The sequence below is a fragment of the Ammospiza caudacuta genome, chromosome 6, assembly GCF_027887145.1.
Source record: "Ammospiza caudacuta isolate bAmmCau1 chromosome 6, bAmmCau1.pri, whole genome shotgun sequence".
Taxonomy (NCBI): Eukaryota; Metazoa; Chordata; class Aves; order Passeriformes; family Passerellidae; genus Ammospiza; species Ammospiza caudacuta.
The window spans coordinates 51452835-51597013 of NC_080598.1; the positions used below are offsets into that span (position 1 = coordinate 51452835).

Sequence of the window (144179 nt, forward strand, 5' to 3'; positions counted from 1 at the left end):
AACCTCAGTCTCTGTTTTTAATCTCTCCTGGCTGTAGTGCTCAGCCTCTATGTGAAGCATCAACACACCATCAGCCTTTTTCCAGAGGAAGCCACTCCCCATTAACTCTCCAGGGCTGAGATTGATTTTATTTAAATAGTTCTCACTCGCTAACCTTGCTCTATCCTTTATTTAAGACTTTGCTAATGATGTATTTTTTTCCCCTTAATTTACCTAAGCACATAATGAATGCTCACATCCGAAATGACCTCATTATACCAGCAAGGACTTTGTGTGGATACGATTTAGTGCACAGACATAAGGCAGAGAACTCTCTAAATGGAGAGTTTTTAAACATTCTGTAAAATCCCTGTTGACTACAAGCCAGGTTCTTACTGCTGTAAATTGACTTAGTTCCAACAGCTTCAATGAAGCTACACTGATTTACTCCACTTGACGGTCTTACCCTATTATTCTTATTTATTGAACTTGCCACCTTTTGCTGCTACAACCTAAACTTCCATCCTCTAGCAGCAGGGTTGCTATCTAAAACAGGTGTTTCTGCAGTAATATATGACTTCAGAGATTTATAACTACCTGGAGTATTTCATTGTCCTCTAAAAGTGTTTATAATAATTCTCGTTGACTGTCCCAGCTCCCACCAATCAGCTGTAAAATTGTTTGCAGGCTGAACCTGATCAACAAAATATTAATTCCCCATGCAAGCACGAGGTGTTTTATCTGTTCATAGGCACTTTTCCTCCCTGCTGGACAAAGGCCTTTCCTGGTCTCTGTACAGTGTCTGAGACAAAATGAAGCCCCAGGCTTTTTTGCTGTTCCAGAAGAAGAGGCCTGATATAAACAAAGCAGGCTATTTTCTGTTTTTCCACAAAAAATAGACTGCAAGATTAAAAAATGCATTGCAAAGGAAAAACAAAACCCAGAAATTTCTTTTGTGCACTAACTGTACCCCTGATGGGAATGTGACTGTCCCACCACGACACTCTGCTCTCCCTACAGCCCTGGCTTTGCTTTACCCTGCTCTCTCCTAGGAGGAATTCAGGCTCTGCTCCAACCTTGACCCAGCTGTGGCCAGCCAAGTGTCTGCATTTGTACTTTTGGGGGCTTAGCAGGAGACAGCTCATAGGAAGGCACAAGATCACATGGTTCAAATGCCTGAGAGAAGTCAAAGAGTTGCATAAAGCCCCGTGTGTGCATAAAGGCAACAGGGAACCTAACCCACAGGTTCACCAAAAAATTGTAGTGGTTTTCTACTTGTCCAGAAAGAACTGCCTGTGGAGCCCTTTGATATCAGGGATACTGGCAGACTTTTTCTCATAAAGACTAAGGAAAGAAAGCAGCAATTACGTGGAGCTAACGAGAGTTGCGCATCCATACACACACACTGCAGTGATTGCTCTTCAGAGAGATCAGCAGAGCTTACACTAACAAACTGTTAGCTCAACAAATGTGATTGGTATTAACTTCAAACCCAAGGTTCACAAAAAAACCTCCCCTTTGTCTTACCAGGTTTGGGATTGAGGAGAAACCTACAGAGAGTGTCAGGGGCCAATGCCATAAGAAATCACAGTGAACCAGAATATGATTTAGCAGATTCACATCTTCTTCAGGTCCAGCAGAATGCTATTTAAATAACTTACAGAAAAGCTGACATTTTCTGTTAAATCTCAAAGGACTAGAATGAAGCAGCTACATTTAGCAGAGCCATCTTCCAGTGATACCTGAGCAGAGAGGCAGAAAGCAGCAAATTTTATCCTTGCTTCACTTGTTCTGGTTGTTTCTAGGTCAGCCCAAATACTCTAACGGTATGAAAAAAGCACAGCAAAAGTGTGTAGCCACCACCCAAAATAACCTAAAAGTCCTTAAAAAGAAATGCACATGTGTTTATTTACTGCACTGACTGCAACATCAAATACAACGATATTTTCATTTCAAAAAAGGACACATGCAATAAAATACTCTGATTTTAGAATCCAATTCAACACACTTCATTGGTAACACTGAAGCATCACAGAACAGGCAAGGGCTTGGGGTGATGAATTTCCAGTCTCTTGATCCTACTTGCAAACAGCAAAGTCACATCATATTTTATTTGTCATCGAGGGATAAACTTTTGGAATAATGTGGCTGGATCACAGAAGGTTCCAGCTGCCCCTTAACTCCCCTATGAGTCTTGAAGAATCAGATTTTTTTTTTATTTGGGAAATATTATGCTTTGACAAGGATGAGGAATAGACAGTATTTTCCAAGCAGAGAGCAGAAATCCTTCCATGTTATACCACAGCTGAGGTACAGAACAAGGGCCTCTGCTTCACAGGTGCAGAGAAGCCAAGGCTTTGAGTTACTTTAACTATTGCTCTGAAGAATGAAATCAGGCCATTTTCTGCAATATTTCACTGCAGCTTTCTATTATTTTCATCTGCTCATGGGGCTTAAATCAATTTAATCTGGCATTTCAGCTATGGAATAAATCCACAATACACAGGAGGAGCCCACAGCTCAGAAAAGAACACAAAAAGTTCTCCTGAAATACTCAAATCATAGCCTCTTAACTACTTAAAAGGCCCTGTTCTGCATTAGAAAAGGTCCTTATTCTATCATAGCTATTCACACACCACAGGCTCTTATTTTTTAATATTTTCCATGAAGTTCCATGGGACTAATTTTCAAATAAGGTTCTAAACAGTGTAAAAAACCTGCAGACTCATGGCCCAAAATGGCACCATTTCTAGCAGAAACTCTCCTGGCTTTCATCTGGGACTTTGAGGAGTGTGACATAACACTGTCCAGCCTTTCAAAACAATGACCTGATTTCTTTCTGCATCTCTTGCGTGGCATAACACTCAGGATGACTTAGCTCCAACAATTTACATAAAACATAAAGTCAGTCTTTTGATGCAGCTGCATTTTTATAGAATTACACAGAGTCAGTATACAGAAGCTTACAGGTTTTTGAGCTAATTCTAGCAAACAGGAGGATTTATTTATGAAAACAAAGAGTTCCAAAAGTACATGGAAATCTGTAGAGCAAAATATATATCTCTGTATAATTTCCCAACACAAGCAATAGGCAGTTTAGAAAAATATGATTGTTACAGTCTTTCTGAACCAGAAAAGAAAGGATTTAAAAAATAAGTTCAGCTTTTCACAAAGCCATATTTTTAATAAGAAAATAGAGTGGTCCACATTTCCCTGAATAAGCCTGAAAGGTTAAAGAAAGGTCCAAGCAAAGCAAGGAGTTGGACTTGGACTTGATATCAGCTGTGATAACATGCACATGTCCAGAGACAGCTGCTTGGCTCGAGTATTGTTTACCTTAGAAACGAGCCTAATTTATCACAATTTTATTCAAAAATCATAAATAACATGACTAAAGTGGAACTGGTCCCCGCAAGGCAAATAATTATATTCATACAAGCAAAAAGTGACATCAATCCAGTTGGTTTCTTGTGACAGTTAAAAGGTATTTTGTACTCAACTGTTACACTGTACAGCACATGTATAAACACAGATTATTATTGCAGACTTTGCTATCAGCTACTATACATAAACTACAAGAGATGTTCATGCTGTAATTGCCTCTAAGGTTTTTGTCCTACTTGAATATTAACATTTACAAAAACTGGAGACCTGAATTCAAGCCAGGATTTCAACACGCAAAATGACAGGGTTCACAGGAAGGTTTTGGATCCTCCCCATTACTGACATTTGGAAGTGGATAGGAGCTCTGAAGAATTCATAGTATCAGTTTCTCTTGTGAACAGCCTTTGGTTTTCCCTGTGCCCACAGGCAGGTGATCCAACATGGGACATGCTGGTGAAATTTAGATTCACATCAATAAATCTCCTGTTAAGGAGAATTCACATTTTAGTTTCAGATCACTTCTAAAAGAAGGTGGACAAATGTACCTCAATATTAGCTGATTTTTAAATTAAAAACAGAGAACTGTTTGATTGCAGAAACTTTGCTCCAGGCTGTTCTTAAAAACTATTTAATTTATCAGTCAGACCTTTTTAGTAATTCTGTTCAATGTGAGAGCAAATCCCTTCATTTTGTCATAATTTTTGTGAAATATATGGGATATTTACCCTATATGGGAGTCTTAGCACATTTCTTTACACTTTCTTCTAGCTTGAAACAAAACAAAAGCACAAAAACTGATGGAAGCAAGATTGATGGAGTGTTGGTGAAGGGATCCACAACTGTTTAAAATCCAGGGTTATGAATTCAATTGGGCCCAAGACAGCCCAGTGCTCTGAGGACCTCTGCAGGGGCACTGGACGTGGGTTATATTGCCAATAAACCACAATGCAGCTTCTGGGTCTCCTACCACTTCTCAGTGTCCGTGGAGAGTTATGTCTCACAAAAGGCAATGACAGAAAAATGCAACACCTGCATTATTGCTTGTGTAATTGCTTCACAGTGGTCCAGTACAGTCAAGTAAACAAATGAGAAGAAGGTCTGCTGCTGAAAGGGAAGCTCTGAGGCTGGGCAGATGGAGAGTGCCCCCTGGAATCACCCGATACACTCAGTTAACACAAATTAAAAGGGAAAAAAAGTTTAAAGAGTCACACTGATCAAAGGGAAAACATTTACTGAGGCAAAAATTACCATCAGAGTCTTGGAGCAAGACAAAGGTGTGTCTTTTGCCTTCCAGTCAAGCTCGTGTACAAAATGGAGGCTGGAGTTTGAGGACAGACACACACATAGCACATGCAAACACCTTCAGGAGCAGCCAGTGTTCAAGCAATGCCCCCCAGGTTAATCTTACAGGGTTTGATCTGGGAATGGGATGGAAAAATCATCTTGGGTGCTTTTCACCCTAAAGACTGAAACCCAAACTCAAAGCTTATTAAATCTCATCAAAGCTCTTTACAACATGTACCTCTAAACTCTTCCAGCTTCCCTTTATGACACAGTTTCTCTTAAAAGCTGCACTTAAAAGTTACATTGAAGTGGAATGTCACCTTAAGTAGAGCAATAATTATGCTCCCCATTACCTACATATATATATATATATATATATATATATATATACACACACACATATATATACATATATATCTATATTTCATGGCAACAGAAAGTACCGTACAGAGGCATTCATTCATATCTGCAGTGAAACAAAGTCTGTGGTGTTCAGTGCTTATTAGACTTGACAAAAGAAATAATTTGATTTAGATGGGAATCACTTCAGGAGAAATAGCAGCTCCAACCCCCGAGTTCCAGAGGGAGGCCTCCCAGCAAAGTGCTGCTGAGGGCAGTGGCACTGCTCTCCAAACTCCTTCTCCCTTTTAACACACAGCTTTTCATGGAGCAAAAAGGAGCTCAAATAAATGGCTTGCTATAGGGCTTGATAAATGAGTTGTGAAATCAGTTTGTTAAAAGCAATCATTTTCCTTTTCTTTCTTTTCTTTCCTCCCAGGTCAGAAAAGGGGGTTCTGGCTTATTTAGGGTGTATAACAATGACAGTGGAACACTCGTGGCAGCTCAAGGGCACAGAGCCTGGCTGAGCAGCACCTGGGAGCTCTTAGCCCAGCAGTGACAATGAGAGGGTAACAGAGCTGCAGCTGAACCACTAGCCCTCTGTGCTGACTGAGGGGCAATTTTCTGCACACAGAAATTGGATTACACATCAAAACCTGCTTAGAGAGGCGAAGGGAAAAAGGCTCTGGGCAGGCTATGAACAATGCTAACAGTGAGGCTTTCATTATTAATAATTGTTTGTTCAGTGGCAGCCTCACACTCCTGTCAGCAGATGTGACTATTAAGGGCAGTCCCTGAGCCAAAACTGAAGGCAGATGTGGGCAGATGTGGGCAGGACATGGACAGAAGACTTGGAAGAAATGGCTGGCCAGGACTGGAGTCCCTCCAGATAGTGATGAAAGCTGGTTTGACACAGGGGACAGCAGAAACAGACAGATCATCTGCAGGAGGAACTGCAATGGGGGAAGAAACTACTGGATTTTAAACTCATTGAAACTGGACCAGATTTTTTCCCTAGGTATTGAGGAAGAACAGCCACTGGAAACATTTAAGGTGATGGGAATGACCTAGGCTGTGGAAGAACTGCAACAGGAAAAGAAGAAAAAAATATTGGGATAATTTACTTTGGAAAGGAAGCAAAGCCAAATCTCTTCTGCTCTCATAAAAGAAGGAAAGACAAAACATGGCCTGGAAAGGGTAGTGCTGGTCTTTCTGCTTCCTTGGACTTAGCACAAAGTGGCCAAAAGAAGGAACATCAAACCATCCCCACTCCCCAAACAAAAGGTTTGTGATCCAAAACCAGTTCAGGGGAATACCTTTATCACAGAACTTGGAATAATGTGGACCTGGCTGGTGTAAATGGCTCTGAAGCCAGAAAGCCACTAGCATTCAGTAAGGCACTGAATAGGCTTGCCCCTAAAATCTAGAAGACTGAAGACAACCTGACATTTACTTGAAAAGGAACAGAAAAAGTCCCACCTCAGTTCTACAATGCATTTCTGCCTCCTGAGGATTGAGCAGAGACCATCATGAGTGGCTTTCCATCTATAATAGCATTTCCTGTATCTTTTTCTGGAGCATCAGCACCCACCACCTACCATTAACCTGTCACTGAGGGGTTTAATTTAGCAGTTTCTTCTGCATTTAATGAAGAGAAAAAAACACTTCCAGTGCTCAAATTTCAGCTCAAGTGAATCACCCTGAGGGGAGCCTCCTTCCACAGCCAGGGACATGAAACTGAACTGTGCTGATGGCCGCTGTCAGAATTCTGCCTGGCAGAGCCCTGGGATGGCAAAGTCCCTGTGCCTGTCATCAGTCCTGGACTGCTCTCCTTGTGCCAGGCCTGTGAGCTCCTCTTGCATGGAGATTATCAGGCTGCCTTTGGAAGAACTAATGTTTCCAGCTGCTTCCACTGGGATGCTGCACCCTGAGCTGTGCAGTTTCACCTTACCCACACTCTGCTAGGAGGAGGGTTCTTATCTCACAGGTACAATGAGGCAAAATCTGGCATTAGCTGAAGCAGGTTAGGGAACAGAAGTGCCACTTAAGCTACAGTTTGAACTGGTATATTCCTGATATATATTCCTTCTTTTCCAGATCTACTGATAACTCTCTGGTAGACACATATTCATATTTTAAATTGGATAGAAAACAGGTAATAAAAAACCCAATTGTGTGACAGATTATTCCCTCCTACTTTTTTTTTGTTTTGGGGTGGGGGGAGTGTTCTGTTCGGTGTTTGTTTGTTTATTTGTTTGGGGTTTTTGTTGGTTTTGTGGGGTTTTTTTATTCAAGAATATTTGTTTTGTTTTACCATTTAACAAATAAATGCAACATGATCCCACAATTCTTAAATGGACATGTACAAGTCAAAATGCCTCGTGCCTAAAACATCCTGCACTTACCCAATACCTACAACTAACTTGTTTATATTCCAGTATAACCAACAGATATCTTCTTTTAGGTATGGTAAAAGTAACAAGATTGATTTCTCAATGAATCATGTTGCCTGCACCAGAAATATTATCTTTAGTATTTTAATAAACTGGTTTCTGAGAGTTGCCAACCTCTGACAGATAAATTAATGCAATAAACTTGTAATGGCTCAGAGCAGGTCAGTGTCTGGGAGCTGCTAAGAACATCCTCAACAGCCCCCAGTAATTCTGGAAGAAGTTGGTATAGGTTCTCTGGACAAATGATACTCTCCATGGGGTAGTAAACTCTCCAAAAGCAGCTCTTACAGCCAGCTGGGTACATAACCTATGACTTGAGAGACATCTATGATGCCTGGCAAAGACATGTTTATTGGGGGTTTTATACCATCATTTCTTGAAAGGAAAAACTATTTTTCCAGTTTCCTATGGTGGATAATTTAGTTTCAGTCTGTAATATTCAGTTATTCCAAAAGGCTTTGTTTGGTCTGGGAATCTGTCACAGTAGTTTTGGTTGGTTTTTTCCCTAAAGAAAAGAGGAAATGTACTCTCGTGTCAAGACAAGTTAAAAGAATTATTGTACATGAATTCACTCTTCAAATCTCTTTAGTGCTAATGAGATGTGTATGCACATACATAAAAGTAAAACATTCCCTATTTAATATTGAAAAGGACATCAGATGTAGCAAACTCCTGAGGTCTAGAGCAGCTAAAGGGAAAATACTGTTTCTTCTGATGTGCAGAGATCACCATCTGTCTGTCAAGGAATGGCCAATTTTTGGAGGCATTTCTTCTCTCCGAGGTCCACAAATACTCCAACAAAAGGATTAAGGAGAAGCATACAGCCATTCTAAAAGCTGTCCAAATTATTCAGTGATCACTATGTGGTTTAATTAGTTAGTCTAGTAGCTTTATTTACAGCCTCAAATATTTGAGTCTTCTAAGTTGTCAGTCAGCACAAATAAAGTAACACTTGGTAGAAATCATGACTGCTCTGGAGATTGAGTGCTAGCAGAGGAATACAACATTTCTAATGTATGTGCTTAGAACTGAAGATGTTTTTTATACAGAGATTTCTGGAGAAGGCATATATAAATAATATTTAATATCACTTAAATTGCTGGCTGGAATGAGAGAAAGGGCTGATAAAATAGACATGGGGCACAATAGCAATTTTCTACCTCAATGTATTGCTGCCATGAAAATTCTCTGGAAAGCATCAGGCTTCAGAATCAATTACAGTTCACAAATGAGCCTTGCTTCCATGCCAGAGGCTGGGTTTGGAGTGTGCCTTTGGGTAATGCCTTGCTGTAATGCATGGGCAGTGGAGTGCAGGGACAGAGCTCTGTGAACAGGCTGGGGGTCTGCAGGGAGTGCAGGCCAGCTGCACACACCACTCACAACCCCAGACATACTCCATGTGTTTCAGAGGCTTTTAGCACCCTTTGACTGTGGCTGCAACTGCATTGGGGCAAAACAGTGAAAGTCCTCAGCTGCAGACACATCCAGGGCTCTGTGCATCCCAGGCTTTGGCAAGGGAAGGCTTAAGGCAGTGGCACCAGTCTGAACCTGAGCTGTAACACATCTCAGTTACATCTGGATGTCAGAGATGGATGAGCTAGGGATTTTACAGGCACAAAAGTGAGCATATCACCACCAAATCATCTGTGAGCAAAGATGAGGAACTGGGCTCAAGACTTTAAGGACTGATTTGGAAACCAGTCCCTACAAACTAAATCCTTTGGATTTAATTTGTGTTTTGAGGAATCTGATCTTTGTACAGTTTCCTGGAAGCTGGACTCATTATTCCAATTACTGACTTGATTAATATTTACACACACTTCCAGGAATCAGTATTGCAAGCTTTTCAGAAATAAAAACCCACAAGAGAATGAAAACAAAATTAAATTTTACATTTACATCTCAAGCTTTTGTAATTTTCTTCTTTCTTTCTTTGCCAGAAAAATCTCACACCTGCCTTGAACAGGTGAGGTAAATGACATTATGGAAGACTTAAATTGTTTTCAGTGATATGAACATTAAAGTCCTGTGCTTTGGATAGTTTTCATTGCAAAGAAGTAGAAATATTCATCACTTCTGTGAGATATTCAGATTATTTAAGTTAATGAGAATAGATTGACTGAGATTTAAAGCAAAACTTTCCAAGATTACAGACAGGGGACTTACAGAATAAACTGATTGCAAATCCAGAAGCAAAAGTGTGTTTCTAATTTAGTTGTTTGGTTATTTTTTTAAACCTGCCACCACACTGAAACATCAAGGTGATGATGCAGTTGTTCTTGTAAGATCTTCTGTGCAGAATTTTTTTCTCCCTGTTACACACTCCCATGGTGTCATATGCATTTGTGAACCCATACAAATCACCCAGATCAGAAGGGCTTGGCAGAAAGAAATCTGATGTGAGATTTTGTGCTTTCATAGAAAAAAATTTCCATCTCCCTACTGACTTCCATTTGCAGCTTTATTTTTCCTCATTATTTTTACTTTCTCACTGGTATTTTACTTTCATCACCTGGATCAGCTCAGCAAAACCCAGAGAACTGCAATGTAGCTACATCACAGAAAGATGTGTGCACACCTACACACATCCACAACCACACAGAGCAGGTTTTGTCACTGCCCCTCTTCCCCCACAGTTCTTTTCTAAAGGAAGATTTAATTTGACTGGAGATGTGTGTGATGATTAACTCCCTGCTGGGCAGACACAGGGGTTTCTTCCCCCAGAGCTGGCAGCAGTTTTTAGAGGGATGTGCATGGCACTTGCACTGCTAATCAGGAGAGCAGGAGGATGTCAGGAGGAGGGAGCCACCAGAAAGAATGGCTGCAAGGAAGGAATTAATATGCCCCATTCTCTGACAAATTACAGCTCTCCTCCATCTGGCTCCTTCGGGAAAGGAATCACAGGCCTTCCTTCACTTCCCAAAGTGAATGTCTTACTGCTCAGCATACATGGACTCTGCTCACCTTTCTGCTTCCAGTCCCTTCTGCCTGCTCTGAGAGCTCTTCTGCTGACAGCCAGGTTTTAACCCACATCAGCTCAGCTCCTGCTCCATGCTCCCCTTGCCCTTTGAGTGATACCTGCACCATTCCTGCTGTCTCTCCTTTAATTTCCACTCTTTTACATTTTTAGCAGACTTCTGGCATTTTAATCCAACTCTAGCAAACCCAGTATAGTCAGAAACATTATTAGGAACACAGTGACAGAGTCCTGGTGGTGGGAGAGTCTCCCCAGAACACGTAGAAGCCCTGTTACTCACCACATTTTAAACCTTGAAAACTGAAGAAAAGCCATTTAATATGTAATATTACATATTGGTAATATGAAGGGAAGGGGAGCCAAAAGGATTCTGAGATTTTTTTCTCTACAGACCCTGTGCACTTGTCCTGTGTGTTCATTGTGACTCCTTTCTAAGGCTTTACAAATTGATGGACACCTCTCCTCTCCATGCTTTGCTGCTCCTTTCACACTGCCTGCTCTCCTAATCCTGTGCCCAAACTGAGCTCCATGCTGTTATGCCTCCTGATTCTACACGATTTTGCTTCTTGAACAGAACTTCAATGATTTTGTTAAATAAGTGCCTTCCTCCTTCAGTCTGTCAGCTACAATATTATTTTAGACCTTATGCAGAAAATCACACCAAGTACCCCATAGTGATACACGGAAGAGAAATTTCTCCTGCAACAAAGCCAGGAGAGGGAAAGTAACTGTTTCTTATTTTAATTTTTTCATAATTACTACTGTAGCTAAAACCATGACACAATAAGGGATAGCTCTCAGAAATGGCATAAATTTTTAGAAATTACCTTTTCTCCCAGGAGTCAGTTAGGTAAAACACCACTAAGAATGGCTTCATCCCTCTGAAGTGAGAACTGCTTTTACATTAAAGGCAATGTATAATGTACATTCAAAAATTTGATAAATCAGACATAGGTTTAGGTAAATAAATTACAAGTTGCCAAAATTTTAGAGTTTAGATTACACAGATTTAGATTATGCTCGACTGTCGTTGATACAATCAGTTTACACAATTTCAATAAACCATTAATAAAAAGAATCCTAGGTAGGAATCTTCTTTCCAGGGTGGTATTATTAAAGTACTTCCAAGTTTTGGTTTACTGACACCGAGCCAGGCTGCATCCCACTGTTCAGGCTTTATAATCCGTTGCCAAATGCTTCTTTATAAAGTAAAAAACCCAACAAACCAAACCATAAAACCCCACAAACACAAAAATCTAACAAAAAACCTACTCTTTGTTATACACAAGATTGGTGATACAAGGTTTTGTTCAGTGCTCATAAATTTGTTCAGAAAATTATGATCTGATTTTAAAAGTTCTCCTGATAGAGAGATGCTAAAAAAATATATTATTTTTTTTCTAGCTTTCTTCCCACTGTATTCCACCTCTCCTGATTCAGGTGGGCTGGAAAATACAGTAATTGGAAAAGAAATCTTGTAAAAAATAAGAACAAGAGGAGGTCCACTCCCACTCCTACTGAAGTCAGTAGAAACATTTCTATTAGCTTCTGCAATCCCTGTATCCAGATACTGAAAAATCAGCTCAAGATTTCAAAGAGAAAAGTCCAAATCTTCCTTGGGCTGAATGTCAACCACTCATATTTCTACTGTGTCTCCAGTTTACACTCTGGTGCACGACCACATGTTCTTATACTTGCTCTGACTTCAGTTGCAAACCAAAATCTGATGTTAAAAATCACCCAGAAAATCCCACAACAACACCATCCTTCAGTATTGTTTGCTGAAAGATGGCAGAAACATTGCAGAATTATCTTTAAACAGTGGATGAGTGGATGGTGGTTGCTAGTTTGACCACAGATATACATTTATATATATATATATATATGTACATACATACACGTAAACAATCTCTATATACATAAGTAAAATAATAAAAAAATTGTAAAAATATTAATTTTACTCAAATACCTGATTAAAGTGATTAATCTTAAGTTGCATTATGTGATGCATCCCATTGGCATGTGTTAGAAGCCCTAAAAACCTACGTGAGCTGCAGTTAAAACCAGAGTTCTGCCCTTCCGCCGTCGCCTGGTGCCGTGCCAGCGGTTACGTTGGAGGGGGGCCCTCATATCTCAGCATCAGCTTGAAGGAGCGAGCAAAGTTGTTGGCCAGGGTGCAGCTGTGGCTCTCTCTCTCTGCCAGGGGCAGCAGGAAGGCCAGGAGCAGGAGCAGCAGCAGCAGCAGCTGCAGGGGAAGCGCGGCCCGGCGCACGCGATGCAGGAATGAGCACGGGCCTCCAGAGCGCTCCTGGGAAACACAAAGCAAAGAGCAGCTCAGGAAAAGACATTGCTGGGGAGGTCTACTTCAAATACAAACACATTGCTGGGGAGGTCTACTTCAAATACATTGCTGGGGGGGTCTACTTCAAACACATCAAACTGCCAGGGAGAAGGTCAGAACAGCCCCTGTTGTCCTTGGCCTAGAACCCAGCCTGGGTGCTGGGCACACTGAAGGTGACTGAAGTTAAATTGTGTCTTTTAGAAGAATATTTCAATATTTTCAAGAATTCCCTGCTGGAAACTGTTGTTTTCTAGAAGGAAAACACTGCTGACTTTCTAGAAATTTTCTAGAATTGCTTCCAAGCCCATTTTCCCAAGTGGTGGTCACACATGCTCATGCCCAAGGTGTTGACTCATCCCCTCACAGCCACCATACAGCACAGAAGGACTGTGTTTGCTGCTCTCCAGTCAGTAAAATGAGAGTGCTGGTGCCTGGAAGAGAGGAGCAGCTTCTGCTCTCCATCAGCACAAAGGAACTGCATTTGCAGCTCATCCAGCCCCAAGTCATCTGCCCTTCAGCACCATGCACTGGCTTTGGGGTCTGCAAGACTGGAGGTCAGAAAAAAGGCCCCACAGTGCAGCCTGCCTCAGCCTACCTTATACCTTACCAGGCCCACCTCAAAACTTTATGTGATGCAAAACAATGAGAGAAACCCAACATTGGTAGTGAAGGAGACATTAAAGCTACATTTATTTCTGTGCAGCCCTGGGGGACACAAAAGGAGTCCCATTACACCTTGCTCTATAGTGGTGCAAACCTAGAGTAGGTCAGTTAACCTAATAAATTTGATCTGGTTCAGCATGACCAAGACAGAATATATCTATGGCTACAGAATTCAGAAAAGATTAATTAAGAAGGGAGATTTCCACTGGCAAGATTCCTGGGTAACTCCTGCCAATGAGCTGCACTGTGTGAGTTTCAAAAAAAAAAAAAAATCAACTCTCTTGAAAAGAAATCTGATAAAAAGGGCTCAATAACCCACTTATTTTATCAAACTAGGATTTATGCAATGAACATAAATACAGTTCTTAATCAGCTACATTAGGTACCAGCCTACATCATAAATGTCAGCACAGAACATCCACTGGAGTAGGGCCCACACTTTCCACAAAAGAAAATTAATTTATTGTGTTCAAGTCACAGGCAATGTCAGTCCCACAGCAAAATTAGGGCTTCTGCTCACTGTGGGGTGTTTAACAGGCAATGCCTTTGTCGCACTATAGCACCGTTGCCTTTTTCCCAACCTGGAAATGAAATTTGAGATCATTTTGATAAGAAGGTAATATAATGAACATAAACTATCCATGGGAAACATCAGCAAAGAAGATATGGAGGAGATTGATGGTAGAAGAAAGTAATTATGCCTTTCACTTTTTTTAATGATCTCTTCCACTGCTTTCAAAATTACTCAGTCCCTTGTAACTCCATTTAAATGCCTACAGAATTAATTACAAAGGTAAATACACAGCTGCAGTTACACATCATGAGACAGGTGTGCTGCAAAATCCTTCTGTTGTAGATGGTTTGCTTCCATTATATTGAATGGCTGCTGAGATTTAATTATTGCATCAGGCAGATGTAGAGGCAGCAGAGCAACAGCTGCTTGCTCTGTCATTTCTGGCCCACAGTACCTGGGCTGTAATTTGTTCCCTGAGGCCAAGGAAAACTCAGGTCCCTGGGCACTGGAACTGTCAGTGGATAAAGTCTACATGCCAGGAAGTGAGTGGGACTGACTTTGAGCACCACTGGGCAAGTTCCCTGGGTACAATGATTATTTACCCTTGAAATCAAAGCTTCACCAACCTGGCTGCCTCACAGATATCACCTGCTCCTACTGTGACCTATTCTCAGAGTACAAGACATAAGTAGCTATACTAATGAGACTTTCCCTTCTCTAGTCCAGACCTGAAATCCCTCTCATCCCCTGGATATCATCTACCTAAGGGCTGAACAAACCCTGGAGGGTCTTCTGTGTTTACACTCAATGCTAAATCTATTGTGCACAAGAGCAGCAGCCCCAACAATTGGCTGGAGCTCTCTGGGCTTGTCTCTGTAATGCCATGGATCAGCCTCTTCTTGGTGTGTTCAGTGTAAATCAGCGCACTGTCATCCACAGTTCTGTCTTCATTGACAAAGATTTCTCATTCTTCATTCTTCATTGCATCCATAATATCCAGCAATATGACAAATACATTTATCAGAGTGCCCCATCTATAAGGAAAAAGACTCTTGCCAGGTTCCAGAATGCATGAACAAGCTTGTTTGTAGATATTAAGAGCTGGAGTTCTGTCAGTGGAAGATGCAATTTGAGTTAATTCTGCTCTGGGACAATTCAAACCATGCTCTTTGTCCTACCACTAAGGCACAGTAAGTCTTAATGCTGATGTTACAGGGAAGGATCCTGAGAGTTCAATAGTTCATTCCAACTGGAATCCTCAAAAATGTTCTCACAAACTCAAACTGGGACTTAGAAATCAATCCACCTCTCACTGACACAGTTGTGAGGACCACCAGTCTTCCTAGCAACACCTAAAACTTCTGTTTTACTGCTGTCAATCCTTCAGAATTTGTTTTGAAAGCTACTTCAATCTGAAACTGTTCTTTCATTGCCAGGCCAGCTGCAACAGCTCTCTTCCCTGTTACACCTTTCTGCCTGTGAACTGGTGGGAAATGTGAGCATTTCCAGTTGTGCCTTGTCTCTGTCCCTGCCACAGCCCAGGCAGCAGAAATCTTATGGTCACTCAGGCCTGTCACTGCTTTCCTGTGATGACCACACTGCCAGTTAGCCACTGTTCTTCCTACCCTGACTCTTCTACCAATCCAGGATTTGACTCTGCCTTGATTTCTACAGCAAAGACTATTAATAACCCAAATAACATTTCAATCTCATAATTTCTCAAAGTGCTCTTAGATAACACTGGAAGAAGCTGTAAAATAGTATTGCTTTTCACAGCTCATCCTCCAGAAAGAATTAATGCAAAATGGATTTATTAACAAGCTCTCATTTGCTCTCCTCTGAGCTTTCTGCAGAGGAGGGTACTCAAGCTAACCACAGCAGCTCCTAGCATTAGAAAAATCAGTGGAGAGAGAGTTATCTTGGGGCAGAACTTCAGAGAAGGGGAAATATTTTGCCCTTGTCTGCTACTTCTCTCCCACCTGCTTGCTGGGTTTATAGGTATTTGTGTTCAATGAACTTTTGTCTTCAATGCCCAGTTTCTCTGTTTTGTTTGATCACACAGCAAGGTCAGAATGTTGTATTTTAGACTCCATTTGTTGTCATGGGAATGACTCAGCTATAGCAAACATAGTATTATGATGCCTCTGCAGGACTGAAAATGAGGCCCACAGGAGCTGTGAGGGTTTGGTGTTTTCAGTAAATTTGCAATGATAAACCCTTAATAAATGAGGGCCTCAACCTGCACACACTGAAATCCACAGGAGATTTATCATTAATTTCAGTGTCTGCAGTGGGATTATGCACAGGAACAACCAAATAAAGTCAGGATCAGGAACTACTTGTCTGTGGAGGTCAGCAGGTATCTTACAAATGGATTCATTAGTTATATGCCCAAGTTGTTGTGACATGAAACCTTCATTAGTTCCATTGCTTTGTGCTTGCTGGAACAATGATTTTTTTTGTGGTTTTTGTGGGGGGTTTTAATGTTTTCTTGTGAAACTATGAGAGGTGTTAAATGATAAAAGAAAATTGAAGGAGACACAGTAAATTTTAATAGAAAAGATGATACCTTTGGAAAAAGCATGGAAAATTTGAGGCACTGACTCCCTTTCAGAGGATGAAAAAAACAGCACTTCAATTTTACTATGTCAAGATATTCTTTGAGATCTGTGATGTGAAAAAGAGATGCTTTCAGGATGTAGTGACCTGAGACCATGGCCCCCACAGGAAATTCAGGAAGCCAAGGTACGAACCTCTGCTCTGCTGGACTCAAAGTGATCAGGGTCCTGGAGTCAGGACACACTTCCAAGCATTCAGCACATCACTCAGGGTTAGAAAAGGACAGCCTAACACAGTTCTACCTTTGCAAGAGACAGTTTGAATATATCATTTCCATATGAGATGGAAGGTTGATGATGAGAAAGATGAGAAGGTTGGAACCACAGCCCTTGCTACACAGTGGAATTTCACTTTCCCAATCACTCCAGCTACTGGCATCAGTACAGCTGCCACCCAGCACCCACAGTGCCTGCAGTGCATGTGTCAGATATAGACTCCACTAAATATTCTGAAATCAAATCTTCCTCTGAGAAAAACTGGCAAAGCTCCAGTGAAGTCAACAGACTTTTAATTTCTACCATCTTAGAATAACAGTTGGAATACCTGGGTATTGAGCCAAAGTGTCAGAGATATTTCTGAAACACATATGGGAAAGGACTAGGTTGGCATTTAAAAGGAAAATATACTTTTCAAGTTCACCATCAGGAGTAAATGTCCTCCCTCTTCTCCCTCAAAACACCAGGACAAGCAAGGACTGTCAAGGGGTGGACAGCTGTGTTTTGTGTAATGCTAAATGCATGCTTGCTCCAAATGAACTGCACTGGCTGTGAAAATTCACATTTGTACTTGATTCATGTTGGGGCGTTTGAGTGACAAGCATGGGTTTGGATCAGGGAGTGCTCAGCAGCTCAATCTGTTTGCAGTTAATAACTCCCGGCCAAGCGCACCGTGGAAAATCACTTGGATGGGAAACAGCAGAAAAGCACTTTAGAACTTGCTACAGAATATTCTTGTGTAAGTTGCTGAAGTGTTTTACTAAAAATCAGTGTCCCCCTGGTTTGCTATTGACCACATTCCAGGATATAAGAAAACACACAGTTAATCTGTGTGAGAGAGCAGAGCAATATAGCATCTCATACCAGCCTCATTAGCAGAGTTTTGCTGCTGCTTGTATGTCACCAGCGTGCCTGACAAAAATCATACCTGCACCACTGAGTCAGTCATCCAGCAGAGAGAAAATATTTAGTCTGGATTTATTCCTCTTACCTCAGAGTATTTCCTGCTGCCTGAAAACTCCTGCTCTACCTAGGGATAAAGAGACCAGTGCCGTAGTGTCCTACAGGCATGACACACAGACACCAGCAGCCATTCCACTTTGTGCCAGGGCTGTACCCAGCCCAAGTATCCTCTGTTCTACAGCAGCTGGCACAGATGCATGGGTAGTAAGGCAGGCATAAATAATTTCTCCTTAATATTCTCAGCCTCCAGCTACTTTCAATTTAGGCAGTTTCCTGAGCCTGACAGGACTTGCTCATCTGTTTAACATTCAGGGAATCTTTCTTCCAGATACTTGTCCAGTTTCCCCTTAAACCTACACAAACTACACAGAGTCCTCAATGTTCTTTAGCAAGGAGATCCAGCTGGCATGAAGAACAAATAATCTTTGTTAGCTTTGAACCTGGCTCCTGGTTCATTCTACAAGAGATGGAGAGTCAACCATCATCTATGCTCTCAGAATAAATTGTGATGATGTGAAACCCTAAATTAAATGCCTAGGCAGGATGAATCCAGGCCTACCTCCACAGTGGGGAGGTTACAACATATTGGGCTCAAACTACAGCAATAGGGACAGAGGAAGAACTTCCTAACAGGAAGAATAACTAGGCCTTGGAAAGGATCACCTACACAGGTAAGGATTCTACCACTTCATTATTCCTCTGAGAATAACTAGAGCTGCCAGGAAGGCTGAAACAACAGCCTGCCATACTGAAAGGAATCTTGGAGATGAAGTGGAGTGTGCCTGGACAGGAGTGTTAAGCAGCACCACTTGTTTTGGTGAAGCAGCTGCCTTATCAGTGCCATTCTGTCCCAGAGGCCCTGTGCTTCTGCCACTTGAGATCCCACTGGGTACTTCCTCAGCTGTCACTCACAGAGGCAGGTTATTGACAACAAGAGATCAGTTCCAGGGGGATCACAGGCTGCTCTCTCAAACCAAAGGAAATTGGGTTTTTTTACCTGAGTGTGAGATCGCTTGGAGCTGAGCTTCCCATCAGTTCTCAACTCAGAGAATGTCCCTCTCCAAGATAAACAACACATTGCAAATCACAGCTGGCCTTCTCAAGCAGGAAATAATTCAGGGGAGTTGGATACTACTGTCTCCGCAGAATTGAGCATCCAACATGCTCCTGAGCAAGGCACAATCCCATAAACCACATCAGGAACTAAGATCAGCCTCTGTTGATTGGAGGTTATGTGGCCTCTGCAGAAGGACACTGAGACCCTGAGTTCAGAGCTGTATTTTCCTACAAGCAAACACTGCCCAGGGTAGGCAACCAGCAGTGAGGAATAACTCAGGGAGGCTGGGACCCCATTGATCCCTGTGCTTATCATTTTCCTTTGCATAAAGAGCTACCAGAATGAACCAGAATGCTGAAGAGAGGTTAACTGCAGCCACAGGAGCAATTTTAGCTCTGGCATTTTCCATCTTCAGACTGCTTGACTTTGCAACCTTAATGTTCCCTTCAATTCTGAAATGCATAAGCATATGCATGTAAATAGGTAAGTGTACAGGCAAATTAAAGACTGTTTTCTTCCTTAGGGAAGATTCCCCATGGCTGGGGGATAATCTAGAATCTTCCATGGAGGCTTCATTTAAAAGAAGCAGAAAATAAGCCAGCAGTTCGTATCTGAGGTTTCAGCAGCCACATATGGTGGGTATTTCAGAATTTCTGCTGCAAAGTCACTTAGAACCAAGCACTGTGCCATATGTACTGTGACACAAATGGATTTATAAAGGTTAGCTTCTGTGTGCACATACAGCATGACATGTTTCCAGCATATCACAGGACAAGAGCTACAGACTGATCTGTTAAAGTAGCACTGATTTCTATAATTCTCCAGACCTAAGCAAGCAGAAAAAGACCTTAGTCTTCTATATTCAAGAAGACAGGCAAATAAAACAATTTTTCCCAATTTCCAACTTCCACTCATCCTTGCAAGTTGAAATAAACTAATTAAAATAAGCATAGAAAGAATAAAAACTGAAAGAAAGACAAAATGTTCTGGAACTTGCAGAGGAAATTATTGACATGAAAAAGCTGGTTTATTATGTCAATAATGTATATATCCAGCTGTTTTGCCAGTGACTTCTCTCAAGTGACTTCTCTCAAGTCAAGATCAAACTTTTCTTAAACTTCAGCAGCCACTATACATAATTTAATTATATTTACACTTTGTTTAAATACTTCAAAAATGTGATGGCTTACTTTTAAATAAATAATAGGTATAAAAATTAGAGGTAATGATTAGAAGTGTTTTTCTTACAGTGCCTTTTACAGCTGTGTTAAAAACCTGTTTTTTCGGGTGTATACTGAAAACTGGTTGCATTCTGCTATTGCTCAACAAATCTCTCTCAGTCCTTACCTTTCAGTTAGGACATGAAATTATATCTGCTGAGAAAATCATTCTAAGCTATCTCCTTGGTGAAAATCTGCAGCTAAGGACAGATCTCTTCACATAAAGCAGGGAGCACCAACCACCTGCCTAACTAACACCACATGAGCATGAAAGGAAAGAAAGAACCAGGTGTCCTGGGGAGGAGGATGGCACCTCTTGCACCAGCACTGCTGCAGGCAGAGCACTGGCAAGACACAGGTGTGGCAGGACCAGATAAATAACAAAGAGCCCCAGCTATCTAACATTTGGGGACACTGCAATGTAAATTGGAAAATTACATGAAACCTCCAGAAATAAGAGCACACAGGCAGGGAGTCTTCCAGGTGCAGTAATGTGAAGGGAAGCTTGTGAGCCTGCTGGAAAAGGAAGGGGATGCTGCTCCCGGCTCAGCATACCTAACAGTGGGTCTGAGTTAGGAATGGGCAGGTAGGATTTTTCTGGAGGTGGTTTTTTTTTTTTTTTTTTTTTTTTTTTGACTAAGCTTTCTTTCTGAGCAAATATCACTGAAGGAAGAAAATAAATCTATCTGCTAATTTTTAATGCTAAGGTGCCCTTTGTCCTGTGTTTGGGTCATGGTCTAATTCCCAAAACAGGTAAGCACAGGCTTATAGGCATAATGATGAAAAAAAAATAATGGACAGATATTACAGATATTAGCATTACCTATAAAAGAGGTATTGAAAAGTGAGGAAAAGATACCTTTTAGTAAGTCTTTTTCATTTTACTAAGACTGTAATTGTACCGAATATTTCAAGGGTGCAACACCTAGCAGGACCTGAGAAAAACACTTTCAGTAGAGAGGCACCAGCACCACAGAATGCTGTGCCTTTCTGCCACGAGGAGCTCCCATCATATCTGCACTTGGGCAGAGCAGACCACAGCACTGTTTTCTTCCTGGCAAGCTTTGGCAGCTCTTGCTTTGCAGTTTCCTGAATGACTGCATTAATTTGATTGACTCCAGATCAATGGTGTCTCTAAATAAGATTAAATTACATGTTCCTTCTGCCTGTATGTTACAGGAGATTACTCTTAGCAGAATCTCAAAGGAAGCAATTAGCTGACCACTGATGTAATGAATTCTAATTATTTTGTTTGTACAAACAATAAAGCCAGGTCGTTTGTTTAGCAAGGAAGTAATTACTCTGAGAACTTGAGAAAATAAATCAAACAGTGCTACCTAGACCTGTAAATAATGAACCTTCTACTTCCCATTTATGCTAAGAATGCTCATGGAATATTTTCAGGTAGCTGGGAGCCAACCTTTGAAAGTAACATTTATCACAGTTATTATTGAGCACTTGCTTGATTATGTTCTTGAGTGTGCTAGGTACCCTGCAGAAATGTCCATCTACATTGGCTGTCACTGGCACCTGCTAAAAATTCACTGCAGCCAGTGCAATTTCCTGCAACTGCTTTTTGTTAATCAGCAAGAAGTCACTCACATCACAATCATTAGGCTGTTCTGCTCCTAAGGGCACCAGTGGCAGGGGCATGTCCTCAGCAATGGATGAATGATCAGGAGAAAAAGCACATTACTATACATGGAGCAGGCTCTATTCTGCCCAACATCTGGCCATGTAGGCCAAATCAGAAGGCAGTCAAATGAGAATGGTTCTAGCTGGGTCTTCCCTTCTCCATGTTGATCTCTGCTGCTGCAAAATATTCACAGCTTGAGCAGGAGAGACAATCAGAGTCACTGGGGACCTCGTGCTGCAAAAAGCAGAGAGCACTCCAAAAATTCCTCAACTTCTGCCACTTCTGCTGATTTTTTGTGACTCAAGAGCATGAGGGAGCTGACAAATTAGAGATAACCTGAGCCTATTTTATGCAAACTCACTGGTTGTTGCAAGCACAGTGATGCAGCCATCTGCACTTCCTGCAGATACCAGCTCCTGAGATCAGCCATTCCCTTCAAGGCAGTTGGCTTCCTTTACCATAGCATTGAAAAGATATTCATGCATACAAAAATATTTTGCTTAATATTTTTTTTCGTTTTCAGCCACATTTTAGGTGTTAAATCTGAATTTAAAGTAAACTGCATGGCCTAGAATTCTGCAGTTGGCCTGGTTTTCCTCTTTTCTTAGGCCAAACAGTGATACACCCAAAAGGGATCAGCATTATTTTCTGGCTCTCTTAAGTGGTGCTAAAAATTCTTATGGCAACACTGTCTCACATCCTGATAAAATCTGAATGAAAAAAAAATGACATTACTGCTTCCAGCACTTGGATTCTTGTAGTATTACTGTTTAAACAGAGAATAAAAGCCCTGAGGTCAGTGAAATCTCACTGAAGTGAGCAGGGTATAAGTTACAGCAACATCTGTACTGGCTGAAGGGAAACTGCAAATCACTTGTTAGTGCAATGGGAGCCATTTCCCTCATGCTTATGAGGTATTTCAGTTCTTCAGTCCTTTCCACCCTGAGCTGTTTCTCTTTGTGTTCAGTAGCTATTAAAAACTCAGAGAATGGTTTTTTTTTTTTCTTGCTGTAGGCCTAATTGACAAATGTTTGCTGCCTGCCATTATGTTAAGCTAGTATCTCTGTAAATTAACTGAAGACTTTAGTCTAATTTGGTGAATGTAAGGGTGAATAAATACCATGTACCCCAAGGCACATGAGGCAGATAAATTAAAAATGGCATCTAATTGTACTGGAGACATGCTTATGCCTAAAGCTTTTGTTTTGCTTTCCCTACAAACAACTTTACCAATCAAACAACATGAAATCAGAGAATTCCCTGGTCAGTCTTCTGGAATATCCCTGTGAGCCTCTTCTAGGGAAAAGAAGCACTACTAAATGTTTTGGCTGCCTCTACACCAAGTATTAAAATGTCATACTGTTTTTCCAGCCTGAAAAATTCTGGTGACCTTACTGGCTGAAACAATTAATGCTGAGCCAGACAGGCAAGAACAGAAAGTCTTTGGGGGTCTTCAGCAAGGCTGAACTGCAGCCAAAACCATTGAGGAAGGTGTGAGAACTGCCTTAAAACTGGTCAGTACTTTGCTGGGTAAAAATATTGGAGCTGCTACTCCACATTTGAGAATAAGAGGAATATCTGATCAGAATGAGCAAAGTCTTGATTTCTGGCCATGCTTGAAGTGCATTGTACTGCACCCTTTAAATATTGGTCTCTTCTACAGAGGTGTTGCACCAGGAGAAATCAAGGGTTTGATTTACCTTGGAATGACTATGTGATTATGATCCTGCAACACATTACTCATCCAATCTCCTTTGTGTTGGGCAAATGAAGCCTTATTCTATTCCTTCCAAACACAAATGGAAAGTGAGATGACAGTACAAAGCAGAACAGTTTCTATAAACAAAGCAAATTGTGACAGAAAAATTTGCTGACTTTATGAAAATGGGATCAAAAGTACTGCTTGGTTTAATAAGAAACTGGCAGTATTTTGTTTTCTTTTAGCTTCTCCTTATCATCTCCTGTACTGCCTCTGCTTCTAATGTCATCACTTCAAAAAGAAAATCCATCACAGGAGGAATTCTGCTGCTTAGAATAAGGATTTAGTCTAATAGCATTAGACAAATCTCCTGACTTTCTCTGGCTTTCTGAATTAGAAAGGAGGTGGACTGATTGATCCAAAGCATTTTTTTCAGAATGTCTAAAGAATTAGAAGTCCCATTTTCAAAATTATTTTAGGCACTTAACCATTAAATCCTTTAGATAGATATTTTGGCTCTTCCTTAGTCTCTTTTGAAAAATGAATTAAATTCATATAGCATGCAGATGTATAAAAACTGAGTTTCACTCCTCTCCTAAATATCCTCTCTAAATGGATATTTAGCTTCTAGAGATATAGTAAGCCTACTTCAAGAGTAAAATCTCTGGAATATTTTTCCATTTAAAAATCTGGAGAGAATCAACAAGTTCTTTAAGAGTGGCTCTTAATAAGCTAATTGATTTCAGGAATCTTGAGAAAAGTTTAAAACCATTTTCTGCAAAATGTCTGGTCAAACATTTTTTTAGCTTAATAATAAGAAACTGTCTTGCCTTTCTGAATCTGTCTGTTTCCTCCAAAGATCCAGCACTCTGTTTAAAAGAAAGAAAAAAAAAGAAAAGAAAAAAAAGAAGCAGGAAGTTAAGATTCCAGAAGAGCCTGTAAATGAGTATTCACCACACAGGAGATGTTTCTTTCATATTCAGGGTCACCTGGACAGAGTGAACCAGCAGGAGATTTTTTTAATGGGCTTTTAACCAACATTAGGCAGAAAGATGACATGTTTTCAGGTTCTTGACTACTTGAATCAGATAAGCAGTTCTCCCAGCAATAGCTTTGACTTTACTGACACCTATTGACTATGTTAATGCTTACAGAAGAGTTTGGTTAACAAATCATGAGTCATTACAATCAATGGCAAACAAAGAAATATGCTCTTTGTTAATAAAAGTCATGCTTACCTTCCATGCATTTTAAAGGATTTATGTTCTAAAAAAGCTCTGGATTTCAAGAAAAGGTTTCTCAAGGCAGAAAATTTTAAAATGCCTCAGATTTTAGGTGTTCAAGTTCAAGCACTCTTATACAGAAAGTACCAAATGCAAACCTGTAAATTCTAATCCTTTGATTATGGTATCTTGAAGCTGCTCAGAGTATTTAAGCTAGAAAAATATTAATTAATAATAATTATATATATTTATGCTAAGAACATGGGAGTATCTTTAGCTTGCCCTGGAATATCTTATATATAATGATGAATTCTGCCATCCTTAGCGTGTCTTATATATAACAACTAGGTAACTTCTTTAATAATTTGGTTTTTGAATTAAAATTTCTCATCTTTATTTCATTCCAAATCATTAACCTATAAGGACAGTTTTAAAAGGGACTAGGTCCTTCTGTGCAGTTACTCTGAATCAGTTCAGTCAGTGACTATTCTGTCTCACAGCAGGAGACACAAATAATGAACAGTGAATATATTTTTACTGCAGGAACTGTCAAAAAATAACTCTATGAAGAATGGGTGGAGAAAGGACAGAAAATAGAAATCCATGTGCCCAGAACCAGGCACACACCCAAAGTATTTACACACACAACTGCATGCCTCTTTGCCATTTACTATTCTGGTTTGAAACTTCCATCTCAAGAAATATCTTGAGCATTGCGTACAAAGGGGAAAAGCACACAACTCTTAATTAAGCAGACACACATGAATACTGCTGAAGTAAGACTAGCAATGTGAAACAACCTGAGAGAGCAACGGCAGAGCTCAGCAGCTGTCACTTACTGGTGAGCTCAGGGCCTCTCTCAGCTTGGATTTGTAGAGCATCCATCGGTAGCGCAGCTCCTCCAGGTCCTCAGAACTTCCCACCACAGGATGAAGATGAAGGAGGTCCTCAAAGAGTTGCTGACCATGAGGCACACGAGACTGCATCTCCTAAAAGCAAAGACAAGGCTCAGCAACAATTCAGGATTCAGGAAGTCCCCGCTTTTTAAATCAGCATTTGATAAAACAGTGGTTTACACACATGTTTATTTTGGTTGCTGCTTTTTTGGCCTGAAATAATATGAAACTCACCTGCAGGACTCCTCTAGCCTTGGATATTCCCGTGTTTAGTTTCTAACAATCCAAAACATCTAACAAATTGCCATGGCATTTGGCTATACTCCACAGGAAGAGTGAGAACAAATATTGATTTGACACTGATTTTAATCAGCTTCTTTTAATGAACACCTTTGGCATAGCACACTGGAAATGTCCAGCCCAACAGCTAAATGCCAGGTGCTCCTTTCCCTTCTACTCTGGTTCTGCCAGACCTTTCCTAGTAGAAAGGATGAAAATTGTCCTAAATTCATGAGCTTCATCTACTCTAGAGTCTCATACAGCAGAGTATATAGTGTTTGAATTTTTTGTTCTTAAGGATTTTTTGTGTTTTTTTGGGAGGTGGTGGGTTTTTGGTTTGTAGGTGGAGTGGTTCTGGGTTTTGTTGTTGTTGTTTGGATTTTTTAAATTCTGAAAGAATTCACACTTATTGCATTATTTTTCCCCATCCACCCCCTGAAAACTAACCTCAAGTTGGCTCTGGTGTGCCTTAATTTCCTCTGCAGAAGATGGAGTCCCAGCAAGAATTTTGGTCAGTTTGGTGTTTTCTCCTTGGAGCCACTCTTCAAAGTCATGTAGGAGTTTCAAGTGGCTGCTTGCAGTTTGCCCTTCTCCCATCTTCTCCTAGGATACAGAACAACAAAAAAGCCCTCACTGTTATGTCAGACATTTCCTCTGAAGGCCTGACTGAAATCTTAACCTCCAACTTTGTAACCTACATATCAGATGAAGGCAATGAAACTGTTCTTGTGGAGCTGACATGAGAGAAAACACAGAGTCTCCATCTCACCTGCTTATGGTTGGGGTCGACATCAAAAAGGTGGAAAGCAGGTCTAGACATCCATCTGCTGTCCACAAATGCTCTTTTCTTCTTCTTCTTGTCAGCCACTGGTCTACTTAACTGCCACTTTTTGAGGAGGCTTGGAAACACAAAACCAGAGATATCAGTGCAGTGAACATCCACATTCTGACTGAGGCTATGGGAGACAGCTCTGGGGAAACAGCACTGTTGTTGTTATTATTATATCATTATTAATACTAATAACACTATTACTATTGAAGTTATTTCCAACCAGAAAGTCTCACAGCTGCACCAGAACTCTAGTTCTAACATTTCTAAGTGTTTTGTTTTCTTTTATTTAGGGGACTAAAAATAATACTTTGGCAATATGCATTTCTTTCTGGTTACAGGAGGCAGTACAATCAAGCCTTCCTCAATTTTGTAATTTAGTTTTTGTGCCTATTCTGACAGTATGTATGAATACAATCATACATGCAGCACACCATTACATATTAATACAGACTAGCAAATATGAGCAGCATTTCAGCACTACACAGTGGAGGCAAAATAAATTAACTCTTCATTTCCTAGCAAAAGAGAAGATTTTTAGTTTACACTTCTGCAGGTTTACAAAAGGCATAAATTCCATTGCAGATACACCCTCCTTGGAGGCATCTCCAAGGAGAACAGGAAAATGAGACAGAACAGCACAAGTCACCCAGTCTGTGCCAAATTTCCTCTGCCACAGACTGGCAGAACAAGAGTGAGCCAGACCACAAGACACTGCCTACTCCAACACAAGGTAGAGGAAGATTCACAATGTGGTTCACAGAGTCTTAAAATAGTTTTCTTAAAAGTAATGATTTTCAGTTTACAGACAAATAAAATCTCATCTTGCTTCTAGCATGATGGTATGGCTGTTCACTTTCACAGCACAGAGCATAAAGTCTCAAGTGTGTCTGTTTTTACTGCAGTAAAAAGAGGTCTGTGGAAGGGACATAAGGAACACCTACACAAACACTTACTCAGTTGCCATCTCCTTCAGTGATTTCCACGACTCCCTCAGCTGATCCAGCTCTGCCTGGACATGGGCAGTCTCCTCTGGAGAAGAATTCTCCATGACCAGCTGGCCATGAGCTTCTACAAGGTTCAGCTGGATCTCCTTATCTGGAAACTCAGCCAGCAATCTCTGAAATGCAAAGCCCTGAAATTACTCCTAGTTATCCTGGGTAAAGTGGAGCTATGTCAGACTGAAGGCCATGTTCAGTCCAGGACTATGCTGGTTTTGTTGGCACTAGCTAGAACATATCCAGAGGGAAAAAAATATGCTGTGCATGCTTCCAAAGAGCCCCACATAGGTCAAAGGGCTGATGGGAGGACTTTGAGGGTGCAAGATGTCAATGCACCTCCTTCTGTAGCCTTCCCATGAAAGATTTTGGTCTCCCACATGAAGGCAACAGCTGCCAGCTGAAGTATCCTGCTGGAGTGAATTTAACATGCAAAGTACTGCTACACAGGACAAGCTGGCAGCTTCGGAACAGCTCAGTTCAACAAGTAGAAGGCCAGCTAAAATGGCAGGAATGTTCAGTATATTGATGAGTACACACAGGCAAAGGCAGGTATTGTTCAGAGAGATCAGGTGGTCTGTTACCCTGACAGGAACAGACCACCTGTCCTTGGATAATAATTTCTCCATCTCAACACTGCTTACTCATTTTCACTGCTCTTGTCTGTTACATGGCCCCACATCCCACAGCACAGAGCAAAGCAGAGAGGCAACAGCAGCCAACAGTTATTGCAGGAGAAACACACATCAGTACTCTCCTGAACCAGCAAATCCTCACTAGAAACCCCCACTCTTAATGTGTGAATGTTGCAAAGTGAATAATTAACATCTTAAACTAAGATGCTTTTCTCACCTCCAGGTCTTCCAGCCTGCCCTCAGTGTTCTGCTCCCCATCAGCATCCTGGCAGGAGTCAATCCTCTCCCTGGTTACTGAGATCCACTGCTGGAGGTCAGACAGTTTGTCATTATATGCCCAGTGCTTCTGAACATGGTCTTCACTCTGCTGTATCATCATCTACAAATGATAAAAATATGTCAGAACCAAAGACAAAACAAAAGCACTTTCTTTACTGGCTCTAACATTATGATGAGCACAGAACCTCATGGGGAAAAAGGCAAAAAGCAGGTATTAATGAGAGACCAAAAAACCTATCCTTTTAGCATCACTGGTGTGGAAAACACCTCCAAGCTCCTGCAGGCCTGAATTCAACCACACGGGGGGGGTATTAAGAACTAGAATAGCTCCCTTCCTTCTTAGCTGAAAGGGAATAGAGACTTTACATGTCTGGGGTTTTTGTACTCCAGGTCAATATCAAATACATCTCACACTCCCTGAATCAGAAATTACTGTACAGACTTGTTTGGCAAAGGTTCAGTTCAGTGATAAATGGGATGATTGCAATTGAAACTAGAATTCCATAGTGCATGTTCAGGTAACACTTTAACACACACAATTTTATAGTGAACTGCATAGCTAAGGTAACTTCATGAGCTCTTATTCTGAGAATCTCCTGAAATTGCTCTGGAGGTCACTTTATAGGTATGTCTGCAAGCTACAAAATGCCTCAGGATAAAGCAAGTATTTATACAATTGCTGCACTTTTCTCTCATTAACTTTTAGATCACAAAGCCGTAAAACCCCCAAACACTTTGGTACAAACCCCCTCTCCTATAATCTGTGAATGACAATGTGCGTTCTTTTGGTCAGGAATCTCAGGGCCACTCTAGAAACAGTTTATACAAACAAAATCCATGTGGATGGTATCCTATCCCCAAGGGAAATCACATTAGAGATAATCAGAGAATCCTGGAAGAGTTATCAAAGTCTTAAGAATTCAGTGCTTTCTTTCCCTGAAATAAAAGTATCTGTCACTTGTTGCAGTGTGATGTATTTAAATCCAGTAGAGTCACTCAAAGCATGCAATGTCATATGCTCAAAGATGTTTTAAAATATTTTTAAATAGAGGCAACTGACAACTCCCCAGGCAACTAAAAACTTCCTTATGTTACCTCCAGTGATCTCTTCAGGGCCTGAGAATCAGATGAGAGTTGGTTCATTTCATGCCTGTGTGTGGTATTTGACTGAACAAGCTTCTCTACCTCCTCCATGTGAATTGCAAGCTCTGCCAAGTCATCTTGGATCATCTGCAAAGGAAAAGACAGATTCCATGTGTGTAGTGTGCTAGGTATGGCATAGACTTTCAAAAACATACACCAAAGGCAGCTTCATTGACAGTGTGAGGAGAAAAAAAACCCAGCAACAACCAGTGTCATTAGAGAAAATGAATGGCTTTGATGCCTAGGAGTAAATGTTTCTGAAAAAAAATAGTTGGATGGCATTTACATGTTACTGGGAGCTAACAAGGAAGATAAGTTGCTGAGAAGTGCCAAAGGAGCCACAGTATAACCAACAAAGAACTGTGGTGATAACACCCTGTGGTCACCAAGGATGAAGTGCCACAGTACAGGTGAGCTGTCACAGGTCACCATGGCAGGCACATCACCTCTCCTCCTGCTCCTCTCTCCCCTCTCCCAGGTATGTAATCTCACTGAACAGGCTCTACTGCATGTTGGACCCTTTGCTGAATCACTTCAAAACACTAACCAAAACATTATCATCTTTTCCCATTAATTTTGTTTTTCTTATCTTGGACGGCTGAATCAGCTGTGGAGTAAATCCAGCATGGGTCACAGCTAAGTGACAAGGTAAATAGCAGAAAGAGGAGGAAGCAGAAGGAAAAGGAACAGTGGAAACTCTTTCGGGGAAGTTAACCTGAACCAAACTATCTTGTGTATTTTCACTGCTAGTGGGAAGTGTCAGGATACACCTTCTTTAGCAATTAAACTAGCACAAGAAGGTGTACCACCAACAGCTCCAGCTGCTTCTTCCTTTCCTCAAGCTCAGTTTGCCAGTGCTTCATCTGCAATGCTTTAATTTCATTCACTCATGCTATAAACTGGACCAAATGAAATTATCTAACACACAATCAAGGGGAAAGGTACTGAATTCTCAATGCAAGGAAAATATGAACAAATAGGAACCACAGTTAGCTGAGGATAACATGGCCAAGCAATACTGTAATTTACCTGGAGTCTCTGGAGTTGTGTCTTTTTCCCCAAGAGGTCAGGCTGTGGTTCCTTCTCCAGATCTAATTTGGCTTTGATGGCAGATAATTTCTTCTGCAATGGTGCAAAACCAGCATCAAAGTTCTTATGTTGCAATATCAAATTCTAGATGGAGAAATAAGAAAACAGGATTTAACATATATACCTTGGCATTGTGTTTTGTCAATATCTGGTTCACATTCAGGACAAACACTGAGCTATACCATGCAACGGATCACAAATTTATTTGAATATTTGATCAACCCAGGAAAAGGGATTAGTACTAAATTTAAATTTATAAAACTGGCATAGTCAACACTTCATCTTTGTCTTTATCACAGGCAAAGACAATATATGGGTTTTGTAGTTCACCTGGAGTTTGCTCTTGCTTTGCAGCAGACTTTTGTGTAGAATTTCTCTCTCCTTTGAAGCTTCAGCTACTTCTTGAAGCAAAGACTCTGCTTTTTCCTCACCAAGGACATTGTTTAGCAGATCTTTCTTTAGCTGTAATATCATCAACTTTTCTTTGAGCTGTGAGCTTTCAGCTAGAGCAGCCTGAAGGAGAAAAGTTCTTCCAGTGAGATCATACCAAAAAAAAAATCATATAACCATATTATTCTCACACAAGTCACACAACCAAAGCAGTACAACAAAGTCAGGTAAAAACAGCATGCTGGGCCAGCAAGGGGTAACAGAAGGTACCTGGACAGTGCCCAGTTAAAGCAAAAATCTTCCTGATAATGTTAGAAGCACCAGGGCTGCATCCATTTTGTGAACAGAAAGAGAGGTAAGCTGTACTATGGAAAGAGTTGTCTGTGCAGAGGAGAGGCCTAAACAACCAACAGAAAGGACAGCCTGAATGCTCATCCTGAGGATAAATTCCATCCCTGTTCACAGACACATTTATTCTGGAGATCACAGGGGTGACAAAGTAACAAACACACCTTGCTGGGAACATACACTAGTAGTGCATTTTAATCCCACATCTATATCATCACATAATGCTTTAACAGAGTCCACAAATTTCCCATCCAGGGAGATCTGGGCTAATGCTAAACAATATTATCATCATTGTTAAAGACATCTAGCACTTTCTGCAGCCTACTCAGCTGACACTCCAGTCAACCAAATGGAAGGCAGAAAATAAGGCAATGTGCTACAGCTGGAGCCAAGTAAAGAGCTCCATCCCTCCTGGGGGGTTTCCTGCCACACTGGCAGCACCTTCCAGGCTTGGTCAAACCCACATTTCTGAACTTAGCAACAGCTTTGCTACCTCGATGTGAGCCAGCTCTGGCTCTGGAGTCTCCAGGAGCATCTGGACCGATGGCTTCCACTGCTCAAAACTTTGCAGGGGATTTTGGATGAGTCTCCACAGCTGGGCTTCTGTGTCAGTGCTCATTTTAGAAGTCTTGCTTCTAACACTGTAGGGATAAAGTGACAACCAAGAGAAGGATTATGAAGAAATCCAAACCCAAACATTCTATTCTTCAAGGCATGAATTAAAACAATACTGGGGTGTAAACCATACACAACACAAAAGCCTCAGTCCATTTTACTGCCTGAGCCTGCTGTGGCATACCAACAGCTGCTCTGTCAGTCAGAGACATCTGACAAAACTTTATTTAGATGTCTCAGACCACATTTGTCTTCTGTGCAACTGTGTATCAGGAGCTACTTTGCGTTTCTAGTAGCCAGCAGTCTTCCCTTGTATGTGAACTTTCTTAGCTGCTGTCACCAGTGTGATTATAACAAATCATACTATCCAAGCAGTCTCACTGACTCATGGGAGGAACAAGTCAAGAGTGTCTAGAATGTAACTGCAGTTGCCTGGAAAAAACAAGGTTTTTTTTTCTTAAAAAATTACATTAAAAAGTCTTTGATAACCTTATGTTAACACAAAAAGTGAAAAATACATTTGTATGTATTTATGTATTCAGATAGAATTATTTTAAATTACTTGCATTTATGTTACTACATAGAGGTGATTCTGATAAAAAAGTATTTGTATTTATGTACATGTATCCACATACATACACAGCTCTATTATTGGGGAAAAAAATTAAATCAGCAAACCTTCAATGAATATCCAGGCTTCTCTTAAAAAGAGCACAGCCCAAACACAGCCAAGTGACAAGGCCCAGCAGTGACACACCCCATGCAGCTGCCTCCTGCTTTTCTCAGCCTGCCTGATATGGGAAAATGCAGCCCAAACTTTATGTTCACAGGGGAACAGTATCTTGCAAACTCACAAGAGAAGCAGGTGAGAGCAATGCCAAGCAGGATCAATACTGCCTTTCCACAAACACAGAAATCTTACCTGTGTCACTGGGCCGTGATGGGGCTGAACCAAGGCAAGTTTGCAGAGGCCAAAAGCTCCGCAAATAGAAAGTTCTGACTTTACATGTCCTCTGCCATTTGCTCTGCTGCCCCTGCCAGGCTCAGTGAGAAGCTGCCAGACTTCCCAAAGAAGCCTTGGAGAGAAGCTGGCAAAGAAGCAGCTGCCATTTTCTACTCAGAGTAGTCCCTGCCTCCTTTGCTCCTCTTTCAGCTTTGTTTACTTGCCAGTTTTTAAACTGCAATCCTTTCCCACAATGACCTATAACCCTTCCAGCAGGACAGCATACTGTGAACAGAGGGAAATAAGCTGGGATACAGGAAGAGAACTGACCTTCTTTTTTCCCTTAAAAAAATGATCCTTTCTTCTAGTTTGCAAAATTTGCTGCAGCTTCTTTACTTCCTGATTCCAGGCAGCCTGGAAACGGAAACACTGAAGTCTGGGAGAGGCTAAACTTTCAGAGTTTCCAACCCAAGGCAAGTTGAAAACAGGAACATGCATATGAGCTGCCAGGAGAAGGGGAATAAGCTCTGCCAAATAATTGCTAAGGCTGGTGAGTCACTGCAACAAACTCAACAAGGGAGGGCCATAATTCTTCTGAACCGTTTACTACCACAGCTCCTGTCCTGATTTTCTAGTTGCTGGCATGAAAGGCAAGCAAAATACATAAATTATTATTATAAAATGCTAATTAGATCAAATTAGCTGCCAGCAATCTAATTTTCTTCAAACCATACACAAAATTAATGATGTAAGAGCATTGCTTGAAAATGACCAGGAGCCTGCAGCTCCCAGCAAATGGCTAAAATTACAGCTTGACTGAAACACGGAGGCGGATGTAATTATCAAAAGCTTTTTTTTCTACCCATCACCTACAATTGGATGGCATATCACTTTTTTCTTAGGCCCCTGACAATCCCTGAGAGAAGATTCCCCCCACCATAATCAGACTTCCCAGTACCTTTGATACTGCTGTATTGCAGAGACAACACTCTCAGCGTGTGGCTGCACATCTTGGGAAAACCGTAGCAGTTCCTTAAGCTGAGCCTTCAGCCTCTCAATCTTTGACTCTTCTGCAGCCAGAGCTGCTCTTGTTGCCTTAATTATAAAAATAATGAACAGATCATACTTTATGTAGTGTCTGCCATATGAAATAAGAAGTAAGGCTGTGTCTCAGGGTATGCACAAATCCCCTTTCAGTGTTTCTTTCCTGGTTATAAGGAATATGGTCTTTGCTAAGACAGAAAACATTCTCAGCAACAGTTTTATTCCAGCAGACTCTCTCTCCTCCCCTCACACTGCCCAGCCTCTGCATCTGATCTGCAGGGTTCACTGTTTGAACAGAGTGAATCCCAAACAGGCCTGGTTTCAGTTCACTGACTGCAGTATATAACATGAGCTGCATTTCTGGAGCAGTCTTAAAAGCATCTGTTTGCCTGAACACATCTTTCTCAGAGCTCACATACAGAGAATGTTAATTCTAGGGTGACTCAGGGAAACAAAAACAACTAAAACCCATGCAAATGTAGCTGGATTGAACCAGTCTAAATTTTTCCTTTTTGCATATAGTTTTCCCAGTTAGTCCTGCATAGCTCTAGATATACAAAGAGCAGTGAAAGGCATTTTGAGAACAGATAATAAATACAAAATCAGCCCTTGAGAGAAAACAAGTAGTAAAAATTCTTATCTACTTAATGTGTGACAATTTTTTTGCACTCATTTTTGCAGCAGATTGGTTTTGGTGTAAATACTGGATTGTTACAATCTGGGGACTTCTTAGTACTGATGATGTGTCTGCTAGTAAAGGAAGAGAGGTACCTATCTTACAGAGGTGATGGCTATGACATAGCAATGGTCTTATCAAATACCTCAGAAATATGTGTACTTGTGTCTGTCAATGCACTTGTGTCTGTGCATATATATATATATTCAGTGAGGCATTAATTTCCTGCTCCTTTTTAAGTGGAGCAAATTGTGTTGCTTGCTCTGCATTGTGCTCTTTTTGCATTTGATCCCTTTGAACTCTAGGCATAAACTGCATGCAGCACTCCCTCCAAGCCTGCTCCTCCTGTGCAGGGTAAGATGAAGGCCGGGGCAGTTGATTCCATTGTTGGCAGTCACATTTTCCTCAGTGTGTTTCACACACACTCATACTCCTTCCTTATCATCTCTAACCAATGGGACAGGCATCTGTTGGATGTGACTATGCATGTTCAGTCTCTGGTTGCACTTGATCCTCCACAAAAAGGATAACAACTTACATTGCACTTTTTCCACAGAGTTACAAACTCATCTTCAGTCTTTTCCCCTTCCCCAGGGTCCAGGTCATTTTCTAGTCTCTGTAGATCTTTCCTCAGCTGCTGGATATCTGCTTCCAATTGTCTGGCTTGGGACTCATAGGCACTTTCAGACTGTTGGATCTTGAGCAATCTCTCCTCCTCCTCACTACTCAGCAGTTTCAACTTCTCCAAGGCTTTTCTGAGCTCTTCAAGTTCATCCTTCAGTCTTGCAGATCCAAGTGGAGAGGTATTCTGAATCACCTCTGCACACTGATTTTCAAGGCGCTTCCATTTCTTTCCACCACTCCTAATGTCTTTGGCAATTTCCTGCAAAAAGAAGTTAAGTAAAGATTATCTGCAGGAATGCGAAGCTGGGAGAAAAGCTGAAATCAGCAGGAAAAAAGACCACCTCTCCTCATTGTACATATTTTGGTTTTCACTTATTATTTCAAAATATGTCTCTTTTCAAGTGACCAGAAGCCAGATTTAATCATCTGACTGCCTTCTGAGTAATACTAATTGTCATTGATTCTGAAAATATTGGTTTTCATTAATGCTTATAACTTGAGATCCCTGACAAAGAGAACAGGAGCTGCAGGCACTAGACATATACTAATAGTTGGATCTCAGAGATTTTAAGCTAAACATTAAAAGCATTAGCACCAAAATAAAGTATATTGTTCTCAAAACTAGTATTCTCATCACCAGCTCTAAACTCTCAAAAACTGTGAACCTTCAGGGTCTAGTTGGATCATGTTTACCAAATCTGATTTATTTAAACAAGATTCTCAGAGAATCACATAACCATTGGAGCTTGGGCTTTAAGAAAAACAAACCAGACCAGTTTGTGACTCATACTGGAAGAACCATACATACAAACAGTTTCAGGACCTCATACAACTCATCTGCTCTAGCCTAGGCTAAAATCACCATCTATTTTGTATTTGTAATTCTTTTCTCAAGAACACCCTTGTATGGTTTGAGCAACATGTATGGCCATGAAAAAAAAAAATCCTAGCTCCTTGTTAGAGCTATATTGTTCAAGGACCTTCAGTGCCTTTAGCTTGTCCTCTGCTGAAGTCTTGGTTGCTCCTCCAATGCAGCAGTTTAATTTCTCTGTGACACCATTCAGCCATGACTGAAACTGGTTGACACTGGCGCTGTACTGCTCATGTTCCTTGGTTATCGTTTCAAGCAGTTTCACTCTGTTCTGTAACAAGAGACATCAGAAGTGGTGAGAACTGTGCTTATCTGGCTCTTTTTCCTTTTCATTGTAACCCAGAATTTATAAACAAGACTCCCTTTTAACGAGCCCTGATAACACTTGGCCTCCACAGGAATTCAAAGTTTACCTCGAGAAACAGAACACAAAAGTACACAAAGGCTTGCTCCTGTCTGGATTTTGCTGCAGGCTCTCAAAGTCTAGGTCTCCAAGAACACAAATTGCAAGGCCCTGTCAGCTGAATTTCTGGCTTTCCAAAACTTCCTACTCTCTCATTAGAAAAAGAAAAGAGACAGAAGTTTGTTTCTGGTTTTCACTTTGAGACAGAAGCAGTTACATTCCTCTTGTGGGCCAAAAATAAAGAAGAGCACATCTTATCTCTCAAAATGAAAATAAAAGAATGCAGCAGAAGCATGAAAATTATTTTAAATAGTTTTCATTATTTAAACAGACTGCATTGAAAATTACCATCACCTTCAGTTGTGTGGTCCAGGCACTTTTGTACTTACTTAGCAGGTCACAAACTATTCTGTAGTACTATCACAGACTCTGGAAGCAAATTCAGGCCAATGGAAAGCAGGCTTCATTTTTCAAGTTACTACCTGTGCACCCTATAACTAACAATCCCTGAATTTACAGGGGCCTGCACATCATGAGCTGATCCAGTCTGGCACTCCTCACAAGTCAGAGCCACATTTGCTCAGACTGGCCTTGTTTGCCAGCCCAAGTTCAGGCCTTTTTGATTTTGACACAAACACTTGCTCTGTTGTTTCCCTAAGTATTATCTTCTGCAAAACCAGACTGATTTTTTCTTGCCCTTCTCCAGTTGGCATGGAGAGCAACTGAGGTACACTGTAGTTACATTAGATTAAAAAAAAAAATCCCTCCTTGTGCAATCCATTTAGAGCTTGCAGCAAGCTTGAAAGCACCCTTTGCTCTCATAGACAATGGGCCAAGTTCCATTTTGTGTAATACAGGACACAAAATGAGCAGCTCTGAGCAGCTGCCCTCCAGGGCAAGCAGAGTGACAGCTGCAATGGTGGGTAGAGCTCAAAAGTCCCCTTTGCATTTCCCTTGTCCCTGTGAGGCTCTGGACAGGTCCCCACACCTGCCCAGCTGCCTGAGGTGGCAGTGAGCCATGTCCATTCTGCCAGCCTGCTCTCCAGCCAGGCCAGATCCAGCAGGATCCCCCATGTGCTGGGGGTGGTAGTTCCTCTGGGACTCTGCCCTTCACCCTTGGGACAGGCTATGCCCATGGTGCACTATAAAGCCACCATCCTGCAAGTGGAACACCACCAGCCTGTTTTTCACACTGCCACTTCAGTCCCTGCTGACTTTTGCAAATCCTGAGTGACTCCCCTCCAGTCAGCTGACTTGCTGTGGGACAAAAGAGGGGCAGCTAAGGGACACTTCTTTCCCATGGAGGATGAAATGCTGCCCATTTATTAGAGCATGACCTTTAATAGCACCAGCCATACACAGGTTTGGATGAAACCAAAGGGTAGAATTATGACTGCAGACTTCTGTGTCCAGCAGAACACCTCACTTGCTAAATCCCCATGTATCAATTCTCAAATCTGCAGAGGCTAAACAGTTCATGCTTCAACCTCAAGTCAAGGATCTGAAGAAGACAACGTTATAGCAGTGTAAAAGGGCCACACATCAAAGTGACCCAATTCAGGCTAAGCTTATTGACTCCAGGGAATTCCATTATTTTACTGGCAGAAGCTCCAAAAGGCATAAATCACAATAACAAAGCAGAGATGTTATTAAGCTCAAAAATCTTAGGCTGATATACAGGGGGTTCAAAAGGAAGTCAAAACAACCTACCCTTGGCCAGCTAAAATAAAGGAATAAGCAGTTTGGGTTGGTCTGTGAGGTCAAGAAATAGATGCCATGGATCTGGACAGACTGTGCCAGTTGTCAGACAAAAGGCTTACAAACAGTTGGCTGAACCCTCCCCTCACAAGAGGTTAAGCAGGAAAACTTTCCAATGATGAAAAATAAGGTATCACCAGCTCCTGTTAGGTTAGCTGCTTGGGGAGCAGCACAGTGTGAAATTCAACATCCACACTGACTAGGCTGAAGTGAGGAGACATGGCCAGCCCTGGGTACTCAAGGAAGGTGGGCAGAGGCTTAGGAAGCCCTCTCCCCTAAGCTCCCTTCACAGTCAGGGAAGGCAAATAAGCCTCCTCTGGAAGGCAAACTAGAGCACGTTGAAGAAGCTCCTACTTAAAATCCCTCTGCAGTGTCTCAAGGAGAATACAGAAAGCTCCTGTAGCCCTTCCTGGTGCTTTTGGTCTTACACTTAGGGTACCTTTGCAAACTATTGCAAGTATCTAGGTTTCACTTAACAGAGACAACATGGACTGAAATTAATCTGATGTGCTCAGAAGTATTTAATGTATTTCCTAACTATCAACTTCCCACATATCAAAACTTTTCTTACCATCTTCAATCATCATTTATGCTGAAACATATACCCATTTACCTCTGCATATTTTTAATTTCCTGGGCAAGGGAAAGCACGTAGGAAATGGCTGCCACATCTAAAAATATTCCTATTGATGTAATTAAAAGAGATGCTTTTAAAATTTGGGAATGTTAAAGACACATGTTAAAGGCACTAAGAAAAAAAAATAACCTCCCACCATTTGCTCATACCAAAGAAGCAATATCACAGGCAAACCATTTAAGAAACACTGTCCAAGAGCCTGCCTTCTGATAGAGCTGGACAACTGCACAGGGCCTAAAAATGTCCTTCAAATACCAGAATAATCTACAAACACCAGCGAGCCTCCTGTGCTCAGGCATTCAGCTGGCATCTGCAAGTCACTTTTAGTCTGGCTCTCATCATGTGAGGGGCCAGAGCAATCCCCTTACAACTCCTGTGTCTCTTCCATTCATTCATGCCTCCTGCCCACTGGAAGAGGTGGCAGGATTTCCTTAACAAGTGTTATACTTTCCAACGCAATTCCCAAGGTGACTGTCACCTTGGCATTAGATAATAAACTCCTCATTTACTTCAGTTGTGAAATCCAAGGCTTTCCAACTCCCTTCTTTGTTCCATACCTCCTGAAAGAGGGATTTCTTAGCTGGATTCTCTTACTCCATCCTTCTATGACATGCGGTATTTATAACCAATGCCAAAGAAAAGCTTTTTCTAGTGTCTCAGTTGGCTGGAAACATAAAGACATATTTTGTCCAACTAGTATGAGCCACTTCCTGATCTCATTTACACCAGCACATATCCAAGTCAGTTAGAGAAATCACACCATGTAAAATCAGTCTCACAGAGGTCACATCCTGGCTTTGAGTATTCAAATTACTTGTCTAAAAGAACAGCTTTATTAAAATAACTAATGACTGTCTCCGGCTTCAAAACCAAAGACAATTTTGGTGAAGAGGGAGTGAACGATAATTTTAAATGGCAATCTAGACAGACAACACCTGAATTTCCAGGAACTTTCTTGGATGTATATCCAGATGCCTTGTAATCAAGGGATCTACCTTTAAGAATAAATAATCAGTGTTGAGGCCCAAGTCTGCTGGTGGCTTCTTTGTGGCAGCTGCAGCTACAGAATTTCCAAACATACTCTAGATTTTGGAGGAACATTAGCAGTAGTTGTATATACATGGCTAGAAAAGTACCTGTACTACATGCTCACAAAAGATGCCAACTAATGGGGTTTTTTTTGTCACTTTGGAGGCTTGGGGATTTTACTTCAAAAGAGAAAATATATCTGTGGGGCAAGCAGGGAAATGGAATGTTGTTGTTCTTGCAGTGTGATCCGAAGTTAACTTTGTACAACGGCATTCAGGGAGGGAAAGCATCCATCACTGTCAGGCTCCAGTTCTGGATTGGTGTGTAGGTGTGGGAATTAATAGAAGGCAGCATTATAACAGAGGCAGAGAGCAGAACCAATGTGATGAAAATTATTTGCACCAGGTAATCCCAGCCTATGAAATTCTGGAAGCCACTATGAGCAAAAATTAGGTTTTAATTTCTAGGTTTGGTATAGATGTATCTATATATATTTTTTAAAATATCCCTTTGAGTATTTCTATTGATTTGATTAGTAAGAAATTTAATTCTTCTGCCTATCCACAGATGTCTGCTCCTCAGCCATACCACATGGTCTAATCCTGTCTTTATGTGAGTTTTAGAAGTGAAAAGTACAAGCAATTTCTGAAATCTCTACGCAAAGACAGAGTGAAAGGAAATCCCTGGTATTAAAAGATGAAGCAGAATGTCTTACACCAGCCTATCCAACAACTATTCAAGCTGGAAGATCAGTATTGCACAAGAATTAGTATCTGTGTGCATGAAAATCTTTCAGATAGTGGCCACTGAGCAAAGTGTTGGGCCAGAGCTGACTCCGACTCTGTGTTTCCCAGTTCTGCAGGCAGGGAGGGCAGCTCTGGGTCTCAACTACACCTACTTCCTCCAGCAAGGCTGTGTCCATGTAATATTCCCTGGCTCCTGGCATGAGTACTCTGCATCTGGTTATACATGAACCACTAATGTGCTGAAAGATGAGGAACAATTCAAACTTTATACAGAGATGACCTAAAGCAAGATTCACTAGGTCACAGCAAGCAGCCTGCAGCAACACACTATAAAGCACCATGTAAGAGCATCCCAATTAACATCACCCCAGGACAACAGCTCATCTTGGGACTGGACAATTGTTTCAAACAGTCCATTGACTGAAATCACAGGGATCCTCAGCTCTGCTTCCTTTTGCAGCCATACCAAGTAAGCCCCATCACTCAAGGAGCAAGTAGCAGACAACACCATAAATGGGAGGAATTTGAACCCCTCCCACTCTCTGTAAGTGTACCTGAGCTTCTTGCCTGATTCCTTCATATTCCACTCTCATTTTCTTCTGAGCATCCTCATCCACGCTGGGGTCACCTATCCTGCTGAACAACGAAGCAGCTTCCTCCAGCAGCCTTTCCAGCAGCACTGACTGATTTAGGACATCATTCTGCAAAACCTGAGCGTGGCTCAGCTGCCACTGCTTCTCCTTTAAACCAAGCTGCAACTCAATGTCAGGCTCCAAGGTGACCCTCATGTTGTGAATCCATGTGTAAAACTCATTCTGGGCTTTCAGGTACTCGCTCCAGTGCAGCCAGACCCACTCAATGCGGCTGTTGGGGAGGGAAGAGAGAGGAGTTAGATGAAATGATGATGGGAGAGTGGAGACCAACAATTCCAAAAGGCTTTCAAAGCAGTGTACAAGGTTCTCAGCAGTTTTAACTTGCTCTGACTTCTCAGGGTTTAGATTCACTTCCCAGGTCCTCTCTGCTTTGGGGAGGAAATATTCTGTACAAGGTCCTGTCCAAAGTCATCATTGCAGACCATGGGGTGGGTGGGCCAGGTTGTGAAGGCAGAGCACCGAGGTCTCACTGATCCTTTCTCGGCACACAGTCACCAAAATGCTCATGGGACTGGAATTAGCAGAGAATTGCTATCTACAATCCAGGGAGCAGAGAGAGGCAGGAAGCACTTTATGAAAGCACTGGAGGAAACAGCTGCCTCAGCACACCCAAGATGTGTTTGTCCTACCTGTGACAATGAGTGATGTATATGGCTGTCTCTTCCCACAGGGCTTTAATGTCTTTCAGTTTAGAGAGCACCTCACGCTTCTTCTCCTCACTGATGCTGCGAAGAGCAGCATCCGCCTTCACAAGAATCAAATCCATTTTCAAGCTGCCTTCTGGTTCCAGGGCACGTATTTTCTGTGAGAAAAACAAATGATACTGAAAGCATGGAAAGAAAACAAGGATAATTAATGAAATGTTAACTTTGTTTTTACCCAGGAATCATGAACTCATAGCATCATTTAGGTTGGAAAAGACCCTCACAATCATTGAGTCCAGTTGTTAACACAAAACTACCATGGGATGGATATGTTTCTCTACAGCACAGACAATTAACCCTTCCCACCTAACTCCCTGCTGCAGTTTCTCCTGAAAGGAAAATAACATTTATTCTTACACATCCTAAAGGACTGAATTTAATTGAACACCACACAGCAGTTGAAAAACATTTAAGTTAGCTAAAAAAACAGACCATCCTCTAGGAAATGCCTGTGGCTGTGTTTCCATTGCTGTTATAAGGTTACAGCACTGTGCTGCTATAGGCCAGCTGCTCTTCCCCACCTGCCAAAGCACAAAGAGGCAATCTCCACAGGCTACACTGCAACCTCTCCATCTTAAGCTATGCTATAAGAAATCATCAAGCATATTAAAAAGGCTTCCTAGTGCAAATAAAAGTTGGCTTAGAAAAGCAGCCAAGAGAAATTAACTAGTGAAATTTGCTGTCTGCTACCAAATTTTGCTTCAACCCTAAAATGCTAAGTTATGAATTGGTGAAAATGTGTATCTTACACAAATAGGAATGCCAGGAACTGAAAGTGGAGTCATCTAATTTTAAGTACCCAGAGATGGAAAAATTAGCACAAGTTCTGTACAGTTTAACAGATTAATTATCCCCCAATTAAGATGTCAGCTTTCAACATTACTTTATCCAAACTTCTGATACTATCAAATTAGCTTTTCTTGCTGCTCTTCCATAAACTCCTGGCAAACTCCAGACTTTCCAGTTTGAAGAAAAAGGCTTTTACAATAAAAACACCAAGATTCCCAAAATCAGCCATTATTTTGGTAAAAAATTAGGCCTTTGGGATTTGATCATGTCAGTTATTGCAAAGGTGAGACAAGTAAAAGACCTTTGGATCTCCAGTCCCACATTCTGGAAAAGCAAAGCCTGTTCTTTTGGCATGTAGCAGCATACCCGGCTCTGATGTATCAACAGTTTGCAGAAATTATTTACTAAGAACAGTGTGATTAATAGAATCCAGGGAAGCAGGGCACAGGGCAGGGCAAAGCAAGAAAATACAAGCCACAGCTATCATTCAACTGGTAAAGTATAAGAGTAAAGCTGTATTCCAAGCCTGTATTCTTCCAGCAATTAGAAGCAAACAACAGCTGGAGAGAAAGCAGTGGTGTACAGTCATTTTTCTTTTGCAAATCTGTTTTTTACATGACTTGTCTCATTGGCTGACATTTTCATTAACAAATTAACAGAAAATAAACCACAGGAAGGAAGCATGAAAAAAAACTGGCAAGCCAGGTGCAAAAAAGAACTGAAAACCAAACAGTGGATTTGAAGACAGCCAATAGGTGAAGCAGTGAGCACATCATGAGGACATCTGAGCTGGAGACAGAAGCCAGGCCCAGAAAGGAGGCAGGATGAAGGAGCAGGAGGGGGTTAAGGTACACACAGGAAGAAAGAACTTGTCAATCTTTAGAATGATGTGAGTTGAAAGTGTGAGTTGAAAGAATTTCTTAATATGACTTTTGGCATGTTACAGACCTCCTGTAAAGCCCACAAAAGTAAACAGGCTTCAGCATTTCAGGCCATATCACATCACCACAAATCTCTAGACCCTATTACTTGTTATCTCTGCCATGAATGTCCCCTCTTTGCCAAACTACCACTCTTCTACTCGAGTTCCTGTATCTCTTGTGTGTTTCTTGAGACTGTACACATCATAGTTTCTCGGACAAAAGAAAAGGGTGAAAATAATTTAAGGTCAGAAAAATAAAACTATAGACCAAGATAAAATGCTTCAGATTTTTATGACTGGCATTCAAGTCTAGCCACCATCCATCACTCCATGAACAGCCTCTGTATTATGCCACAGGCAAGATCCATCCTCCAATAAACCACCATTAAGGAAAAAGGCTGAAGACATCACTGTAAACTACCTCATCATCCATGTAAGCCTGCAACATTTTTTGTCAAACTTCAGAAGAGACAGACCAAATATACGTAGACACACAAAAGGAGAGACTTTGGGGTAAGTAACAATGGGAAATATCTTGCCATCTAAATTAAAGAACAGATTACTTGGAATTAAAGGTAATAAAAGTATAAAAATAGTTTAAATGTTAGTCATAGAAAGATCACCACTCCCTCCAATGGTATAAATGGGACAAACAGGAGTGTTTCCTTCTCTGAGATTACAAGACCTAGATAATATCTAATGAAACTAAAGTTAATGAATGTGAAATCATTGTAAGAGAGCAGGCACAATCTGCAACAGGATCTCACTGAGAAGAGTTATAAAACAGATTAAGTAAAACCAGGAAAAAAAAAGAGAACTTTTACCTCTTCATTGAACAGATCATAAAGGGGATCTGTAAACCCTGTTATCATCAGGGTTATGGAAAAGGACAAAGGAATTACTCTAAACCAGCCCATTACCAGGACACTGCAATCTTTTTCTATCAGTGCCAGAGTCCTGGAGGGGGTGGAACACTAACATGATCTGATTCTTTTATACTATATGCTGGTTGTCTGCAAATTACTATGGTAATTGCAAGCAGCAACCAAATTGTTCCAGGCTCGAGGAGAGTGTAAACATTTGAACCTGCCAAACCTGCTGCTAGTGCTCCAAATCAATCTGAAAAGCTTGGAAGCCAGTGATAGGAAATTGCCATCTTCTTTTTTCTACATCTGTAAACAATTTGCAAATAGAAAATGTAAAAGAATACTGATGTGAACCCATCCACACAGGCCCAATGCTCCAACAAGCAGGGGCAGTGACAATATCCTGATGGAAAACTCCTGAGTGAGAGCCAGCTATGAATGCCACTGCCTTCCCTTACCTCAGTCTCTCTCAGTCTGGCTTCCAGGGCAGATCGAGGTCCTTTGGTGTTGTCATTGATCCTCAGTCTCTCTTGGATGGCCTTCATCCAAGCTTCTGCATTCTCCACACTGCTGTCAAATTCATCCTGGAGCTGCTGAGTCATCGCATTTGAGGAAGCTGAAAGGACAGGAAACAGGGAGATAAGCAGGTTTTGGGTAAGACCTGAGCAGGAATGAAAGGCAATCCAAAGGAGAAAGGGAGAAAAGCCAATGATGTTGTGGCTTTCCTTTTTGAACAGTAATACCAAAAGCTGCAGCAGGATCACTGTTCAGCTGAGCACAGAGAACATATCCACACTGCAGCTTTCCCAAATGAAAATACACCAGGAAACAAAAAGAAGGTGGAGAACTGTGGGAGGATCCTTTACAGTAAACAGACTTAATTCAAAGCTTTTAAATGAGATTAATATGGTGTTTGTGTGTATTCCAGATTAGCTACACCAAACACAAACACCTTCTGTTTTCCTTCCAGAGCCATGTCAGTGTAAAGCTCTTCCAGTGCCCTTCCAGGCTCATGTACTGAGCACCTGACACCAGAGTAATGAAATACTTTGGCACATGCTTAACTTAGAGGTGTATAAACTGCTGTTGTAGAGGTGTTAAAGCTGCTGAGAACAAGATCAGATGCTTAGACTCTCAGTTAACTTCTTGTGCTGAGACCATGCAGAGGTTAACTGAATGCACATGCAGTGAATCTGGGATACACAGGCAATGGGAAATGGCCAGCAACTTCCAAGACAAATGACAAACAAGCCTTCACAGGGGATTATCAACCCTGGTGGATGTCCTCTTTTGCCATCTCTTTTACTCTATACCAGGCTCCAAGCTTTTCATTTTGCTCTCCCTCTCTCCTGTTGCCCATTCCCAATCAGCAGGAATGTGTGATGCTTGGTTGCTCTGTTGATGTCTCTGTTTAGAGCACAAGCTCTCCACTGCCCAGACAGCTCCTTTGTGCCTGTACAATAGAGCAGAGCCATCCTAGGCTCACCCCTAGGACTGCTGGACTAAACCTCACTAATAAGGATGAGCCATAATAGAGCACCCTGTAGGTCAGCTCCACTGAAGTGAACAGAACAAGAGCCACTGCCATTCAAGGGGTTTGGACCACATCCTACAATACTGCCAGCCAAGCAGCCAGTGTTCTGTGGAAAATAAAATATTCTTCCTCTTTGTTATTTATCACTGAAAGATTTTTTCAGGACAAAGTTTGAGACTTAATTACTGAACCCAAGTTTTTTGTGCAGAATTCAGTTCCACAGAGCCCCTCAGCTTCCATGAAACAATTCATGTGGAAGAAGTGCTCAGTGTGAGAGGCAGAGCATGGCTCCTGGTGAAGCTGGGCCAATGGTGCTTTGCAACCACCACAGCTCTCAGCAGCTCAGCCTTTACAAGAGAGAGCCATCATCTGCTCACAAGCAGAAAGCTCCCCACCACCCTGCCAATGTTCCTATCCACAAGATAAAAGGATTCATGCAATATTAGAGGTCCTTCCTGCAGCTCCCAGTCAGTTTTCTTCCACACTGGACCAGAGAAAACAAAATGTCAGCATTCACAACAGTCTGAACTGTTGCTTCCTGGCTCTCAGCAGGCTTTCTACTCAACAGGTCCCAGAGCAGAATAAAAGAACTGCAGAGCAGCTACTGCACCACCCATGGGGACAGCTGGAGCAGAGGATGGGGTCAGAGCTCCTGTGCAGGTCAGCGGAGTTGCATTTTCATGAAAGATGGAATTCCTCCATAAGGGAGACCTGTCAGACAGGTCAGCATTTAAGGCTGCAGCTCTCAGAACCTGAGAGTAGCTTTAGAAAGAGTCACCTTGCCTTGAAAAGTTTTTAAAAACAAAACAGGATGTACTGGATTTAGTGAGGGTGGTGTGGCATGGGCAGCTACTCCCTCTCTCCAATATAAAAACATGACAGGATATATAATTAAAGCTAAAATCATTGACTTACATCACAAAAGTGCTAAAGGGGAAGGCAGCTAATGGGAGTAATGTTACTTTCAGTGGATTGCTAGATAGCTGTGTCCTTCTCCAACTATGACTGGTTCAGAACTGACATTTCTGAACTACAATAATCGTGTTCTTGGAAAAGAGCACACATCTCATTGCAGCTGAAAAACTAATTCATTTTCACATCAACATTTCTCAGTCTATCTGGCAGTTGTAGAGGGACTGTCCCCTAAAACTCCCCTAGTTACTTACATACATACATTTCTAGGCAAACAGTTTGTGAATGATCAGGTATGAGCTGTGGTGGTTCCAAATTATGCTATTGTGAAACAAAAACTCACAGGGCATTTGCTGGATAGACCCTGGCAAGAAGTGGCAGTCATTTCCTAGGAGAGGTTTCTATTCCTGGCAACATCCATAACATATTTAAAACTGGCTTCAGTACTCCAGTCATGGAGTAGCCAATACAGAACATAATGTTATCCTAGTCCTATTTTTTACAAAAAGTTGAGGGCAATCTAACATGGTTAAGAAGCAGTGGAAAACCTGCTGTCATCCAACAGGAAGAAAACCCCACTCACACTCTGCCCTCATGCTGCTGCTCTCTGAGCACAAGGAATTTCTGTCAAAACCTCCCAGTAACACAGCCTCCCCCAACCCACACACAGTCAATCCACGTAAGCAGTCAACACAGGAAACCACAAAAAAAAGTTATTTCAATATTAAGAGCACCAGCTTGCAAAGGAAGAAAAACACTTTGCTACTCCAACTACAGGCAATAAAATACCATTGACTGATTCTGACCAAGCAATTCCTGTATCTAGTACCACAAAGATGATTAAATTTAGCATGGACTCAATGCCCAGGTGGATTTCATCGTGGTTACAATCTGCAATATCTGACATGGGTTTGGGCTGCCTTTTGAGACCTCCCGTCCTCCCTCTGTGCAGATGCTGGCTAAAGCAATCAGCTACAGTGCCTGACTTTTGCTCTGGAACCCTTCCCAAGCACTAACAGCATGGTTTATACCTGCAAGGTAAAAGTATGATTTCTGACTTACTCTCTGCTTGGGAGGAGGAACAACTGCTGTATATTTGAGATGTGGCAAGATCTGTAACACCTTTGCAAGTTCTTCTAAAGCTGGGACTAATTTTAGATTGGATAAAAGTTAAGCATTCACCCCATTTCTCTTGCATTATTGGAACTAAGAGATTGAGCAATACTTCTGGAGATGAAATTAAGCAATACTTCTGGACCCTGATCAGCACAAAAAGGACAAAGGAGACAAAGTGGCTCCTGGAACAGAGCTAAGCTGTGGAGCTGGGCAAAGCCACCATTCACACACCAATCTGTAACAGCAGCAGCCCATTAGAGACACCTGTACAGTGGTACCTGTACAGCCCCTGTCCCAGGCTCAGCCTCTGGAACCCACTGTGCCATGGAAAGTCTTCCCTTAATCACCAGTGAGATCCTCTGAGAAATTTGCACAAAATTGTTTTTCTCACAGTTATTTTCAAACGTATCCAGCTGCTCAAAACCTCTTTCATTTAATGCCACTTGAATCAGTGTATTAATTCATACTGGGGAAAGCACATTTACACTGCAGAAATCACTTGGCATCTCTATACATATTACTAAATGAGGGCAATAACTGTGTGTGTAAGAAATTCTGGCACAGATAATGAGATGCTGAGCAAAACCAAGTTTTATTTGTCCAGATGCAGATATTTCAGGGTGTTAAACAGAACTGACCCAGGACAGCTCCTGCAGTATATCCACAGGTTACAAAAAGCACATTTTAGGAACAGGAAAATGTAAGGCAGATTACCTGCAGAAAACTGTAGTTGAACTTCTCCCACAAAAGTACTCTTCCTGCTTTCCCTGAATCACCCCTGTGACCCCCAGAACATGGCAGTGTCTGGGTAGGCACACACACATTTCAGTGCCACAGAGGGACCATGGCTCAGCCCTTGCCCAGCTCTGCCAGACCCACTGCACACCCACAGCACACCCAGGGTTTGCTCTGCTTTGTCTGGGGCTGTTACATGCATGGGATAGCTGTACCTTTGGAGGAGGGAAAGGTGAACACCTGACACAGCCCACCCTTGTCTCAAGTCAGCATCACTCCTCTCCCCTCTCTCACCCAAGCACAAAACGTTTTACAAGGAGGGAAGTCAGAGTACTCCCACCACCTCTCCCCAAAATCCTGGAGAAGGAAGGGGCAGCTGGAAGGATGCTGGAGGGCACACATGCTGTACCCCCAGCTTGCCCACAGTCTGAACACCACAGCATGAAGTAGAGATCCAAGGCAACAGCAAACTGGGTTTAGCTTGTAAAATCTGCTCCAACAGTGCTGGGCTGGACTGAAGAGATGCAGAGGCAGCTTTGTTTCAACTGTAGGCTTGGAACCATCTTGCTGAAGGAGCAGATAAATGAATTAGCTGACTGCCCTGCCTCATAGCTCTGGGAGTCAGGGACATCTCTGGGTTTCCACTGACAGACACAGGCAGAGGTCACCCCCCATGTAACCCATGTGGCACTCGCTGGGCAATTTCTCTGAGCAGTTCTCCCTTAAGTACAGCCACTGCAGGAGCCATGCCAGTGCATCTGATAACTCTTCTGGGACATGGCAAGACTTACTTATTTAATATTTGTAATACACTACTGAGAGCTTTTAAAGTTATTTTGCAAGTGTAGTGTCTTTTTCTTAGGATTATCCTATTATTTTGCAATGTTTCTTAATGCACTATTTTCTCTCTGCTAGTCATACTGGGGGTTTTGCTTTTTGGTGTTTTTTTTTTAAATTTAAATCTCTTAAAACATTTCTTACAACCACTCCCATTTTACACATTCTTTTAAGCCCTACATTTATAGAACACGGGCTTTAAAATTGTTTCAATATGTCTTGGATTCTTATATGCATGTACTACTTGACTGGTTTCCAGAACCAGTTCTTACAAAAATAAAAGTACAAAAATGCTCCAGGAAAATTCAAACCACTCACCATTAGGGAGACTATTTTCCAATTATTGAAATACTTCAAACTTTTCATAACCCTTTTCATTTGATTCTGGGATTGAATGTGGAAAAAAAAAGATTTAAAAAAGCCCACTGACTGTATCAAATTTTAGACAAATGTATGAGTGTGGAAGCAATTTTGGTTCTGGGAATTGTATCTGGGATAATTTAGTAACTTTTCAGCTTCCCTAGACACTATAAAGGGAGCTCTGAGGAGGCACAGAGCTGGGAGCTCTGTCTGCTTCAGATTGGAGCAGAGGTCAGGGGCTGGCACAGACCACAGAGCACTGACCCTGGCCTTTCTAAAGCTGAATATTCTTGGTCTACTCCAGGAGGAGCTACTGTGAATTTTGAATGCAGCCAGCCTTACCAGCCTTCTGAAAGCCTCCAGGACAGCAGCTGCACCCATGCAGAGCCCAGCTAACCTGCCTGAGTAGGTGCAGAAGCTCTCAAGGTTTCAAATAAAAGGTGCAGTTATTTCCAGCATAATCTTCGAGAGGCTCAAAACATAATCCCATCACTTTGGCCATCTTCCAACACAGCCCTCTCCTGTGTTGCTGACAGTGAATGTTTATGACAGTCAGCAATTGTTTGTCCTAATTAAGGAGCTAGATTGTGAATAAGGGTTTTTGGAATAAACACATTCATATCCTCATTGCAAGCATCCCCTTCACCCAAGGAATGCATCACTCTGAGCACATACAGCACCATCCATATCACAGCCTCTTCCTCTCCCTCACAAAACAATCCCCAGGAAACCTATGGCTACTGCAAGGCATTCTGCCACAACATGGTCACACCTGACAATATTCTCTTTGTTACCAAAAACAGAAAAGCAGAGACATCTTCTGTGCAGGCTAACTCTCAAAAAAGTTTTTTTCTAGCCATTTGTTTAAAAACTGATTTCAGACTTTGGTGAGAGCCAGTACAAGTGGGATATCTTTTTGTTTCCTAAGATTGCTGGGGAAAAACTTTAATTCTCAGGTCTAAAAAGCCATTTCCTTAAAAAAAGGGGATTGAAATTTAAAAATAGTTTTATACTTGAATGGAATCATGGCACACAAGTAAGGCAGAATTGAGTCCTGGGGCCATCTTCCCTTCTAGGGAATGATAATCAATAGATCTGATCACAGCATTTTTATTTTTTATTTCAGTCTTCAAGTCATTTGGAAGTAAAAACAGTGAGGACTCTTAATTACAACTCTCTCCCCATTTCCATACACTCCACACACAACTTCTGCATTTCCAGGTCACTCTAGGAGACAGGTTGGTCTGCCATGATTCCATTAGATAAGTTAAATGCAGGGTTTTAGTTGTGGTCTACAACATTTTTTTACCATCAAGGAGACAGAGTATCTGCATTAGATAGCTGTCTGGTTTAGATTCTGCTTTTCTATTCCCACATTATTGAGGTATAAACAGTCTTTAGAGCATTTATTCAGTCAGCCCTCTTGGAAAGTAAGACTATCCTATCCCTTTTACAGATAACAACTTGGGTTCAAAGACACTTTGTTTCTTGCCTCTGAGCAATAAGGAAATACTTGAAAGGACAAGAACAAAGTCGAAGATTCTGTTAATCAATGCTGCAGAGGGTGATTTTCAGCCTCTTCTAATCTGTACCACTTCAAGTGTCTGCTGAGAAGCAGATGTCTTTTTAGTGACTTTAAACTTAATGACAAGAGCCTTCATTTTCCTAGTTACCATTCGCAGACACTTTAGTCTGGGAAATCACAGGTTTAACACCTCTGCTCTACAACTTCAGGAAAGGTTCTTCAGGTCCAGGGAATCAGCAATCTGCATCTTGAGCAGCTGGGGACAAGTTCTTGAGTAGATTTGGTTTCAACTTTTGTCAGCTCCCTAAGTTTTACCATCAGTCAGCTGACAAAAAAGCCCTGCAAGCCAACAGCATTAATTTCACAGTCTCTGGAGACTAGAATTTATGTATTCAATTATCTTCCACTTATCCTCCAGAGAACTGCATGATCCCTCAGTACTGGGCACCAGTCACAGCACTGATATACTGATAATAAACCCCTGCGGGATCTGCTCCTTGCCAGAGATCAGGGAACAATTCAGGAATGATAAATCATTCCTCTTTTGCTGATCATATTGTTGTGTACAGACAACCTCATTTTCTCAGAGGTGTGGTTATCCCTATTGGCCAAATATACTTTGCAAATTAGTTTTGCTCTGCAGACTATTCCCAAGTAACTTTTCCTGGCAATCCTTCATACTCCAGCTGTGCTGTTTAGCTTTGGTTTGGCATCAGAACCCTAATGAGAAATTGCCCATCTTCCCTGGCTGGCTGGGAACAGCTCTCCCTGTTTGAGTGCAGTTTGTCACATGGCAGCTCCCAAGGGCCAGTGCCACAATCAGGACTCCAGTGTTAAGCCACATAGGACCAGTAAGCTGTGACAGCACCCTGGCTGAGCAGAAGTGCTCTACAGTTAAAAGGGTAATACCTCTGTCCCAAAGAGATTACAGAGGACAAGAACGAAGGGGTTGGCAATGAAAGAAGGCATCAGTGTGTACTCAGGGACATGGAGTGATGGAGGGAAGAAAGGGCTGTCACAGACTTCGGCTGCATTGCCACTGCTCTGTGCAAGCTGCAGTACTTCCACCTCCCATGCCCTTCACCCTGGAAGCAGAGATACTCAGGAAGAGACTCTCAAGCCCAGCTGGAGCATGTGGCCTCAGCATGGGCTGGATCTCCCACCAGGAAAGGGGATTCACTGCCCTGACCCACAGGCTGTGGTGGGACAGCCTGGGTAGGAGCCCTGCAATTCCATAGCCAGTCATGCAAGAGAGGGGGCACTTCCAGGCAAGGAGCCATACCAGAGGTGGGATAATTCACCTTCTTCAGGAATTCTCTGTTCTGAAGTGGCCCACAGTTGTAATATGAATGCTCAGGGCTACAGGATGTCAATCTGTCTGCAAGTCTGTATTCTTTCCTGTTCCACATCACTGTTTCCACATTTGGATCTGGGGGGGGGGGTTAAACATGCAATTTTTTCCCCTTACAAGATCAGTGCTAAAATATTTTTTGACTATCATTTGACTACTCCACCTCTGAGTGTGTAACTTGGAGCAATAAGCACATGGCTTTTAAACTCATAAATCTTTAGAGTCAAGTATATACCGGAAATATTTCTTAGAAACTTGCAAGTATTTTGCAAGAATGCTCTAAGGGCATAGGTCTTTTGTCCTGTTTAAAACAGCTGAAGGACTAACTCTCCAAAACAAGATTTCTCAGCTATATCTTTCAAAACATTATCAGTTCAGTTATGCTAGTGATATATTTATAGAGTGAAAGTGAGACTTATGGAATTGGAAAAAAAGTAGCAAGTAGGACAATACTAATTTTAGATACTAAAGCTGTTGATTAAGAGTTATTTTCTTGGGATCAAAGCATATGGTTATGGAAAAATTAGCAGATTTTAATTTGCATGGAACAGAAAGATCCATTTATATAAAGAAGGAGACAAATCACCCCTGAAAGAGATGAACACTTGCAATGCTGTCAACAACATACAGGAGGCTATACCGAAACAGTAAATAGCTATACCTAAACAGTCAGCACTCTGTACATAATTTAAAGTAGTATTTGCATTAATCTGATAATATCAGGCTTTATATTGCAAAACAGCACTGGTTTGTGTTCAGAGAAACCCACAGGCAAACAAGGCCTGCCTGTGTCCCAAACAAAACACACTGCTGGAACCGTCAGCAACCTCATCCCAGAAACAAAGTAGACCACTGCAAAACGCTGGTTATGAATTAATTGTGAGTCGTTGAGAACATTTTTGGAATTGAATTAAACAGGCTGCGTTCTCGTGACTCATTTTTGCCTGAAGGGTTGCAGTTTCCCGTCTCTGTCCCCCTCCCACAGTGGGAGCTGCCCAGGCGCTGTGGCCACATCTGGGCTCGGCCTCACTGGGCCTGCAGCCGGCCGGGACTGGCGACGGGGAGGAGAACGCCGTGTTAACAATCCTTTATGGCTGATCGGGACTGAAACCCTGGGGTCTGTAAACCCACAGGGGTCTGAACCTCCTCCTGCTGAGATTCATCAACCCTCAGGCAGAGTAAGCCGGCAGCAGGAGCCAGCAGTGAGCCGCGTTTGTCGGCAGCCGGCCTCCAGCCAGGGGAACCGGAGAGTTAAAGCGGTGATGGCAGATAATGACCGTGCTGAGCAGCACGAGCAAAGCCATTGCTGCTGCTCCTCACGAGTAAAGTCATTCCTGCTGCTGCTGCTCCTCACGAGCAAAGCCATTGCTGCTGCTGCTGCTCCTCACGAGCAAAGCCACTGCTGCTGCTGCTCCTCACGAGCAAAGCCATTGCTGCTGCTGCTCCCCACGAGCAAAGCCAATGCTGCTGCAACTCACGAGCAAAGCCATTGCTGCTGCTCCTCACGAGTAAAGCCATTGCTGCTGCTGCTCCTCACGAGTAAAGCCATTGCTGCTGCTGCTCCTCACGAGTAAAGCCATTGCTGCTGCTGCTGCTGCTCCTCACGAGCAAAGCCATTGCTGCTGCTCCTCACTCGTGTCATTCACAGCAACTGCCTTTCAGAAATGGAGTACTACGAGAGACCAAAGCTCTTTATTTTCCCACAAACTCCTGAAGAGATCAAGCAGCTGTGCTCCATTTGGGCCCCAAGGGGGCCTCAGGGCGTGCTGCTCCTCAGCAAGTTTGAAAATTCCACCCTAAATATTACAGGACATATCCCTGGTGTGACAATCTTCACAGGGGTCCAGGCATGAGGGAAGACATAAGGATCTGACTCCATGTTTCAGAAGGCCTGATTTATTTTTTTATAATATATATTATATTAAAACCATACTAAAATAATAGAAGAAAGGATTTCATCAGAAGGCTAGCTAAGAATAGAAAAAGAAAGAATGAATAACAAAGGCTTGTGTCTCGGATAGACAGTCCGAGCCAGCTGACTGTGATTGGCCATTAATTAGAAACAACCACATGAGTCCAATCACAGATGCACCTGTTGCATTCTACAGCAGCAGATAATCATTGTTTACATTTTGTTCCTGAGGCCTCTCAACTTCTCAGGAGGAAAAATCCTAAGGAAAGGATTTTTCATAAAAGATGTCTGTGACACCCTGGGACTGCCAGAGAGCTAACACAGAGATACATTTAGAGCAACAAGGGTCCCTATCAGCCAAGGGTTGGTACACACACAGACAGACATAGCACTACCCATTCTCAAATACTTGAAAGAAGGAAGAGGTATAAAGCTATAGATTTGTTTAACCCCAGTAATAACAGAATTCTTCTACAAGAAGTAATAGACATCATGGCACAAACTCAACTTTGGTCTAAAAGAAATAAAAATATCTCCCCACTAGTCTCCAAAGCTATCTTCTAAAGGTAACACAAACACCTGCCGTACTTTAAAGGCATTTCATATCACTGAAATTTTTCTCCAGTATTTCCCTTTCAATTTACAGATCAGGGCTCAGCAGGTACCTTGCAAAAGGTTGATTCATAAAACAGGAGAAGCCAGTTATCCTCTTCCTGAAGGAAAATATGTCCAGCTCTGATGACAATTGCTGAAGCACCACAGAGCAGAGCCTCCAATGATCTTGTTTGGGTTCAATGAGCACAACACAAGCAACAGGGTTTGTGCAAACTATGCTCCCTAGTTAAAAAATAAATCTGAATTTCTTTAATCCCCTTTTTTCCCTATTGCATACCCCCAGGTCATGTTTCAACAGTTATATATGTGACCTTAAACTGAAACTTCAGGGATCTCAGCAGTCCCAGTTCAGCAAGCATTTTGGGGTTGTAAAAGCTGATATCATGTCTTGAGTGCCAGCCACACTCCCAGCTCCCAACAGACTTCTCTTTTAACTTCACCAACTGTCCCTTATCTCCAACCCTTCTGCTGCACACCGCAGTTGGGATATTTTGGCTTCCTTTCTCCTGCCTTACATCAAGGAGCTCCCCATCCTGGCTGCTGCTCACAGAACAATTTATCAAGCCTTATTTCACTGCACTGGGCCCTCACCCTTGGGCCCTCACCCTTTCCCCCAGCCCTGTGGCAGCAGGCAGGAGGGAGGCGTGGGCTGGCTCTGGAGAAAAGCGCGCGAATGGGCTGATCTTGCACCCTTCACAGCTGCCTGCTGCCAGAACCCTCTGTCATGGCTCTCCTGCAGCAGGCCACTGACTTCTAGTTCCCCTTTCACTAGAATTCAAATCTGTGAAATTTCAAGACACTTGATGTCTTTAACACTTCCATGTCTCTGGGAAATTTAATGCAAAGCAGAAAATGAGTGCAAAAGTTATTAGGAAGCAAAAGATACAGACACACTGACTGTCACAACCATCTCACTACATTATGAAATAAAAGTAACCTTGTAAAAGCCTTACCAAAATCCTGGGAAATCTGGTAAAAAGGGTAGGTGAAAGTCTGTGGTGATTCCATCAAAGTTTCCTGATGGCTTCCCAGCATGGCAGCCCAAATCCAGCCTGGCCTCCACTGGGTGTTAGAACAGCAATTCAGCACAGCTGGCAGCACGAGCAAGTCTGGCACGAGGAGAAACCAGTGGCTTCCTCCTTACTAATGTAGAGGAAGCACAGAACTTCCTCTCTGCCTCCTCCCATGCTGCAGGAGTGAAAGAGGAGATGGCAACCCAAAGATATATCAGTGCAGAAAAAAAAAATAAAAAGAGAAAGAAAAGAAACCCAGAGCAGGGCATGCTGCCACTGTTTAAAACGTAGGTGAGATTTAAATAGCAATAATCCCCAGAAACTATCTAGTTCAGGTCATCAACTAACAAGCTGGTTAATTCCTGTAAGGATTAATGCTTGAAATTATTATGCCTGACAGATGTTTGCTGAATGGCAACTGAATACATAGGATGGAGGCCAGCAAGAAGTAGAAGTGCAGACAGGTACGTCAGAGCTGAGATTTTACAAATCATTAACTCGTGCTCTAATATAATAATAATTTTCCTTATCTTCTACTTCTTTTTTACTGTCAAGGTCCCTAGCAGGAAATTCCCTTCACAAACTGACACACTAATCTAGATTCTGCTCTCAGTTACAATCACACAAGACAAAAAGGAGGTTAGCTGATATTTCCAGGAAATACCTCTGCTGCACAATTTGGCTGAGTGGAATATACTTTGCAGGCATTACCTGTCCCTCATGATGGAGCACATGATGAATTTTCCTTCCCTAATCCCCCAAAACTATTGGAAAATATAAAGCAGCATTCTCCCTTGATTAATTAAGATCCTGCGTTTAGACATTCAATAATACCCACTGGTTTGGTCTATCTAGCCCACTACCCTTTGCATCATCCTAATGGTGTACATCTAATACACTCCAGGACCAAAACAGGGGCCACTTACTCAAGTTGGTGCAAATGCAAAGCAGGTCCCTAAGGCCACAATCTCTCAACCTTTTTAGTTGCTGTATGCCATACTTTATATTACACTGAGCAGCATTTCTAGAATTACAACTAATATGGAGGAGAGGTGGAGAAATCAGTGAAAGCAAAACATGGGGGGGAAAAGTTGGTTTGAATTCTACCTCCAAATTAGAAGCTACAGATAAAAACAGGGATAAAGCTGTGAGCCTCTTCATCCATTTTGGAACCAGGAAGCACAAGGGAAGAGCATGGGGAAAAACTGAAGAGAGGAACAAAGATTAATGAAAACCTAGTGGAAGAAGAACAGTGGAATAGAAAATGTTTATCAAGCTAACCTGTGAAGTTGCTAATACAGAGAATTAACTGAAGACCAGTGGCCTCAGAGAGGCTGTAACCCCCATGTGCAGCAGTGACCTCAGCTCAGCCAACCAAACAGAATTTCAGTAAAAAAACCCCAAGGGACGGAAGAGGAGGAACATCTTAAGAGTTAGCCGTGCTGATTGTACCTCTAGAGAGGGAACTGATATATCAGCTATTTCCAACTGTCTTGTTAGCCTTTTGCTAACATGAATAATCCTTAGAACTATATGAATATCTCAAAACACATCAGGATAAGAACATCTCAAAACACATGCAGACTAAACTATATGATGCCTAGGGGACGTAACCTGGAGATTGGTCCACTTATCTGAAAGTCAAATCATAGTTGTTATAGAATTGTTTTGTTTTATTGGGAGGTTTTAAATGCCTATAAGGGAACCCCTTCATCTCTTTTTCCTTCCTCTCTCTTGTGGTATATCCACAGTCACTGAAAATTTGCCATAGTCCCACAAGAAAAAATAAATTTATATTTTTAAAAAAAGCACTGAAACTAGTAGTACTGAAGAAGCAGAGCATATGTGGCTAACATCAGCTATGCACAGCAGCTTCTAAAGCAAGGTGAGAATCAGTCTCTTTGGATGACTAATCCAGAAGGCAAAGGAGCTCGCCAGGTGAGCACAGACAGCCACAAGCCAGAGGCAGCAATGAGAGGATCAAACTAACAGTGAAAAATGCAGCGTTCCCACAAAACTTTCTGTAAGTTAGTATCACAACATGTTTTAAATATATAAATACCACATTACCACTTGAGCATAATTTCCTTTAGAGTGAACTTCATTTTTTTGTATTTTTTAAGGAAACCAGGTTCAGCAAAATATTCCAAATGTCCTCACAGCATCTGACCTCCCATTCTCTTTTTTTCCCACATAAAGAAGTCCATTTTCAGTTTCAGCAAGGGATGAAACTCTTCTGGCCAGCTATCACTTCTCTTGTGGTAGCAGAAAGCATTTGAATGGCCCCTCCTTCGGGCTGACATGTCTAAATTCAAAGAGGGATTCAGTTACATCTGTAACTGTGGTAACATCTGCTGCAGCTGTAACTCTTGTAACACATCTGTTGGATGATCTCAGATTACCTAGCAGCCCATGGGCACTGAGAAGGAAACATTTCTGCAAACCCAGTGCAGCCCACGGAGTTAAATGACTACACTGCCCCACTGATTAATCTGCTGTAAGTGATACTCGGGCAGGGTGGCCTCATTGCCCACTAACAGTCTGCATCTTCAAGCAGGCAGGGATGTATTTGTCCTCTAACTGCTCAGGAGACAGACTTCATCACCCCAGCAGGGCTGCAAGGGTTATAAATTATAGTGTTGTCTAAGCTCTGACAAAGAGCTATGAAACCCCTTAGATAGGAAACAGAGCAGCAGTATAAAAATCCTTCTTCAACCATAGCAACTGTGTTATATATTCTTACTACTCCGCAGAACATATTTCTAACTATGTTTTAGTTGTGAATTAGAATAATATGGTGTAAAGGGACTGTCAGAGCAAGTGCTTCTCACCAAAGAATCTGGTTTGGAATTGCTGTGAAAGGACTTTTCAGAAAAGAAACACATCAAGCAATCAGGCTGTCCTGAGTACTGGGCTCAGAGGTACTGGCAGGGATAGCACAGACAGGTATCAAGCTCTTGATCTCTCTTTCTGGTTTTACACAGTTTCACTCTGTGTAAATCATGAATTGTTATGAAGAACCTAATGATTAGGCACAGCCTAATGATTCAGGTGTCCCACCTGGCAAGCTGAGCATCTTAAAGGTTTGGCTTAGGTCATCATTATGCTCTGTTCCATTCAGCAAGGAAAACCAACCAAACAAAGTATTTTGATTAACCAGTTAGCATTAAAAGAAACAAACAAAAAAAAATTTCAACCCACACACCAAACCCTGAAAAATGTCAGATCTGATCTGAACAAGACTAAAAGAACCAAGAAGTAGGTTAGCTGCTGATACAGTTGCTTAACTGAGAAAAACATCTATTTGCAAATCCCCAAACTAAGGTGTAACCTGCTAGTAGCAATAACAGCACTTCACAAATACCAGTGATAGCTGACACAGGAAGGGCACTATAGAAAACAATAACCTGCAGAGCACTGAAGCACATCCAGGCAGATTCCTCAGCACTGACTAACTACAATAACTAACCATTCAACAATAAAAGGACTTAAAAAAAAAGGTGGGGGCTGTGACATTTTAAGTATTGGGCTTAAATGTGCCAACATAATTACTTATAAAAGTGGTTTTAATAAACACCTTCAGCTCTTTAATCAGACTGCAAATACTACTTCACTCTGCAGACCAGAATGACAGCACCAGCTCGCCTCCATCATGAGGTATTTACAGATTCATGGAATGGCTGAGCTTGGAAAGGACCACTGGAGCTCATCTAATCCAAACTCCCTGCTCAGTCTGTGTCCCTTAGTAAAGAATGTTACTCAGGATTGTGTCCAGATGGCTTTTGAGTCTCTATATTATCACAATATGCAATATCTGGACAAGCAAAGACCTGAAGGGAGAAATAAAGTAACATTGAAGGCAAAATTACCATTAGGGTTGCTGGTAGCTCCATCCCAAACAGGAATTTCTCTTGTAGAAAAAAACCAAACCAAACCAATTCACCAAAGCAAACAAACAAACAACAACCTAAACAAACAAAAACCTCAAACAAACAAAAAAAACCCCAAAGATGCTTGAAATATTTTCCGTTTTGTTAGGCTGCAGACATGTTCTCTAGATTGGTATTTCACACCAGCAGCTCAACTAATGGAGTCAGAAGGTTTATAATCTGAGGAGACAAGAGAAAATCCCAGGCTCTGGTAAAGCCAAAGGCAGTACTGTCACAGAGCCAAGATTTCTACCCTGACTCCTGTGGACTTAAAAGACAAGGCAAGAAGCAAATTTTTCCTTGGGTGCTCTCTTAATCTGGAGATCTAAATTAATGCGCGTCTGCAGCGTTTACTGAGCCGGTGTTATTAGCCAGGGTTAAAGTCTTGTACTTCACACAAAGCCTGTGCTTACCCTGCTACACCTACAGACCAATTCTGCTGACTTACATAAGAAACATCACCTACATTTGCCAGCTGCTGTCATCTGCCATTCATGTAACCACTACCAAAGACTCAAGTGCTCATGAAAAGACTCTGGGATTAAGAAAAATAAGTCATCTAAGCTAAAGGAAATGCACAGCCTGGGGAAGAACTGACAGCTTCAGAACTGACAGAAATTATTTCTTTTATTTAATCACAGAGACTTTAAGGTAGGAGGATATTTTTTCACATGACCCAGTCTTTGCATGTAACTGATTTGAAAATGCAGTGGGTACATCAGTGCTTGTACACTTTCCACTTTCAGCTTCCCTGAACTCCTTCAGGCTGCACCCACAATGGGGCACAGAGGCTGGATAAAGACCAGCTGTTACATCTCTCAAACAACTCCTCAGTCAGAAACAACACATGTTCTTATGATACAATTGTCTCATTATAATGGCAGGAAAATAACACAAGCATGTAATGCTTTAAATAACATATCACTTCTATGTGAGATGGAGATAAAACACAGCCAAAAGTAACCTCTACACTTTTTTCACTGTTTAATTTATCATTGTTCAGTCCAGATGAGTGAGTAGGCGAGTCAGTGTGTGAGATAATCTTTTAGAGTGAAAATTCTAGTGTTGGTTTTAAAATGAAACGGTACCCAGATCCACTGTGGGTGGTTTACTCTGTCACACCTGTGACACACTCCCACCTGGCACCTACAACACAGCTGCCACACACATCAAGAGTACCCTGTGGGAATAGATGTTAGTGTCCCAGTTCACAGATGAAGACACTGGTGCTCTCAAGAGCATCATAATCAATGCAGCCTTTGACAGACCCAGCAACACACAAAGCATCCAACATCACTGGTTCCATTTTAAACCTCTGACTGTACATGCTCCTTCAAGATCACAGAGCTAACTTGGGGCAGGCAAAGCCACATTAGGAGGTTTAGACTGGAGGTTAGGAAGCATTTCCTGCCTAACAGGGTGGTCAAACACTGCAATAGGTATCCTAGAGAGGTGGTCAATGCCCCAAGCCTGTCAGTGTTTGAGGCATTCAGTGCCCTTAATAATGTGATTCAATTCTTACTCAGCCTCAAAGTGGTCAGGCAGTTGCACCAGGTGATTGCTGTTGATCCCTTCTATTCTTATTATAACCATAATCAGCCACAAGGGGAGCAGCAGGCAGCCTTATGTAAAGTGTGTCTAGGATTCCCTGGTGACAGGCACTAAATCTACTACATATAACAGTAAGTTCCCCAGCACAAGCTGTGCCACGTGAGGCTCTCACTCAGCTTGCACTCCCAAGTATTACTGTCATGTTTCTCAAAAGGCTTTCTGCATAGCACAACTGTAACAGCAGGTATTTCACCTTTCAGTGCCACTAAATAAACACTAATCAAGAACAAAACAAACAAGCCACAGCTTGATACCTGAATTCCAATCAAATTACAATCTCCTGGTTCTCCTAGTTTCCTGCTATCTTTTAATTTCTTACAGTATGTTTTTTTATGCACCTGCTCAGTGTTATCCCAAGGCTGAGACTGCCCTGTAATCCTCAGTCTGTTATAGTCAAAGCAGAAATTCTCTTGAAATTGCTTGATATGAAGGACTTGATATCAAGTCCATGTCTTTTATTTAAATGTAACATAGAAAAGAAACTTGTAATAGCAGAGACATTAAAAGTCACTTCTGTCTAAGGAAAAGAAATTAAATCAATGCAATTTCCTTGAAATGCAATTAAGCTGTGTACATAGACAGAGACATCAAAGATTGCTTATTAACCTGATATGGGGTGTCAGTGAGAACCACCATCCCTGTTAGACCTACCATTCTTCCCTCAGCATTGAGAAGGGGCCACTTGAGATACCTGAAGTTAAACACCCCAGGGCTCTACTCTCTGCATAGTTTTTCTGTAATTCAGGCAGTACCATCTTGTGATACAATTTATTAGCAATACAGGAACATATGATAAGCAAAGTTCAGGCTACTTTATGTCTACAAAGCAGTGAATCCACAGCAATGTCTAACAGACATTGTTACAGAATCATCAGTCCTCCTTGTGGAAGGCAAGGCCTAACTTGGAGCTCCAGCATTGCAGAAGAGTGTGTAAGGAGCAATACTTATGTAAGGATCTCCACTTTCAGTTTAAAAGACTCCATTTCCTTGATACTTTCAACTGTTATGCCCTCAACAAACACTGGAAAACAAACAAGAGTAAACTTTCAAACTAAAGAACAAGACTGTGTTTAAGTTGATACTGACAACACTGCAATTAGTCATAGAAATATTGTAAGTCTGCATATGCCAATACCAGCCTCAGGCAATAAAACTGTATTTCAGACCAAAATGTAAGCAAAATTTAAGGCTGTGACATTTGGGCCCTATAACTAATCATTATCAAGCTGTTTTGAACTTTAAACACTGCATTTGATAGCAGCTAATGACACTGTTACACTTTTCAATTTTTCTTGTGTCATTTCAGACTACTTTAACCAATATTAACTGAAGACACTAAATTCCTATCATTCAGTTATTTCAGAGCAGACTTGCATGATCAAAAGGGACCCTGACCACCTGTTTTGAATGTTTCAATTTCATGGAATTGCAGCCTGAAGAAGCTGAGGCATTACTGACCATCAGTAAGCACTACCCTAGAAGATATTTTCCTTCAAGAGTAAAAGTATTTCACTTACTGCGCTCCAAAGACAGTAAGAAGGTTTCTTCAGCCAGACTCAAAAAGGTATTAAAGGACCTGGTATTTATTCCTGTTGATCTCAGGTACATGAAACATTTGTCTTCATATAGAAAACATGCCAAGCAAAAAACTCCCTTGCCAGTTGCACTCTCTGTTAACATTCCTGGAGCTCAAGAATTTTTCCTGCTACAATGTGATCTTTTCATTTCACATGCCTGAATTACCAGGATTCACACTTGGCCCACAATCCTTACACAGACATACACAACCCAGTTATAAGGGGGCCCTTTCTAAGGACAGTCCTGCACCTGTCTATGGCAGAACATGTTTGAGAGGACAGACCAAAGCTGTGCCACAAAATCCATCTGCAACTGACAAGGACTAACAGTGAAAAACCCCAAATCAAAACAGAAATGCAGTATCTTGTCATTGCTACCAATGATCTGAGATTTGTCCTGCTAGAACACATTATTTTGGGTTAGGGTGAGTGGTCACTGCTTTTGCTTGGTTTCATGGGAATTATGTTTATATGATGACAGTCTTGAAACTGTTGGCCAGTTTTGTCAAAATAAAACAAATCTAAAGACACTAGAAAGTGTCATCACAGTGAGATCACAGCCCTTCTGTACTTGTGCAAATGTGTGTCTGGAAGAACAAAGACAGGAGTTGTGCCCTGGAGATGCAAGGATGTAAAAACAAAGCACTCTGTGACCAGGCCACCTCAGGAAATCAGATCTGCAGAGCTGTGTTCCTTGATGGATTAAGAGTATACACTGAATTGTACAAAAATTTTCTGTTCCCATGTTCAAAATGCAATGTACCATATCAATGTTACTTGTATTCTTTGAAGTTTTAAGGGAGATGCCAGTTCAGGGGCATTTACTCACAAAATCCTTCTCGCCTTGTCTTTACAGCTTCATTTGCAACAAACACATTATTCCCAAATGGAGACTGTCAAATGTGAATGTATCACTCAGTCACTGATCTAAAAACTTGGGAAAACTAGCAAGTGTCTGATTTTAGACTTGCTTTTCCCTGTTGGTCTGTTTCTACAAAATTTGCAGGAACTTAATTACCTTGGAGCTGTTCTCCTTATGTCATACTTGGCAGAAACTGAGAAATGGCAAAAAATATTACATAAGGGACACACACCAAGACTCATGTGTATACATATATTAAATGCTGGCAAAAAACCTTGTTTCCAACAGATGCCAGTTATCTTTCTGAAGCTGCAATGCAGGTGTGGAGCATCCCCTGAGGCAGTGGAATTGCTCTCCAAAGTCATGTGCATGCAGGTACAGCCACATTCTGAAGCCAAGCATCCACAAGTGCATACAACAGTTTTAAGGATGATTTGTAAGCCACAGATAGAGCACAAAAAATGGCTTATTCCCAAAGAAAAGCCAATGAGGTTAGTCCAGTGAGGTTAGCGCACAAAGGCCACGTGCCAGAAACAGACTTGGAGATAGGGTACAAGCCCTGGCCAAGGGGAGAGGGAAAGGAGGAGCAGTGAAATACGGCTGAAGGGAACAACTGGAACTATCAGAAGAAATACAACAAGAGAGGCAAGCACCACAATACCACACCCTGAACAGCAGCTAATTCTGTCTTCCTTGGGAATCTGAGGGGACTCTGGATCTAATGAGTCACAAACAACATGGAAACAGCACTGGGTGTAGGGGAAAGCTGCTTTTATAGAGGGACCACTGGGATTGTCAGACTCCATTTCCTGACAACTAGTTTACAGGGAACAATGCTGCTGTGACTCACCAAAAGATGTTTGTTTCTTGTGGAACAAGGAGTCGCCACAAGACCAACTGCAATAAGTTACATTTCCTTGAGATCCAACTGGCTCACACATTTGGCAGCCACAGAGACTGTGCCAAGCTGATGTGCATTTCAACAGCTGCAGATTTGAGACACTTCCAGGAAAAGAAGAAAAACACTTGAAGGCAACCAATCAGCTTTTAAAGTTTTGTGGCATTTTTAAAATTCTTTCCCCAGAAAACAAACACTGTGTACAAAGATTTTCAGATGACATACACCATGCCAAGGGCTAAAAAGTAACAACCAAAACTAGCAGCAAGGAAGTGGCAAGAGAAGCATAGGGATTTTATTTTTCATTAATGATTCAAGACAGCCAGGCGTAGATTTGAGGCAAAGGGGAAAACAGGCATCCTTGCTCTGATAAACTCACAAAATAAAGCAGTGTCTTGCAACCATAATTTTCACAATTAGTCATCATATACATGCATAATTCCTGCAGATTTCAGTCTGTTAACCTATTTGAGTAGAATAAAATTTTCCTGGACAAAGATCTAAACTCACACAAGGCCAAGCCAATAAGGATGTGCAAATAAAACATAAAACAGATGGCAGAGAACAGTATATGAAAAACTAAAGCCTCAGTATACTTTAGGGTGTGGGGGAACTTTACATTCAGAAGTTACACAGAATGTTAGCTGCTTTTATAATAGAAAAACTGGGAAATTTTCTGTTTAGGAAGAAAATGTGAGACAAGGTCAGATCCCCTTAAGGGGAACCAGAGCCAAGCTGGGATGTATCCGATAGGTTTGAAGGGGAGAGAAGTGGGAAGTGTTCCTCTGAGAAGAGTAACAAGGACCTTGCAAACCGCAGTGAGAGTCCTGGCAGTGGGAACCTACAGATGAAGAAATGTGGCAGTAACGCTGAGCAACTGACTTTGGCAAGAGCCTGACATCTATCTGAAGAAAAGTTGCAGAACGCAGCTAAGTGCTGAACCAGGCTGGCAGGTGCGATTTTCTGAAAGAAGCTAAATAAAAGGCTTTGACCGTTCAGCGTACATTACTTAGGGAGATATGCTGCAGTTACTGCAGCTACGGTATTTGGTGTAGCACGAGCAGACAGGGAGCTCTCGTAGTACCCACGGAGCTGTCCTGGCAAGGACAAGCCCCGCCAGCGCTCCCGCTCTGCAGCCCCGGCGGTGCCCGCTCTCCCCGTTACACGGACGGGCGGCCGAGCGGGGACCGGGCTGTCCCGGCCGCGTTTTGCCCGGCGCGCCGAGCAACAGGAGGCGGGTCTGGAGCCGGGCGGGCTGACAGCGAGCCCCGCCGAGCCCGCCTGCCCCGTGCCGCGCCGCGCCGCACCGCGCTCCCGCCCGCGGGACGGGACGGGACAGCAGGACACGGGACGGCACAGCACGGCAGGACACGGGACGGTGCAGTCCCAGGCGCCGCCGCCTCGTCACTTCTCCCCCCCCGCAGCCCCCCAGCGCCGGCAACAGGCCCCGAGCAGCGCAGCAGGGCCCGTGGCACTCACCGAGCGGCACCGCCGCCGCCGCTTCCCCCGCGGGCAGCCCCGGGCCGCGCTGCCGCTCCCCCGCCGACGCTGCGGCCGCTCGGGCGCTCGCTGAGCCTGGCGGGGCCGCCCGGCACCGGCCCCGCCGCTGCGGGGGCTGCGCGGAGGGCCCGCCCTCGCCGCCGCGGCCCGGCCCGGCGGGCGGTGTTATGTAAGCCGGGCCGGCCCGCCCTGCCCTGCCAGCGCCGCCGGCCGCGGAGCCCCCGCCGAGGGCGGCGGGGCCGGGCTGTCCTTGCGCGGCGGCGGCAGCGGCGGGCGAGCACCGCACTCTGCTATTTTTAGCAGATTAAATGCAGCAGGAGAGGCTGAATCTCTCACAGTGTCGCGTTCTGGGGGACTCGGAGCTCCGGGAGTCACCCAGCACCAGGCGACCGGCGACAAGCCCCGGGCGATCCCTGCACGTGCCGGTGGCTCCGTGCCAACAAGTGGGGATGTGTGTTAATGTCTCTTTGAATGGCCAGCGAGCAGGGAGGCTGCACCTCAGCACTTACACGTGCATGAAACAACACCAGCTCATCACTGGCAGTGCCAACTGGCAGCATGCATTTATTTGGATACACGAAGTGGTATTTTGGGGGAAAAAATCAACGAAGACTTAGGAAACAAAACCTGTTTCCACTGCAGCACTGATCCAGGCACAAAGTCTACTGCGTATGCTCAATTATGCAAAAAGATCAGAAGCAAAAGGAGCAGCAGTGGAGGTGCATTGCCAGCCACAGCGTCGGTTCTGTAGCCCAGCGAGAGAAGGGAAGTCATTGACGTTTTGTGCTCCGTCCGCAGCATCAGAAAGTTGTAGTCATATGAGCCTGTGTGCTGAGCCGCTGGGAGGGAAGGAGGAAAGAATGAACAGCTACTTCATATTTCAACAACAATATAAACAAACTGAATGAGCCTGTGAAAAGCTTGTATTTCATAAAGCACTAAACCGTCCTCTTTGCCAGGGGTTATATTGCTGCCCTCTGCTGCTGGGATGTTGGGCGGTTCATCTGCCTAACGAGCAGAAAAACGGGCTATTTGCGATAAAAATCTCTGATTACACATAACAGTTCTGCGGCCAAGGGCCTCGAGATACATAGCTCAAAAGGAAGGGTGAGCTCCCCAGTCCTGCGAGAGGCAGGGGATGACAGCTCTAAGGCCGGGTGGGATGGCTGCTTCACCAGCAGCGTTCCCTGGGCTTTCGTGGGCTCCCTTCTGCCTACAGCCAGCCAGGTGATCTGCCATCCGTGTGCCAACACGCTCTTAACTGCAATGGCTCTGTACTTATATTGCTCCCAAAGCATCAGGAATCCCTATCCCTTACCAGCAGCGAAAAAGGTCACAGGAAATTTTGTCAGAACTTCATGGTAAGGATTGCACTTTTACAGCTGGTTCTGACCTTGAAGCTTCAACTGCCCTCAATATATACTGTAGTGGTACAATTTGGGGTGACTGACCTTTTAAATTGTCACTGAGAGGGCAAATGAGTGCTGTAATCTCCTTGTGTTACTGGGCAAGCCTTTCAACTAACTTGGAAAATAATTCATTCGCTGGTTTGTGTAGCCATGATATTTTCTGAAAAATCCCTTTGCCAGGATTTTTTTTCCTGAGAAGCTGATGCCTCAGAAATGAAATGTAAACAATTATTATCTACTGCTGTGGAATGCAAGAGCTGGATCTTTGATTGGTCTCATGTGGCTGTTTCTAATTAATGGCCAATCACAGTCCAGCTGTCTCAGACTGCCTGCTCAGTCACAGGATTTTGTTATCATTCCATATTCCATTCCTTTCCTTTCAAGCTTTCTGATGAAATCCTTTCTTCTATTCTTTCAGTATAGTTTTAATATAATATATATATCATAAAATAATAAATCAGCCTTCTGAAACATGGAGTCAAGATTCTTGTCTCTTCCCTTGTCCTGGGACCCCTGTGAACACAAGTTTGCTTTTGACAGACTATTTACTTGGAGGAAGTTCATAAAGACAATGTGTAAAATTGAATCTATGCCTATGCAACTGCCCTTACCCATGGTAATTCAGAGCTGACTATCTCTCAATGGCCTTTGGAATAGTGTGAGGAAATGGATACAATCCAGAAGGGTTACACTCCAAAGGAATGTGTCTAGAATAGGTAGATGACAAAGAACATAAAATTCTGTGAATTTGCCTTAAGAAAGCAGGTTCAGTTATCATGGTGAGTAGATGAACACTGTCAATGACAGAGATTAATTCCTTAGGAAACCACCCCTTAGGAAGTTACTTTGCAAACCCAGATCTTTTAAACCCCTTGTATTCAGAAAGCTTGCTGGTGGGGGACAATACATCACTGTATCTAAAAATTGCTTGAATTAAGCTCCTTTTCTGCAATTCCCCATGTGGAGGCTTTCATGGATCTGATTCTACTCCCTCAAACAGCTTGTACATGCTGAATTAGAAAAATCCCTACACACAGGCAAACAGCAGGCATTAAGTAAAGGAGCATTCAGTGCATTACTCAAACAATAAAAAGCTGCCCACAAACCACACCTAAATGACAAAGGAGAGGTTAGAATGACTGCAAGCAGCGTGGAATAGTAGAGGGGCTTTGAAAAGTAACAAACAGCAGCCCTAGCTCTCTTTCTTTGGAAGAAAGGAATATATTTCTAGAAGCAGTTAGTCTGGCCTATAAACCAAACCACAAGTATTTAGTCAGTGAATATACAGCATTTTCAGGCATTTCCTGTGATGAGCAGAATGCCCAAGAGACTGGGTGGAAAGCACCAAATGCTACAAAAGTGTTGGCATGGATTGCTGCACAGGAGGGCCTGCATGATGTCTGCAGGGTATCAGAGAACCACTTAAAATGCTGCAGGGTAGCTGCTCTCTCTTATTAGTGTAACACACCCATTGATTCATGCTCATGACTGATGACAAGCTACTATTACAAGATATTAGGATGTTTTCCTTTATGTTTGCTTGGGTAGAGCAATATACTCAAATAATGAGTCACATGGCAGTCAGGGTGGGAGGGACAGCATTTGTTGGCAGAGTAACATTTCTGTGCAGCATACCATGACATGTCTTTAGCATGAGAGGTTTCAATATTGGAGCTTCTCAGCATTTTTTGTGTGTTGTGTTATGGCTACAAGACATTTCACATTGCTTGACAGAAAGCTTTTGTGGGTGGTGGGGGGAGTTGCTACACAAGAACTTCTCCTCAGTTAGTGAGGAATCAAGAACTCTAAATGCTGATGACAAAGCAACAGATCCTCAGGAGCACCAGGCCAAGGACCACACTGTTAAACCAGGGGAACTTCCTGTTTTTTCTTCACCCAGAGACCACATGGACTTAAACCCAGCATTTCATAGTCTCCCTGTTGCATATGCTGGACTCTACCTTTTTTCTAATTTGGCTCCACACCTGAACACAGACTGACTACCTCCACAGGAAAGTACAACTTTGTGCTATTGGATCAGTCCTGACACCCGGTCACTTTCAGAGTTCAGCCAATTTTTTTGTTGCATTAAATTTGGCAGAAAAATAACACCTTTTTCATCCCAACTGACCTCAAATATCAAGAAAAGCTGGGAAAAGCTGGGCTTATTCTGAGTGAGAGCAAATTCAACACTAAGGAACAGAAATGCAGGGCAAATGGGACACTGTGATTCCAATTACATTCAGTAAGAACTACCCCATTTTCAAATTCACAAATGCTGTGATACACTCGAAGTCTGGTCACATCCAGTGAACTCTCAGTGCTGGCCTAGAAGTCCAGTCCTGGTCAATTACCCTGACAGCCTGAGGCAACACACTGCAGTTTACTGAGCAACACACAGGCAGGGTGACAATGGAAGAGAAGGTTCCAGGCAGAACTTAGAGCACCTTCCAGTACCTAAAGGGGCCTCTTTGATGTGCTTTGAAAGTGTGAAGGGAGCAGCAGCAAAATGGAAGGTTGGCTGGAGGTTTAGGAAGATGCAGTGCTAACTTTTATAACTAACAGCAATGCCCCCATTGGCACTCAGCAAATGAACCAGGGGAAGCCAAGGCTCCATGAAAATCAGGATTTGAAGCCAAATCTCCTATGTGCAATTCGACTGCATTAGGTTTTCTTCCTTACTACTCTCCACAATTTTTTAATTATAGAAGCTGTTGACAATTACTTTAAGAAAATATTCTCTGAAGTCCTCTGAAGAGAGAAGAAAGACAATTGTTGATATATGACATTCCATAATTAGTTATTCCTTGCTTCCCTTCCCACACAAATACAATTTTGTTACACCGATTTCTCGGAGACTCACAGTAGTCTGGAGCTACACTTTCACCAATATTAGTCTCCCTTCTCCTAGACATGATAGGTTTGTAGAACAATTTGTTTAGATCTAGTCTTCTAAGGGATTGGAAATACATACTGCACCAAAAAAACTGTTGTATGCCAGTGTTTGAAGGACTTTCCATCTAGGAAGTTTTTAGTTTTATTTTCCTCCTTCCATGGCACACAGACCTTAAATCATTCACCACAGTAGTCAAGCATGAAACTAAAACAGAGCACAGATCTACTTACTCTGATTGTCTCAAACTAAAGTACAGTGACAGAAAGCAGCTGTGAGGGTACACTTTTGTCTCCTCCTGTTTCCCAGGACTAGCAAGGATGGAAAAGTAGCATGTGAACAAAGAGCAAAAGGGCTACTGATAAGAAAGGGAGTCCAAGGATGATTCAGAGGGATCTGAGCATCACTGTGACAAGGAAAGTGATTGTTCTGAAACTCAGAGCTTTTTCCCAGGCTGAAAATGCTTTTGTTTGTCTGTTTAAAATGAAGTCAAGCTGATAATAAAGCAGGCCTTTATACAAGCCCCAGAACTGCTACAATTAAATGACACACAACTTTCAGGGCCCAGTTCTTTACCCTGCAAGTTGCCAGCTATGTCAAGGCTGGGGAGCAATCCCAGCTGCCATGATATTAGCAAGGGAGGAAGGCTACTATGAACTTCAGAGGAAACATTAAAGCACTGCAGGATGGAAACTTCAATCACTGAATTGCAAGACATTTACTTTAAGGGAAGCATGAGAAAGCATGCAATTGTTTTAAAGGAAATTTAGGAAAGATGCATATGCTTGCATTTGTGGAGAAGCTGCTTGTTCCATGAAAGAACTGCTTGCCCTCTAAAGCACATAGTTAAGAACTGTCCCCCAAAAAACCTGTTTGTGTGATGCAGTTATAAAACCACTGCATGTACACAGTGAGCGCAATGAAAATCACTGTATCTCTATGCAGCATTTGGAAGTACTCTTTGAAAAGTCAGATTTTCAAAATATACACATATTCATACTTCAGAAACAAAGAATAAAAATATTTTAGAACATCAACCCCCCCCAAACCTCCTTTATCTGTATATTGTTATTTCTGCTTTTACAAGTTTTTCTTTTTAATTAACTGTATCAATCTAAAAATTCAAGTTTCTGGGCTCCCCTTTAGGAGTTTCCCTCCCACAAGAGATGCTTTTATTCTGTGCTTCATGTTTGAGTCCACACATTACAAATACAAGCATGCCCAACACACCCACTCCTCCTCTCGCATTTTAGGTTTCTGCATTTCTGTGTTTCTGTTTTTCTTCACATCACATAAAAACTCTACAGACCAAGTACAAAAACAGTCCTACTGTACTCATGGCCACTTTTAACATACACACATCAGTATCTGTGGTCAGCAGGCAGGGATTTAAAGCACAGCAAGTTCAAAGCAGCTGCTGATTTCACAAACACATATTCCTAGAAAAAAAATGAAAGAATAAAGGGTGTGCAAAGAAATAAAATCTTTATTGAAATATTGTAGTGCCAAGCTTAAAAACTCTTTAAGATATACAAAAAACCTTATAATTAAGATTCTTCATACCAATTCTTTCTACTTTACAAATACAGCGATGTGTGCAAAACTCCTGAACTTTTACTTGGGGAAATTGTCATGTGTGATGACATGCTTGGTACTGTCTGCCTTCTGCCACAGAGGAGATCAAATAGCCAGTGTTGATTTTTTGTAACAAGATGCATTTCTCAAAATTACTTAGCAAAATACTGTAACTAAAATATATATATATAAGAGGTAAGCTAATTCAGAAGTGCTGAACAAGAAGGGATGTAACCACTGAGGCACCAAGCAATCAGCCCTGCCCCTGTGGTCAGTGTGTAACTCGGACCAGAGCTGCCAGGGCCCCCTCGTGGTCACGACATGCTCGATAATCGCAGATGCTCTTGTGCCTCACTGCACCTGCACGTTTTTAAAATAAACTGAGCCAATGAAAGCATCCCTGTCACCACTGTTGTGACAGAGCGTGCTGGTAAACCTTACCTGGGGCACAAGAATCCTTCTTACAGGCAGTGAGTGCCCTGGGGTTTTCCCAGCCTTACTAAAAACCAAGACACTTCCAGCACTTCAAATAAAATACAGTTGTATTTATATTTTATATATATATTATATATATATATTATTTATATATTATATATTTAATATATTTATATATTATTTAATACCAGAGACCAAGATGCTGTTTCCATGACACTGGACAAAAGTGAGTGCACAGAAAGCAAAGAACAGGACATGCACATAGTTCCAGTCCCACTGCCCAGCTGAAGGTACAAGAATCAGAGAACAGGACATGCACATAGTTCCAGTCCCACTCCCCAGCTGTAGGAAGAGTTTGTGGTGATTGGGAGTGGGGCTGGCCCAGCCTCATCCCCAGTGGGCACAGCTGTGAGCAGCAGGTGAGCAGCACTGACAGCAATGAGCCCTGGAGGGCCCAGGGGCACTGACCAACCACAAAGGGAACAGAGACACACAGGTGCAGTGCATCAACATGAGGGTATAAAAGGCTGGGCTAAAGAACAAGATGAGCAGACAATTGCAGCCTTCTGAAGTGATATGGTGTTACTCTGCATGGGTATGTGCTTGCAGCCTTCTAAAGTGGTATGGGGTTACTCTGCACGGGTTGAAGCTTCATTAAATTGTATGATGATACTCCATATATCATGGCCATCTCCACTGTGGCATATACTGAGCCTTCTATGGCTCAGGACTTGATACCATAATGGCATCTTTATATTTGGCAGATCAATTTTTTCTTGAGCTTGCCCAATCTTTTTCTAAGGCCCATCAAAGATTTTAGCACTCCTAATTTCGTGGATGAAAAGAGGCCAGAGGTGTTCTCATTAGAGGCAGTATTTCTTAGTTCTGCATGGAAACAGATACATATAAAATTATGCTTCCTCTGCAATACTGAAAGACTCAAGAACCACTACCATCTGCAAGTCAGAAACTGGGATCTAACAGATTTTCATATGCCAGAACAATTGCAAGCAGCTTGCTTGTCCCAAAGAATAAATCTGCTCCTCTATTACAGAGGCCATACTACTTATCCTTGCTTCAAGACAGTGTCACAACTCACAAAGCTCAGTGCAAAGAGGCACACAGTGACATCAGTGTCATTAAGAATAAATGAAGTCTCAAGAGTGCCTCATCCAAAGGTCCACATTCAAGCCTGAACATGACCTTCCATTCTATTTCTTAAATGTGGGGCTCAGACATGTCTCCTTGGATGATTACCATGACCCCCTCTCTGCCAAAGCTCTTTACATGGCTTAAATCAAGCCTTAGGTCATGTTTATCCCATCAGTTAAACTGATACAGGTCACTTTGTAAATATTCTTCACTGATCTCATTTATGAAATGGAACACTGTATTTTAAGGCTAATGAAAACACTCTTAGGAATATGCCATAAATCCATGGATATTATTTCATTAATCTATGGATATAGCTTAATCCAGCTCAGAAACAAACTTGCTCCAGGTCAGACCCACAACAGGAAGTTAGGTACAGTTCAGATTTCAAAATGTCAGTTTTTTCCCTGTAAAACCCCCACAGCATTTTTATATTTCTGCTGTTTGTTGCACAACGTTTTAAAACCAGCACATTTCCAAAATAACCAGGAACATTTCACAGATGTGTTTTCAGTGTTCACTATTTAGGCAGCTCAGAATTGTAAGCACATTTTAAAAACTCATAATGCTCTCAAAACTGAGGATATGTTGGTGCTGCCAGATGATACCACGATGGTACACTGAGATTACTGCAAAACAGGTGGAGCTCAAGCTATCCCACTTAAAAACTTCAATAAACAAAAAAAACCCCAGCTAAATAGAGCTCAATTGTTAGGGCACAAGAAGGAACTTCATTTCCAGTCACTAGCACAACTCAGAATGACACAGAGATATCAGACTTGTTCTGATAAGCTGAAATGAGACTTTTCTTTCTCCCCAGCTAACTTAGCCCTACCCTTTTAAAAAACAAGTAAAAACCCTTTTGCTGACAGTACCATTCTTGGATGTCCACCTCCTTGTACACCATGTGAGAACAAACTACAAACTTATAAATCATAATTCTGTTCTGAAGCAGAATGCCTGATGTTAACTCAGTTTATGACTGACTGTGAGCAATTAAACCCTGCAGTTTGAATACTAGTGCTTTTATTAGTGTTTCCAAAATGAGGTGAGAGGTCTTCTAACAGGAGCATCAGCAAAATGTCAGGAGTCTTTGCAAATCCCATTAATGTTTCTTCTGAACAGATGATTTAAATCATTATCTGGAAAACACAAAAAGCTTCACTTAGACTAACAGAAGATGGAACCTGGTGACATAATTATCTGTTTCTAGAGTGTACATGGACAAATTGTTTTAAGTCTTATCAGGAGATGAAAGTATTTATCCTCTAATTGAGTGCTGCATGTTGCATAATCCAAAAGTATTTGACCATACTAAATATTTTATTCTGTTAAGCTTAATATCTCATAGGCCAATCTCATAAAACTACAGTAACTACAAATCCAGTACTTCTGTTTAGCCTAGTACACAAGACTTCTGAGAAGCTTCCCAGCATTTTATAGCAGTTTCTTCAGTGTTCAGCAGACATCACTCTATTTGCTGAACAATATCAGACTGCCAAATTGCTCTGACTGTTGATAGATCAATAATGACACGGGAGAAGTCATTACCTCCGTGGCAACAGGGTGGCAGCTGTGGGAGGAATATTGCGCACGCTGCTGCTGCTCCGGCAGCCGTGCCTCGGCTTCCTCCCGCTGCTCTCTCTGCAAGCCTGGTGTGCCCAGGGTACAGCAACCAGGGGCACCTCTTGGACTACAGAGGATTGAACTGCAGCTCTTCGTGACTTCTGAAAGCATGTATACTCACAAGGGTTTGTTACACTTGAGTATGATGTCTTTGTGTTACTTATTTTTAATGAGCTATGTAGGAATAGCTAGGACAAAATTAAGGCAGGCAAATACCACAGTATTCTGTTCTTAGCCCAATATTTCATTGAAAGAAAACACTTAGTTGTCTTTAAAAATAAAAAGATATCTTTCTTGTCATCAATTTCTATTTAATTCCACTCTGACTCCCAAGGAATCTTTATACTGGATTAAAATTACAAAGGAGACCCCTTGGGATATTACACTTAGCACTTTTTATGTCTTTCCATATTGAAACAGTCCAACAAATAGGAAAACATACTTTTGCTCTGCATAAGTTACTGCAGTTCCATCTACCATGGACAGGACATTTTTTTTATACTTCACAACCTTCACCATGTCAATCACAACATATTAACCACAGAAAGCAAACACTGCTCTGTGTCTTGATCACCACAGCTTGTGATGTTTTGTTGAAAGCAAAACCCACCAACTCACAAAATACATGGTGCTCATCAGCAACGCAACATATCAACTTTGCCTTCAGATTAAAAGTGCTTCCTCATAAATACATCTACTTTTAAATACTGCAGCAACACTGTATACTTATTCATAACCTATTCACATGGGATGGCAGAGGGCAAGTTTGTAACAATTCCCTTTGGAATCTGTTCTTAATAAAGTTAAATAAAATGCAAGAGAAACGATCCTGAGGGTGGCTTCAAAAAAACTAAAACAAAATTGTCACTCAAGCATCAGCTGGATTCCACAAAAAAAAAGAATTAGGCAAGCACTCTTCTGAATGCTGAAAATAAGCTGGTCTGCAAAACTCTCACAAGAACAGAACTGGATGGTAAAAGTTCTTTTCCTTACAGATATAAATAACACAAATGGTCATTAATATACCAAAGGTCCAGATGCTACAGCTGCAATGTAAATTAGCACTCAAAATACACTGTGACTTGTTATTTGTGACAGACTGTATTTTAGCACAGAGGAAAACTCATCAACATTTTCTTCTACTTACAGGATAGGCCCTGCTGCTTTAGGAGACCGCCACGCTCTGTGCCAAGTTCTTGGAAAGAATTCGGCATGTGCCCAGGAGCCCGAGCACAGCTGGTGGCACAGGCCAGGCTGCAGGACACGCTCCAAACCCAGCCCTTCTCTGGCTACATCAGGCAGTTCTGCCCTTGCTCCAGCACCGACTGCACCATCCCGCTGCGCAGGCACCAGCCCGATCTTGCTCCCATTTTCCCATCCCCCTGCCATCCCTGCCAGCTGCTCGGGAGAAAAGGTCAAACTGTGCAAAACCACTCGGCTCTCCCCCATCAGCACCAAGCCCGAGCACGCACAGCACCGCTGCTTTCTCAGGGACAAACCGCTTGCTTTATCCCATCAAAAATCAACCAGACTCGGGCAAATGAACGCAGTCCAATCGTTCCCCGGACACGGCCAAAGCCAGGAAGGAGACAGCCCCATGCGGCAGTTTGCCGGCTGCCCACACACAGCCCCAGCCGCCTACGGGGGCAGAAGGTGCCGACAGAACGGCGCTGCTGGTCCGAGAGCGGCCTCCCCGCTGCCACCGAGCGCGCTCCAGCCCCGCGGCTTCACCCCGCACAGCCGGCGGCCCGGCAGCGCAGCCCGGCTCCATCGGCCCCTCTGTAGGGATCTGCCCTGGCCCTCAGCCAGCCCCGGCCCGAGGGGGCTCCACCACCAAAGGGCCGGCGGGATAAAACCCAGAGACCGCCCGAGGGTCGGCGGCGCCGCCACGGCCCGGGGGTCTCCGAAGGGAGAGGCTGAGCCCAGCAGCGGCCGCCCAGCAGCGGCTCCCCGCCGTGCGGCTCGGCGCTCCCCGCGGAGCCGACGGGGGTGCAGAAGGGGAAGCGCGGCCCGTCCACCCTGGAAAGCGGGGAAGCGCGGCCCGGCCATGCTGGGGACGGCGCACAGACTGGCAGCGGGCCCCGCGTGCGGCCGCTCCCCGGAACCGGAAGGAACGTTACGCCAATCGCCCCCCGAGCATCCCGAGAAAAGCCCCGCCTCGGGGCAGTCTGACCAATCGCGTGATTAATCGATCCACGGTTGATTGACAGGTTCCTCTCCCAATGCAGCCGCAGCCGCTCTGTTCCCTCCACTAGCAAAACGGAGCCACCTCAGGGTTGCTGGGCGGGACGGGTCTCGCTGTCTCTCAGCGCTATTGGCTGTGCGCGCTGATTGGCGGGTGCCTGCGCCTATCGGAGGAAGCTCTCCGGCGGCCCGTCGCGCCGTGCGCCAATGGGCGGGCGGTGCGGGCGCTGTGCGGCGGTGCCGGCGGCGGGGCGATGAGAGCGGCGTTGAGGGCGGCATGGCGGATCGGAACCGGCGTCGCTCTGCGGGGCCGGGCCGGGCGCCCGCTCAGCCAGGCGGCCGGGGACGGCGGCGGCGCTGAGGGCGGCGGCGGCTCGGGGTCGCGGGAGGCGGTGGAGCGGCTGGTGCGGGAGCACCCGGTGGTGGTGTTCATGAAGGGCAGCCCGGCGCAGCCGCTCTGCGGCTTCAGCAACGCCGTGGTGCAGATCCTGCGGCTGCACGGCGTGGAGGATTACCGCGCCCACGACGTGCTGCAGGACCCCGACCTCCGCCAAGGTCAGCGTCCGGGTCACCTCTGGGTGCCGCCTCCGCGGGGCCTGGCGGAGCAGAGCCGGGCCGGCTGTCCTGGGAAGGGCCCTCGGGAGCTGCCGGCAGGGCGGGCTTGGCTTTAGCGCCCTGGGGCACTGCGGGAGCGGCCCTGCCCGCTTGGCCCGCCTGTAACTTGGCTCTTCTGGCTTTGTTGGGTGGGCTGGGTTGGGCTCGGCTATTTTCTAATGAGGCCAGATCGTGGGGAGAAGGGCAGCGGAGCCCGTGTCCTGTGAGGAGCGGCGGAGGGGGTTTGGCGGTGTTCAACCTGCAGGAGTCCATGGTGCATGGGACCCGCCACCTTATTACTCTAGAAGTGCATGGACGAGGCTGTAGCCAGGCGGGGATCGGCCTCTTCTCCCAGGCAACAAGCGACAGGACACGAGGACAGTTATAAGTCGTGCCAGGGGAGCCTTAGGTTGGATACTAAGAGGAATTTCTTCTCAGAAGGGGTGATCAGGCATTGGGATGGGCTGCCCGGGGAGGTGTTGGAGTCACCGTCCCTGGAGGTGTTTGAGGAAGGGCTGGATGTGGCACACAGTGCATGGTCCAGTTGACAGGATAGTGTTCAGTCATGGGTTGGGCTCGATGATCTCAGAGGTCTTTTCTAACCTAATTAATTCTGTGATTCTGTTTGGTGTTGGTAGAACTGGGAGTGTATTGCAGAGATGTGCCATTGAGGTTGCTGCCCAGACGCCCTGGTTTGGTTTTTGTGACCCTCGTAGTGTTCAGGAGGTCTCAGTTATCAGCAGAGCGCAGTTGTGGGTGCAGGGTGATGATTGGAGATCGGGCTCTTTGTGGCACCCTGCCCTGCCTGGGTCAGAGATAGAGAGCTGCATTAAAGACCCTGAAATACTTCATTATCAGGCTTTGTTTTCCCTGTGAACAGTATGGTGAAATTTCACGTATGGCTTGGACTTGCACCACTTGATTCCCAGCTGGCACTGCCTGCTGGGATTCTCCTGATAAAGTGCAAATTTATGTTAATCATTTGCACAAGAAATACTTAGTAATAGTTTCACCATTACTGCACAGGTGGTAGTAGCTATTCTATATAAGGTTTTTTGCCATTGAGGAAAGCTGGTAATCTGTTCTGGTAATGCTTTTCATGTTTCCCTCTTCAATGAGCATGGCTGATTATTATTTGAGAAAGTTTTTAAACAAAAAAATACATGCAAGTACATAGTAATTAGTCTTGTATGTGTGTGGCATTAACAGTTCTTGCCCAGAATACACTAAATTGTGCTGTAAAGCCACGTGTTGGCATGTATCAGGTGACTTTGTTCTCCTTTGTTTTTGGTGTCATCTGACTAACTCAGTTTTTTATTAGCTCTTAGCTAAAAGGCTGATTTTTCCAGTCCTTGTTTGCTTTTCAATTCACAATTATAGTAGTTGGTATGGTATAAAAGCTTAGATACTGGAATTTCTGTGTAATGACATCTTTTTGTTACTGAAGGTTGATTTTGTTCAGGTGAATCATGGTAATTTTCTAAGCTTTGTTTACATATCTGAATTTATTAATTGTACAGTTTGTTAGTACAAACTCTTATCTCTTCTCACAATTCATAAACTAAAGAGGAAACAAAACTCTGAAATCAAACCATCAGCATTTTACTTTTGGTTGAGGGGACTTTAGTGAGCCTCTGAATGGGCAGTGCCTTTATAAGGCCCTGAGCACTTGACCACGTGAGTAGATAGTATTTTCTTTTTATGTGACTTAAACTTTTCCTCCACATGAACTTGGGCTTGTGCTAGGCAAGGAGAGAGGTTATTGCCCTCCTGGCTACCAGAGCTTTAAATTGAAATTAGTGTCCTGATCAGGCCCTCCAGTGTCTAAGCTACACAGAACGCAGTCACAGAGTGTGCCCTTGCACAATATCCTGCTGGTTCTCAGGTGCTTAAAGGAGTTGTTCTGGTCCTTTCCATGCACCAGCTTTGGCACCTGTCCAGCTGTGCACAGGGCCAGCTCATTTTATTAACTGGATCACTGGGCCTGCAAGTTGAAGCAGCAGTTTGCACAGTGAGCTGAGTGCCAGAGCCAGCATGAAGAATGGAGCTTTGAGGAGCTGGGGAATGGCACAGCCACAGAATTGTTGTACTGCTTCAGCTGTATCACCCACTCACCCTAAAAAGCCAGGATGTGAGGATGTGCCTGCTTCTGTGGTGGCAATCTCTGACACAGGAGAGGACAGGGCTGCTCAAAGTTGCAGTTGTCTAAGTTGCCAACTGTATTCTAGCAGTGACTGCCTGAAGGGCTGGATCTGGCCTCAGTGCCAAACATTTAGATATGCAGCATCTGAGCCTTTGCTAGGCTCTCCCTGTGAGCCTAATCTGCTCTGCATGGGGGCTGGTGAGGGGTGTGGAACCTTTAGCTGTGCAAGTATCAAATAAATCAGCAAAGGACTGATCTGCGAGGAGATCTCTGTATCAGAGAGCTGGCCACCAGCTTTGTGTTCACCTGTGTTGTTATCATATTTCTAGAGTCCCATACCTCCTGAGTGGTTTTTGTCAGCTCTTCACAGCAGTGCTGCTCCTGCTTCTTCATCAGGGCTCCTCCAAGGCTCTCCCTGCCCAGCCAATCCACCCCCTTTTATCCCAGTTATCTTCATTAGCCACAGCTGCTGCCCAATTAAGGACATCACAGCTGCAGCCCATTTAGAACAACTAGGATTGGGGCAAGGCCACTTATACAATACATAGATTTTACTAGGACTCCTACTATACACCTGAACCTAACTTCAATGTTTGAATAAATGTGCATTTATACATTTGTAGTAGGGGCAGGCTGCTGGAGAAAGGGTAGTTCAGGCATGTCTGGATTGCTTGTTGGTTTCTTGCCTGTATCTATTGAAACACCTTATTTTTAGCTAGTTATAGTTCAATTGGTGAAATATACACTGTGCTAAAATATGGCAAGCTGTAAGGCTGGAACAACTCCCCTGCTTGCCTCTTTACCTAAAACCTCACATCTGTGAAACTAAAATTATTGGTACTTCATGTGTTCTGTCTGAACTGGAGCTGAAGATACACTTCCCTGACACAAATCCTTCCTTACCAAAGCTGGTTTAAGACACGTTGGCACTCTCTTGGGCTCCATGGCAATTCAGGTTTCTCTAAGTTGGCTCTCAGCTAATGGACAGTGTTAGACTGGTTCCAGTCACTGAGACAGAGACATTTGAGATTACATACTAGAAAATTGATGGTTTAAACTTGATGGTTGGGGTAGTTCGCCCTCAGATTATTTTCATTGCGGTCTCTATAGTATCTAAACATGGGATGCTGCCAAGCAGGTGTTGTTGATCCTTTCTCCCACCCTTGGCTACCCTTCCCTCAGTAAAGCTTGTATCAGTGCTGATGGTACTCAGGCTTTGGAACAGGCTGCAGAGGGAAGTGTTGGAATCTCCATCCCTGGAAGTGTTTTAAAGGCAAGTGGATATGACACTTGGGGGTATGGTTTACTGGTAAATGATGGTGCTGGCTTAACAGTTGGATTTGGTGATCTTAGAGGTCCTTCCCAGCCTTAATGATTCTGTGATATCTATGAAAATGTGTTGCTTTTCTGGAGCAAGTATGGTAGGAATGAGTGTTGCTTGATTCAGTTCTTTGACATGGCCCATCCTTCATTAGTGCTAATGCTGCCAAAGGAGGCTGAGAATTGGTACCTGGAGCTGGGGAGAGGGGTGGGAATGTGCTGGGTACTTGTTTCTTTGCACCAACCCTGGTTTCACACTTACCTTAAATGTGCTGCCAGAGCTGTCAGACTGACACCCTGACCTGTGGAGTGTTTTTTCCAAAATAAACAAAGGTTCAGAGCAGAAGCTGCAGCTTCTGAAGTACAGCAAGGAGCCAGTCTGCAGAGAGGGGATGGAGATCCTTTGGGATGTCCAAAGAATCATCAGAAACGTGCACCCCAAGTGCAGCAATTGCAGCCCTGACTTGCTGTAACCCCAGTGCCGCAGTGTCAGGGGGTGCTGCCCTGGGGGAGGGAGGGTTCAGTTTGTGACCTGGAGAGCCCCAGCACTGAGGCATTTAAAGCAGCTTGTCCAGCACCAGAAATGCAGCACACAGAGCAAATGAGCTTCATGCTTGTTTTTATCTGAAGCTGGATAGGTCCTTGAGAGTGCTATCAGTGCTTGTAGTGTGTGCAGTTGGGTCCTTGAAGAAAATATTTCTATGAAAGAATTGTTGGTGTAGATATTACCTTGGAATGCTCCTTAGCAGAAGGTTTATAATGCAGAGCCCTTTGTTCTCAATTCATGTTTAGCATTGCAGTATCTTAAGAAAAATGAGCCCTATTTCATATCTGCAGTGGCTCTTCGATGAGAGTCATCTTTAGGCATGTCTTAATCATGGAACATGGTTTTTAATTAAAACTTTAATCCATCAGAGGATATTTAGGGCAGTTTAAGGCCAAAGAGCATTTAAGAAAGGTATTGCTAAGTGGAAATTGACATCAAAGCTTAAAAGTTCTGCAAACCAAGGAAGAAACTGCATGTGGTGATGATAGAGGTTAGATGGTTATGGGTTCCCTTTGGCCTTGATTTATATGCTAAACTTTCTGTTTTGGGCTTATGAAAGAGTGGTTGTCCACACACAAAATCTAAAGTCAGAATAAAATCTCTTAGCTGACTTATGTTGTGGTTAGAAACCCTTAGTCACAACACCCTTTTTTTCTAGGTTGCTATTATTTTAGTGGATTTTTAAAGCATATTGTATTTTGCTAAGGGATATTAATTATTAGCTATATTGCACCTTTTATACATTAAGTATAAAAGTATATACACTGTATATATTTCCACTTACACATATTTACTAAAAAATAATGTGGTTTAAGTTCCAATAAAGCGAGCAGAATTTCCTTACATGGTTATTTTTTTACCTTCATGGTTATTTTTTAATAACCTTCATGGTTTGTTTTGTTTTTTGAGGGGGGGGGGTTTGTTTTTTAGTCTCTAGAGGCTAAAATGTTTTCTTAGGGGAAAACAAGTTCTCTTGTGCTATCAGCTACTCAGGTCTAATATTTGTTGGTGGGGGGTTGGCTTCCAAGGTGAGTGGGCTCTGATGTTCTGAAAACGTGCCTCTGTAGGCTTAAGTTTGTTTTCATGCCTTTGTTGGAAAAAATCCAGGCACTCCATGTTGAAAATACATAAAAATGTTGAATTCAAAACTTGTCATCTAATCAAATACTTGTGGTTGTGTTATAAAAATAGGCACAGTAGGTTTTAGCTATTTCCTTTGCTACAGAAATGATGGCTTTGTCTGAAGGATCATTTAAATAAGTGGCAAATTAGATACAAAGATTCTTGTGTAATTTCTTGTGATGTCTAAGTACAAGCTGTTCCAGTGTGTATCAGCTGATCACTTTATATTTTTGGGTGGTCTTACATTTGCCTTTTGTGAAGTATAGTTTTAAACTTTAGTTCTGTACTTCATAATTGTGACTAGAGCTGTGTTTTGTTAAATGAGCACTTTTAAAAAGACTTCAGCCTTTGTGCCCCTCCCATGTGCTGGAAGGTCTGGCATTGAAAGATAAAGCAATTTGAAATTCATAAGGCCTCTACAGGGGCAAATGTATCTTGCAGCTGAAATTGCAGGAATAAGTGTAACTGTATGAGTTCAGTAAGAGTATAAAGTATTTTAAAAGTCCCTCTGGGAAATACAACAGAAAGTAAACAGTTCTCAATATTTTTCAATACTTCTCATTTCTGTAATTGATTGAAAGTCATGTTTTCTTGTTGGGAGTAAAGAGAGATGTATTTCTCCAGTTCCTGCTGAAGTCAGTACAGGAGCTGACTCCATATCTTTCAACCCACATCTTTGAGTTGGGGTGAGAAACAAACCTAACTTTAATACAGGTTTTTTTTCTGATAGTGCTCTTGTTATGTAGATATCTTTATGCCTTTATGGGAAAATTGGAATGTCAGTGGTGGAGTCAGGTGGAAGCCATGCTTTCCTTTTAAAATACCATTCTATTAAGAGAGGAAGGGAAACCTCTAATAATTTTGTTTTTTCTTATTCAGGAATAAAAAACTACTCCAACTGGCCTACCATCCCACAAGTGTACCTCAATGGTGAATTTGTTGGTGGCTGTGATATACTCCTCCAGATGCACCAGAATGGAGATCTTGTAGAAGAGCTGAAGAAACTGGGAATCCGTTCAGCGCTGCTGGATGCAGAAAAAGACCAAGAGAAAAAGTAACATGAGAAAAACAAAATGCTGTGACACAAATAAAGCAAATCTTTGATAAGAACTTGTTGCCCATAAAGCCTTACATACTTTAGGTCAAGGAAAGCATCTGTTTGAGCTGACACTAAGTGAATGTCTCTTAGCTCATGGTAAATGTAGTGATCTTGGTATTTTGATTTATGGGTATTGTGAAAATTTGAGTATAACCACTGCACTGTAAAGCAAATGTTTGTGAAAATCTGTGTTTTAAAAAAGTTCACTTCTAAAAACGCTCTTCTTCATTGAGGTGGGAGTAAACCAAAAGAACTAATAATATTTTTATGGGTTTTACATGTGTGATTGTCTGTTCTTTGATACATGAACCTATACAAACAGCATTTGCATTCCCTTGCTTCTCTTGAAAAAGCATTAAGTAATAGTGCATCTGTTTTTCTGTTTAACTTCTGGTGATAAGACTTCCTGAGAGCCTGTAAAACGTGTAATCACACACAGTATAGGAGAAAAACACTTTTCCAACAATATAGGAGAAAAAAGATTATATGAGAGTGCATGAAATATACTTTTATTCTGAAGGGTAAAAATAAACAGAACTTGTACAAATCTTGTATAGTGGTCATTATTACTTTGTAACTTTCTAATGGCTTTTAACACTGCTAAGAATTGTGCCTGAATATTTTATAAAACCTTTTCTACCTCTTGCAAAACAGCTTTTCCCCGTGCTTATATACTCTGTGTATGGGAGTTCTGTGTCAGTGCTAAAATGTGGGAATTATTTAAGGCTTCAGTATTCTAGCTTGAAATAGTACAGGAGTATACTTCAGTTATTACTGTAATCTTGTATTATTTGCTTGTTATGTTTTTATATTTGTTGTGTTTCCAAGTGTTTTCTCCTGACTGATGTGCGCAGGAGAATAAGTCTTCAAACATGGGATTTACAGATCAAATGTTCATGTGGGTAAGGTGAGTGCAGCAGAAAGTTACTGAATGGATAAATATTTCTTTGTGGAAAGTCTCTGAAGCGTTCAAGTACCTACCTAACCACATTTCTCTAAATGAAAAGAAATTATATTAACCAGTGTAGCTTCAGCTCTATAGCAATACTGCTAAGGTTAAAAGCTAACCAAGCTATTTTTAAATGCAGTGTAATTAATATAAACCAGTCTGCATGTGAATTAGGCAAATGGTTGGAAATAAACTGTGTTTTATGTTGATTGTCTACAGTAGTTGCTCTTTATTTTAAATGTCTAATGAAACTGATACTGCTTTTGGAAGCCTAGGATGTTTTCCACTGCATGGGATATAAAACGTGTTCTGGAGAAAGAAGAAATTATAAATGGTCAGTGAAAGATGAGAACAGGACTGGAACCTGTAGTCAGGAGAGATTTGATGTAAGTTCTGGTTCTAAATCTCTCCTGCCCACTGGAGCTAGCAGTGGAGATGATAGTCTAGAACATTCTGCACAGGATTTGCCAAACTGACAACAGTAAGCTCCCTGTCTAATTGTGAAGCAGTCAGGGTCAGCAGGATTAGGTACAGTGTGTGTGTTGTGGGTACTCACAGCAGGTCTGTGCAGGTCCCTGTGTGGCCGCTGTGTAGCAGGAGGTTCCTCTTGGGGCTGTGAGGCACCGACGTGTGAGGGCAGGATTTTTTCTGTTCATGTGCCACACCACATCATGCAAAAGCTTAGGGTATCAAAGAAGGTTTGTTCTGAGCATTTGAATTCGGATTGAATGAACTTTCTTACGGCTAATCACAGGTCATTTTTGCTATTCTGAATGTAAAACAATGTTTTAAAATAGAGTAAATTTCAAAAGTCTTTGGTTATTTGTGTTGACCTATTGAAATGAATGTACCCAGTAGACAAAAAGGTAATGAAGAAAATTTAATTATTTTCTGCTTCAGTAGTTAACTCTTAGTCTGAATACTAAATAAATCTATTAAAAAATAATCCCCCATAATTGCTTTTTTATAATAGCTCTCTAGTTTTCTGCACAAACTGACTATTTTTCAGTAATATCTGCCAGCAATTTAACATAAAGAAAATTTCAGCGTTGTCAGGTAGTCTTTATTCTCTATGCAGTGAAATTTTTCTCCCAGAGTTCCTGCTTTTAAAAACGATGCAAGTTTTTCTCCTTCCTCTACTTTCTTCCCCTCTTCAGATTTTAATTACTTGATTAAACCTTTGCATAACATACACAGTGGTGTTTATATCAATCTCTACCTGACTGGAACATGTTACTGAGCAAGTAACAGCAACAGTGATTCCATGAAGTGTGTGTGACAGAGCCACAGTGGGGATGAAAGTGGGACTTCTGCCTGCATTCCCGTGCAAGCTGAACATTTCCAGCCAATGTGTGCCTGAACAGTTTTCTACATTGATAAAAATGATCATGTTAAACCAGCTGCAATAAAAAAAAATTACCATCTTCTTAAATTGTAAACCTCAGATGCTCACAAAGAGCTTTATTTTGTTGTTGACTGAGAGTATTTTCCCCAAGAAACTAGTTCTAGGGGATCATTTTAGAAGGTGGGCAGTATTGTGCACTCTGCTCATCATCCTCTGCCGTCCCTCAAACCAGAGGCAAAAGGGCACATATGCTTCCAGTCCCAAAGGCATGCTACAGAGAAACTGATTTTTTTGAGGAAAAAGCCCATGCCTCTCTTGAGAAGAGATTTGCACCTGCTTTTCTCATGCTCTTAGGCAGTGGGAGAAGGCAGCTGATAATACTGGAGTATGGGGTGAGTACCAGTGAGTGTGCTGAGCTCACACTGGGGGCCTGGTGCCAGCTGGAAGCTCCATGAGGAATCCTTGGTCAAGAGGATGTGACAGGTTCTGTGGCATAAAGGGTTACTTTCTGTCCCCCCAGGAGGAGCAGCTTGTCACCGGAGGTGAGGGAGGGGATGGGGAAGCTGCTGCAGCTGCTTGCTCATCCTGGGTTCCTCTGCTGTAGAGTGAAGACCAAAGAGGTAACAGCGGTCAGGAGCATGCCTTGGGAAGGCCAACTGAAGTTGCTGAGGACATCCAAGAGCAAAATGGGGACCTGCCCTTGCCATCTTTGGTGAAGAGAGAGGCAAAACTGCCTGTTTGTGAGCTGGGTCTGCTCTGGTGGATAGGGCAGGGGGCAGGGCTGGGTGGGAGCATTGCCACCTGCAGGGCTTCTATGGATCAAGGTTGGGTGTGTGGAGCTGCCAGTCCCATTCCTGCTCTTTGTGCTCTTGTGTGTTGTGCCAGGCAGGAATTCTGGCTGCCTGCTCCTCTGGTGAGATGCTGCTGGATCCCTCTTGGTTGGATTGCCCTGCTGAGAGCTTGCAGGGAGGTACTTGTGAATGTACATAAACTTATGTGGGATTGTTACTGTAACAGAGGGTCGCAGTATGAGTGTTTACCAAACTGGAAACCATTACTGTAATTATTTACATTTTATTCTGAGGATGTTCTTGGTGTTGCTGCTGTGCTGAAAGGCTGAACTGAGTGGACCAACTTATCCACCAGATCATACATTAATATAATATTTTGTATTTGCTAGCACTTCGTACCTCTTTGACATGAAACAAGGTGCTTTGGTTTAAGAAAATGAGATTGTTCATATTCCAAAGCTGATCTACTGTCTTAAACCTTCACCAAAATGGGGAATAACGTTTCTTTGCTCTACTTGAACTGGTCCTGTAAGGAGCAGAAGGGAACAGGTTGCAAACACATGCTATTGTGCTGCTAATTTTGTGTTGGGAGCATTAAAATCAATTACCACAAAAGTTGTTTTCCTGAGAAAACAGCTGTTAACAGCTCAGGGCATATTAAGGGGTTTCACAGCAAGTGTGTTTCTCAGCCTTAATGACTTGCCTTAATTTTGCCACCAAATGTTTGGACATGGTCATTATTCTTCATTGCTTGTCTGCTCTGAAAAAAATAACTTTATACCACCTAAATGCCCTGAAATACTTAAGTGACTTTATTTTAGGTCTGACAAATATGTAGGCTTATTTTCATGTTCTCACTGAGTTCTCTGGTTCTCTTTAAAAAGTAGGCTAGAAATCTTTGGCAGGAGTTTTCTGGGAGCCTGTCAATACTAACAAAGTGCATGGAAAACAACCAAGCTTGAGAACATGAAATCGAAGAATTGCAGCAAAGAAAATCTCTCCTGAGCTGTCACCAAGAATCCCAGCAAAACCCTGGCAGTGCCTGCCTCTAAGAAGGGCAATATTAAAAAGCAGAGCTGGCAGCCTGATCAATAAATCCCTGTCCAATCTGATTTGCATGTCCCTTCTGCAGAAACCAGGTCTTCTTACACAGGTTTGTTCAATATCCATATTACAGGACTGTGGAAGAAAAAAACACTCATGAGTTACAAGATACATGTCACCTATAAGTTAAGGGACCTGTGAGCAAAGGTGCAAAGACAAAGGAAAAGTAGGGAGAGTGGAAAGGGTTTGGATTGTTAATGGTGCTGGGTGGTAGGCCAAGCTTGCTTTTTTGGCTGAAAGAGTTGAGGTGAACACACTGCTCTGTAAAGGGCTGTGATTCATTATCTGGTTTTGGATTTTCCTTTGGGATGCTGCTTGTTTCATTTAATAGCTCTGTCAAAGCAGTCTGATGTGACCTGATCATGGCCTCACTGATTTAACTACTCAAGGCCTTCCCTGGAATCTCCCAGGGAGAGCAGGTTTTAGTTACGCAGAAAATAGGACTGAAATGGCTAAGTGGATTCAGGTCTTATTTTCAACGTTTTTTTTTTTCAATAATCCAGTTTCTTGTTATGCCTTGTTTTTCTGGAAGTAAGGGAGTAGGCCAGGAGCAAAGGGTTTCAGTTGGAAAGACCATGGCACTCCATAAAAGCCATGGTAATCATAGGGTGTAACTGAGATGTATGTAATCAACAAGATGTTAATTTAGCAAACAACAGGGAAAATTATTTTTTTCTTTACATTTTTGCAACAATTTTATATAAAAAGCCACGAGACTTCCTGCACAAGTGCAGGCATGTATGTCTGTATTTGTAGTTACATATTGTCCCTCCTAACTTAAAACTTGCATGAGGGACCTACTTAGAATCTTTTAAAGGTGAGCTTCTGTAAAATTTTGCCAGACATTTAACAGCAAATTAAGTTAAAAGGGGCTTTGGATGAGTATTGAATTAAAAAAAAAAATCATTAACTTAAACTTTTTTTACTTATATAAGCACAACCTTCAAAGCATGAAAGATTTCATGTACAATTTAGCCTCAAAACAGTGAAACAAATCTTCACTTTGCAGACTAAGAAAAACTGAAATACAAAAGTTTTGGAGCCTTTAGTCTTAAACCTATGATCTAGTGAGTGAAAACCACATGCTTTTACAGGGTGCATCTCAACAAGCATTTGAAAGCATTTTAGAGCTTTCAAATACACACTGCAAGGAGTATCTTTGAAATACTACTTGTCAGATAGGATTTCCCCATTGAATGGTAATATTATGAAATCTATAGTTTCTGCTTTTTTCCATCATTTCACTTGTCTAAACTCTAAACAGATCTTCAAGTAGATTTTTTTCCTTGAAGAAAGTATAGGCATTCTCTGAGAAGCAGCACATGATGTGCTCCATGAAGACTGGATACATATTTAAACCTTCTCAGCTCAGGAAAAGAACAGGTTTAGGGCTGGTATTCAAGGATGCTTTGTACTGCTGATTAAAAAAATATACACATTCTAGTATTCTTCAGTATTTTTATTTACTCATCCATCTGTGATACTTCATGAGAGACAAGCAATAGGCTGTGAAAGGAAACAGTTGCAAAAATATTGATAGTGTCTGAAAATGGACGAGACACGTTGATGGCAGAGGAAAGCTGCCCAGGTTCTTACGGGGAGACGCTTTGGGGCGAGCGGCCACGGCCACCCAGGAGATGGTGCTGTTGGACCGGGGAAGCGGCACAGCCCTGACCCAGAAGCATCTCTCAATGCGGTCCTGCCTGTTTTCCATCTGTGTTGCATTTTACTCTTTGGGGTGCTCGTTTTCCTTGGGAGAAGCCGGTGCTGGTGTTACCCACCCAGGCACACCGCGATGCCGCTCCCAGCCCTCGCCGGAGATGCCGGCCGTGCCTGAGGGCGCTGCTGCTCGCCGGGACCGCGAGATGGTAACGCCGCGGCGGGGAGCAGCTCCACAGCGCGCTGCCCTGCCCGGAGCCGCCGCCTGAGCAGCGCTGTGCCCCAGCCGGGCTCCCGCAGCCCCGCTGCCTCTCCTGGGAGCAGCGCGCCCGCTCCGGGGCTCCTCGGGGACCCGCCGGCTCCCTGCCGCTTCCCGGCCTCTTCCCTGCCGCTTCCCGGCCGGTTCCCTGCGCCATCCCCGGGGCAGACGGCCCGAGGTCCCGCACACGTGCCCCTTGCCAAGGTAAGCGCCAGCGGGGCCCGGGGCACCCCCGGCCGTGCCCCACACGGACCTCGCCTCACGGCCGGGCACCTGTGGGCCCTGCGAGCGCCGAGCCTGAGGGCGGATCGGGGTGGGAAGATCGGAGGTGGCAAAGGGAATTTGGGGTTCTTTCGGTCTCTCGGCAGAGCAGGGGGTCAGAGGGTTGTGGTGACATTTTCTTGGCGATTTAATGTTTTGTTAGCATCCTCTCGTCTCATTGGGTTCAGAGGCTTCAAACGTGGCCAGGAAAGATGAGCAGGAGCTGGAACAGGTTTGTGGATGCCCTGGGAGAAGCTGTAGCAACATGAAGTCACCAGGCTGGGGACTTGAGGAATATTTAATGGAAGGGAACGTCAAAGGCCTTTCCCCAGTTGCTTCTGTCTCTGAGTATGTCTGCATGTGTAACCAGACAGTGACCAGGGTTTTAAATGTGATATAAATGTAACTCCCCACTTCTTCAGCCTGAGGTTTTTATCTGAATGGGTATAACCAAAATAAGATCTGTTTCTTGACAGGCAGAGAGGCCAAAAGCAAACCTCCTGCAGGTGTCTGGGTGGGTTACGAGACCTCCCTGCTTGCAGCCACCTCTGTGCTGTGCGTGAGCCATTTTGAGTTTGTGGCACCCACTGCTCTGTGGCTGAAGTGAGCATGGCCAGGGGTGGAGGGGAAGTGGCTGGTGAGGAAAGAGCCACCAGAGAGAGGATGGCCAAACCTCCTTTGCAGTAGAACCACTTGAGGATTATGTCTGTTGTGCTGCATTCTAGTCCTTTCTTTTTAAATCATTAACAGCAATTCAATAGCCATTGGTAGGATTCTATTTTTTTTTTTTTTCTTAACAATGAATGATTTAAAGCTCAGCTGACATTTTGTGGGGGCTTTTGCTACATGAGTAAGGATTTGGCATGAGCTGGGTAGGGAAGCAGTCTGCTGTCCAGCCATGTTTAGGTGTGTCAGCAGAAGGAAACCAGAAGAAAATACTAAAGAACATCAATTCAGGAAGGAGTTTAACAAGCCCAAAGCAAGCCTGTTCAAATTCCTTTGGTTTTCATGTGAACTTGAGGTACAGTTCAGCTCACTCTGCCAAACTGTCAAGTTTTCAGGCAGGAGCTGGATGTTCCTTGGGGCTGAGGCGTGAGAGCTCTGAGCAGGAGATGGCTCAGGGCTCAGGCCACAGCTTTAACATCATCCCAAACACCTGTGTCTCAGAAAGACAAGCTCTTCCTGCATATTGAAGAGGAATCTCAGCAGGCACCAGACAGTAATTTACATACTTTGTTTTAGGGACCATTTTGCACTGAGCTCATGGGTGAAATGAGGGGCTTTAGGATCAGCACACGGACTCAAACATGGGAGACCTCTCTGCTCTGAGACCCCAGAGCACCAAGCTGTAGTGCCAGGCCTCCTCTCACCCCAGCAGCTTCGCAGGTCTCTCTGAGCCAGGAACCCTGTCCCAACAAGAGGAAGGGTGTGCCCTCTTCCCCCTGCCAGGTGCCCAAGTGCTTCATTTGAGATGGGCAATGATGGCTTGATCTCCCTGCCATGCAGCCTTTCCCTGTCTGGAAGAAAGTACCCTATCACTGCACTATTGTGGACAAGCAGTTTCCAACACCATCTTGCTGCTGGTATGGATTACACACCCCAGGTTTGCCAGGTGCTGTCCATATACTGCCTTTGGAAAGGATTACAAAAGGAGTAGGTGCCTGTTTTCCCAGCTTGGGCCAGAGCCTTAAGTCAGTAGCAAATTTCAGATCAAAATGCCACCTTTTTTTAGGTGCCTACATCCTGATATCCTGATTTTTGGTTCTTAATCAATATGCAGGAAGGAATTCAAGACAAGATTGCATCTGTAGCTGCTAGCAGACATATTAATGTAATACAGTCCTGTTGCTTAGTGGGAAATAAATACAAAAAAGTGTCTGAAATTTCAGAGCATCTGGGCTCTGGTTGTGTTGAGAGGATTTGTCACAAAAGCTCCTGAGGGAAGAGTAGAGGAAGATGCCATGAATTCCACTTAAGAACAATAATAGAGTCTGGAGGGCATGTATGTTGCCAACAACAGTAACACTGGGCAAACAAAGAGGAAATCAGTACAACTAAGTGTCAGGGAACCCTTCCAAATCTGAAAATCTAACCTAAGCTTTCCAATACATTGGTTTATTAATAAGTGTAAAGGCTAGATGAAAGGGAAATAAAAAGGAAGCATGGTGCACTGCAAAATACTAGAGTTATAAAATAAGAGTGCTTCAGGTGTGTCAGTCAGGAGAGCTGGAATAATTAACTGCTGGTTCAGAAACTGGATCACCGAAAATTAAAGGCAAAATTAAAGAAGATAAGGACATTGCTGAGAATCTAAATGATTTGTTTGCAGCTCTCCTCAGCACAGAGAATATCAGAGTGATACCTACTGGGACTTGCTCCTTTCTGGTAATCAAGATGTGTCAGAAGGAAGAGCTGGAACAAATCGATAATTTAAAAAGCAGCAAATCATCAGCTCCAGATGGTATATTGAAAAGTTTTGAAGGAGCTTAGTATGAAATAGCTGATCTGCAGCAAAAATATGCCTTCCTTAATTAAAAACAGCTATTTTGCTGGAGAAGTGGAAGGTAAGAGTTGTACCCAGAGTTGAAAACAGGACTGAGATAATTTGAGAAAGCACACACTCTCTATACCCAGATATACACTTCTGTTTTATAAGCTGGTTGAAGACAGAATATAAAGTAGGGGGAAAAAAAGAAAAAGGGTAGTATCTAAAGAGCAAAGTTTCTGCAGAAAGGAGTCATGCCTCATCACATTAATCTGTTTTAACTCCAACAGGGATATACTCATAGTGGGCAAATAAGAAGGAACCACTGTAATTTATATAAACCTCAAAGGCTCTTTGGCCTAGGCAGGATGCTGTGAAACAAAGAGAGGGGAGCTTGCTGCAAATCTCTTGTCTGATGAGACTGTGCTGGGCTGCATGTCCAAAGGAGCCCAGACCACCCTTGACATCTCCATGCTGCATCAGGCCTGTGACTTGTTCCTGCTCTCTAACAGTGACATCCCACCCCTGTGATGCCAAACCACGCCTTCAGCTGTCCTGGGAGGTGAGACACCAACGAGGGGATGAGTGACCCCTTTCCAGCCTCTGAGAAAGCAGAGTAGAGCTTGTTTCTGTGTGTCTGTCAGGCTCATGGGTCTGAAAAGGTGAACACTGGTGAGAAGGTTACACACTGCTTTTAAATTTGAAGTCCTCCAGAGGATGGAGAGGTTGCTGTGGGGAAGTGCCAGAGGCCAGCAGCTAGGAGCTGAGGAGCGTCAGTGCCAGCTGTGGTGGGAAGCTCTTCCTGGGGGTAGCACCAAGGCAGCATCTTTGTGTTGAAGGCATTCATGGGGACAGAAAAATATGAACAAAACATTTAAGACCTTCTAAATTGTTAGGTAAAGGCAGGGGCTGGCTAGCAGAATGCTTTTTACTACTGTCACTCACTAGAAGAAGGTCTAGTATTATTAAAAAAAATAAAGAAGGAATTTGGTTATAGCAAAATAGAAAATGAATACAACAAAGCATCTAATTTCAGAAGAAGAAATAAGAGGGAATGTGTTAATTTTCCCTCCCAATGCTATGTGAGAATTAATTAGATACAATATCAATGTCAACATTGTTTAACAAAACCCCTGCATGTTTATAGAGAATACTCTGGATGCACTGAGAGGAAAATCCATACCTTTTCCCTTAGAGGGAATCCATAAGAATCCATACCTTTACCCTTAAAAACACCATTTTTTCCTATCTTAATTGTATGCAAACTGGGACAATTTTTGGAGTCCTTGTTGTGTTCTTTGTTGCCACATCCTGTTTCAAAGGTGTTTCCCTGCTTCTGTTCTGTCAGTGAAGGTTGACAAAGTGAACGTGTCACCATGAAAAAAAATTCAGTAGGATTTTGTGCAATAGCTTAAAAAACCCAAACAACCAACCACCAAATCTTTAACAAGTATTTCATGTTTATAACCTTTGTTCATACAAATGCACAGTATTACAGCGACCTGATAAGGTCTCCAGGGTGAGAGAAGGATGAGAATCTTGTTTGATGATCAGAAGGCTGGATTTATTGATATATAATATATAATACATTATTACTATACTAAAAAGAATAAGGAGAGAAGTTGCAGATGCTGCTAACCTAAGAATAGCATAGAAAAGAATCTAAAAACAAGAGAGTTCTCTGTCACTGTGTTCCAGAGAGCTTGCCCTGTGATTGGCCCTTAATGGTACACATGGAACATGGGCCAGTCACAGGTGCATCCTATTGCATTCCACAGCAGCTGATAACAATTGTTTACATCCTCTTTCTGGGGCCTCTGCTTCCCAGAAGATGAACAAATCTAAAAGAAAGGATTTCTATGAAAAAATGTCTGCGACAGCACAGTTTTCATCAACTTCAACCAGAGGTTCTTTGCTCTTTTAGGCAGCCATCAGAGCTACTACCTCCTTCTTTCTCATTTGTTTTTGCCTGTCAGTCCTTCTCTATTTCTTCTGATCTTTTCTATATATTCTTCCCTCAGCCCTAGGGTCTTCCCTTGCTTGCCTTGCTCTCACAGGTGTGTGATGCTGCTGTTGCCCATCTTCTTCTGTACCTGCTCCTGCCTCCTCACAGCCTTGTCAGCTCACAGCTGTGCCAGCTCTGGTGCCCAGCCAGAGTCAATTATGCCAGCAGAACTAATTAGAAGGCACAAGATGCTGTGCCTCATTCTTGAGATTTGTACAGCTCACCATCTCAGTGTGCTCTGCTGATCAGGAAATACCGATTTATAGTAACAAAAACTATAACAAAAAAAAAATTTAAGTTTTTCTGGGCTTATGGAATAACCTGCTGTTTTTCTCTTTGGTCTGTTCTGTGCAATTATTTTTGTATTAATAACCTCTAGTATACAGCACTTGAGGATTTCTCTGGGTATTTGGGGGGGAACAGCATCAGCCAGGAAATGCCTGGAGAAGTGCTGTATTTATGGATGATAAACTAGGCTGTAGATTTTAGAAAGACTGTGTTTTGCCTTTTCCTTTAAATTTTCTTATGCAGTCACATAAGGGAGGAAAGGATGGTGCAGAGGTGCCCAGGACATTTTTAAATGAGCTAATTTAGATGCAAAGTCAGTTTTGCCACGGCAGCATGGAGCAGAGCAGCATGGTTGATTCACTCAGCTCCCCAGCAGTCCCCAGGGTCCCACTGCTCAGCCTTTTCAATGCTCTTTTCTGCAAGAAAATCTCCCCTCTCTGATGCCATGGGATGCTGTGGCTCATGTCATCACACAGTAATTCAGCTGCTTGATGTGACAGTTTGCTGATTTACAGGCTTGTGGGCTTCTCCAGATGCAAGATCCACAGCAGAACTGAATGGCTAATGCTTCAGGGTCAGTAGGTTTGGGTCCTTTCTTCCCATTTATGAAAACACCCACAACTGTCAAAGCTCAAGAGAACTAAGACCCTACAAAAAACCTGAGCCACTTGCATACCAATGCCATCAGCAAAAGCTTCTTTGAGCTGGTTTTCATGTCTGAGACTCGGACCAACATGTAGTGATCTTGTTATTTCAACATCAGCAGGAGAGCAGACAGCTCTGACATTTCTTCCCTCACCCAAAACTACTTTGGGCTAGATAAAAACAATAAGATCTCAGTGATGGTTGCCCAGAGCAGTTCTCAAAACCACTTTATTCATCATTAAGACAAAGAAAATTGTCTTCAGTCGCAGGAGTATGGAGTAGGAAATAGAGATTATAGATACAATCTTGGGGAAAAGCTTTGTGTTAATTATTGTTAATTATTGTTAATGTCTTGTGAACTCCTCTAAGATGACCAAGTTGTGAGTGTTCATCTGGGCTCCACCTAGCAGAAAAATGCCTACATGTTTCCTGATCATCCTGCCAGCATAAGGCAAATTGTCACTATACAGCTTGTAGCTACATTTTTTCTTCCTGTCCCCTTCCCCCAAGGCTAAAGGGTCTTCAGTCTGGTGGAAAAGTTGTTTTTAATCTTTTACCTCACAAAAAAAGCTGTAATAGGAGAGTGTGACTTCAAATCTCATGTTGAGGAGAATTTACTGTATAGTTTTCTGTTTGGAGAAGCCAAAGTTAAAAGAAAATTAAATCAAATTTTTCTCAGAAGAGGGATATCATTTTGTCTGGTCAGCTATTGTGAGTTTCTTTTCCTGAACTGCTGAGTTCAGCTGGAACTTTAGGTGCTTGGTCTCTTTGAAAATCAGGCCTGGGGCTTCCAAATGCAGGCAAAGGGCCATGGTGGTTTATATAGCAACTGGCACAGAGGATGAAATACAGCCTCTCTCTTTCAGAGGGATCTTCTTACTGCAAGGACTCCAGGGACTGTGAGTACTGAGCCCTGGCTGTTTAAAGTCCTTTCTGCTTTGAGGTATTCCACCAGAGAGTGCAGTCTCCAAATTCAGCACAAAATGAGCAGTCCCAAATAGGCCACTGCTTCTGAGCCCCCTCTAGATTATTATTTGATATTATTATTTTTTCTTGTGGAGATCATAAAGAGTGCACAATGAAGCCCTACCACATATTTTTTAAAGAGTACTGGGAGCTGGTATCCTGAGAATATGACAGGAACCTCTCATAGATAAACCTTGAGGTTTATGAGCTAACCAAATCCATGTTTCACTGTAGTGTAGTGGGGTTAATACTTCATTCTGCTCACTCTCCTGCTCTGGTTGGCATTTCAAATACTGAATCTCATCTGACTGCTGTAATTTTAACTCCTGGTTTTTAGATGCCTGCTTCTAGTTGACCATTCTATGCTGCCATTTTGCTTTTTTGATTTGGATGTGTCCATTTAGATCTTCTGGAAACAAATTTACTCTATTCTGGCATGGAGAACTTTCCCAGCGAGCCCCAGAGACTGATTTTGGGAGACTTACTTGACATTGAGATCACATCCTGGAGGATGGTGGTGTTGAACTATAATTGGTTTCTCAGAGTTGATTTTCTCCTCTTATTAGCTCACAGAGCAGATGAGTGATTCACTCAACTCTAGATTGGTTCATGAGATTGAAGAGCCTGTCCTTGCACTCATATTTTAAACATCTCCTGCCATTTCTTTATAAACAGCCAGTTGAATGATACTGAGTTTGAACCCAAAGTACCACATTGAAGCACAGCTCAGAGCATCCAGAGTCTGGTGTAGCTGTTGAGAAAATACACTGCTCCAAACATGCTGCTTTTGTTGATATGGCCCACTGGAGCTCAGCAAATGTGCATTACCTTTATTACCATGATAACACAAGTCCATATGCTTTCTGATTAAATGCAAAGAGGCACTTACATTTCTCTTCTGCTTGTAATTAGGGCAGAGCAGACAGGAGGAGACCCTGACCTTTTATATCAGTTTGTACAGGGGCTGTGGTCATGATGCCAGAGCAGGAACTGTGAGACTCCTGACGCTTTGTTAATGACTCTGCTGGAGATGCTTCCTCCAGGGCTCAGGTTCTGCTCCCCTTATATCAATGACTTAACCTAATTTTTTAAACAATGAGCTAACGCTAATTAACCCACAGAGCAGGGTTTGTCCTCAAGCTGTTTCTGCAGTGCCAGTGACCAGAGACATTGGGTTTGCTTGTGCTGTCTGTTTGTCCTCCTTGGGAAAATGGGGAGCAAGTGCTGGGATACTGTTGTCTCATATATTAAGAGTTCTAGTGTCATTATAGTGCAAGGATTTCATATCACCAGTTTCATACCACCTCAATGTTTCTCATAGGCAGGTCCTCTAAGCACTGACTGCTCCTGGTCCTTACAGCAGCCATCTAACTTCAGCTCTCACCAACCCACTCTTTTATACCACTGTTCTTATTGGCTACAGGTGTGGCCTGTTAAGATCAGGCCTGCTCCTAATCTTTAGTAATTGGTCCAGCTGCAACTCTTTAGGGGATTTGATTACATTCTATACCACCTTCATTTACCCATACTGTATCCCCCTACAGGATCCACATGCTGAAAAGCACTTTGCTGTGGTGCTGCTATGTCCCAGCCAGTGTGCAACACCTGGGTAGGTTCTAACAGGAGTTAGGCAAACACTGACATCTGCATGGAGTTGTCTACCTGTGAAATGGCTGTCTGTGCTTGGTTTGTAGTCAATGATGGTCTGTCAGTCCTGCCAGAGTGATACAGAGAGGTGTCCAAGCATCAGGGACTCAGTTCAGTTTCTTAAACCTGTCTGGTGCCATTTGAGATACCCTGGAGTAGTTTGGACATCCCCAGAGAGCTGCAGATTTAGCACAGGACTTTTGCTGTCCTGGAAGCTGCCGGCCACACCAGACACCTGCACACAGTCAGACCTAGTTGTCTGCTTGAGGGCAGGCTGAAATGCTCTCCAGGGTCTACTCACTGTATCAGCAAACTCTGCCAGAGATTGCACCCAGCACTCACATGCAGACACCTGGATGGAAGCACCTTCACCTCCAGCTGCACCCAGTCCCCTATGGCTGAAGATACAGCTCTGGCTCCCCGAGACATTTGGAGTTAAATATGTAGGTGAGCAGCTCCTGAGGGCAAGGGATTCAGCTTATTTTAATAGCTGCTATAGGAGCAAAAGAAGTGTCCTCTGAAAATGCCTTCATCAAACTGGCTGCAGAGGGACACTAGGCATGCAGCTGTTTAACTTTCAGGTTAAGAAAGTGAAAAGCACCCCACCTTTAGATGAGATGTAATCCTGTTAACTCCACTGACCCAGAAACAGTTTTCTCCAGTTACTTGCAGGAGAGGCCATATGGGAGACACAGTAATGATACTCTGAACCTCAGGAGCATCTTGAATATTTCTGAACTTTGCAAAATGATGTTGACTTAGAGATAGTTGAGCTGGAACTGAGCCATGCACAAGCTAAAACCTTATTGCTTTTTCCTTTTTCCAGATAACATTTTGCACCTTTGCAGCCCAAAAAACCTGTGGAAATGAGCATAGTTTCTCATTCTATTTCCCTGTGCAATTTGAGTCTTCACCACCTGGGTGGTATTTTCTTACCCCTTTCTCATATTTTTATTCTTTCTGAAAGATGAAAAGACCACAGTTTCACTTGGATTGTTCTGGGAGGTATACAAACCATGATGGCTGCTGTGGGATTGATTGGAGAAGTTTAGTGTGGGAGTAATGACATTTTCAAATTAAGGCTGGCTGACCCAGATGCTCTTTATAGAGGTATCTCATTTAGAAGCTTAAGTGAATTATATGGCCAAAGTTTTAAAAGGAGATGTGAGGGGAAAAACTGGGAAAACTAAAAAAGTGCAGCAACAGTGAAAGTCTGAGAAGTGCAATGGGCTTTGTATAATAAATCCACAATTCATCACCCTGGGGACATTTGAAAGTGGAAGTAATTGTAGAAAAGTAAAAGGTAAGTCTTCAATGGATGTTGATTAAGTTAATTCCAGTGGGATTAATTTTACTTACATCAATGAGAATCCAGCTCTCACCAGTGTGGGTTGATGGCTCTGGTGAGAAGGTAGTAGTGTCAACTTGCTATATCATTAAACAATATTTTGTCTCTATAATTGTTGAAAATCTCATATTTTGCAGCTATTTTGATTAGAATTAGCTTTTTGTCTGTATCTAGATAGTGTGAATGACTGAAACTTTGAACAGAGTCCACTTATTTATTCTTGATTTCCATATGGAAAAATGCACACATATATCAAGTAGAGCCCATAGAAGTATTGGGATGAAAGAGCAGATCTTGGCAGTGAGCAGTTTCCTCATGATCACTATTCTGTGCTTAGATCCCTGCAGAGGGGCATGTGTATTTGTTTGGACTTCTAAGGAGATCAAGCAGCAAAAGGACACTGACATCTTTCATGTGATGTCTTGTTGGTAAAGATCCTAAATGACCTTACAATGTGTAGAAAGGGTCAAAACAAATGTGATGCCAGGAACAGTTCCAGGGTGCTGCAGTCCATCACGGGCAGGGGATTTGCACAGGAGCCCTGGGGCAAAAGCAGGAACAGAGTTGAGATCCCTGAGTCTCATCTCTCCACAAAGACAGGGCTCCCCCTAAACACTCCAGGTTTCCCTTCCCACATGCTGGCTGCAGCATAAGGAGTGCTGCATGAAGCTGTCATTGCTCTGTGCAAACAAACTGCAGTTCCATCACTGTTTGATCTGCTGGGCTTGGGGCACGACTGCAGCACGAGCCCAGAAGTGAACTGCACTCCTCTGGGGCCAGCCAGCTGCTGCACTCCTGTTCCTCTGAGGAATCCTCTCCTGCTGGATGCCATGTGGCTCTCTGTGCTCACCCACACCTAGTGATGGACCCAGCTGGGTTCCCTGTCTCTCACTGTCATGCCCTGGAGCTTGGAACAGAGCAGAGATTATTTTCCTGGATGAACAGTATCCAGTGTTCTTTGGGGAAACACCTGGGAGGGTGTCCCATCCTAGGGAAGCTGCTGAAGGCAAGTGCCCAGAGGAAGGGGACAGGGATACCTTTGGCATCCTGGAGTGGGAGATAACTTAAACAGGTTTTGCAGTGTAATTGAAAGTGGGATACTTCAAGTGAATTCCTCCATCCATGTGCCTCCCTCAGCTCAGCTCTCTGTACTTCTTTATTTTTTGAACCAGCACCAACACCACTTACTTGCAAATTTTCATAGGCAAAATTTGATTAAAATAACCAGAAATCAAGGACCTCTGCCTTCACATTCCCTTCTACTGCTTCTTGTGATTGTTTGAGTTAATTTTTAACTCAAAATTAAAAATTAATTTTGCTCCCTTTGCTCCTCCAGATGCTGTCACAGCTTTAATAGATCAGTACAAAGCTTAGGCAACCTCACCAGTCAGTAATCGTGCCTCGGGGCAGCAGGGGCCTCAGCAGGTGTTACTTGCTGGAAGGAGAGATTTCACTTGGGTTAGGCTGATGGGAAGAACAGCTGATGTTGGCAGTAGGACTGGAGGAAGATGATAGTCCCATGCACATTGGGGTTGGCTAATGCTGTCAGTGGAAAATGTCCCTCTTTTGGAATCCATTTTGTAAGTGAACCCACCTTCACTATTAGTTTGAATCATGACAGGAAAAGAAACTCCTACATGAAAGACACTTCTTGTCCTTTGCTTATGTAAGTCAGAGCTATGGCTTCTGGGCTCTCACTGAATGCCTCCTTTTCTCTGTACTTTTCCAGCTCATTTGATACAGTTTTGAATTGTGGGTTGTTGGAGGTTTTTTTAAGGTTTTTAAAAAAAGATATATTAATTACACAAATGCTTGGTGGAGAGCAATGCTCATGTCAAAAGGTTTAAGCTTTGGGTTTAATTTGGATGAATGCCTGAAATTTAGCTCTGAACCAGTGACAGTCTTTGAATTTATAAATAATAATATCCACCTGAGATTCTGGTCCAAAGCAAGAACAAGACTTTTATTCTGTTCAGGTTCCTCATCTCTGCTTATCACTATAGCAAATTAGGCCCTTTCAGGCAAGCAACAAGTGCTATGACTAACAACCTTGTAGGGCTCATTCTTTCTTCCCAGCAGCTGCAGTAAGAACAGCCAAGGCCTGGCCATTCCAGCCAAGGACTTAAAAAAAATATATTTTTGAGGACTCTTGAAAATTTTAATACAAATTATTTTTGTTTGGGAGTTTTTCTGCTCTTGTCTGACCCAGATTAACCAAGTAGAGGGAACAGGTTCAGGATCCTTCCCATTCCCCAAAACCGCAGGGTGAGTGAGAGTCTATAACAAGTATTTAACCACAGAAGTCAGTGCCTGGGAACAAAGTCATCAAATAAGATAAATTGGAGTGATAAATCAGCTGAAGGCATGACAATAGGATAGGATTAACACTTTAGTTATGATAAAATTGTAGAAGTTAAAATGTTCATGCATTTAGAAATTAGGAATTTATGTTTTCTTGCTGTCTTGATTAGGATTTAGAAATTACATTGAACAGGTAAGTGAAATCTGGATTTAGGATTTTGTATAAGACAAAATTAGGTAACTCAGCAGGGATTTTTTCTGACTAATTGGTGGGACTGTGGGTAGAAATGTCTGTGGTATTGTGTGCTGTGTAAGCAAGCTGTGTGCTTACTGCACTCGCTCTTCCCCGAAATCGTGTTTGCTGATTCCTGTTCCAACACAGATAAAGTCATGCTGCAATCTCTTGGTAACACAAGGTCTGGCTGGACTTGGGAATTCTCACCTTATAGTAGAGTCAGAAATATCACCAAGGCAGGGCATTTTTTGCTAGTTGGAGGATTCTGTTTCCAGCGTAAAGAAAGACAGGACAGACACAATGTCTGTTTGTGCCTCCATCACGCTTGGTGTGAGCACAGGGCTGAAGGTGCCCAGCTATGCAGGAACCTTCTTTCACCTGCTAAAGGGGAGCAGAATGGGGAGCTTCTTTTCTTAACCACCCATGATTGAATACTGCCAGTATTTAATACTGGTATTGAATCTCAGATAATTGCTAGAGTGCTGAACTGCTGTCTCAACTTATCCACGCGCAATTAATAATATTGATCACCCTACACTGACCTTGAGAGTCAATAACTGTTTTTTCCCTTAGTTTCCCTTGATGAATGGTGTTTTCTACATGCCAACTTATAATTTTGTCAAGGTGTCAGATCCTGCAGACACTGAAATGCAAAAGCAGTGCTTTCTGCAATGTTATTTTCTTTGGAACCAATAAGAATATTTATGTCTAGGCTGAGAAAAAGAAGTACATTTTTATTTTTACAGGATTTTGCCTGGGGGAAGCCTATACAAATACTTGTGCAATAGCCATATTACTTGAAATCCGTGTAGGATACCTGCACAAAGATTTGAGGCTCCAAAAGTCAGGCCTTATTTTCTCCATCAAATAATTAGGTGGTTTTTTCTTCATCTAATAATAAAGTGTTTCTGTTTTTCCCAAAAAATCCTTTCCCATAGTAAGCACCCTGGTTAAGACACAGATAATTGAGGCAATTTATTTGTCTCATCTCATTTGGAGAGACCCTTAGAAGTCTTTTAGCTCTGGGTAATCTGAACAACATCTTTTTCCCAATTACCTTGAACAAACTGAAGAATTTATTTATGGTTATCTTTTACTAATAGGCTCCCCTGCTTACCTAATCCTCATGTTACTAGTATGATCTGATAATGAATCAACAGCACTGCTCCTGTTTTGTATGACATTTTTTTCTCAGGCTCCTGCTGCACTATGTGCCTTTTTGCTTGAGCATTTCCCTCTGCTGGGATCCCTAACAGAGGGATCAGAGCCACTGCAGGCCTGGAAACAGAGAATGTAGCAAAAAGGTTCTGCTAAAGTCTTTGAAATATTTTTATTCTCTGCTGCAGAGAAAATCAAACAGATCTGGAATGTGTGAAGTGGCACTCCCAGCCCAGAGCTTGGCATCACTGAGGAAAGCTTTGCAGTACTGTATTATCCAAGAGATAGGGAGGAATTCTGGGGAAAGAAATCTGCCTCCACATGGGTTTTCTCACAGCAGCACTAACACTCAGTGGTGGAGCAGTATGTGGGAACGGTGTGTGATAATCTCACTGCTCCTTCTGCAGAGCAAATGGAGCACATTGTCCCAGCACAGCCACCACTCAGCACTTCAGCACTGATTTCCCTTCCCCACAGACACATATAGCTGTCCCCCTCCTTTGGACAGCTGGCATCGTCTGGAGACACCTTAACTTTGTAAAAAGCATCTTGACAAACTCTTCAAACACTGCCTCTTCCCTGCATTTGTACTCATTCACCTCTCCCCCCATTACATCCTCAGCTAAAGCAGATTATTGCAAAATCCATTTAAAAAACACAGCAGTTTTATACTGAAAGATATCTAGAGGGCAGCAAATCCAGAGGGAAATCTCATCCTTCAGTGCAAACAAAACTTTCTCTTTTATTTAATTTCTCAAAAATCAAACACAGAGTTACATAAAAGTTTTTTTTTTTCTTCTCTCTACAAAGCAGCAAGAATAATAGGGTATCTCTATAAGGTTGAGATATAATCCTACCTGGGAGAAAGTTTTTAATTTGATTAAAGCTCTCAGTACTGGGCAAAGCCTCTAAATTCAGGTGTGAGCTATGAAGAAACTTCTTGGCCATATATAATCCCATCTGAAAGCAAATGTATTTTTAGAGTATTGCTGTGTGACATGGAATGCTCCTGAGTTATTTGTGTATAACTATGTTTGTTGTGAAGGATATATTTAATTTGGCATTAAGATTGTGTTACTGATTGCAATTTCATTCTCCTTCATGTTTGGTTCAAATTGTAGTTGGCCAAACAGCAGCTGGGTTCCATTTAACTGTTGGCAATAGACATCAAGGCTTCTGTGACATCTTGCTTTATTGCATACTGCCTTTTTCAGCACATTTTGACACTCTTTGAGAAGTGTTTCTGCAATTACCCTTCCTAAATTTCATCACTAAATGTTGATGTATACAGTAATAGGGATGCTGGTAACCCCTATCTCTTGTCCCTAACGTCTCATGTTTGGAACTTGAGGTTTGGAACTTGGCCATCAAGAAGTTATCAGAATGCTTACAAAAAAGGAGAAAGTTTAAAAATAGCCATGCTAATGGTTTGAGGTTTTACTCAATTTTTAAAACTTTTCACCTGAATTGTGTATTAAAAAATGGCACCTGCATGTTGAAAGATGCAAGTAGAGGCAAATCAGTCCAGGTTTTTGTGGACGTTGTCGGTAACCATAGGGAAAACCAGACAGGTTCCTTTGACCACACTTGGGAGTACCAGTGTCTAAATGTCAGCAGAGACATCTCCCATTCCCCACTTTCTGAAGCTGCAAATTGGGGTTAATGAACTGACCTCTGTTGGTCTGAGGTTTACTTTTGCATTTACTGGTGAAAAATGTGGTATGGGAATGGGTGATTCTTGTGGTCCAGGGGCAACATGTTTGCATTGAATTAGGATAGGATGTGTACAGGGGAGAGGAGGGTTGGGACTGTGTGATGGCTTTTTTTACTGGAGACTATACCTGAAATTAGAAGGATTTATGTGGTACCTGATGGCATTTATGGCAAAGGCCATACAAGAACACAGGCAATTTCCTGCTAATTGCTTTTCTTATGATGTACAACCCACTTTCCTGTCTCAGACATGTGGTGATTTTGCACAGTTAGTGTTATATTAGAATTGAAATAGCAGGGAATTTTTGTCACTAGAACAGTCAGTCATTACTGACTATCCAAAAGGCATCACCTTCCTTACTACCTCTGCTATCTCTGAGCATCTCTGTGCTTCCTCTGCAGGAAGGGAAGGCTCCCTTTCCTCCTTCATCTTCACTAGACTGTTCCTTTTGGCTGGGGTAATTGCTTATAATGTGGGTGGTTTTCTGAAGCAGCTGCAGGTTGTGAGGTGCTGGCTCACAATGATGCACTGCCAAAGCCAGCTGACCTGCTGCTGCTAAGGGTCACAGAATGGGTAGGCTTGGAAGGGACCTTAAAGGTCATCCCACTCCAACCCCTTTGGCATGGGGCATCCTGCTGGCCTTCAGGGCTGCATTTAATAGCAATATAGGACTGCTTTTTTTGTCTATTTGTTTGGTATTGTGTGTACCCTTCCCTGTGAGTAGTGGCTATATCTGAGCCATGAGAGGTTAAACTCTTCTGGACCCCTCTAGTTGCTCAGAAAACTCTTGCTGCTCTGAGTTTCATAGATGAAATATAAACACCATTTACATCTACTTAAAATCTGAATTGAACTTGAAATTTCTGTTCAGTCCAGTGGTGAATGTAGATACTGCTAAATTGCTCCATTAAGTATAAAGCAAAGTTTAATCTGCTGTGTTTTACTTTTGTAAAATGCTTCTAAGCACTGGTAATGTTCCTTTTTATTGCGTTCCTTTGACTTGATAGAAAACTGAAAACTTTGTCCCAATTAAAAAAAAGGAAAAAAAAGGATTAAAATACCCATGGAAGAAACACGAAGGTTCAAAAAAGAGAGAAGAAAGGAGGAACATTACCTGGAAGAATTAAGAGGAGCAACGCTGGAGCAACTTGCTCTTTTGCCTTTTCCTTTCCAAAGGAAAAAAGTGGTCAAAGAGCTTGGTCAAAGAGCCCCACTAAGCAGATTACCTCAACTACTTGTGGAAAAGGCTACAAATGCAATCCAGAAAGGCAATTACTTTTTTTTTTTTTCCTTCAGATAGAATTTTTCAGCTTCTAACATGGAGTTAATTGCCTCTTTTTTTTTCCCTTCTTTTTTCTTGTAATGGTCCTTTGCATAGGTTTAGTCATCCTTGAGGGCAGCTGCTCCAAGTATACAGCAATTGCCAGATGATTACCTCTTTAATGTTTTCACTGAGTACTTTGCTGGTTAACCTTCTTAACTGGAGAGCTGCTTATTGTTATTTACGTCTTGTCAGCATAGAGGTTCGTTAAGCATCGGTAAATGACATGTTTTCATATCTGCTGACACCAGAAATGCAATATGATCAATTGCAAATTGACTTCAGTGCAGCAATAGAGTGCATTTAACACACATCAGTGGATCATTTGTACAAGCAGAGCTCGAATTTTTATGGCTGTTTATGTCTCTCTAATACCCAAGTATAAATTCTCCCAAGCCAAGCGATTCTTAGTAAAACCAAATGCAAAACTCTGTCCAACAAGTGACCATGTATCCAGGCTGGGTCTGAGCACAGGAAGTTTCTGGATGGCAGGAAGCCTAAAGTGGTGGAACAGCCCTGATTGTCTCAGCTATGCCAGGAGGCACAGATGGGCTGGGGCATCTCTTGTGAGCCTTCCCTCCTTTCCCCAGCACTTTCCCTCACTTGCTGCCTTGCACTGGCTCCTGCCCACATCCCAGGGAAGGTCTGGAGATGGCTTTGTGTGTGTGTGTGATGCCCAAAAGCTGAGCTGATGACACCTCTGTGCCCAGGTCCTGTGGGGCAGGGGATGTCAGTGATGGGGAGTCAAGAGCTTCCAGTCTCCCAGGGGCCAGTGGTGTTTCACTGCTCACGCTCCTGGCAAGGGGGCTGAGCTCATGGCAGGCTGGGTCCAAAGTGCTGCTTTCTGGTGTTACTGCAGCAGCAGCTCCTGCAGAAGCTGCCCTGGCTTTTAGTGGCTCCAGCTCTTTGTTAAACTGAGCCTTGGGGCCAGAGGGCAGGGCCCTGGAATCTGTCCTGCTGCACAGGGTGATGGAGCACCCACTGCAATAGCACTGGCAGGCACTGGGCATTTCCAAGGCCTGGGGTAGTGATCTTCCCGACCAGTGCTTGGATCTCCTCTCTAGGATGAGCTATGGCCCCATGCCAAAGGCAACTAAAAAACCAGTGGCTGTAACCCTCCAGCTTGTCCTCTGCCCAAAACTGTTCATTCACTTACACTGGGCTGCTTGTCCCTCACTGGAGTACAGGCTCTCTGTCTTGTTTCCTTCTGGCCAAAATTTCTAGGAACTACTGATATTTCTGTAGTTCTGGGACTGCTCTTGCCTCTACCAGTGCACTTGGATTGGAGTATGTCACCTTCACAGACATCTCTGAATTTCTAGACCTCTATCGTTAGAAATTTGTCTCAATGGCAGAGGTGAAATTTCAACTCTGCAGATCCAGGCAGATTACACAGTAAAGACTTGCCTTCAGAACTAGGAAAAGCATATAGTTATCTTTATTAAAAAAAAACCCAACAAACAAAACCAAAACCAGCAACAACAAAAAAAGCAACCCAACCCCCCCCCAAACAAAAAAAAGCAAGAAACCCCCCCCCCAAACCAACCAATCAACCCAAAACCAACAAAACCAAAAAAAAAAAAAAAAAAACCCAAAAAAACCCCAACAAACAACAACCAAAAAACCCCAAAACCCCAACAACAAAACAACTCCATAACCGCAGAAGAAAAATCAAAACACCTTTTTGAGAAAAGGTTCTTATTTCAAAGCATCATCAGGTTTCAATTTAACAAAATAATTTAACTGTAAAATAAAAGAAAACCATGAATGCAGGCAGCAGCCCTGGGAGCATTCAGGGCTGATTTACTATGCCAGGACATATCTCCTGTAGAGTTAGATTATTATTTTTCTCTACTGTTCTGTCACACATTGTTTCATGTCTGAGATTCCTCACTAGCAAATGAGCAAAGGCAGAAAGGGTTTACTCACATTAAATGCATTATTTTATGTACTGGAGAAAAAAAAAGAAAAAAACAAAGGCTTGCATTGAAATCTCTTTGGAAAGAAAGTAAGTTCTTACATTGTTTTAATTGGGGTAGCTTTGGCAATTTGCAATCTATACATAAGTCAAAATATTTTGACATTCATCTGGAGTATCTGACTCTCAGCTTATGCTTTTCTTCTGATGGAATATTTGTAATATGCTCATGGCTTTATATGCTACAATAACTTTCTTGTTTTCTCTTATGAAAAAGAAATTAAACTTCAGATGGTCTTTTCTGTACAGAAAAGATAGGAGCTTCTGATCTAATCTGTTTGATTAGTGACCTTCCTGAAGAAAACTGTCATCTTCCTTGTTATACTTATTCTCACTAAATATCCACAACCATATTTGCTCATGGGCTGCTGAAGTACTGCTTGTGTTTGCTCCCTGTTGATTGGAACATGTGAAACAGCCCTTGTTTTAGCACTAGGAATAACAGAATGCTGAATTAATATTATGGCCCTCTAACAAAAATTGCTTTGATGTAAGATTCCAATATCCTTATTTTGTTACAGAGCCATAATACTTGTTTAGCATTCATATGCTGAGATGATATTGATGGACTCACTAGGAGTCCAGCTATGGAGTTCATGCTGGGGTAGAGTCAGAGAAATCAAGGCAAGTTTTAGTCCAAGTTTAAGACTATAAGGTGGAGCAGATGGCAGAGCTGGTTATTTCCATCTTTGTTACCAACATGCTGGTTGTCCCTGCACCTTTTTCCTGACTGTTGGTTTTTATCACAGTGCAAGGCCAGATCCTGCCCAGGGGAAATCCACAGTGTACTGGCAGCACACGCTGCAAACTGTGTCTTAATAAGGTGTGTTTTAAAAAAGAGCACCCTTTGGTCACAAAACTGGAATTTTTGTTTAAAAAAAGCAATTACAAATTTGATGAAGGATAGAAAGATGAAGGAAAGTGAGCTAAGAGAGCTTTGAGTATCTAAGCACAGTGTGGTGATTCCACTAAATCTTGATAATTTAACCAAATTCTGCTTGTGCACACAGGTATGAACAACAATTGAAAGGAAAGAAGAAAGAACAACTGCTCTGTGTGTCTTCAGATAGCACACACATTCTTTATGAAATTCATGTAGAGCCATAGTATATAAAATATGGTATGCACTAAGCCAGTAATAACCAAACAATTTGATATCATGTGAAGTTTTACTATTTCTCTTTAATTTCTTAAAATCAATTAAAATGTAATTTTATTTCAAGAACATTGAACAATAATTTATAGAGAACTATAACTCTGGGTTATGATGCCCACTAACAACAAAATGCAAGAAAACAAGATCCCAGAGCTCTTCAGAGTGATCTCTTAAAATCTGCTGGAGACATGCTGGGGTCAGGCTTTCTCAGAGGCACTGCAGATTGCATTTCTGCCATCTCTGGCTATCCAAACAGCAGGGCCAGGCTGTAAGACATAGAAATGCTTTTCCTGCAGACTGCCTCAAGATCCCAGGTGCTGTGCAGACAGAGGAAGCTGCCTCTGACATCCTCTGCAGAGACCACTGTGGTCCAGCAAAGGGGTGGGGGCAGAGATGTATCACTGCCCAGCTTGCTGTGTGTGTTCAGACACTGCTGCCCATCCCAGAGCTACAGCCAGAAGCACTGGCCCAGCCAGGGGTGCAGGAGGACGTGGAGCTGGAGCCAAGCAGAAGGCTGTGCTGCTGCTCTGCATGGATCCTCTGGTTTTGACAGACAGGATCTGAGTATTAATGTTACACACAGTTGCAAAGATGAGGACAAAAATTGACCAGAAATACCAAAAGGACCAGTATTTCATTAAGGAGGATAGATTTATTGACTGTCTAGACCAAAGGTAGTTTTGTATTCACACTTTAAAAGTTTTAATTAAGGTTTACACTTACACTGTCTGGCCATTCCCAGGTTAGTTTTATGAAAACATTAACCTTGACATTTTGACAACTTTTTTCCTTTCATTTAGTCTCTCATTTAAAATTGTTTTCATTGTCTGTGGTTTAGTGATTCCCTTGGTCCGCTTACACAACCAAGCCCTTTGAAGAGTGACAGCTCAGCGTGCCCAGTGGCAGCTCCCAGCACAGCATTTAATTCTCAGTTCACCTGAGCAGGGGAGCTCTGCCTCTGTGGCCCTGCACCAGCATCACACCGAGTTTTGCAGGCAGAAATGTGAAGTTTTCCTCCACACCTGCACAGTGCACCTGTGAGAACAGCACTGTGTGCCTTCACAGCTTGTGGAACCAGGGGCTGGCAGAGGAATGTGGGGCTCTCCCTCACCTTGGTGCCTTGGCAGGAACTCCTGCTGTGCCTCCTGCCATCACACACACACACACACACACACACAAGTCCTGTGCCTCCCAGGGCAGTCTGTTTCTCTAGAAGATGTTTCAGCTTCTGCATGGGAGGCCCTAAGCAGTAGCTTCTGTCCTCTGCTGGGATCAAGCAGTACAGCATGCAAAGATGCCTGGCAGTGCCACATGTTGATTTGGAAAGTCCAATTCAGCACTGCTGTATCAGGAAATGCCCCAAATCACCTAAGAACTTACTGCAAGACATGCTTAAAGCTTTCTGCCCCAGCTCTCTGAAGATATTTAGGCAGAAATGAGTGTAAACTGTGTATGTTTACAGTGATGCAGGGAGGTGCTGTGAAAGTCCTATAGGAATGTTTCCATGGCTCCACCAATGAACAAACCCTTACATTTTGCTGGTGTATTTCTTCTCAGCTGCTTTCTCTGCAAAGCTGCTGTGGTTATTAACTCTTTGGAGCTCACAGGGGACGAGGCATGACATTTGGGTGTTAATGGCAGCACTTTGATAGACAAGTAGAGAGAGGGAAGTTGTCTCTCCCCAGGGAGACAGGAAAACACATCGACTCTTAAAGGAATAACCTTCACCTCTGCATCCCTGCATATCTTTGTTTAAGACTGCATTGCGTTGGGGAAATTCCATTCCAATCCCACTGACTGCATGTGAGAAACTGGTCTTTCAATTTCAGTGGAAAATAGGAAAATGAAGGGGTTTGTTGTTAGACACAACAGAGAAAAACTGGTAAAATGGCATAATTCAGACCAAGCTCCTATGAAAGGAAGGAAATGTTGCAGAAAGAAATTGCCAGAGAACAGAAATGCCTGCAGAGAAGCAGGAATGTAAATAGTGTGGTTGTGCCCAGCCTTTCCTGTAAAAGATTCCTGCATGTCCTCCTGTTTCTCTTTCAAGTCTTGTCCAGCATGTTGACTGGATAAATTGAGTTCCCTCTGGTTCCAGCGGTAGGAGTTCAAGATGGGAGCACTGAGTCGCTCGCTCTTACCAAAGGTGATTTTCTAACTCGAGTGTGATCAGAAACTAAACATTTTACAAAGTAGGGCTGCCCAAAATCTGAGAGATTCTGCCTCATGTTAGGCCAAGGGGGAAGGAAGGTTGGGACTGCATTTTTAATACTGTTTGGGAATCCAGGTTCCCAAGACAGGCAATGCACATCCTTGTGAGCAGCGAGGAGAGTGCCTGACCCCGTGTCACCGTTTCCCTGCTGGAGACGGTGACAACATGTTTGTAGCAGGAACACAGTCCCTGCTCCCAGGCTGGGGGGAGGCAATGGGGACCTGAGGAACCAAACAAACACCACTTCTACTCCTCAACAGCAAATACATCTCCCTGTTTGCATAAAGTGAGCATCTGAGGATTATCTGGAAAATGTGGGATTTTGGTACTGGAATTAGAGTTTAGAGAAATCTGATGAAGCAAATAGTGTATAGGGCTTGACATAAAATAGGCCTGGTAATGAAACTGATAAGGGAAACACCCTTGAGAATCCTAGAATAGAACTTCTCATTGATCTCTTCTGGCACTGAGAAAGACAAATGCAGGTCTACAGATTGACAAGCACTATGTGAGGAAAAAAATTAATTACACTCCGGTGATAATCCCAAATCAAAAGGAGCTCAGAAAAAGAGAAGTGTCTAAGCCTTTTTGTTTGTAACTGAAATTTACAATCATGGATGTCATTCCCTGAGGACATGACTGTATTGATAATTTCAATCATTAAATTTAAAAGGAAAAAAAAAAACCAACCCAGGAGAACATATACACTGAGTTATCAATAAATTGTTTTGTTTGCCATGCAAAAGAAGGAAAAGAAGGAAAAGACTGCCCAAAATCTTTTTGATTTTTAATTCTGTAGCATCCTAAGGTAATGCTCTGTGTCAGAAATGTAAATATTTTCCTCAGAAGAAAATATTTTTCTAATCACTCTGAAGATTAATCAATGGTACTGATTTACCATTAAAATTTCTTTATTACTTATTAACAGTTTATTAACATTAGAATAATCTAATCTCTTTTCTCACATTTGTTTTTTTACTAACTTCACCTACATTGGATTGCAAAATTTGGCCCAGCAAACCATCTTTTCAACACATTTGACCCTCACTGATAAGAGCATTGATTTTTTTTAGGAACCTGGCCTGGCATTTAAGTCTACAATATCTGATTCCCTTCTCTGACACAAACCTTGTGTATGAATTTGGGGCCTTCATTTTCTTTTTTTTTAAATATGACTTTTGGGAAGAGAGTTCCCCAGGCTTCATCCTCCTAAGAGCTGGAAATCTTCTTCTAGTTTACAGAATGGATGTGATTGTGGCAAGTTTTCACACAATATCTTAATCTAAATATCTCTATTAAATTAAACAATTATTTTCCTCTCATGGTAGTTAGTTCTTGGATGCTTTAGTGACTGCAATTGTCTCCTCTTTCAGTCTGTGTTTCACTGTGCAGACAAGATTTCCAGCTTTCTGTCATGAGAAAATGCTCCTCTGATCACCTCCATAAGCCCCTCCACGCCTCTCTCTTGATGTGAGCTCTTGTGTGCAGTATCCAGATGGGATTTCTCTCTGTTTTGTGTAAGAAGTTCCAGTAGGAAATTTTGCAGAAATGCTGGTCCTCTCAAAGAAAAAAAATCTTGCCGAGCCTGTTCACTTATAAAAATACATAGGACATGTGCTTGTGGTATCCCAACACCATGTCTGTCAGTCTGTTCTTTAGTCCCAACACACAAGGAAGGTCCAGCTGAACAGCCAGCATTTCGGGTGGCACAGCCTAAGTAAAATACAAAATCAAACAGTATGGGAAAAAAAAAACCCAACCAAAACAAAAAACCAAAACAAAACCAAAAGCGTGTGAGTTGCTGTACAGCTATTATTTAATAAGAGTGTTAACCAAGAAAACACTTGAATGCATTTTGCGGTTTGAGCATGGAACACCTTTTTTGCGTTGCTCTCCCCTCTGTCCTTGTCCCCCTGTCCATGTTCTGCTCCCCAGTAGCTGCTGCCTGCAGGAACACACTCAGGAGATGCAAAACTGGCTCACCCTAGGGCTGGAGGGAGCAGCCCTTCATGGCATCCTGGCAGGGACAGGACCCATGAAAGCAGGAGGCTGCTGCCAGGAGGAGCCGGGATGAAGGTGCAGCTGGTGTGAAGGGCTGCCCTCCTGCAGCCCCAGCTCTGCTGGGTGCCCCTGGCTCTGAGTCTGCTCTGTGCAGGGGAAACCTGAGGGGATGCACCTCAATGCAGGTTGCAGGGCAGAATTGATAGTTCTGGTCTGGAGCAAACGCCAGTCCCCGAGAGACAGGCATGACCCACCTTGCTGCTGTGTGATGTGGGGCTGGGATGAAGGGGAAATGTCAGGGACAGATGGCTGATACTCCTGGGATTTAACTGAGCATACACAAAATGCAACAGCTGTGAGCAACTGCACTCAGTCTTTGTGCAAAGCTGCTTCACTAAAAGACACTGCCTAGTGATTGCTGCTCTGATTTTCTTTTTTTCTAAAGTTTGTTTTGCACTTATAGCTTGTGAATTGATCTGGTTTAGACTTTAAGATGGTAGCATTATGTCTCCAGATTGAAGCATTTTGTTGTGTCACTCCTTGTTTCTAGTGCCAAGATCACAGTCAGAAGGGAGTCACCCAGGAAGATTTGTTCATGCAGCTAAGCTGACTTCCATGGATAAAGTTCAAAACAGAAAAGGTCAGTTTTACATATGTAATTTTGTTTATGTTTAGTTTTCTGACTTATCAGGAGGAGTCTTTGTGAAACAATTAAAAAAGAATTTTTGTTTGCTTTTTGTTATTTGTGGAAAATACTCTATAGAAATAAGGCTTTTCCTGAAGTTGTCTAGAAACAAGCTGGATCCAAACACACTTAAACTGGAAAAAAATTGAAATGAATGAGGTGAGGCTCTGGTATATCTAGTCTTTTGGCTTCCTCCTAACTTAAGAAGTACACAAAGCTTCATTTTTTGGAAAGAGTTAAAGCAGAGCTTCAAACTGGCTGCTAGAAGTTTTAGTCTTTTAACATGCCTCTGTCCATCTCATTTCTATTTTAACCCTCCTCTTTTTGTGTGTGTTTTTTTTTTTTTTTTTTTTTTTTTTTTTTTTTTTTTTTTAATCTAAGCAGTGGGTCTCCCAGGCTGGCTTTAGGACTTTTCAGGATTTTGAGCTAATAGTTTGCCAATGCCTGTGAATATCTCCATTTTTCAGAGAAGCTTGTTGGGTTGGAATTTTGCTTCTTGAAAAGGAAGGCTCAGGTGCTTGCCAAAAGGTTTCTGCCTTGTGACTGTGTCAGACTTACTCTTTCCTTGATCTACATAACTATCTCACAAAAGCAATATTTAGAATATGTGTGGCTCAAATTCCTGCCTTTTTTAATATCAAAAATGAATACATTTTGTTTGCTCCTTTTGGTCTGATCCAAAAGGTTCCTGTGGGGTTTAAATCAGGTGTTTTAGAACAAACCATGTTCTGACCCATAGAGGTAATGGAATTAACCTGGGAAGGTTTTAGTCTGCTTTTAAGTCTCTGGTTTAAAAATACTTACTTTTAGTAGGGAGGAAACTGGAGTTGCCTAATTTTTTAGGAGTGCTTTATTACTGTTACTCTCATTCCTAATCAGGTTGCTCTTCAGTACTTAGCTGCATCTTTGTGCTGACATTAAATAAACATAAAACCCCACTTGGAAACAAAGATAGTATTTTGCTTTCTGGATCCTACTCTAGATAAAGGATAAAAGGATAAAAGTTCCTGGGTACCTGCACTCCCAGGTATCTAATACCAGCAGCACTGCACCACAAGATGAATGTACCTGACCCCAGGTAGAACAAAACTGCACTTTTTGTCCTTGAATATGAAAATTATTCCTCTGTGGCAGGAGCTTATATAAAATATGTTTCCTGGTTCTCTTTTCATGCCATCAACTCTTCCTTCTTCCGCTAACACAATAAAAAATAAAAGTCAGAAAAATGGATACTAAATTGCAGTTGTGAATACAAACACAAACTTTATTTGTATGACTGCCTCTTTTGCAGAAACCTCTACCCACAAAGTCAAAATTGAGGCCAAAATGTCTCAGAAAAGAGTAATTATCCTAAGTCTTGGCCCACTGTTCATCTCTTTTCCAGGCCAAGCAATTCTTTGCTACTGAATTATTTACTGAGAAGGAGAATCAGCTTTATTCATCAGAGGAGCATTAGAATCCAACAGGACTGTGAATACATATTTAAAATGTTTACTAGTGTGCTTGAGGATATTCATTTAAAGCCTTTAGAGACAAGCTTGTTCATTACAACTTCAAATGAGGTTTACCCTGTTTTTAAACTTTCCAGAGGGTTGTCTTGGCTTTTTGCTCTGCCCTGAGTGCATGGCTTTTTGTTTTGTGCTGAAGTTATCAGAAGCAAGATGTTATCTATGATATAAGATTAATTTATGTGGAAATGGTGTGTGATATTTTAGGCTTGAATTTATGTTGGATGATGGAGGGGAATTCCATTGAATTCCACTGAGGGGGGAGGAAATTCTAATTCTCCTGCTGTTTAAGGCTGCAGTGTCATGGTTGCAGTGGCTTTGGAATATTATCCTACTATGCTTGAGAAGCATATAATAGCACTGCACTGGATGTGTTGCTCATTAAATCACTCCTGTAGATATTCTGCTCCTGGTGCAATCAGAGATAAAGAGTGCTAATGCTTCCTCATAGCTATTAGCATTTCAAAATCTTACACTTCAGACAGTTCCTTCCCATTTCCTCAAGATATTCAGAGTCTTGTTTTGGATTACTTCTCAGAATGGAACACAATGAAATATTTATTAAGCTTTCTGGAGAAGCTCTGGAGGCAGGATTTATTAATAGTGAAAACTCATTACTGATGCTGTTGTTCTCAACTGATAACAGGTTTTATGCCTCTGTATGTTATATTTTTGCTTTTTAAAAGGTGACATAGCTTGCAACAGCTCACTATCAAAAACCTTTCTCTGGCTCCTGAGCTGGCAGAAGACTGAATCCTCTGTGTTTGGGGTTAACAGCCAAATCTCCTGACCCGTGCCTATAAATTCAGCTCTGCTTGTATCAGCTAAGGGAAAACAATTTATTTAGACTGCTGTTCACATATTTCTCTCAAGGCTGCTTCTGATTGTCCAGATCTGAATTATCTTTTTATGGTTTGCATCTTAATACCAATACTTCACAGAAGTATCTCCATCCCCTCTGCCTATGCCTCTGCCATTCAGTTCCCTGTGTCCCAGTACAGCAGTCCATGATCCAGCATTTCCAGTGGTGCATGATATGACTGAGATTAGGGGCATTGGAATTTTGCTGGGGTGGAAATACATGGGTTTTGTTATTGCTGTGATGGTGGGCAGAGCTTCTCTTCCAGGAAAACCAGATCCCTTTCTGAACTGCTTACCTCAATTTTACATTCTTACCATGCATTTGAAGCACCTGTGGTTAAAGGGACACTTATAGAGATTAAGTGGTGCAAAGCTTACCCTTCCTGGTGGCCAGAAACTCTTAAATGTCATCCTAAAGACTCCAGACTGTGGGGCTCAGGGCTCACCATGATGTGGTAGGGATTAAGGCATTTGTGTGAAACATTCTCTGTATAAAAGGATAATAGTCCTCAAACACATTGATGTTAAATCCTTTGTTTTACATTGGCAATCCTAAGTATATAATTGCATTTCAGTACAAATTGCTTGTTGCCCTTAAATACAGTAAGTAAATCCCACATCAAACTCACTGTTCTGAATGCAAAGTATTTTAAGTTGGTGTTTCTAAAACAACTCCCAGTGCTCCATCAGCAGTGTGATCTGAGCAGGCTTTGCCTTCCTATAACCTGCACAGGATGAGAGAGTGGGCAGAGACCTGATCCTTCTCAAATCCATCTGTCTCATCTAGAAGAGAAAAAAACCAGCATAATGTGTAACAATATTACAGAGGTATAAGTCAAAGCCTAGTCTTCCCTTCTGATTTCTTTTCTCACAAATAACATAAATTGGTTTTTTGTCCCCAAATTGCCTTCAAAATACACTTTCTTCTAGTGAGAGGCACAGAACCCTTTTAGAAAGCAAAGCCAGCAAACCATATGCTGCCTGGTTTTTATTAAAGATACACTCTGATGAAACCCCTCACCTTAAACCAAACCTTTTCTTTCCTGGGTGGGCTGGAAGTCTGTACTTGATGATTGCAGTTGGTAAAACACAATTCTCTGTGACGTGATCAGAATTCTAGCACATACAACCACCACACTCACTGTCTAGTTTGTGATGAGAAATCACTTGCTGAAAGGAAATGTTCTGTTGTGCCCCAAAGTGAATGATGGGTTATTGGCAAACCTATAGAAAATTTGAGAAACACCTTGTTAGAGGAGCTGAACTGTCGGTAAGGAGAATGATGGAGGGGTTTGCTATCCATATGGACTTCTTTTATTCCAGCTCCTTGTTCTGTCTTGATGTTTGCTGGTTTGCTACCTGTCTAATAGTAAATTATTTTATCTGAGAACAATAGGGTTAGTTGGAATCTAGAGGTCTCTGTGTTCCTCCTCTGCTGTGGAGAGGGGATAAGGCATCCCTTAGTACTTAGCACTGAAATTGCAAAAGACCAAAGCCTTTACCTCTCACTAATGTCCAGATCTCTTTTGACTTATTTTTCCCACTTTGTCTAGATTTAATTAGAACTTTAAAGAAAACACAGCTTCATGGCTGTAATACCAACTGCAATCATCAAGTAGAGACTTCCTGCCCACCCAGGACAGAAAAGGTTTGGTAATAATTATCCAGGAATAATTTCTGAACCTTGCCATGAGTTTTGCTGCTCCTTATTGAGCAGTACTGCCGCAGCAAGCCTCCTCTTCCTTGGGCAATAATCTATGGGAACGTTTTCACACCGAGTGTGAGCAGCAGCCAGAGGAGAGCTGCGTTGGGCGCATAGGGAGGAGAATTCCCCCGATTTGCGGGGTACCGAGAGCCCGGATACCGCGCTCGTTGCGGGGTGCGGGCAGTGAGAGCCCGGAGGCCGCGCTCGTTGCCGATTCGGGCGGCGCTGCAAGCGCGGCGGGGACCGGGCCCTCCCGGAGAGGGGCCCTCACGAAGCGGAGCCGCGAGCCCTCACGGAGCGGCGCCCGAGCCCTCACGGAGCGGGACCGGAGCCCTCACGGAGCGGGGCCCGAGCCCTCCCGGACAGGGGCCCGAGCCCTCACGGAGCGGGGCCCGAGCCCTTCCGGACCGGGGCCCGAGCCCTCACGGAGCTGCGCTCGCTGCTCCTGCAGCCGACAGGAGACAAATTATTACCATATAAATGACATAAGGTCTCGGATAATTTCAGGCTGAAAGTAAAACTGAACTGGACTGCTCATGGCTGGAAATTTTAAGTGTACCTTTCTACCTCAAATTTTTAAACTTTTTTAAAAGAGTTTTACTTTTTTTTCCCCCTTCCACCCATTAGGAGAATCTATGAAATGAAATAAAGAGGCCTTATGTTATCCAGTTGTGACTATTTTGGACCTGGAACTTTTCTGGTGCCTTTCCTTTCTCCTCTGTTGGTTATTATGAAATCTGTATGCAGAGGTAATAAAATTGCTTTGAGGAGAATATGAATGTGAATCCCTTTGGACAAAATAATCTAATGCAGTCACATTATTCCCTTTTCTCTAAGAAAAAGTAAAAGAAAATGTCACTGGCTGAGTCCATCTCTGTCCCTGCTTGGTCTGGCCACGCCTGAGGTTGGGTGGCTCAGTTTAGAAGATACTTTTGGCTCTGGCTTAATATCTTTGTTTTCTGTTCCCAGGCACCCGACTGCAGTGTGGAGTAACTAAGTAAAAAATTATATTCTACTGCAATAATCTCTGTATTAATCTTTTCCCTCCTGAGTAGGGCATAAAACCCCAAGGGAAGAAGGAAATATTTTCATGTGTCTCACCAAGGCATGGTATAATCTTAAGGATCCCTTTTAATAGCCAAAAGTGTTTTTTCTATTGACAATCATCAAACAGCCTTTGTGGCAAGGGAGAAACAGCTGGAGAGACAGCCAAACAAACAGCACCAAATATCTCCTTTGTTGTGGGGATCAAATTTACAGGCCAAGGTCAGGCCTTGCACACTTAGTTTGGATAAAATCCAGTTTTTCATAGAAGTCTGGGATGGCCACTGTGTTCTTACACCCAGGAAATGTGCCTGGAGCAGGGCACAGGGCTTGTGCTGGATGAATTGGTGGAGGCTCAACCAGTGAGCCAAATGACACTTGCCAGCAGCACTCAGGAGTGAAGAATTGTCTCTGCTAATAGCAGTGTGAGGCCTGTGTGCCTGACAGGTACACAGTACATCCAAAGGGACACAGCACATCCAAAGGGACACAGCCTTGCACCCTCTGTCTCTGCCAGACTAAGATATTCTGGCTAAAAGCAGGCACAGGAGGGCTTTACTGCTTACCAGAGCTGTGGTCCTGCTGCTGGAGGCAGCTGCCATTCCTCTTGCCACAGTGTCTTTGCTTGGAAGTTAATTATTGAAAATGTTTCGTCCCATTTCTGTAATTGTGGCTTTGTTCCCAAACCTGTGTCCTTGGGTGATTTGAAGACTTCCCATTTCTAGCCTTAAGACATTCATGGGCAGTTTACAACCTTTGACTAAATCAGGTAGATGACACAAAATCCTAGCTACAAAAATGCTTTAAGTTATTAACATTAAAAAAATCTATGCATTGAATACTTGCATATTGAAAGTAAATACCAATTTAAACTGAGTCAGGATGCCAGTCCATCTTGAGATGTAATATAAAACTTTTCCAGAAGATTGCCTGAACTGAGTCTTTCTTTCAACACCATCTTTCTTGATTTCCAATGCTACAGGTTCAAAATTGTTGCTTGTTCTTGCCATCCAATTTCACAACATCACTTCAGTCTGATGCCTAGGGAATTCCTAGGGGACTTTTTTACTTTTTTTTGGTGACTTTGCAGAATAGCTAGCATAATAACAAGCCCGAAGAAAAAAGGTAGTTCTACAGTTTGGTCACCTAAGGTATGTACAGTATTACAAAGTTTAATACAAATAGATCTTTAAACTTGAAGAAGCAATGTTTGAAAGCCAGGTGAGATGTTTCAAAGAAAACTGGCTCCATGTGAAGAATAAGGAATGTGTTCCTTTGGCTTGAAACATACAGCTCTCCCAACATCTGAATCATCCTGTGGATGTGATGATGTCCAGAGGATATTGAAACAGAGACAGGAAGAAGAAAAGTCAAACAATAAAGGCAGAGTGAAAGAAAAATGAACACTAAGATTAATATTTCAGCAGTCTATTTAAAACCATGTTATTAAAGTGCTTGAGGCATTAAATTTGCTGGTCTGACTAGTGTGGGAAATAATTTTATTTTAAACATTGTGCAGTCTTGGAGAACTTGCAGAAGTTTTCAACCAAAGTAATGCATTATGCATCTGAATTGGACAGAGAGAAGTGTAAATTCTACATATAATAAAAATTGATGGAAGCATAAAAATGCCTGGAATTTAAAAATAAATTATGAAGAGCATTCCAGGAGATTAAATCATGTAAAGAAAGAACAGTGCAGACAAAGTAAACCTTACAAAAAAGAACAACTGGGAATTTCATCACAAGATTGCTCAAAGATGTTTAGGATACACTTTTTCCACTGGCTAAAGTCAATCCACAAAGTAAAAGCTAAATCATCTACTTGCAGAAAACCAGAAACAGGGCCAATATCTGGGTAATTCCAGCCCTCACTGCTACTGATAAACAGCAAGGTGCACATTGTGGCTTCCAAAGAGGACTGTGAGTGCTGATGTCCCCTGCACAGGCTGCCTGCTGTGGCAGGGAAGAGCCTGCTGGAGGGCTGAGCTACAGGCTGCCCCACAGCCCGGCAGAAACAGATTTCCCACTTTTCTCATTCCCAAGGTGAGAGGACATAGGAGTGGCAATTATTAAAATGCATGCTGATCCACCTTTTTCAAAATGCTTGTTTATACTGCAGTGAGGGTGGGAGCAGAGATCTGATGTATTCATCAAATATGGGAAATAAATGGTGTTGGAAACATCCTCCTGCAGGTGCTACAAACTGCTTCTTAGTGCTGAACAAAAAGGAGTTTATCTCCATTTTCTTTAAGATTTGGTATTTGGGAACAGTATGATACCACTTCTCTAGGCTCCTTTAGATGCTGTGTGATTAAGTATAGTCCATTATGGTTTAAGTGACACCACAGCAGAAACCCTTCATTCCTTCCCTTTTCCCTCCCTCCTTCTCTTTCCCCAAACTGCCAAGGAGAGCTGTTGCCTGGGTTCTGTGTGTCTGGGCTAGCTTTCTAAAGCAGAACTGGAAACAGAGTCATAGTCTCAGCTGTGATGTGCTGTAATGAGGAGTTTTCAGGTTTTCCAATTGCCACTTCTGTTCCTTTGCTGGCCAGATGGCCCATTTGAAACCATCTCATCCGAGTTATAGCTCCTTGCTGTCAGCACTTGCTTTCTGCCTGAACATCCAAATACAGCCCTAGAGTGATATCCAACCTTTAATTTCTGAACACAGTATAGTTATTATTCACCTTGCAGTTTGTTCTCTGATGCAGGATTTTTTTAAACAGTGTCTGAGTCTTTTTTGAGCCTTCCTTAAGGAATTCTTCAAAGCATTTTTCTAATCTTTAAAAATTTTTTAAATTTCTTTCTTTTTCAGGGAACTTTGTTTCTCAACTTTGTTAAGATCCGATTGGGGAACAAAACATTAGCAGTCATAACCACTGTGGTACTGAAGTCTTTGTAGCCTAATTAAAAGTAAGCTCAAACTGGAGACAGTTTGGGTTGAACACCCTGTGTTCACTTCATTAATGAGTGCCCAAAGTGTCACTTTGAAAAGAACTTCCTTCAGTGCCATGGTGGACCAGGTTGTCCCTTGTTTGATCAGCCCACATAAAGCTGAAGGAGGTTGCAGTCATGATGGGCTGGTTTCTGGCTGAGACAGCTCTCCTCAGAAAGAGTGGTCAAATACTGAAATCATCTACCCAGGGAGGTGGTAGAGTCACCATCCCTCGAGTTTAAAAAAAGACTGGATGTGGCACTTGGTGCCATGATCTAGTTGAGGTGTTAGAACATGGGTTGGACTCGATGATCTTAAAGGTCTCTTCCAACCTAGAATTTCTGTGATTCTGTGATTCCTCCCTGATCCCCACACTCCCTTCTGCCTCAGCCATGGGGGAGCTCTCTCCCTCCCCATGTACTTGAGTCTTCTCTTGGGAGGAGATGCAATGATTGCAAGGAGAGGTGACAGTATTTCCTCACTTAAGGGTAGGGCACGGAGATGGCATGAACCTGGAGACCAGGACTGTAGGATAAACCTATCTCATGCTGAAGCTATGGATTAAGTTCAATAATCAATATTTTCCATGTGCTTAATATCTTTTGTTAGAATTGAACATGCAAATATATTGGTATTTGGATTACTCAGGTGCATAATTGTGGAAACCCCAGTCAGTTTGTTCCACTTTGTTCTTTGACTTTGAGATTTTATTTTCATGCAAGGAAAGGAAATCTTGCAATTTCAATGAGTATTATTTGGCAAGGTTTGGTTCATTTCACTGCAAAAAAAGAACACCCCACTGCCTAAAGATTGCTCCTTCCACATCTTTCTGCTCAGCACCACCCATGTGCTGGGCACCTCAGCAAAAAGCTGCTTTTACTGCTCCACTTAGGGTTAGGCTTGAAAAAGCCACAGAGCTCCAGGGACGCTGCAACTCCAAAAGGCACACCAAGGGGAAAACAGCAGTGCCCCAGAATTGCTCTCTCCACATCTTTCTGCCTGGCCCCACCCAGGTGTTTGACACCTCAGCAAAAGGCTGCAGTGTTCTCAGATCTCCCTTTCATGTCTTTAGCTACCTTTTTTGTCTAACTTGTGCTATTTGCTTTAATGATCCAAAGATTTGGGACAATGTGTATGTCTGGGACACACCAGCATGTGGCTTTTGACTGTTCCTCTGATGTATTGTTACCTGCAGAAATTGCAGCAAGGATTATGACTTCTGAGAACTGTAGAGTGTGAGAGGTTAGAGGTAATCTTGGCATTTACAAAGAAATCTACAGTGCAGTTTAAACTGAGCCAAGAATCCCCTTTTGTCAGCCCTTATGCAACCTCTGTTTTCACCTGAAAAGCTCCAGATCTAAAAATATCAGAGAGGAAAATGTCAGTGTGGGATTACATAGTGACTTTAAAGTTAAAAATATATCCAGGGTGATTTTGAGCATTTCTGAAAATGCCTGACATGTACAATCTTAAATGCCTGTTTACCCTTTTGCAAGTTGGAATTTCTCCTGTGGTAGATCATTGGGCTGAATACCCAGGGGCCTGGGTTAAAGCTTAAACAGGAAAGACATCAAACAATGAAAATGCCAAAGCAGGTTTGCTGTGTGGAAAGTTGTTATCTCTACATGGATGGGTTCTAAGGTTTTACACAGCCAGCAGTAGATGGTCCATCTCAAATGCTAATCAGTTTTGTTTTTTGGTCCTCATACTTAAATGCCCATGGGTTTAGTATTTGGAACCCACATCTCTAACCCTACTCCAGGAGGTTTATTTTGTGACACTGAATATTTTCTATCTATGTTCACTTCAATGTTTCAGGGCAGAAAATAATCCAGGATACTTTTTCCCTAGTTTATGAACTTTTTTGCCTTCAGGTGTTGATAATTTATAAAAGGTGGTTAGAGTGGAAATTGTGAAAAAATGGCAAATGTTTTGCCAGAGATTGCAGGGCTAGACTGTTCCAAGTCCCAGACACAATTTGCTACAGGGAACAAGTACACATCATGTATGTTTACAGTAGGATTAAATCTAAAACAAATGCACTGAAATTAGATAACATAAAAGTAATGAAAAGGTCTTCATTCCCAAAATTCTACAAATATATCTGATGTTTATATTGTGGTTATGTATTTTAGCAAATAAGAAAAAGCTTGTGGAATATTTGGATCATGGAAGAGTAAAAAATACTAGGTAACTATAAACTTATATATCAATAAATACTTATGCTTTTAGAAGACTTTGAGAGATATTGTTGATTATGAAAACATCAGTTGCTGTCCAGAAGAACAATATTGAAAAGACTGATTCAGTAAAATGTGCAACATAAACCCCTCAGAGTAATAAACAATGTAATAAAAACTGCCAGTGCCATAATTGTTTAAAAGGTGCCTTCAAACCTGAAGCTGTGACCATATAGTTAGAATAATGACTGAAGATGTGAGAAATTTATGGTGGTTCCTCTCTTTGCCTGTGTATTTTCCATGTGACTAATGGTCTGTCTCTGAATGCTGGCTCAGAGTTCCAGCTGAACTGCTGCTTCCTGAGGTTACCATCTGTCAACCAAGTGAGTGCAGGCTTTTTATTTCACACTTGCACGAGGTTAATAGTATCAGCTTCAATTAAAAAAGATCAGACCTTATGTATTTTTTATTTTGCATATGTGACAAGTGCACACAGCTTCACTGGCAAACAGGACTTAGTCAAGTACTGACAGCTTGACTGGGTCCCAAAATGGGACCCACTTGTACTGGTGATAGTAGCCACATTGTACTGGAGACAAGTGGTTTTGGGTGGTTCTGGATAAAGGTTTATTTTCCTACTGAAGTTGTACTTAGTCATGCAAGAGATTTTCTAGCTGGAGTTCAGCATGCTGTGAGTCCCTGCTTGGAGCATTCACTGGTTTGTGCCTGTGGCCACATCTCCCTGACCAGAGGCAAAACCGTCACAGTGGCAGCAGCCGAAGCTCTCCCACAGCTCTGCCTTTGCAGGGTGTTCCCACTTGTGGGGGTCCCAGATGCTGGGGTACCAGCTGTGGGTTTCTCTAGGTCTGGATTGAAGGCACCTGAGACAGTAGCTCATGTTTGTACTCAAGTGTTTATTATTTCTTACCAGAAAACAGTCTCACTATTGTGAGTTCAGCAGCTTTCCATTAGAAGGCACAAAATGGCCAACAATCTCTTGTTACAAGGTATTTTAAGACTAAACTATCCAAATAAGAGCTGACACCTGGATTATTTTCCCTATTAACCCAATTACTGATACCAAAGAGCCTGCAAGGCTGACCTTTCTGCCCAATTACAAAATGCCACCCAAACCCATGAAGAAGAAGGAAGAAGAAGCATGAGGAAGAAACCCAGGACGACATCTTGTGCCCTCCATCTTGCTTCCATCCACAACATACTAAAAATCCCAAAATTTCTCACCAAGTGATACACCTACACTACTTTCTATAGTCTATTTCACACTTTTGTGAATTCTTGTCTATCTTGAAGTCTAGGAGACTTTCTCCAGAAATGAGGGTCAAAGTCAGTGATCCTCTGGGGGTCAGGGCACCCCAGAGCAACCAGAGAAATATTCCCAGTGTTCTGGGTTTCCACACCCACTGAACATCCAGCCTTGGCTCTCCTCTGGTTCTACTGCTTATGAGACAGGGGCACAGTTGTTAGAAGATTATTGAAGAGGAATTGCTGTGAAGGGGAGATTTGGGATTAAATTACAGGTGTACCTGCAGGTGCTACTGGGGAAAAATATTGCTACTGACAGAGATGTAGCTGGGTTTGATCACAGGGAAAAGCATTCCAACAACTCAAATGGCCTGTTCTCTTAACTTGTCACAGTTTTTCCATTGACTGGCAAAGATGTGTTAAAACATTTGGTATATTCTTTCTCCAGCTGTGGATGATACCTAAAAAATTTTGAAATCCTTTTTGTCTTAGCATTTTCCCCAAAGAGTTATTGCCATTAAAATTTCCATGGCATTTGCAATAACTAAAAATAACATAGGTGTTCACTTACATATATTATAAAATAATTTGTGGCCAGTGAGTATTAGCTCAGCAGATTCTGTTATGCAAGAGTAATATGAAGAGAAGTTTTTAATTTCCACATCAGGACTTTGTGGATGTAGATAAAGCCTGTGTTGATTCTTTGACTTTTTTTGTGTATTTCTGACTCATTGTCACTTCAAGCTGACAGAAATGCAAATCTTGGCACCTGTTAAATGTAAGCAGTAGCAAACTGTCTTTCCATCAAAATAAACAGTCCAATGACTTCTCCTGATATCCTCTGATGAGAGAGACATGGCAATGGTAAGCAGGTATCCACCATTTGTACAAGCATCCCATCAGAGGGAGAGAGCTCAGGCAAAGTTACTGACCTCAGCAACAACAGATTTATTAGGCTCTTGTCATATCATATATGAGAGTGAAGTAGGAGGTTGCTTTGGCGTTGCCTAGTAGGAGGATGCTTTTTGAGAGCCTGTACACCAGACACCTTCCAGCTCCTTACTCTGATGTGAGTTTTGCTGGTGATCTTCACTGCAGAGGCTGTGTTTATCACTCCCTCCCTCCATTTGGACAGCATGCTGTATGCTGTCTTTTCACATGTGTGGAGGAAAGGTATGAAAGCAACCAGTACAAGGTCTCAGAGCCCTGTTCAAACCTGGTGATTCAGGCTAAAAGCCAGTGCAATATTCCCTCTGTCACACCCTCCCATGGAACAGGAGCCTGTGTGGGACTTGGTCTAAGGGATGTCATGGAGAAGGGGCAAGGGGAAAGAGACAGAGAGTGGAAATGTGCATTTTAGGTAAGCTGTTTTATTGTGCTTGAGCTGTTTCAGCTGCCTGGCTGAGAGTGGTGAGCTACAGAGTGAGGAGCATGTGAACGTGTGAAGTCCAGCCTAGCTGAGCTCACGTGTGTGAGGTCAGCTGTTATTTAAACATACAGCAGTAGCAGCCTTTCTCAGGACAAAATAGTTAGAACCTGAAGGAATTTGGAGATAGGAGGCCTTCTGCAGAGATCCTGTGTTGTGGAGGCCCTTCAGGAATTTCCTCCATACCTTAGGGCTATAGTGCCTGTGCCAGAGCAGAGGCTGCTGGTGAGCCTAGGATGGTTCCTGGGGCTGAGGAGGCTCCTCTCACCAGTCTGCTGGCCATCCACTTCAAGCATCTCCACACTGCAAGACTCAGCAACCAAAAATGATGAGTCCAGTGTTATTTTAAGAGGGATTATGAAAAGAAAAGTTGAATTAAGTTGGTGGATCTCTTAACTATTGGGATGAAAGAGTTGTGAAATTAATATTACAGTTTGAGAAGGAAGTATTGTATGTCATTCTGCTTATCTACACTGCTAATGGTACTTTTTTAAAAATAGTGATTGGAGAGTTAATTACTTGTTTTTTTAATGTGGGGTCTCTGGATAGAGGCTTCATACAGTGTTTTAGAATCAAACAAACTTCTGGTTTACCTCCAGACAGATCTCAGTGGAAGGACTAGATGTGGCTGAATAAGAGGAATGTAAACAGAGAAACACATGAATTTTTAGGGCATTTTGCTGCAAGCAAGTTTTTGTTGATGGTGATGTGATTAAAGAGAAGCAATCCTACTGAATTTTTTAAACTAAGGAAAAGAATAGCTAGAACTGTATTGTGGTTTGCTGGACACTTCCCTTTCCCTTAAACATTGAAACAAAGAAAACTCCCCAACCATTTACAGGTGAATTTCACTGTCCTTCAGGAAACCCAGCTTTGTGAGCCAAGAAGTAGTGCTCTAGTGTTGCTCGTGGTCTCTTTAGCTGGTTACAAATTTCAGCAGAGAGTTAGTGTGGCAGTGGGTCAGCCTGCAGGAAGCAGGTCAGGGATGCTCAGTGCTCTGTCTGCAGGACCCTGTTTCAGAGAGAAGTGCAGAGAAAGCAAGAGGGATGGGAAGTCTTGCTGGAGACCACTCTGTCACCATGCTTGCAGGGTGCAGTGTGTACTTTGGGTGAAACTGTACACACAGCAGGAGGCATCTTCATTCATCCACCTATCAGTGAAGTAAGAGTGGAGCTCTGAAAATGCAGCAGCCACATATGCAATCTCCTTCATCCCTGCTTGAAGATTACAGATTTATTTTTTTGGAAGAGTCTGTCAAGTTTAAGTACTGTTGTGAATGCAAACACAGGCAGTAATTTAGGATCTTGAATACTGTCTTTAAATGGCAGCAAATTGCTGTAACATTTACTGCACAAGCAACAGGGGAGATACAGTAGGATTGAAACACCAGCCTTTAGTCCAGAACACCTGTCTTCCTCCAAAACACTTGTAAGGTGTAGAGAACTAGAGAAAGGAAAAGCATCAGTCTTGACCCAATACCCTTTTTTGAATTTCCACGATTGTCTAGTGTTTTCCCAGAAATGAATCATCTCTTCCTTGAGGCTCTTCCACTCCAGTGAATTCGTAGTATTAGGCCTGATATGATGGAAAGGTCCAGGCAATTGGCATTGAGCCAGGGCAGTTCCTCACAAAAGCTGTCATGATCCTGTCTGCTGTCATGGGACACCACTTACTTTCTTTGGATACACTTCTGGGCAAGATGAAATGTAAGCAGGTATAGCTTTAGATGGTTTAAGTTTAAAACCGACTAAAAACCTACTTTCACTTGCTCTGTTTGTAGCCCAAGATATTACTTATTTTTTCCATAAGCTCTGGGCAAAAACTATCTATGATTGTGACTCAAAATCTGGAGACTAAACAATTACTTTAGTAAAGATTTTAATGTGGCATTTGACACACCACAAATTGCCTGGCATATATAATCCTATTAACTGGAGTGGAGGGATGAGATCCTTTTATGCTTAGAATCAACAAACACTGCACACTAAACACTGCTTATCTCAGACACTAAATAGGCACCGAGAACTGAGGCTGGTGGTTGGCTCCCTGACTCACCAGAGCAAATACAGATAATACCACATGTTCCAAAAATACCAGAATGAAATCATGCTGGCTGCTTTTTCCAAAATATCTCTAAAACCTGTTTGTTTGTTTTTCCTTGCATAACTTCTGGCTTGCTTGCTTTTACTTAATTCTCATTAAATTTTCTAAATGATGCTTGTATTCCCAATCCTCTGCTCTGTTTATGCTGGGTATCAAGTTGTGCACCTTTAAGGCAGGTTCTGAGAGTGAAGGAGGCAGAGGAAGCATGCAGTCTGTTTGCAGAAGCTGCACTCCTGCACATTCCTGCTCCCACACTTGTTGTCTGCAGCACAGACAGCAGGAGAGAGCTCTCCTCTGCTTTTAGTTAGTTTTTACATAGCTGAGGCCAGAAGGTTTTTGGAACTGTTCAGCTGTTGTTTGGTTTGGGAACACCAGGACTATGATCCAGGGGCTCTCTGAGCTGCTCTGCGGAGGACAGACCCACGGACAGGACTCTCTCTCTCTCTCTCTCCCCCCAGTCCCCAGAATTTGCCATCTCTTCAGAACAATGGGAGGTTTCATTGTTTAATATTACTAATTCTTTCATGTTTGTGAGTACTTTGCTTGTTAAATAAACAGTTTTCTCCACTTCTGTCAAAGGAGATTTTTCTCCTGGACAGGTGGAGGAAAGGGCCGCTGAATTTTGCACTTTAGGAAATCATCCCTTTGGAAGTTCCCTTCCAAATTTGTCCCAAACCGGGACAATGTTGCAGTATCAGCAACCTTATGACACTTGTTAAATTCATGCCAAAACTACTACTTCCATGTTTTTCATCTCTTAAATGAAATGGAGAACCTGCTTAGGGATGAGCTCTGACACATTACAGAAAATAATATTTCTGTAAAAAAATGCTGTAGTAAACAAACACCAACACATTTACAACATCAAGCTTACAGAATGTGAGGAATAACAACTGAGAGTCCTTTGCAATCTTTCCTCAGTGCCACTGTGCACATTTGCTGTGATGCAGTCTTCAATAAATTTTGTGTTCACATAGCCCTTTTCTCAAACCATGATAATATGCATTTAATAAGGATTTTTGTGCATAAGCTCCTAGGGATTTCAAAGTGATAATTTTTTTAAACTGCATGTTTATCTTCCATTTTGAGGACATAACTGGTACCAGTGCAAAGCTGTCTATATGTGGGTAGGCCCTAGAAGGAGATGGCACCTCTCTCCTTCAGTTGTTGCTTCTGACCTCATCTCACTTCTATACTAGTGGGATGCATATTTTGGAATTGTTCGCTGCCTTCATAAAATTTCTTATCTTGCTGTTTTACAATTGATATTTGCAGGTTTCAGAAGTTGAAATAAGCCACTGGACTCATTTTTATCAATGTGCTCCTGTGAAGAGCAAAGACTTGGTCAAGTCAATCAGCTAGTCTTGCCTGTTCTACGTTAAGAGAACTCTGAACCCAATAGATCAAATCAAAGCAAATACTGTAAATAATTTAGGTGATACGTGTGGTTTTTGTATTAGTGGCAAATAGTACCTACATCACTAGGAAATACATTGAGAATCATAAAATCTAAATTCAGTCTGGAGGGGACCTCCAGAGGTCATCCACTCCAATACAACCCTCACTTCAGAAGAGGTCTGACTACATAAGGCTGTCCAGAGTTATGTCCAATCACCATCCTGAGTGCAGTGAAGCCTATAGATTGCCTCAGAACATCTGGGACATCCCAGATTTGCTGCAGTGTTACCAGTGACTGTTTGCTTTAATGGCATGAAATACGATGCCTGGATGAGCTTCTGAATAGATAGAGGAATAAAACTCAGTTAAATGTAAGAAAAATTACACTGCAGTTTGTTCTTGGAGAAAAAGGCAAGAATACACCTTGAACAAATTAAAATCGTGAGGATGTAAAACAGGGGGGTGTTGATAGATGCTCTGAGTTCTCGAGTGCTGAGCTGGCAGAATGCGAAAGTTAACTCCGTAGGTTACAAATTTTTGCCAAGGAATTTCAAATCCTTCCTGGGAAACTTGCCTTTAAGCTGCTGCTGAGAGCTGTGCGCATTTATTCTGGAGAGAACCCACAGTGTTTCTAATGCGTTTTGTTGCATGTGGTGTGCATCTGCCGTGGTGTGATGTAATGTAACATGGCATGTGGTGTTATAAATAGAATGATGAGATCTTGCAAAAACCTGCCTGGCAGGCAAACTCCCTGTCTTTCCTTTTGAAAGGCTTCCTGAGCTCTCCACTACTCCTCCCTCTCTTGTTAAGTACCTTCCAGCCCAGCACCCTCCTGCTCGGTTCCTGGGGAGAAGTTGGGATGGAATGGGTTTTTCTCCCAGATTCCCTTTGCTTGTCAGCAACACAGCAAAGACTTCATGGGGGCAGTGTCTTGCTGCTCTCATTTGCTGTTTCTCCTTTCATCTGTGTCTATGCATTTCTAATTTGCTCGGTGCTATGGGCAAGATGCTAATTTTAGCAACCTTGTGTAATTACTCTGAAGTCACTGGGGTTAATGCATGTGTTCACTATAGTTCCAGTCAGAATCTCAGAATCTGGCCTTATGTTGTCTTAATATTTTTAGCTTTTTTTTTTTCCTCTCTGCTGCTAGTAAATTAAATCTCTGTGGCTTTAGTAGTAACACTAATGGTAGAATAACATTCAGACATGATTTAAAATAGGCCAGGGAGTGAGAGTTACCAACAGGACAACATGGGAGCAATTCCCTGATCTTTCTGGCAGGGATGCTGCTCTGCAATTTTATGGTCCCCAGCTTGCTCTCTGGAGGAGTGATGTGTTACTATATTTATACCAATCTGTTAAGAATATTGCTTTACCAGCATTTATTTCTAGAATTGCTTGGGTTTCCAGGCAGGCTTCTCCTCTGACTGCCTAAGCAAGAATAGTTTGTGTTAACAGCTTCTTGTATAAGAGTTGAAGGTCATATCAGTTGCCTGATAATAGTCATTAGTCTAAAGCTTCAGCTGTAAAACTGAACTTATCAGGACTCCCTCTTCTTATATGTTTTATGTTCCAGTGTGTGACAAAATACATAGAAAGGGATTTAAATATATTTTTCATTAGCATTTTTTATATATTTTGCCTTCACTTTTTGTATAGACTGAAATTATATTTCTGAAACTCTGTTGATAGAAACATTAGATATTAGGTTGTTTTATTTTTTCACAGAAAGGATTGTCAAGCATGGAACAGGCAGCCCATAGAATGGTAGAGTCACCATTCCTGGAAGTGTTCAAAAGAAGTGTGGATTTGGCACTTGACCATGGTTTAATTGTGATCATAGTGGTGACACTGAAATTGGCAGTTGGATTTGGTTATCTTAAGGGTCTTTTCCGACTTTAATGATTTATACTCAGGCATATAAATACTTTGATTTTGTGTGATTTCCAGTTGCAATGCTTGTTGCTTCTCTTGAGTAAAATCCAAATATATCATGATACCACTTTCTGATGTCTTAAATGGTTTTGAGACAGCAGTTGTCAAGTCCATACATGAAGGCAGCAGTTTGGTGGCATTCAGTCTCCTTTGACTGTGCCACATGGGAGAAGTGTGCATGCAGAAATGACTGAGATATTTCACAAGGGAGATGTTGCATCAGACTTGGTGTATTTCCTGAAGGGTGAGGAGAAGCAGTCAAATGTAGCAGATAATTAATTGGTTTTTTAATCACTTCCCATTGATTGTCTGTCCATACATAAGAAAACATAAACCAGGGAAAATGTTAGCACATGAATGCTGCATTGAGTTGAAACTCATTGTGTTTGGCTCAGTAATCTAGGCAAAAACAAAGCAGATTCAGCCTAAAGCATGATAGCTCTTGTTAAATTTCACAACTCATGAAATGTTTGAAATGCTATAGTGTTACAAATTAAAAGCATTTTTATATGCATGATTGGAGGCATTATCAGGGTATAGTTTTTAGTAAAGTTCCTTCCCTTTCCCTTCTTTTTTTTTTTCCACTTAATCTGTCCAGCTTTGCTGAAACATCCTTTCTTAAACTTTCTCTTGGATGGTATCACCCTGCCTCTAGTTTTGTGCATCTTGCATCCCCAATTGCATCTGGAGTGTTATTTGCTTTCTAGTTACTTTGAGGGCTGTTCTTTGCATCCAAATTTATTCTCCTCCAGCTCTAAAGATTTATTTCTATCTGCAGTACAAAGAAGAAATTAGACTAAGCAATGCAAGAAAATGTTGCTCCCCTTTTCATCACACAATATTTTTCTTCTAGATCTAAATGTGCACTGCTCATCAGAAACAAATAGATCTTGTGTTGGCTGCAATCCAAAGCATGTACAGCAAATTCTGGACTTTTTCAATTATTTAATTGATTGACAGGAATTGAGATAACTGCAGGGTCCTTTGATACTACTTAAGGAGCAGAACAAAATGGTCCAGTACAGTAGAATGGACTTGAAACACATTTGGTCTCAAATTTCCCTCATTTGAAATGAAAATACATTATAAAACACAGAATTACTGAAAGAAAATGCAGTTGCTTATAAAACCTGTGAAATCTCTTTTAGTCACTGTGGTATCTTGTCTTTAATTGCTGATGGATAAGCATGAAGGGTGGGCTAAATGAGCTAAGTGGATGCTGTGGGATTTTTGAATCCTCAATGTTTATTTAAATTGCATTTTAAATGTGTAACTGTATTGAAGCTGGGATTCAGCAATGTGACAGAATTTGAAATCAGGCATTGCTTTAATAACCTCCTGGTGTTAAGGGATGCTTTGTCCAGTAATTTGAATGAGTTTTGTGAAATTACTCAAGGCTTATTTTTGTTAAATGCCTTGTAACAGGGCATACAGATCTGCTGAAATTTTTAATAGAAAGGAGGAAAAACAAGTTGCCCCTTAATCCTCTTCTCCCCTTGGACTGAATCTGCTGGCAGAAGGTGTCTAAAATGTCTTGAGGTGTCTCCAGGTTCTCATATGTTCTTCACTCCACCACCACTTGCTCTTAACCGCACAAGAAATTGGTATTGGAAGGAAAAGAAGAAGCATTTGCAGCTGGTGCAATGCTTTTTTATCAGCCAACTATCTAGTGAAATACTGTTTAAAACAAATGGTAATGGAACAGCTTTTGCACCTTTAAAAACAAAACAATTAAACAACAACAAAAACTAAAAACCAAAACCCACCACACAAACTTTTCTAGTGCATTCACAGATTTGTTCTTTCACACACCCATGAGGGATTCTCTTTTACTAAAAACCTAAAATTAGGAACTTAACAACACAAGGTTTTTTCCTGGTATAGGGCAAGCTGTTCCATGTGCTACCTTAGCCCACACTGAACAATGTCTGGCTGCAGCATGAGCCCTCCTTTCCTGCAGTGAAGTGTCCCAATAACCCTTTCCTAAGGTGCTGAAGAACTGTGGATGAATATAGGGAAGGAATTAACTTAAAACCAAATGGTGTGGCTGTGGCTTCAATGCATTTTTCCTGCAGGAAAAACAACAACATAGTCAAGAAAAGTGAACAAGCAAACTTGAGGACACTGATACGTAGCAGCTATTTTACAGCTTTGCCTCTGAGCTGCTGTGATGGTGAAAAGTCCTGATCTGCAAATAAATGCATTATGGAATGTGGGGTAGTAGACCACAAGGTGAGAAATACATTGTGCTTTGGTCAAACAGTGACAACAACAGTGGTGAGTGCTGCAGGGACTCAGTATAACCATGTTTCTGTGACACTTTATGAGATGTAAATCCTGCTTGCCTGCCTGTGTCTGTGTTTGTTTGACTCTGTAGTCTTTGGCTGTGGCTTTTTTTCTTTCTTTGTTATTAAAGCTTAAAAAAAGAAATCAAAATGGGGAAAAAAATCCTTATGTGAGCATGCAGTGAAAGTTAAGGACACGTAGCATACCTCACTGCATCAAAGGTGGCCAGCATCCTTAAAGTAAGTGGTGAAACAAAAGTTTTTCCATTTCCATTATAACACAGAGCACATTGCACTTGTGCAATGAAATTTATTCCTCATGAAGGTTCCTGAGAGCTGCACTCTGGAGTTTGTGTGCAAGTCTTTCACAGTTGTCTTTGAGCTCAACAGTCTCCCAGAGCAGCTCAACTAAGTGCCCAGTAGACTTTCCTTTGCCCAAATATACCTTGAATATTGGATAAGCTGAGATATGAGCTTATGCATTTTTCTGTCTGTTAGCGGGTAGATGAGCTGAAGGAGAGTCTGCCTCTGCTCCAACCTGTTCCTTACTTGCCAAGCTTTTCCCTTGTGGAAGTCAGTCTCCGAGTATCTTTGCACAACTTCTGTAACCAAAGAAGCTATGTGCAAAATGACCTTAAAGTCAGAATTATCTCAAGATTATTGTGTGCAATTGAATAAAACATAAATTGCTTTCTATTTTTAATACTCAATTGAATTTCTAAAGGTTGTTGCTAGATGAGAAGTTGGTTTATTATCCTACAGATTCCTGATGGAAATAATTAGCTTCTCTCACCACCAGGACTCAATGCAATAAGCTATTCTTGAGAGCTATCCTGCCAAAGATACATGTTTAAAAGCATTTTCTCTGTGAGTAATTGTTTTCCTTGTTATCTGGAGAGAGCAACAGATTTACATACCAGAAACAATTGCTGTCTGCTAAAATTGCCACTTTCACAAAAGCCAATTACTTTTTTCCCCTGTTTTCTACCTCAGAGTTCAATTTTGATATGGAAACTATCCTGCATTACAGTGATATGGGGTCAAACTTATCAGAATGTGTTTTCTGGTCATTCATCATTCTGCTGTGTGGGTCTTGACTTCCTGCAGTTCTTCTCAGTCAGAACATGAGCTGCCTACTTATTTTCGTAGGCTTTGGGTTGGTTTTATTTTGGTTTTGTTCAACTTTGGGATTTTAGGTTTGTTTGTTAAAGTCCTAACATCAAATTTGGATGAAAGATCTTTAATCTTCTGTGCTTTTCATTTTTGAATAAGTTCTCTTGTGTCTGGAAATTCCCCTTAGGGCTGGTTGTTCTGGGATGTTGTGGTGCTGGAGGAAGGAGGGTCATCCTCTGGATGATAATTCCTGCTTCTGTTTTTTAAAATGGACCAATTCTTGTGCTCATGAGTAGTGTTGGGACTTTGGCCCCCTGTGGTCTCCTCAACTTCTTTGCTGCTTTTAGGTATGGAGCAATGAACACAGATCTCTACTTCTGAGTAAATATTATACATGTTTTCATCAAAAAGAGATCATACTAACATTGGGCTAAATGCAAAGTTTTTTTTATTCGTCTGAACCCCTAAGATGTATAGGGCCTTTTGTTTTGTTGCACAGATGTTGGCGTTGAATGGAGTGGTTAATGCCCTACCATTGCTTGGAATTACAAGCCCAAGGACAGTAGAAGCTCAAAGGGTTTCTTAACAAAAAATCAGAATATCTGGCATTGGAAATGACCCACAAGAATCATGGAAGTGCAACCCTCTGTCCCTTCTAAAGACCCACAAGGAGTCACACCATGTGCCTGCGAGCATCATTCAAACACTTCTTGAACTCTGTCAGGCTGCTGCTGTGACCGCTGCCCTGGGGAGCCTGTTCAGTGCCCAACCACCCTCTGGGTGAAGAACCTTTCTCTGACATCCAACCTGAACTGCCCCTGGCACAAGTTCAGGGAATTCCCTCAGTCCTGGCACCACAGGGAGGAGATCAGTGTCTGTCCCTCCGCTGCCCCTCACAGGAAGCTCCAACTGCAGTGGGGTCTGCCCTCAGTGCCCCCCAGGCTGAACAGACCAAGTGCCCTCAGCCCCTCTTCACAGGGCTTCCCCTCAAGGCCCTTCACCATCCTCACTGCCCTCCTTTGGACACTTTCTGACAGTTTGATGTCTTTTTTACATTGTGGCACCCAGAACTGCCCCCAGGGCTCGAGGTGAGGCTGCCCCAGTGCAGAGCAGAGCAGAGCAGGACAATCCCCTCCCTGGCCTGGCTGGTGATGCTGGGCCTGAAGCATCCCAGGACACTGTTCTTCATCTATTGTGCATGACTATGACTCCAAACACAAGCAAGTTTCCAGGCTTCACTCACAAGAGACCAAGGAGTGGTTAAAAACAGTAGAAAAGAAGTACACAGTTTCATTTATGTTCTTAAACTCTAGACGAACCCATCTTGACAATCTCAGCAGTCGAAAAATGAAAAATTAACTTCAAGGATGGGGGTAGGTGGGTGAAACAAGAGATAAAGTTGTAAAAATAGCTTTATTAAGAACAAGCTAGTCTATTAAGGAAGCCTTCTGTTCTAGCTATGTGCTGTTGACAGATGCAATCCTTAAAAAATAAAGAAGACACATAAGCCCATAAATGTAAGTGCCAGATAATGATTTGCAGTTTCTGTGGTCATCTTTTCTGTTCTCAGTAAATATTTTTCTCTTGAAATGTTTGTCATGGCACTTAATAATTTAAAGTTATTATATAGCTAAGGGCTTCTCTCAAGGCTGATGTTACATTAGGCAATGCAGAAATATGGAAGAGACAATGATTTCTACTGGATTTACTCTCTGAAAAGCTGACACAGACTAATAGAAACAGGCACCAAATGGAAAAATGGTACAGTTTTCTGTTTGAAGCATAGCTTGTGCCAGGAAAAGAATAAAGTGTTCTCAAGTATTTATTTTCTTGTTCAATAATCACTAAGGGAATAACCTTCATACGTGCAACAGCCAGGGGTTTTCTTCTAGCTATAACTCAAGTGAAAATGGCAGGGATCTTTTCCATGCCTAAACCGCTTCATTTTAGTGTGGTCAAATGCTGTCTTGCATTTCCACTTAGAAATAGTAGTTAAAGGCTGACTAAAAGAATAGTTAGAGACTATTCTTTTAAAAAGAATATCCTAGAATATCTATGCTCAACAAGTGATGTTCAGATGTCCTAAGTGTGCTCTGCTATTTGAAGGGGGATACAGCACTGACTGCAGCAGAAAGGGGAATGACCCAAAAGGCTGGATACATTGGGACAAATTATTACAAAGCCAATTATTGACTTAATTTACCACAATAGGCCAGCAGCACATGTGGACATTAATGGAATTAATCTGGCAAGTCAGATTCCAGTTAGTCTATTACTTTTTTTCTGCTTTAATATACATGCTGCATCTGCAAAGACAATGATGAGTCTAACTGAATTTCAGTGGCTGAAGAGAAGTATTTGCAGTCTCAATGCAAAGATGAAGTTTACAGATGTATGAAAGAACATTCTGAAGGAGCATATACTAGAAAAGGTCCATTAACACTAATGCAGCTTGTTTTGAATGCAATTGGGGAAGAATTCCAGCTTCAGCTGTACAAAGTAGGCAGATTCCAACCCACTGATACTTAATATGGGGTGGGTGGAAATTGAGTTCACTTTGGAGTAAATGCAAGTACAGTCAGTATAGCAGAAAGTTGGAGGGATCTGTTCTGATGGGATGTGTGTTAATAATAACTGAGCTATATTGGTAAGCTTTATGCTTCTTGTTCAGGTGCGGGCAGAATATTTTTGGTGCCCATTAGAGCCCACTGAGTTAACTTGTGACATGGAGTCCAGTGAAGCATGTGGCATTTGAAGTCTAGGAAATTCTGCGAAAATTTCATCAAAGAAAGGTTCTTCTAGTGTTCAGTGGAATTATTAAATTATATTCTGGCCAGCCTCTGAGGCATGATGCAATATAATTGGGAAAAAAATTGCTGGTGTGTCCACAGAATCTCCCATTGCCCAAACCCTCAAATCCTATGCCTGTGTATTCCTGACTGCAAAATACTTTCTTTGATCCATCATGTGTTCTTGTAGAAACTTTCCAGGTAAAACCAAGCAGGCAGTATCCAGCTGACCCAAGTAAGGAGGGATAGAAGCTGCCTGTTTTTAGCTGGGAAACTCTCACCTGCAAAGTAGAAACATGGACTTACAAATTGGGCTTGAGAGCCCTTTTGGCTTCTCCCTGTTCTTAGTAAACTACTAAGTTCTAAGGTGTGTATGGGCCCTGTTCTTCCTCATCTGTTGTGTTCTGTAATAAGATCTACACCTTCATTTTGAAGAGGTACCAGCTAAATAGGTAGGCAAATTCATAGAAAAATCTTTATTTTTATTTAGTGACTTAACCTTGAATTGCAAAGATTAATCATAACTTATGATCATACCTTCTTGTGGTCAGATTAGTAAAGGGCTACATTGACTAGTTTGGGGTATATCAGTGGGTGTAGATTGTCCAAGGATGCTTTACCTGTGTGTGGTAGGTAACTTCCCTATCACATATCTATGGTGAACAAGCAAGACCCTGACAGATACTAAATCCTCGTTGAATTGTTCTGTGTTATTTTATCTTTCTGTATGCTAATCGGTGCTCTGAGCTTGGCCTGGGATCTGGGATCTGACAAGAACAAGGTGACTCTATTCTTGTAACAGTTTTCTCATCTCCAGCAGATCTCTGCTTCTAACTTTTGTCTTCATATCCCTCTGAGATTTGCTTAGCAATCAAATCTCACATCCAAAGTTTTTTCACAATTCTTTCTATTTGTTGATGTTCTCTGAGGGCTTTTGTAGAGGAAATGTGGAAATATTTTAGATTAATTTCTAGATAATATTCTAGATATTTGTTTTATACTCCACTTTACATAAGGATCTATGGTTACTCAGAGGCCTGTTGTTAGTAAGCGTGTTGTTATAGTTTGTCTTACATGCCTGAATTTTTCATGAAGTGCAAATTTAACATCCAAGTCCTTTTTGTAAGAAGAGACCCAGTGAGTCAAATAAATCGAGTCACCTGTTGAACACCAGCTCTTGATATGACTACCTTGCTGGTGCTGAGCTTGTCACAGCACAAATACACATGGGTAGATTGATATGGTATGTCTGAAATTGCTTTTCTTCTAAAGAATATTGCTCTGGGGCTTTAATGCATGTCTAACCTCATCAGGTCCAGGGGATATGCAAGTATCTCAGCTATTATGCCACTTATGACACTATATGTTGATTTATAGTAGAAGTGGAGTATCAAGTTTGAATATATCCAGTGTGGGGGAGGGTTCTAACTTAAATCTGTGTTTCAGTGCCCTTCTAATAATAAAATTCTTAGGGAAAAAAAGCCATAAATTTTCCCCTACCTGGAAATGTTGTAGATTAATAGTTTTTTTCCCCAAGCATTTTAGTGACTACCAATACATGAATCCTGAGAGGTTTAGAGATTGGGTAATTATTCATGTTTAGTCCTATCAAGTAATGCATGGGACTTAAAAACCTTTAAATTTAAAATCTTATACTATCCTTGTCCAGGAAGGAACTGTTTTCATTACTGCTGTCTTTTATAAGTTGTAAAGGGAAAGCACAGATTTTGTAACTCTTGCTCAGGGTCATAGATGAAGCAACCCCAAGAACCTGAAGTTCTAATTTTTCATTTCTGTGTTCACAGTATGAAGAGATCAACATCAAATAAGCTTTGCATTTGGTTATTTTTTCTTTCAGAACCTTATCCAAGCCCCTCTTTCTTATCTCCTGGTATTTTATTTTTTTTTCTCATAGATAAGGGGAATTTGTTCTCAGTCTATCTTTCTTTCCTGCTAATAGGATATAGATAAGATACTGTCTCTGATATTGCCCCTGCTTTCATGTCCCACACTTTCTCCCACACTGACAAGTCAGAACACACATCAGTTAAACAGGACTTCCAGCTCTTGCCTGTTTACCTCTCTGATCAGATTTTGATGGAGAGGTCATTAGAAAATGGGTTCACAGTCTTCGCATGTATCTGCACTCTTCCTGACCTATGAATCTAAGACATCTCTGAAATGCTTATCTGGCTTCAGTGAGAAATCTTGTGTAGAGATCATTCTTTTAGTTTAGCCTGATTGAAACTCTAAGAAAATATGTGTGATAAGCTATGTAACATTCTCCTACAATAAGAACATTTATGTGTGAAGGAGAGACTATTAAAAAGAAAACAATTTGGTGACAAATTCACACATTTTTTTGTGTGAAATGAATTGAGATGCATTGAACGTGCTGTATATACAGTATGCTCGAGTAAGTTTGCTCCTTTAGACTAGGATAAGTAAGTTTGAGAGGCAGAATGCTTGGTGCTTACACTGACACTTTTTTAAAAGAAATCTTTATGCTATTCTTAGCTGAATCACTAAAGGTGTTTTTCTAAGGTGAGAATGTCAGCTGATGAAATTAAAATAGGCCAGTTTTCCATACATGATGCCTACTCTGAATTTTCCCAGGGAAAACTAAACATAATAAACAGGAGTTTAATTTTCATATATGGTGTGGTAGCAGACTCAACACTTATGTAAGAGTGGTGATAGGGACCACTCTCTCTTTGGCTTCAGGGAACTTGGAAAATGCTGAAGTTGGAACAGGAATTTCACAATTTCCTTAAGATTTGGTACTTTCCATAGATTCCATCATGACCATTTGCCAAACCTGAGTGCTGCATTGCTCCCTGCCAGGCAGCACAGTGGTGTGTCTGTTCATCAATCAGCTGAAACCTGGTGATGGTCAGGCATGGAGAAGTGAATGATGGTGAAAGCCAGACATGTACACAAATGTGAAAAAACAGTAACTGGAAAGTTTTAAAATAATCATTTGATTGATAACAGTTTAAGCTGTAAAGCTGTAAAACCTTTTGAAGGGAATTAAAGAAATTGGGAAGGGGAAACATATCAAATTACCAATATGAAGAATGATGATGTTGATACTTTGCTGAGCTTCCAAGCATACCCTGAGGGAGCTAGATGTTTACAGGATCCTGAGCAAGCTCTTTCATCTAGGTAATTATGTACAAACACCCCCCCCAAAGAAAAAAAATCAACAGAAGTATCTTCCCTGAGTCAAAACTGAACAGCACAGATGGAGAAGTTTCCAAGAGAACTTTAATTGGGAAGACTAAAGGGTAGAGGACAGAAGTGGGAAAGTCTTGAGCGCTTTAAAAATTCAGTGCCGTATTTTTCTTTTGATTAAAGGTGAGTAAATATTCCTCAGTTATCTTAAAGATTTCTGCTAATTTTACCTAATTTCTTTTGTCTGCTTTGGTGAATTTTTCACAATATTCAGATGTGTGTATTACAAGCTGTTACTTAGCTGCTCACTCAGAGCAGCTTTCTGCAGAGTCCATGGAAACAGACCCAACAGACCCTTACCTGTTCTGCCTGCCCTCAGGTGGGATGTGCTGTGTTCTAGCACTTCCTGTGTCCCATCCTTGGCTGTTGAGGGAGTCCACATGTCTGTCATCCCTGTCCCACTCAGAGTTTCAGCCTTTATTTGGATAGTCTTTTATTTGGATTCAGCTCAGTGATTTGGCCCAATTAAAGTAATAATTTTAAGCAGGTGTTTATCTATGTTAAAACAATGTCATAGGCTAAAGCTGTGCCACATTTCCTTTAATTCTTCTTCATCTCCATGTCTAATCTAGGTATACATTCCTATTTTTGCTATCCAGATATCACAAAGGCCTTGTGGGGTGTTAATAAATAGCTCTAATAGCCAGGCACAAACTTGTTTTTTCTGCTCAGCTTTAAAGTCACAGTTGGAGGCATGACAAAGAGTGGTGTATCAAATTGCCAATTTTTTAGATCAAATACCTTCACTTTTTCGGCAAAGGGCTGCATGT

At 42.2% G+C, this 144179-nt stretch overlaps 1 protein-coding gene and 1 non-coding gene across 2 annotated transcripts; both read right to left on the reverse strand.

The window, feature by feature from the left end:
- Positions 1-1881: 1881 nt before the first annotated feature.
- On the reverse strand, positions 1882-67108 carry SYNE3 (spectrin repeat containing nuclear envelope family member 3). The gene is made up of 18 exons (XM_058807990.1): positions 66999-67108; positions 45191-45348; positions 42081-42253; positions 41353-41662; positions 36335-36496; positions 35269-35613; positions 33969-34105; positions 31946-32093; positions 31045-31227; positions 30655-30798; positions 29578-29712; positions 28421-28582; positions 27527-27690; positions 26511-26640; positions 26189-26344; positions 25406-25555; positions 24174-24212; positions 1882-12724 (listed from the first exon to the last, which is right to left on the reverse strand). The coding sequence occupies exons 2-18, from the start codon at positions 45332-45334 to the stop codon at positions 12524-12526; spliced, it is 2883 nt and encodes a 960-aa protein (XP_058663973.1). The 5' UTR covers positions 45335-45348; positions 66999-67108; the 3' UTR covers positions 1882-12523.
- Positions 67109-75918: 8810 nt separating this feature from the next.
- On the reverse strand, positions 75919-76185 carry LOC131559573 (small Cajal body-specific RNA 13). The gene has a single exon (XR_009274900.1). It is a non-coding gene; the product is annotated as a small Cajal body-specific RNA 13 (non-coding RNA).
- Between the last annotated feature and the right edge of the window lie 67994 nt (positions 76186-144179).

Coding starts and splice junctions, on each gene's coding strand:
- SYNE3 (XM_058807990.1), bottom strand. CDS start 45,334: ATGACTCAGCAGCTCCAGGATGAATTTGACAGCAGTGTGGAGAATGCA. Junction 36,497..41,352: donor GAATCAGGCAAGAAGCTCAG/GTACACTTACAG, acceptor CTCTTGTTACAG/AACAGAGTGAAACTGCTTGA. Junction 30,799..31,044: donor AAAGCAAGAGCAAACTCCAG/GTGAACTACAAA, acceptor TTCTCCATCTAG/AATTTGATATTGCAACATAA.